The sequence below is a fragment of the Sus scrofa genome, chromosome 13, assembly GCF_000003025.6.
Source record: "Sus scrofa isolate TJ Tabasco breed Duroc chromosome 13, Sscrofa11.1, whole genome shotgun sequence".
NCBI lineage: Eukaryota > Metazoa > Chordata > Mammalia > Artiodactyla > Suidae > Sus > Sus scrofa.
The window spans coordinates 102,829,988-102,974,166 of NC_010455.5; positions in this window are offsets into that span (position 1 = coordinate 102,829,988).

Sequence of the window (144,179 nt, forward strand, 5' to 3'; positions counted from 1 at the left end):
ACAAACCGGACTAGGATCCATGAGGATGCAGGTCTGATTCCTGGCCTTGCTCAGTGGGTTAAGGATCTGGTGTTGCTGTGAGCTGTGGTGTAGGTCACAGACAGAGCTCAGATCTGGTGTTCCTGTAGCTGTGGCATAGGCCAGCGGATGCAGCTCTGATTCAACCACTAGCTTGGTAACTTCCATATGCTGCAGGTACAGCCATAAAAAGCAAATAATAACAATAATTCCTGGGCAATGTGAATAAAGATCCACAAGCTTGGATCTATAAATTTTCTAGTTCAAGCAGAGACAGAGAATTTGGACTTCGTGTAAACATGCTAAAAAATTTTTGTGAGCTGCAGAGCTATGGTAGCCAAGAGCAAATGTTCAGTTTGACCCTTTAGAATGCCAATTTATAATATTAGAATAATGTATAGTTTCATTTCGTTCAAGACAAGGAAATTCTTAAGAAAGATGATGGCCCTGAGAATTTGATGGTTTTCTGTAAGAGAATTCTAGAAATACAGAGTATATAAAAATATCAACCCCCATTGAGACTTACTTTTCTAACGAGGTTGATTTATTCTCTTGCTAGAAGATGTTCTGATTTCTTCATATAAGAAACATAGCATTCAAAAAGAAGGACTCAAATATCCCCATGGTGCATGTTCCCTATACTTAGATATTGTATTTTTCTCCCAGATATATGATTAAGTCATATTTCAATGTGTACTATCTTCATTTACAAAGTCAAAGCTAAAATATGATACATAATTAAATAGTTTTGTAATTTATATAAGAAAAATATAAAATACATGGTAGGAATGGATTTCTAGTAGAATAAATCAAATATACAAATGTATACTTTATTATTTTTAAATAGGAATTGATAATAGATCTTTTATTTACAGTAAAACCTAATATATTTCTATGAAACAGAAATGCACATGCTTTATATATTAATGAAATATAAAATAGAGCATAAGCAATGAGCAACATAGTTTTAGATTCAGCTGTATCAATAAATATAAAACACTCAAATATTTTTTGAGTTAAATGTGGTAATTCACGCATTTCTTATAATTAATAATTTCCCCAGTTGGGCACTCAGGTTATGCAAACTGAATGGTTTTGATATTAATTACAGGAATAATATAGAGATAAAATATGAAAATAGGGATCCCACAGTTGATTTATTTTGTTAAATATTTTCGTTCAACCCCTTAAACACAGTTCCTCATATTATTCCAGGAGACATTAACTTCATCAAACCTTGTTAAAAATATTGTTTTTGAGAGCACCCACATTTTTGAAGAGAGCTTAGTAGATATTCTCTGAAGACTGGAGATACAGGCGGGAGACATAACAGTTGAGATAACCTCTCCTTTTTTTCCTAGCAGTAGGATCCCATAGAGTAGGTCAAGTAGTGAGTTTAACAATAGAAGAAATGTAGGGATGATTTAAGCAATAGCCAGCTGAGTTAGCGTAGATATCAGCGTAGTTAATAAGGTATTTTTTGTATTAAGTAATCGATCTTGGAGTTTTCAGGACCTAAATGAACAGTTCAGAAAAGGCCACCTTGATTTGCATAAGTGAAACATTGTAGTTCTCTTTCATAAAGCCTTTCGCTTTCAAGAACCCTTGAGTTCACCCACCTGAAATAACTTCAGTAAACGGGGATGTTGATGAAGAACCATACAATCACAATACAGTTACATTCTATGAACCTTGTCTCTGTCAGTGGTCTATCACCTCCTTGAACATACTTTATAATTTGAACATGGGTGAACCTTGGAAAAGATAAGTGACAATTTTTATAAGATGACCACTTTTAACTGCAGCTGCTACTGCAAGTAGATATCCTTCTTGGAGCTTTTCAGTACAGTAAAGACTGTAATACTTAGCATGCAGTTATGTTCTGGCAAATGACTGTTTTCTCTTCTATGACAACAGTTCTCAAACTGTCGACTATGGGACCCTGGTGGGAGGGGTGTGTGGGTGTGTGTGTTAGGGCTAAAGCAAATTATGGCCTTTTTAGTTAATGTATAAGAAATATGAAGAGATATGGCTCCTGAGAATCTTTCTGGGATCTGTGAGAACAAATCAATATTTATATAATATAGAATATTTGCCTTTTTCAGTTTGGTGATGTTTGCATAAATGATGCTTAAGAAAGAGTGGGTAAAACTGTTGACATATTAGCAAAAATTATTCTAGTAGAAAATTAATATGATGCTTAAAGATAGAAGTTAATGCACTGATGCTTTGCAATTTCTGAAGAAAGTAATGTTTAATCTTAGGTTTTCTGTTTTTTTTACATTTTTTCAAAAATTGTCCCCCAAATGTACAAACAATAGATAGAGAGCCCCAAACACTGAAGAATATAATGTTGCATATATGATCTGTCTAGCAATTTGAACACATAGTCAGAAAATGGCACCAATGTACCTACTATTTTCAAGAAAGCCTACAGAAACAGAGGTGGAAAAGAGGAAATGAAGATCCTCCAAGAGCTGATTCCACTCTTGCAGGTTCTCTGATCTGAAGAACTAGTATCAGTGACATTCTAGCATTTCTGAACCATTAGGTAACACAAGAGAGTCTAGCTAAATATTGAATTAACCACTCATTTCTAATGTAGTAGTAGTAGTATTTGATGTAACTATAGAAATGAAGTGAATGATTTAGAATGCGTTTACATTGAGATAGACTCCTTTTAACTTTGGTTAAAGCTAGATTCTCGTCATGGCTCAGTGGAAAAGAATCTGGCTATTATCCCTGAGGACACAGGTTCCACCCCTGACCTCCCTCAGTGGGTTAAGGATCCAACATTGCCATGAGCTGCGGTGTAGGTCACAGGCACGGCTCAGATCTGGTGTTCTTGTGACTGTAGTATAGGCCAGAGGCTACATCTCTGATTCATCCCCTATCCTGGGAACCTCCATATGTTGCACGTGCAACCCTAAAAAGACAAAATAATAAAAATCAAAAAAACCTTGATTCCAAGTATTAATAAATGTGGAATATTATTTCATCCTAGAGTTGGAAAACAGGCAAGACCTATTTTTATAGTTTTTCTACTAACTGATGATAAGTATATGTGTTTGTAAAGTGATATTACTGACAGCAGTGCATGTGTTGTTATTTTTTTTTGCTATTATTTCAGAGTATTTCAATATGAGATTAGATAAATTTACTCAATAAATTGATTACTTTTATGGTCTTAGGAAAATTAAGAGTATTTTTGCCTTGTCATTTTTTGGTTTTAAAATTTGAAATAACTACTTTTTAGAATACTTAAGTTTGTTTTAGAATAATTATTTTATATGTCTCCCTTGACTTATCAAACTCCAGTCATCCTTCATTTCCTCTGCTAAAAAATAACTATTACCTCATGAAATTATTTAATAAAGATTAAATTCATCCAAATATATGTCATATTTGTATTTACAGAAAAAGTTTTGTATGTAACTGCCATAGGGTATTTTTACAATTACTATTATTACATAAAATATTGATTTGTCTTAGACCATCTTTTTTTTTTTTTTTTTTTTTTTTTTTTTTGGTCTTTATGCCTTTTCTAGGGCTGCTCCTGCGGCATATGGGGATTCCCAGGCTAGGGGTCTAATTGGAGCTGTAGCCACTGGCCTACGCCACAGCCACAGCAACACAGGATCCGAGCCACCTCTGTGACCTACACCACAGCTCACAGCAACGCAGGATCCTTAACCCACTGAGCAAGGCCAGGGATCAAATCCGCAACCTCATGGTTCCTAGTTGGATAAGTTAATCACTGAGCCATGACGACTCCTCTTAGAATACCTTGAAGAGGAATTCTATTTGAAAGTAGGAACATTCTTTAAATATTGTGAAATCATATTATCAACTAATATAGGGCATTTTTCACATATGTATTCTAAATATGTTTTTAATAAAATGATTATATTACCTAATGATATTTTGAGATTATTTTAGATTCAGAAGCAGCTATAGGAAAGTGTATTGAGAGATACCGTGTACTCTGTATTTAGATTCATCCAATAGAAATATCTCATGAAACTTTATTACAATATCATAACCAGGATATTGTCATTGATGAAGTCATGGTACAAAACATTTTCATCACCACAAGCAGCCATCTCATTGCCCTTTTAAAGACACACCAACTTCCCTTCTATCTTTATAGCTACCTTTTCTTCTGGCAACCATTAATTTGTATCCATTTCTGAAACTATCTCATTTCAACGATGTTTTAAAAATGTAATGATGGAGTTCCCGTGGTGGCGCAGTGGTTAACGAATCTGACTAGGAACCATGAGGTTGCAGGTTTGGTCCCTGCGCTTGCTCAGTGGGTTAACGATCCGGCATTGCCGTGAGCTGTGGTGTAGGTTGCAGATGCGGTTCGGATCCGGCGTTGCTGTGGCTCTGGTGTAGGCCGGTGGCTACAGTTCTGTTTCGACCCCTAGCCTGGGAACCTCCATATGCCGCGGGAGCGGCCCAAGAAATAGCAAAAAGACAAAAAGAAAAGTAATGATATAATATGTGAATTTTAGATATTGGCCTTTTTCTCTCTCTCTGAAATACATCCAGGTTGTTGTATATAGGAAGAATTTGTTCTTTTCATTGCAGAGTAGTATACCATGATATAGATGTATTACAGTCTGATTAAATATTCTGCCATGAAAAGTGATTTCCAACTTTTGGATAATACAAATAAATAAGGCTGTTATAAGTATTTTTTCACATATTTTTGTTTGAATGTTGCTTTCATTTATCTAATGTAAATACCAAAGTGTATAATTGCTAGGTTTTATGATCATTGCATGATTGATATTATAACTACCAAACTTTCCAAGAGAGCCTATACAAATTTACAAACCCACTAGCAATATATGAGTTATACAGATTCTTCATATCTTCTCTAGGTTTATTTAAATTGTTTTTATTTTAACCATTCTAATAGGTGTGTAGTGATACTATATTGTGGTTTTAATTTACATTTGCCTAATGGCTAATGATGTCCAACATATTTTCATGTAATTATTTGATATGTATATCTTATTCAGTAAAACATCTCCATTTTTTTTCCATTTTTTTAATTAAGTTGTTTGTTTGTTTTATTGTTGTGGTTTGAAAGTTCTTTATGTTGTCTAGATACCAGTCCCTTTTTGGATGTATGTGATTTGCAAATATATTCTCCCAGTCTATGGATTGTCTTCATCACTTTCAGAGTGTTTAGCAAAGTTTTTTTTTTTTTAAATCTTTATGAAGTACAATTTGTGAGTGTTTGCTTTGATGGATCATATTTTGGTATCAACTCTAAGTAGTTTTTGCCTAGATCTCTAGATATCAAAGATTTTCTCCAACTTTGTCTTTTGTTTGTTTTTGTATTTCTAAATGATCCTTAGTTTTACATTTTATATTTAAGGCCATAATCCAATTGGAAATGAGTTTTGAATAGATTTGAGATTTAGGTGATAGTTCTTTTTTGTTGTTCATTTTTTGTTTTGTTTTGTTTTTTTTATAGTGAAAGTGAATGAGGAATTCACTTATATAAATTTTCTTATAGTGAAAGCGAAATTTCTCCAGCATCATTAGTTGATAAGGCTATCTTTCCCCACTTGAATTACATTTGAACATTTGGCCAAAATCAGTTGTGCATGTTTGTATGGATCTATTACGGTTTACTCACTGTCTTCCATTGTCCTATGTGTCTCTCCTTCCACCAGTAACACAGAATTGATTAATGCAGCCATCCATATAAGAAGTGTTGAAATATGAAAGACTGATTACTCTTAACTTATTCTTTTTCAAAATTGTTTCAGCCTACTTCCTTTGATTTTTCATATAAATATAAAAATAATCTAGGGAGTTCCCGCCAAAGCTCGGGGGTTAACAAACCCGACTGACATACATGAGGATGCAGGTTTGATCCCTGGCCCTCGCTCAGTGGGTTAAGGATCTGATGTTGCCGTGAGCTGTGGTGTAGGTTGCAGACATGACTTGGATCCTGCATTGCTGTGGCTGTGGCAAAGGCCAGCAGCTGCAGCTCCAATTGGACCCATAGCCTGGGAACCTCCATGGGTATGACCCTAAAAGAAAAAAAAAGACATAAAATAAAACAAACAAAAAAAATCTTATCTGGGCTTTTGATAGGAAATGTTTTAAACTTTAATTTTAATCTGGGAAGAAGTGATATCTTTAAAATTTTGCTTGTTCCAATCCATAAGCACAGTATGTTTCCATTTATTTAGATATTCTTGAGTTTCTTACATCAGTGTTTTATATTTTATATAGTTTTCAGTATATAAATTGTGTCAACTTTCTGTTAGATTTACTCCTCCATTTTTTAAAATTTTTGAGTATTTGTGACTGGTAATACATTATTATTTTCCCCGTCTATCATTTATTTCTACTGTATAGAATAAAAGTAGTTCTTTGCATTTTTAATCTTAGTATATAAAAATGTAATTGTTCTCTGTATATTTATTTTGTATCCTGCAAACTTACTCAGCTGACTTATTACTTCTAGCATATTTTTTAGATTACTTAGAGTTTTATATATAGGCAATGATTTCTTCTGATAAGAGAGATTTTTTTTTTCTTTTCTGATTCTGATATTATATGCTTCTGAATTTATTTTCTTGCGTTATTTCACTGTCTAAAAATTCCACTATTATGATAAGTGAGAGTAGTGAGAGTAGTGAGAGTAGACAGTGTTGTTTCAGATGATAGGGAAAAAAGCATTCAGTCTCTCACCCTTGAGTACAGTTAGTTGTAGATTTTATCTAGGCATTATTTACCAAGCTGAGGAAGTTCTCCAATATTTCTCTTTTTTGGAGTTGTTTTTTTTTTTTTTAATCATGGATGTTGAATTTTTTTTCCATTTTTTTCTGCATTGATTGGTAGAATTGTATGATTTTTCTTTTTCAGCCTTTTAATATCATTTAACTGATTTTGAATGTTGAACCAGGCTAGCTTCAAGAGAATGAACTTCATCTGTCCATATTATATAACTATTTTTGCATATTGCTAAACTCTATTTGGTAATATTTTACTGATGATTTTTGCATCTACATTCATCATAAGGGATATTAGTCTGCTTTCTTACTTTGTGCTAACATTGACTGGATTTCGTATTAGGGACACACAAGCTTCATAAAATGATTTGGAGAGTGTTCTTATGCTTCTATTTTCTGGAAAAAGTTGTGAAGAATTTGTGTTAACTCTTCTTTAAATTTTTAATAGTACATTCCAGTGTATCCATCTGGGTAGGAGATCATGTGGGTGATTTTTGGAGATTTTGTCTGTTTGATCCCAATCATCAAACTATGTGTAGAGTTGTTTGTGTCATTCCTTTAATATCTTATTGATGTCTGTAGTGTTTGTAGTAATATCCCCTATTTTATTCCCTTACTGATAGCTATATATTTTTTCTTTTTCATTATTTATAGGTTTATCAGTTTTATTGATATTTTTAAAAACCAAATTTTGTTCATTTTTTTTGAATTTCAGTGATTAATGTTCTTACATATTTTTCTTTCTTCTTGCCTTAGTATAATTTTGGTCTCTTTTTTCTAAGTTCTTGATGTGGGGTCATAGATTATTGATTTGAAATGTTCTGTCTTTTCCATTATATGCATTCAATGCTGACATTTTCCTTCTTAGCATAGTTTTAGCTGTGTCGCCCAACTATGATAGATTTTATTTTTTTTTTAAATTTACTTCAATATAGTTTTCTTCTTTAAATAAATGTGGATTCACCAGTTAATACTTCTGGGCCTGGGCTTTGGTTTGTGACATTATTTTTATTAATATTTCATCTCAGATTTTTTATTCCTTTCTGAAACAGTTTTGATAGCTTGTGTCTTACTAGGAACTTATCCATTTTGCTAGGTTATCTAATTTATTAGCTGGCAGTTATTACTACTGTTTTATATCCTTATAAACCTCTTTAAAGTTATAAGGTTGATAGCAATACCCATTCTTTTATTTTTTATTTTAATAAATTGGGTCTTCTTTGTCTTGGGTCTCCTCCCTGTAATTCCAGCTAAAATTTTTGTTATTTAAAAAAATCTATAGAGGGCAAAAGCCTTTTCATTTCATTGTTTTATGTTTTTTATTTGATTTACTCCTTTTCTAATATTTATTATTTTATTTCATTTTTTTTCCTTCTCTTGCTTTGAGTTTATTTCTCTTTTTTTTTTCTTAGTTTACTAAGATAGAAGGACAGATTACTTATTTAAAATATTTCTTTTATAATGTAGCTATTTAACATAGTAAAATTCCCTCTCAGCACCTAGTTGCATACCATAAATTTTGTAATCCTGCATTTTTAGTTGTTTTTTTCCATCTCAAAGTATTTCATAATTTCTTCTCTGATTTATTGTTTGACTTATTGGTTATATAGCAGTGTATTTTTTAATTACCATATATTCATGAACTTCAGACATTTTCTTCTGCTGTTGTTTTTGATTTCATTCTAGTGTGATCATAGAATATACTTCATAGGATGTCAATTGTATTAAACATATTGGCCCTTATTTTATGGCCTAACATCTAGTCTATCCTGAAGAATGTTCCATGTACACTTGAAAAGAATATATATTCTGCTTTTGATAAGTTGAATCTTTCTGTTCTTCCAAGTGTATACTCACTATTGAGCTATCTTGAAGTTAGCTGATTCTTTTTTCTATCAGTTCAAATCAATTCTTGAGTCTTCTGCTATATACCATAACATCAACATCAATGAAAATGATGACACTTTAATTCATTCAAACAAATATTTATTTGAATACTGTATATGCATCAGCTGGTCTTCTAAGATACAGAAGGAAACAAAGCAGAAAATATCCACGTTGGCATCTTTTAGGAGGTAGGTAGGAAATAAGCACATACACATCAGACATCTCTATGATCTTTTATAAAGAACCAAAAAAAAAGTAATAGAGAGCTATAGATGCAGATACTATTGTATAGAATAATTAGCATGATATTTTTGAGAAGTTTTCTCATAAACAGTGACCTGAATAAAATGAGGAAGGCTTCTAGACAGGGATATGGAGCATTGAGTGAGCACTAAGGTGAAGGCAAAGACAAGTGCAAATGCCTAAATAGGAACAAACCTGGAGGGTTCAAAGAAGAGCAAAGTAGACAAAGAAGTTCATAAATATTGGCTATATCCCAATTTAAAAAAGTGAGTGGTGGAAAGCTTCTACAGAAAAGAAAATCATGGACTTGGAGAATAAACTTCTGGTTGCCAAGGGGGAGGTGGAGGGAGCAGAATGGATTGGGAACTTGGGGTTATTTACATGGGAAAATTTAATTCATAAATCAATTTGTCCTCATAGAATAAAGATAAATTTTATTATGGTAATCTTGCTTCAGTAAACTCTTTTTTTTTGAGATTTAAACTTTTACTTTTTGATTAGTAAATACTATTTGATTTGTTCTTTTTTTCATTTTTTTATTACTCAAATGAATTTATCACATCTGTAGTTGTATAATGATCATAATAATCTGATTTCACAGGATTTCCATCCCACAGCCCAAGCACATCCCCCCACCCCCCAAACTGTCTCCTCCAGAGACCTTAAGTTTTTCAATGTCTGTGAGTCAGCATCTGTTCTGCAAAGAAGTTCTGTCTGTCCTTTTTTCAGATTCCACATGTCAGTGAAAACATTTGATGTTGGTGTCTCATTGTGTGGCTGACTTCACTTAGCATGATAGTTTCTAGGTCCATCCATGTTGCTAAAAATGCTGGTATTTCGTTCTTTTTGATGGCTGAGTAATATACCATTGTGTATATGTACCACATCTTCTTGATCCACTCCTCTGTCGATGGACATTTAGGCTGTTTCCATGTCTTGGCTATTGTAAATAGTGCTGCAATGAACATTGGAGTACATGTGTCTTTGTGAGTCGTGGTTTTCTCTGGATAGATGCCCAGGAGTGGGATTGCTGGATCAAATGGTAGTTCTATGTTTAGTTTTCTGAGGAATCTCCATACTGCTTTCCATAGTGGTTGCACTAATTTACAATCCCACCAACAGTGTACTGGGGTTCCTTTTTCTCCACACCCTCTCCAGCACTGATTGTTTGTAGACTTTTGGATGATGGCCATTCTGGCTGGTGTAAGGTGGTACCTCCTAGTGGTTTTGATTTGCATTTCTCTAATAATGAGTGACGCTGAACATCTTTTCATGTGTTTCTCGGCCATCTGTATGTCTTCTTTGGAGAATTGTCTGTTTAGATCTTCTGACCACTTTTGGATGGGGTTGTTTGTTTTTTTGGTATGGAGCTGCAGAGGTGTTTATAAATTTTGGAGATGAATCCCTTGTCAGTCGGTTTATTTGCAAAGATTTTCTCCCTTTCTGTGGGTTGTCTTTTTGTGTTGTTTAGGGTTTCCTTTGCGGTGCAGAAACTTTGAAGTTTGAGTAGGTCCCATTTGTTTATTTTTCTTTTTATTGTCAATACTCTGATAGGTGGATCTGAGAAGATGTTGCTGTCGTTTATGTCAGAGAGTGTTTGGCCTATAAGACCAGACACTATCAAACTCCTAGAGGAAAACATAGGCGAAACACTCTCTGACATAAACGTCAGTAAACTCTTTATAGACATTATAGACTTTAGAACTGGATAACTTTTTCGAAGATTTCATACTAATTGAAATTTGATATGAAACAAAAGATATTTTTTTTCTTTCAGCACTAGTTTAAAATTTCAAAATGCAAATGAGCTATTATATAGTGCTTCATTGGTTGAAGAACATTTAATCCTGTTTAAAGGCAGTAGCAATGCATATTCAAAATGTTCAAATGCTGTACCATAATTGTACATTTCCTAGTCCTGTTATGATTGCAGAATAAATATACTTTCATTTCAGTTTGTTATTTTAGAGGTATGTCTAGTGGGTAAGAAAGAAAGTAATAATTTCTTGTCACAAGAAAGCTATAATTATGTGTATTTATATTTAACCTTTTTAGACACTACTTATTAGCATCTAGTTGTACCCTCATGGTTTACATTTCAATATAGAACTTTTGTATATTGCCTATAATGACTATGGTAATCTTTGCCTCTAAAATTTTTTCCCCCTTTTAAAAGTGCTGCATTAGTGTCAGAAGTCAGACTTCTAAGAACAAGGTTCCGCTGGAAGCCACACCTTTTTTCCCTATTACAATAACTTCACTCAAGTGAATACCACTTTTAGAAAACATCTGCTCTTTTATTATGCTATTGAAAGATAACCCTGAAAGAAATAATCCTTAAGAGCAGATGCTGAAGAGGATCGTAGAACAACATTGACTCAAGGGAAATCATACTGATAAAATAAAAGGGGAGAAATGTAGCCACCCTGACTTCTCGTGGCATACAGTGACAAATAAGTTAAAACCCTTCTCATCAACTAGTCTTTTTGTCTTGAAATCAGAGGCAAGTAGAGCATATCATCAAGAAGAAATCTGCATTATTTTCTAAGTAGCTGTTTGAGTCCTTTCATCATTTGTCAGAAACTTCATGTAGATTATGTATTATTAATAATAACATTGTACAGGTTTTGGGAAATTGAAATAAATTTTGCCACCCTCTGTAGCTCATACACACAAATGTGTTTGATTAAGGAAGTCACTACTGCTTTTATCCCTTTAAGATTTTTTTTTAGATTTGTTCTTTTACATACATTTATTGGAATAAAAATGTAGAAAATGCTGAAATTAGAACAAAATAATCAGCATTATTATTATTTCTTCCTATGAATGGATTATTGTGTAATATGTCTGTGAACAACCCATTTTTGTCTTTTAGAGGGGATAAAATATATGTCTTACCCCAAAACCTAAAGTCATCTCTTTAGTTTCCAGATATTCAAATACCATGCACATTCAAAAGAAGAAAAATAAAATAGAAAATAAAATTTTCACATTTTATTTCACACTACTAGACAATACCTTAGCATTTGTATTAAATATAACAATATATCATTTGTGCATGTGTGTGTGTGCACTTGGTAGCTATAAATATATATGAATATTTTATGTTTTGGATATGATTATAAGTGGAATTTTAAATTTTATTTACAGTGGCCCACTGCTAGAATTTTGAAGTATTATCAACTTTTCTATATTACTTTTGTATTATCTGACCTGGCTAAATTAGCTTATCCTGTTAATTTTTACATTTTTTGAGATTTACTATATTAATAACCATGCCATCTACAGCTATGGAATGGACACTTCTTCCATTTTGTGTTTTATTCTTTTGACTCTTTTTGCTATATTACAAAGGTTAGTATGTCAAGTTCAGTGTTTACTATAAGTAGTAATGGTGAGGACATTCATCTGGTTTGCAATTTTATGGTGAAAAAATTGAATATTTCAATATTAACAGGGGTGGTAGTTCTGGCTTTCATTAGCTTCATACAGAGAGAGAAAGAAAGAGAGAGAAATTTTTATGATTTCCTGGATGATGTAATTAAAATAAATGGAAAATTATTTTGTAAAATAGTAATTAAAATTTGAGTAGAATACAATTATCATTTACTAAAGAATCAGTTTGTGTAAACCATAAAGCTTGTCACATTAATTCGAAGTGTTCACTGGTTCACAAAATTTCAATGTTGTAATAGAGAATATTAGCGCTATATAGAAAACTAAGATTTTGCTTTGATTGAGGTAATGTTCCTATCATTACCACAAGTAGATCAGTTAGACCTGAATGTATTTTACATAATTTGGTATTTTTCTAGGTAAAAGTCATAAATTTAAAATAAAATGTTAATATTTAATATATAAAGTATTAAATCTTAAAAATAATTCAGGATTAATGGGTTAAATGTTCCCTTAGAAGTTAGAGTTTTGCTAAATTTGCAGAAATAATAGATAATTCATTTCACAATATTAAAACTTAAGCCTCATCTAATTAGAATAGAGCAACCATATAATTATATTTGGTGAAAAACTAGAAATTTTTGTATGATGTTTATATATTTAATGTTTCTAGTTTGTTCAAAATTATATTTTAGAGTATTTGTACCTTAGACATTTTCTCCTTTTGTTATAACTATTTTGCTAATATGTTCAAAGTAAGGGTCAAGCAGAAAACATATGAGCATGATAAAATGATGATGGTGGTGTTGTTTTTGGTTTAGTTCTGGTCACATTTTGGTTTTTTCTGCTTTTTAGGACCACATGTGGCATATGGAAGTTCCCAGGCTAGGAGTCAAATTGGAGCTGTAGCTACAGGCCTACATCACAGCCACACAGCAGCAAAGGATCCAAGCTGTGTCTGTGACCTAAACCACAGCTCACGGCAACACTGGATTCTTAACCCACTGAGCCGGCCAAGGATTAAACCTGCATCCGTGCATCCGAATGGATACTAGTTGGGTTTGTTATCACTGAGCCATGATGAGAACTCCCTGCTCACATCCTTGAAAGCTTTTATTAATATGGTTGTGTTACCTACAGCTTGTGGAAACTTCTCCCCAATCAGAAGTGATTATACTCCAAACTCTATGTTTGATATTGCATGTGACTTTGACTAGATAAACACTATTTTTTTCCTTCTGTGCTGTTTGTGAATATTATTATTATTATCATTATTATTATTAACTGCATAAAGGTCTAATAACATAGGCATCTTTGCAGTTTTCCTCTTTATGACATTGCTTGAGTATAATTACTAATATGCCCTTATACCAGCCTTCTTTTGTCCTGGAAACCTTAAACATTTAGATTTGCTATATTAGTAATAAGTAAGTAGAAATAAAACAAAAATGAAGGCAGTTCTCTGTATTTTAGCCTTTAGGATTCAGTAGTTATGATCTAAATTTAGTGCATCCTGGACAAGGACCACAATTTGGCACCCCAGTTAGGGCACAGTCTCCTACCCCATTTATCACAGGTTCAGTAAACATAGCTCAAAACAACTATATCTTATTCTACTTATAAGCACAAAAATACTGAAGTTCAATCTTTCAGCAGTTCCTTAATTCTCTGAATTTTCTGTGGTCTGATGCATTGTTATTTTTACACGTGTTTCTTTTGTGTACTTCAGTATATAAATTTTTTTAACTATTAATTCCTTCGTTAAGAATGAATAAATTCAGCCATATTTAATATTGACCAAGGTTTTAGTGTTAGTTTGCTATTGATTTATTGGGAGAAGTTATAAACATTATAAAAGCATGTAAAACATAAACTTTATAGAAACAAACATAATTCAATACCTAAAGATATAGCAAAAGATCCATTTTTTGTTTCTTCAACAGATTATAGATAGGGTATGCTACATTAATGTTTGGCTCTGTAAGTCAGGTAGTTATTTAATGTATAGCTGATCAAAAATATTTTACCATTTTTTTCATTTCATATTTTAACCAAGGTTCTTTCATCTGTCACTTTCTCAGAATAGTGAAATAAATGCCACCTGGGAATTAAGAAGAACTTTGAGTGCCTCACATGAATAACAACATAATTCTAGTTGTCAAAGGTATTTTGATTAATGTACTGGAGAAAATCAGTTAGACTTCACACTGTGAATCTTTAGACTTCTTTAAGCTGATGTACAGAATATCATAACTCTTATTCTTATGATTCTAAGCCCTGAGTGGAAGCTTTATATATCTCTTATTGATTCTGTGCAGAGCCAAATAACAAAACAGTTGCAACACATCTTCTTGCTTCACTTTACATCTTCCATTAAAAAAAAATAAACAATATGATGTTAGAATTATCTATGCTCACAAGATAGCAACTCAGAAAAATACTTGTGTAATTAAAAGTTGTCTATGACCAGGGGCTATGAAATAAATATAAAATATCAATTAAAAATTGAATGTTAAGAGAAAACTCTTAAAATGATTTTGTATTGTAGAAACATTATTTTGATTCTAAAAACATTGTTTGAAAGAAGAATATTAATTGATTCCTGGTGTTCCATTCTAGATATCATAATCAAATCCTGTCTTTTTTTGTGGTATCACTGATTCTTAACAAACTAGTGATGTAACAGTTGTGTTGATTAGTTGGTCATGGAATCAGTTTGGAAAATGATATGACAGTCCTCATTTTCTATTAAGTATCAACTACAATGGAAGAAAACAGAAATAACTGCACACAGTGTTTATTTTTGAAATACACTGTATTAAAGGAATGTTAAAAGCTGTTGAGAATTCCTATAAGGAGAAATAGCAAACTACAAAAGTTACCTGTTTACTGACTTTGTAAATCTTTGTTCTCCAGAAACTGATGATGATATTCACAGCCTTAAACTATCCTTTAGTATTTATCTTGAAAAACTAGAATTATAAGATTTTTACTTGTAAGATTTTTATAAGAAAAAATTAGGTTTTTCACTCACTTCTTTCTGGGTCTATAAGAGTAGCCATCTTAAAAGAATTTGTAAACATATGGAAAGCATAGCAAAAGCTTTCATCAATGATTTCCTTATGTAATAATAATAATAAAGCCATGCATAATGCTACTCCACTACATCCTTCTCTGGAACTGTTATTATCATATAAGCTATATACTTATAATAGTCAATTTTTAATATATGATTCATTTTAGCATAAAATATAGATAATATAAATGTTTAAATTGTAGATCGTTAACTGAATTATTCAGAAAAGGGCGGCAAAGAAAATGAAGCCAAGATAGATATCCTTAGGGGATGATATTCCTCCTTTAGGAGATAATGCAATCAAAGTAAATTGAGGATAACTCACCTGTTAGAGAAGAATTCCTTATGGTGAGTACTGTGAGATAGGATGGAGTACAGTGGCCATGAGTAAATTGTGGTGCATAAGAGCCAAACTAAAGAGAGTGTATTTTATTCTTTAAAAACCTAGACAGAGGCTGAAATGACAAAGTTTTGTCTCCTGTAAATATATTGAATAACATGATTAAAATAACCTCTAAATATATAGTTTGTCTTGAAATTGGGAAAAGGATCTCACTAGATGGCAGATACAAAGAGAACACAAAGCTGTGAGATGAGCATAAGCTGAATTCAGAACTGAGGGAACTTAAAAGAACTATAGTAAGGGAACATATTTAGACTCTCTGATGTTGAAAGTTGAGACTCCAGCCTTGTTCATCATGGTGACACAAGCATTCCCTGCATAAGCCTAGATGCACAGTCAGTTACTTCTGTAAAATGGACATTAGATCAGCTCCAACTGATCACGCTGGGTACAATAAAAGAAACTGACTAAAGGAAAAGGAGGAAAAGGAATCTCCTATAAAATAGTAACTAAATGCAGCAAAAGAAAAATGCAAAAATCCCCACATATAAAGTCAACCCTCAAGGTTATGCATATGCTACACACAGACACACACACATACATGCACATGCTACACACACACACACACACACACACACACACACACACACGTAAAATGAGGATGACACATGAAGACAAACAGCAATGACAGAATAAATAAATTAAATATATGGTCAAATTATGCAAAGCAGAAAATACAAAACAACCAAAAATTATTTCTGTATAAGCATATTTAAAACATTTAGCATTAAATCTGTATGCTGGCTTATTTGAGTGACTGCTCTCTGATTGCGGTTTCCTCAGTCCTAGTTCTTCCTCTTCTTCTTCTTTTTTTTTTTTTTTCTTTTCTTTTTTCTTCCCTTTCCTTCCTTTCTTTTTGGTTTAGAGAAGCCCTTTCAGTATTTCTTTTAGCCTGGGTTTTGTATTGCTGTATTCTTTTAGTTTTTGTTTGTTGGAAAAAATTTTTATTTCCCTTCTATTTTAAATGATATTCTTGCTGGATAGAGTATTCTAGGTTGCATATTTTTTCATTTTAGCACTTTAAATATCTCTTGCCATTCCCTCCTGGCCTGTAGTGTTTCTGTAGAGAAATCAGCTGATAATCTTATGGGGGTTCCCTTGTAGGTAAAATTCTGCTTTTCTCTTGCTGCCTTTTAGGATCCTCTCTTTATCACTAACTTTTGCCATTTTTAGTATTATGTGTCTTGGTGTGGGTCTCTTTGGGTTCAATTTGTTTGGGGCCCTCTGTGCTTCCTGTATCTTGAACTCTTACTGAGTGAAATGAGCCAGAAAGACAAAGACAAATACCATATGATATCACTTATAACTGGAATCTAATATCCAGCACAAATGAACATCTCCTCAGAAAAGAAAATCCTGGACTTGGAGAAGAGACTTGTGGCTGCCTGATGGGAGGGGGAGGGAGTGGGAGGGATCGGGAGCTTGGGGTTATCAGACACAACTTAGAATAGATTTACAAGGAGATCCTGCTGAGTAGCATTGAGAACTTTGTCTAGATACTCATGTTGCAACAGAACAAAGGGTGGGGAAAAAATGTAATTGTAATGTATACATGTAAGGATAACTTGATCCCCTTGCTGTACAGTGGGGGAAAAAAAAAATCAGCAGTAAAGAGTATGAAAGAGGTAAAGAGCATGAAACATGGTATAAACAAGCAAATAGAAAATATAGAAATAAAAAAGTAGGTATGATTTTTTAAGTTTATAAATTAGAGTGGGGGCAACTAAAATAATATGTTAAAAGATTATTATTGTAAGTTAAGTTGACTACAGGACATAAAATAAAGATACAGAAAACATGAAAGATTTAAAATATAGTATATAGACGAAAATTTTATCAAGATCTAATTTAAGAATTCCTGAGGAGTTCCCGTTGTGGCGCAGGGGTTAATGAATCCGACTAGGAAACATAGGTTGTGGATTCGGTCCCTGCCCTTGCTCAGTGGGTTAACGATCCGATCCGGCGTTGCCGAGAGCTGTGGTGTAGGTTGCAGACGCGGCTCGGATCCCGCATTGCTGTGTCTCTGGCATAGGCCGGTGGCTACAGCTCCGATTTGACCTCCTATCCTGGGAACCTCCATATGCCGTGGGAGCAGCCCAAATAAATAGCAAAAAGACAAAAAAAAAAAAAAAAAAAAAAAAAAAAAGAATTCCTGAGTGAGAAATAATGGAAGTGCGAACTTAAAAGAGGCAATGATCAAGGAAACATGGAGATAAGTTCTCCCAAATGCTTTGTCATCCAGACCAGCAGTGTTTGTACCAGATACTTTAGGGAAAGAGGAGTGATCTACCATTTAATGAGTTTTCATTATATAATGATATGCAAAATACAATAAAAATCTCACCCATAAATTTTATAGATTTTAGTTCTCCATTTTCTCCAAATATTTAATTTGTACATGTTATCCTCTCTGCTTAGCACTCTTGGACACAGTCATTAAAACAATGTGTCCTACACACTCCAAAATCTCAGCCAGTGGTTCTCTAGAAAGAACTTGTTCTGTTTATAAATACACAATCACCTCAATGTTTTGCCCTTAGCATGAGAAATAGCAGTAGAGACTGGGAAGACAATTTCAGGTCAGTTATGAAATAAAGGAATCACAGAAGTTAAATTTGCCTAAATTTGGGGATTAGGATACCCAGAAAGCTCTATTAAAATTTGGTTGTTTTTATAGTCAACATATTTCATTTTTACCGAATCCTTGAAGTACAGATGTATAAGTAAAACTATAAAAACTTAAAGAAATCATTTCCTTGAAGTGTAATTTTCAATACCATTCACTTAAAAAGTCTCATGTTCACTTTATGCAGAACAGGTATGAGTCTCTTAAAATTTCAGTTAGTTATTTTGAATTGCTGGAACTCTCATAGGAGAATGAGGAGGTGTTCCACAGAGCTTAGCGTAAAATTAACTGGGAAGACCTTAGTATATTAAACATTAGGTACAAAATCAATTCTCAAACAACACAATTTTTTCATTTCTTCTAGATAATAAACTTGACTGAAAACATGTAAAAGAAAAATGAAGTTTTTTATAAACTAGAAATATTCAAAAGTTTAATTTTTGATTGATATTGCATTCTATATAATACAGTATGTCTAAAATAATCAGGAGGGTTCTTTGCCAATAAAAAGCCAAAGATGCTTCCATAAAAATATTGACTTTAAGGTGATTTATTTCCCATTTTTATATATCTGTTTTTAATTTTCTTTTTTGTCTTTTTTTTTTTTAGGGCTGCACCTGCAGCATATAGAAGTTCCCAGGCTGGGGGTGCAATCAGAGTTGTAGCTGCCGGCCTGCACTGGGGCCACAGAAGCGTGGGATCCCAACTGTGTCTGTGACCTACACCACAGCTCACGGCATGGTGGCCAGATCCTTAACCCACTGAGCAAGGCCAGGGATAGAACTTGCACCTCATGGACACCAGTAGAGTACGTTAACCACTAAGCCACCACAGGAACTCCTTATTCTAAATTTTGATATTTAGTACTTAAGAAAAATATGATCTTTGTGATCCTGGGGAGATTAAAGAAACTCCTTGATAAAATGGAAATGTTAACTATGACAAAACCTCATCAGGTTCTTATGAGAACTTTAAAATACATGCAAATGAAAGCGTTTGAAACTTTGCCTTGTAGGAGATCTGTTGATTAATAATAAAGCTACTCACTTACTCTTAGGCCAAACAATAAGTTAAGTATTTCAGATAAATTAGGTAAGTTTTTAAATTAAGAATGTGCATTTGATATATATATGGAGACTTTTTGTTTTAATGCGTATATTCTGGACCCACCTCTAACCTGTTTCATAGTTTCAGGAGGTAGCAGGGACCTCATAATTAACAACTGCTATTCTAGATCATTTTTAATCCTTATACTTATCTGTAAGCCCCATGATCACAGGAACAGAAACAGAGACAATATTTTTGGTCCAAAACATGTGTTTTCTGAGTTTCTTTATGTTTCCTTCTTAGCAACCACTGTCTGAAGAGTGATTTTTATGTGGAGATTGATTGTATACAGATATATTTTCATAACATATAGAGTTAACATTGTAAGGTGAAAAAAATGAATTTTAAATAAACCTAGACCTAATCCTAGTTTGACCACAAAGTGGCAATAATTATTCTATGTTCTTGGAATTTAGTATTCTCAAAAGCAGAAATTTTAAATATACATATTTTAAAGAATTAGATTAGAGCATAAATGAATAAGATTAGATTACATAGAACAATTTTATTACAGCAGTAGTTTAAAACTGTTATTAGCTATTCCCTTTCCTTTGAATCCAAGCTTTATCATTCCCTGTGTATCACTGGCAAATCCTTTCTTTAGTTTGCATGTACAGTTAAAAAGAGATCACAAGATTATAGCAGCAAATTAAACAGTGTTAAATATATGACATTTAAAAGCAATAGATCACAATAAATTAAAAAGCACTATTTTAATATTTCTCCTATGTAGTGTTTTACATATATATGATTGCATTTGGTAAAGGTTCTATTAAAAAATTATAAACAAAGCACTACTTATAATTTAAGTCTACATTATATTTACACTAAAATCTGAGCTTTTTTTGATGCTCTTACTTTCCTCTACCTTCTTGATTTGTAGTTTTAGAAACACAACACTATATATTTTCTAAGCCTTTTAACAATCAAAACATCCAAAGTTTAATGTTTTATCCCTTACCAAAATAAGTGCAGCATAGATAAGCATGTACTTATTTCCTTAATATGTATTACATAACTCTTGTTTTTCAAATTAATTTTCTGGATAAAAATCAGTTTGATTGCACAACATATTAAGCAGATTTCTCCAAGGGTATATATATATATACAAAGTTAGAGTTGTAACTCTTAATAGCTCCTCATGGAAAATTGCTCAGGAGGTAATTTGCTGATAGGTAATGTACTATGGTTAATGAAAGGTTTATGATAACTACTTTTCAAATTTGGCTTTTTCTATACCAAAGGAACAAACAAACTAGAAAAAAAAATGGAACACTCCACTTACCTCCACCCTTCAAAGAGCAAAAGAAATATCACCAATCTAAAACCTAAAAATTATTACAATTCTAATTGCTAATTCCAATTCTAATTGCATGGGGGGCCTATGGAGTTTGAATTTAAACATTAGTATAATCAGAGTAAAATTGTTCCTTTTTTCATGGGGAATGAAGTTTTCAGAAAAACCTTTACTTTTGGGATATATTGTTGCTTGTGAAAGTGCAGAAAATAAAAAAAAGGCAAATGTATTATTTACTATAAGATAATATTGATTATTTCATGAACAGTGACATCTAAAAAGGAATATATGCTGATCCAAATAGACACATTTTTTTTTCTGTATTTGTTGAACTATGACTTACTGATTAGATATTTATACTCTTAACAACTGCACAATTATGGCAAGTTACTAGTCATAGCATCAGGTATTTTAATAAACGAAAAGAAAAAGACTTTTAAATTGGTGGTAAGGACAAAGGAGAGAAGGAAAGATATTTCATTAGTCATTCATTAATCTACTCCAAACCCTCTGGTGTTTAGGGAGGCTATGGATTACTTTTGCTTAGGAAAACCTGGCAATGGATGAAATTATAATTATTTGGCTTGCATTTAATACTGTTTGAATCTTAACTTTTTCCCAAAACCAGGATACTCATTTTATCAGCTCTGCCTTCTATGAGGGATTAAACTTCAGTATTAGCCATTAGCACACTGGTTGTGCCTGCTAATGAATGTAACTTTCCATCCAGCTCTACAAGAGTTGAGTCATTACCCACTGCAGTTGCTGACCTTTAACACACCCTGAAAGGAGTTTAAGGTGAAGGTCAGGAATGAGACACTGTGCTCTGGAAAACTAGCAGAACAGGCCTTCAGATGGATATTTCAGGAGAAAATTTTATATACTCAATTTTTTGCATGTTCCATACTTAGGAAAGCACTAAAATCATTAAGATATATGTGCTTCATAACTAGCAATAACTTTGTAGTAAGATGTGTTTTTGATTGCACATACCTCCTTATCCAAAATCATATGCTCTCACTTATATATCTAATCTAATAAAGTATGATGCAAAAGAACCTATTTATAAAACAGAAACAAACTCACAGGTTTCAAACTTAAGTTTACCAAAGGAGAAATCATGGAGTGGGGGAGGGATAAATTGAGAGGATGGGATTAACATGAACAGACTACTATATATAAAGTAGTAACAATACTAAATAATGCTAATACTAACAAGGACTTACTGTTTAGCACAGGAAGTTCTACTCAATGTTCTATAGTAACCATGGGAAAAAAGAATGGATATATAAATGGTTATATATACAAACCTGATTCACTTTTCTGTACCTGAAGCTAGTACAGCATTGTAAATCAACTATAGCCCTGTAAAATTTAAAAAAATAATTCCTATCATCTGCTGTCAAATAACAAATGTTGGTAAGGATGTGGAGAAAAGGAAACTCTCATAAGCTGTTGGTGGGAATGTAAATTGATGTAGCCACTGTGGAAAACACTATGGAGATTTCTTAAACAACCATATGACCCAGTAATTCTACTCCTCATTATATATATGAAAAACAAACCAACAACAGAAAAACGAAAAAAAAAACCCATTAATTAGAAATAATACTAGAGACTCTCATACTGAGTGAAGTCAGAAAGAGAAAGACTAATACCATATGATATCACTTATATCTGGAATCTAATATAAGGCACAAATGAACCTTTCCACAGAAAAGAAAATCATGGACTTGGAGAATAGACTTGTGTTTGCTAAGGAGGAGGTGGAGAGAGTGGGTGGATTGGGAGCTTGGGGTTAATGGAGGCAAACTATTGCCTTTGGAATGGATTAGCGATGAGATCCTGCTGTGTAGCCTAGGGAAATATGTCTAGTCACTTATGAAGGAGCATGAAAATGTGAGAAAATAGAATGTGTACATGTATGTGTAACTGGGTCACCATGCTGTACATTAGAAAAAATTGTATTGGGGAAATAATTTAAAAAATAAAAATAAATAAATAAATAAACTCAGCAAAGGACTGTCTATTTTCAAAAAAAAAAAAAAAAAATCAGTTTCGCAATTGCCAAAAAAAAAAAAAAAAAAAAGAATACAAGCACCTTGATGTTCAGAGCAACATTATTTAAATAGCCAAGATATGGAAGCCACCTAAGTGCTTATGATAGAGAAGATGTGGTATGTGTGTGTGTGTGTATATATATATATATATATATATATATATATAATATATCCCATATATATACTACTACTTAACCCCACCCCCCAAAAAAATAATGAAATTTTGCCTTTTGGAACAACATGGATGGACTTAGAGTCCATTATGCTAAGTGAAATGAGTCAATCAGAGAAAGACAAATACTGCACGATGAGTATATATGAATACTAACAATTAAAAATACTAGTTAGGGAATTCCCGTTGTGGCGCAGGGGTTAACGAATCTGACTAGGAACCATGAGGTTGCGGATTCGGTCCCTGCCCTTGAGTTGCCGTGAGCTGTGGTGTAGGTCGCAGAGGCGGCTCGGATCCCGCGTTGCTGTGGCTCTGGCGTGGGCCGGCGGCTACAGCTCCGATTCGACCTCTATCCTGGGAAACTCCATATGCCGCGGGAGCGGCCCAAGAAATAGCAAAAAGACAAAAAAAAAAAAAAAAATACTAGTTAATATAACAAAAAAGAAACAGACTCACACGGAGGACAAACTTGTGGTTATCAGTGGGGGGGAGGGCAAAATAGGGATAAGGATTAAGAGGTACAAACTACTATGTATATAAAATAATCTATAAGGATATATTGTACCACATAGGGAGTATAGTCAACATTTTAAAACTAAAATATAACCTTTAAAATTTTGAGTCACTCTGTTGTACACCTGAAACTTATAATATTGTACATCAACTATACCTCAATTAAAATTTATATATTTTCTGAAAAGACTTTGTTTATCATATATATGATTTATAATTATTTTCTCCCATTCCGAGGGTTGTCTTTTCATTTTCTTAGTGGTATTATTTGCAGAATAAAATTTTTAATTAAAAAAAAATGAAACTCGGAGCTCTCCCTTCTGAGTCTTTGTTTTAGTCAGCAGTTGCTATCCATAGGATATGGATCTGAATATTCAAGTTCAACTCCCTTATGGCCTTAGTGCCACTGCTAACGTCTTATCCAGCATATCTTACCTGGTGAATGCAAAATTATTTAAGTAGAAGTATTTAATATTATTAATCACAGTATTATTTAGTATAAATTGTCTCTCAACACATTTTCAACTAAAATATGATCGGCTTGTAACTGTACCTGTAACTGGCATTTTTCCAAGGAGGGAATTTTAGAAATAAGTTTGAGGAACTAATAGCCATACTCAAGCTGACATCTGTTTCTTTCTTGCCCCTAGCTCTGCTGCTGTGATAATCATACAGTGCTCTAAGAAATAATTGACCTATCAGGAGCCTCATGCAGATATTTATTTTTTAGGTAATTTTACCAGGGTTGTTTCTGCCTCAGTTTATAGTGTGTTGCTTGTCTCTGGGCCCTGTTTATTACATATATTCCTTTTTGTTATCCTGAAAAAAATTTAAAACACTTTAGAGAAAATATGCCTGTGTATGAGTTCCTTTTCATTTCTACTGTTTTCATGATGTCTTTGCATCTTTATCCATCCTTTTATTTATTAACTTAATAAATATTCATTCAACTATTACCACCTGTATGAGGTACAGCTTATTCTTTTCCCATTTCAGTTATAGATACAGAAATCTTTCTCATCTTTATAGATCCTTTTAATTGTTTTTTTTGTGTGTGTGGGGGAGAAGCCCTCAGATAAAGTCTTTTTTTTTTCTTTTTTTTTTTTTTGATTTTCTATTTTTACTTGGTTAATCTTTCCATTTTAGCTAAGCTAGTTTATTTTATTTTAAAATGGCACCAGATAAATGTATGATAATACAGTCCCAGAATATGTCCAGAATGGCACTAAAGGAAGCTTTTAATTTAAATTCCAGAACAGTTGTGGCAGCGAAAGAGAAGGTATCTATATTGTGAAGAGCATCTATCTGAATGCTGTACAAAAGCAAAAATAGGTGTGTTACAAGTCTCTGCATATTCCTTTGGGTTCTTGCCCACACCCAGCAAGGATTTGAAGTGGCGGGCCCTTTGTAGGGACCATTCCAGCTAAAAAGTTGTGCAAGGCACTGGGATAGAGGCAGTGTTCCCACACTGGAACCAAAGCAGCATTAGGGATGCATGTCAGTCAGGTGGAGTCAAGAAGGACTCTCTTAAAGTGATAGCATCTCAGATTGAAAGTTACAGCTCTCTTGTGGGTGCTTTAAGGGGCTGGCCACCAGTCTGCCTCCATCAGAATGGTAACACTGCCGCCACAGGTTGCCCTGGAGATTGCAATTGAGTCGAATCAAATTCACTGGAATGAAGTCTACGCCAAGTTTATTCACATCCTCAGAGAAAGTGGTCTGCCCTGAGAGTAGAGACTGGACCCTTTCACAATTGAGCTTCCCTTTTAAATCCCCATGCTGTGGATTTGATTGGAAACCTGATTTCGCCCACCCCAGGCCCATTAATTTCTCCTGCCCTGGCCCCCTGTGCCCACGCATAAGGGCTGAGGATTGATTGATTTCTGTATGATTGTGCATTTTGATCCTCCAATTAGTTTTGGGCAGGATGCCTCATCTGCATGGGGAACAGAGGTGGGGTTGGGTGAGGAGTGGGCCACATACCTTCCCAATGGAGAGTAGGAAGGAGCAGGCAGCTTGCTCAAGGTGGGTGAAGGGGCCATGATAAGAGTCTGATGATTCTTGTCTTAGCCAGTGGCTTTTGGGTTCAGTCTCCTTGAAGGGGGCTTGAAGCCTATAACAGGTGGAAGTTTATTCTAAATGTTAGTGAGTTTTGTGAATAAAGAGCTAAATAGTAAGTGCTCAGTATTTGTTTTCAGTTCCCCAAATTTCTAATTGTTTTATATCTGGTAATATTTGTGTGTTTTTATCTGCAAGCAAATTATGTATATATAAAAAGTATAGAGGAGAACCCTAAGAAACTAAGGAACACTTGAGTTATCAGGTTTCTTGGAAGCCAGAAATTAAGAAATTTCTGAGGCATAGGTCATAGTAATTAATATACTGTCCTTTATAAAACCAAATAGGACACTTCAGGGCCCTCCCAGGCACAAAAGATGCTCTGTGTCCCTTGTTTCTTGTTTGTAGATAAATAATTTAGTCTCCTAGGCCTTCTCTGAGTTCCCAAAAGCAAATTCAAGTATTTACAAATTAGGGAAGTGAGGGAATGCAGAAACAAAGGAAAAGCTGTCAAGAAGCAATAGTTCAGGAATAAAGCAGAATACTAGTCCCTCCTTAAGGGATATAGAGAACAATCTAATGCATATCCTTGAGTTGTTCTGCCAGAACTAAGGCCACTACCCAGGTAGAAAATAGTGAACATGTGTTGAGCAGAAGTATGTAGACCCCAGACTAGTTAGAACCATAAGGTTGATAATTAAGATTCCTGAACAACAAACTGTTCCCTCACCACAAAGGAGAAAAAAGTCATGCACCTAGCAGCCCTCACTCAGATGTTGCCTTTAAAACCCTTCCTTGAAACTCACTGGGGAGTTCAGATTTTAGTGCATGAAATGCCCATTCTTCTTGCTTGGCAACGCAATAAATTTTTCTCTGCTCCAAGTTCAATGTTTAGGTTTGTTTGGCCTCACTCACTGCATGTTGGGCACATGAATTTGGGTTCAAAAGCTTTGGCTTTCTGATTACTTAGCTTCATCTTTTCTATTTACCAGTCAGGGTTTTTCCTCTCAGAAATTCAAATCTTCTGTGGAGTAACTGGGTGGTCTGCAATTCATGATATTAGCCATAATATATTTTTAACAAAAGGAGTTATTTGGAAGAGGAAAATAATTTGTATTTATTCACTTTGGTATTGTTTGCAAAATACCTAGAATAGAAATTTAAAAATTAGAGTTCAGAGATTCTCTCTGCAATCCTTTTCATGTTAAATACATTGGAACTGAATTTCAAAATCACTAAGTCATTTGCCATAGTCACACAAATCTGTAGTGAAATAGTAGAAATAGGTTTTATATCTTAGAGTTTCCAATCCATATTGGCTCCTTTTGCTCCTTCTCTTTTTAGTTCTCTTAGTTCTCTTCTGTCTTTTCATAGAATGCAGAACTGATAAGATGAATATCCTAGTTTGGGAAGGATATATTCTTTCAAAACATTATATGAAATCATATATTTGCAATGCTGATACAAAACTGAAAATGAAGAATACATTTTAGTTGAAACAAAGAATTTTCTTTGAGGCATACAAAGGATTATTTGTAAATGAAAACCATAAATAAAAAGTACCAAAAATCTCAGATATAGTTTTAGATATATCTATCAGAAATTAAGTCATGGTATTATATTTAGGTGGATAGTAATACTACTACAACAAAAAATAAATATGAAAGATGCAAATTATAATAACACCCCAAATTAATTCAGTAGCCCAAGTAATAACTGCTTAACATACTATTTAATCATTAAATGTTTATTTATTCATATTTACTATCTTAGATCCCCATATCATATTCCAACACAGTTTGTCCTAAATGAAGTGTACAAAATATGCATTATCCATTGTAAATATTACTGATTTATTTAGAATAACACAAGATTCATTTATCATTGAGAATAATAAATTAGAATTTTAGAAGATTGATTAATACATTCAAGAATAATCAGATAAGATTTAGAAACAAAAGAATATAATGTTATAAACAGTTTAGGATGGCTCTTTTAAAATATAATTCTGTGTGTGTAGAAGATATCTCAAAACAGGTTGAACGTTAAATAAATATACATGTTGCAGATGTTGCTCTAAAAAGAAAAATAAATACAAAATCAACTGTTAATTTATAAAAATGTCAAGAAAATTACCCTATCCCAGATACCTGATGATATTTTATCTTTGATATATCATTCATAAATAAATTTAAATTATTATACTATGATATAAAACATATACCATTAGACAACATTTTATGAAATCAATGTACTATTTTCTTTATTAGACAACTCTACATTTTGGAAAAATTGACTTCATAATTTTGACTCACTAAGTTTTCTTTAATAAAATCCTAATTTTCAGGAGTTCCCATTGTGGCTCAGTGGTCAGGAACCCAACTAGTATCTGTGAAGATGTGGGCTAGATCCTTGGCCTTGCTCAGTGGGTTAAGGATCTGACCTCATGGTGAGCTGTGTTGTAGGTCCCAGACATAGCTTTGATCCCATATTGTGGCTATGGTATAGGCTGGCAGCTACAGCTCCATTTGACCCTTAGCTTTGGAATGTCCATATGCCACAGGTATGGCCCTAAAAAGACAAAAAAAAAAAAAAAATCCTAGTTTCCAAAGTTTTTAGCCTTAAAATGTTGTTGTGAAAAGTATATGTATTAATAAATTTATCCATTCGAAAACAAGTGGAAGAAATCAATAATGTGGCAGATTTATATGTGGAAAATATAAAACTAATTTGGCATTTGGTAATCAAGGCTTTAAATCCCTCTATAGGTATTGTAAATTTTATGTTCTTGAACAAGATATTTTTAATAAGAACTGTAGTCTGTAATATACAAATATTATTGATTGATTTAGTTTTATTTTTTCAGTTGCTCTGTATCAATAATGTACAAGACACTGCTGTTACAATGTGATGATGTGTATCAGCTACCTACAGTTATGAAGGTAGTTTATGTTGTTATTAGGCTCCAGTCAAGTTTCAGTGAAGATGAAATATTTAATTCAATTGCATGAATAAAAATAGTGTTTATGTTAAAGGAGAAATTGTCTCTCTTTAGAAAGATGCTGTTGCCCTGCTGCTCTGGAGCTGCAAGCTAAATGAAAAATATAAGGTTAGTCTTTCAAATTTAAGATCCTGTGTGGTCCTTTAATTAGAATCATTTACCTGTTGCCAGTTCTTACTGAGGCTTAGGTTCTTTGTGTCTCAGTGTAGAAGTAGTTCATGAGAGGCAAAGTGATAGGCAAGAATTAGGTTTATTAATATAGGATGCTTGTGAAGGATACAAGAGTGTGAATGAGGGGACTCTGCATGCCAATTTAGAGGGCTACTTTTTTATACTCCAAGGAGAGTGGGGAGGGGAGAAGACCACCTTCATTCTTGTTCTTTACGTAGACATGAGGCTTATGTCACTTCCGCCACCTTCACATTGGGCAGGAGGGTATTTGACCTAACAAGGTCAGACTGGGACTGTCATGGAGCTTATTCTGATGAGCAGAAAGGTGGTAATACATGCTAATCATCTTAGTTTTTAGCATAGGGTCTTTAGTTTGGAATGTCACTCTTCCCTTATTTTCCTTTCCTTTCCTGTCATTTATCTTGCTGGCCTCAAACAGCAGGATGCAGGCCTTGTTCTTTCACTTAACAGCCTGGGACATATCTCATGTTTCTATTGATGGCTTTATAGTTAGGCCTGCTTCATTTTATGATGTTCTCATAACTTTCTTGAGTGGTCATTAACTTACATTCCCCCCCCAAAAAAAAAGTTCCCTCTCTATCTATAATACCCCAGTAGGATTACTAAAACTAGCTGTGCAACTATCCTACACTATCCCTATCAAAATACAGCGTTTAATGCAGGTGCCAAGGAAAGAGTATGAGCAGCTCATGCTCAAAAGACCTGAATTCCTGAAAGGTTTTAGGGAAATATGTTTAAAGGCAACATTTGGGGATGAGGGTGTAGGATGCATGACTTTCCTCTGATAGTGAGGTAACTGTGATGATTCAGGAAACTTAATCATCAACCTTCTAATTTCACCCAGTTTGAGATCTATATGCTTGTGCTCAGCATATGGTTACTGTTCTCCACCTGGTGAGGGTGGAGGGGAATCTTAGTTCTTGCAGAACAACTTAAAAATTTGTCAGATTTTCATGTATATTCCTTAAGGAGGAATTGAGAATATTTTATTGCTGAACTATTGGCATTACATTTCTTACTTAATTGCTTTTCCTTTGTTTCTGCATTTCTTCATTCTCTACTCAATAACTGCCTATGCATGCTCTTTGAAACTCAGGGAAGACCTCACACTCAGAGACTTAAAGCCTTTTCCTATGGACAAAAAATGGGGACAAAGAGGGACTTTTGTCCCTGGGAAGACCCCATAGTGTTCCACTCTGTTTCAACCTCTCCTTTTCTTGATATTCCTCAATCCTGAGAGGTACAGGCATGTGATAATGAAGAGAATAAATTTTTGGATAGAGAGGTTAGTCAAAAACTTGGCAGGGGAACTCAATTTTGGGGGGACTAAGTTTTACCTCCTTTCCTTTTTTTTGAAACAAACATGTAAATGATTTTACTTCTTCCTATTAACAATGGCCCATGTTAATTATTTGTGCTTTGCAAATGCTCCATGTTCATTTGGTGGGTTCTTTAGTTACAAGTAACTAGAGAGAAAAAATTAAAAGGTGATCTGAAGTCATACATAGTTTCTACTTTAAGAAATCACTTTTAATAAAATGCCTTATTCATCCCAATAGGTTTAATCCAGAATCCCATTAATTAGGATGCCTTCTGCAAAGATCACAACTTGTCTTTAGGTATCCTTTAATCTGAGAAAGAAAAAAAGGATAGATTATTCTGGTGTTACTGGTATTAAATATTTTTCCAAAATTTTATTCTCCTCTTTTGATCATATTTTACTTATATTTTCACAAAGTACTAGATTTAACTTTTAATTTTGCTTTGGTAATGAGTAGAGACTGTTTGATGTTGAGAATAGCTATTAAAAGGTCCATATCATATACTAAGGGATTATCAAAATTTGAGTCTCTATGCTCAAAGTATATTTTCTAAATGTAGCACTAACTGGAATTTGTATTTTGTAAACACAAATTATAATAATAATAATACATGGAAAAATTGAGGTAGTGTATGTCTCTGTATTTATGAATTTGCGTGATACACAATTCATTAGAAGTTACTGTATTTTCAAAAATATCTTTTTACCTTTATCAAAAGTAGAGGTTTATTCCAGAATATATTTACAAAACAGAGAACATAAAAGAGGAAAACATACAGAGCATGTTTACTTCTTATAGAGCATGTTTACCTCTTAGTTTATTGTTAATTTCTTAACAATAGAGCATATTTACTTCTTAGTGTATTGTTAATTTCAATTAAAATAAGATATTACGTGCTATTTTATGTCAAGCTTTTCTCCTTTAGTAATACCTGGAGGCCATCTCTAAATGGTATCTGGCCTAGAGCCAATTTATTATTTTTATATACCTGAGACACAACCATTCTTCCTATTCCTATTGATTAGTAATCACTTCAATTTTGTTATAACTCTGAAAAGTATTTTAAAATATGCTTATAGTTTTTCTGTAAATAATGTTATTTCCGGGGGATAGTTCTTAGGAAGAGAATTGCTAAAATGAAGATGTATAAAAATTTAGTTTTTATAGAAATCACTCCTCTAATCTTTTGAAAGATATTTTGTGTTTTCAAATTTTAATTTAAGCTTCCTGGATTGTTCATATCTGATTACATTTTTGGTTTAATTATCTCAGTTTTCTCCTTCAGAGATACCATAATATGCATACTGATGTCCCTTGGCCAGTTTATAATTTTCTTTCTAATCATGTTTAATACTTTGGCTATTTCAACTTAATTATGTATGCTTTTCTTGGCTCTGTTCTTCAAGTATTTGATGTATTTTCAGCAATGAGTATTCTTTTTCTTATGCATCTGATCTGGCCTTCGTTTACATAATTGCTTTATTTTACTCTTCAAATTTTTTCTTAAATTTTCTCATTTTATTTCTTTTATTGCTTCCTTAGGCTCTGTGTGTCTTGCTAATTGATTTTTAAAGATATAATTGCTTCATTGTTTTATTTTCCCAGTACATTATTTTTTTTCCTACTGTACAGCATGGTGACCCAGTTATACATACATGAGTACTTTCTTTTTTTCTCACATTATCATGCTTCATCATAAGTGACTAGACAGGAGTTCCAGTTGTGGCTCAGTGGTTAACGAATCTGACTAAGAACCATGAGACTTGGGGTTCGATCCCTGGCCTTGCTCAGTGGGTTAGGGATCCAGCATTGCCATGAGCTGTGGTGTAGGTCACAGATGCAGCTCAGAGCCCATGTTGCTGTGGCTCTGGCATAGGCTGGTGTCTACAGCTCTGATTCGACCCCTAGCCTGGGAACCTCCATATGCCTAGGGAGTGGCCCAAGAAATGGCAAAAAAAAAAAAAAGACCAAAAAAAAAAAAAAAGACTAGACAGAGTTCCCAGTACTAAACAGCAGGATCCCATTGCTAATCCATTCCAAAGGCAATAGTCTGCATCTATTAACCCCAAGCTCCTTGTCCATTCACTCCCTCCCCCTCCTCCTTGGCAACCACAAGTCTATTCTCCAAGTCCCTGATTTTCTTTTCTGTGGAAAGGTTCATTATTACATTTTAAAATTTGCAATGATATGTAGGCATTCTTTTGTGGTAATATCTTTGAAGTAATGTTCTTTCTTTGACGTATATATGGCTTATTCATCCTTTTCTATTATATAGGTGTATATATTGATCTGTGTATCTGTATAAATGGCTATGGTTATATATACTCTGATTTCTTTTTACCTGTTTTCTTCGTTTTTGAATTTCTCTTTTCCTAGAACATTCAGAAGTTTAATATGAGGGGCATCAATGTATATATCCTTAGTAAATATCAATTCTTCTCATGACACAGGATTGTCTTTGTCTGTTAGTGCTTTTCTTCTGAAAAAAGAAAAACAGATGTCACTGTAGGATATTTAACAAAACAATATGTTTTTTCCCATTTGTATTTTATTTTTTCAAAACAAGCCTAAAGCAAGTCTATTTTTAAAACAACTTAAATTCTGTTTAAAGTCATTATTTTTAATTAAGAGCTGAAGTAATGACTTAAGGTCATCATTTTTGCCATTGCAATGGCTATCCTTTCTTGTTTTTTTTTTTTTTTTTTTTTATAATTTTTTAAACAGTTGCCAAGAAAATGATTGTTTCCAATATTTTCCTCATGATAAACTGTGTGAAAAGGGATGATAGGTTAATAATTTTCAAAATAATACTGTGCATCAAATTAAATATATATTTTATTTATATACTTATATACATATATTTATGTATGACATACAATATGTATGAATTTATATATATATGTGTGCATATGTGTGTGTGCAGCTATTACATACATATACACATGGTATTATCAGGTACATATTTAATATTAATGACTATCTTCTGTTGTGGGATTTTTTAAAAAAATCTAGAATGTGAATACATACTATTATTTATTTAAAAATTTTTTTATTTTTATTTTATTTCATTAAATATTTTTTTTTTCTACTGTGTGGCATGGTGACTCAGTTACACATACATGTATACATTCTTTTTTCTCACATTATGGATTCCATCATAATTGACTAGACAGAGTTCCCAGTGCTACACAACAGGATCCTATTGCTAATCCATCCCAAAGGCAACATTCTGCATCTGTTTACCATAAGCTCCCAGTCCCTCCCACTCCCTCCCCTTCCCCCTTGGCAACAACTAGTCTTTTCTCCAAGTCCATGGTTTTCTTTTCTGTGGAAAGTTTCCTTTGTCCATATATTAGATTCCAGATATAAGTGATATGGTATTTGTCTTTCTTTTTCTGATTTACTTCACTCAGGATGAGAGTCTCTAGTTCCATCCACATTGCTGCAAATGACATTATTTCGTTCTTTTTTATGGCTGAGTAGTATTTAATTGTATATATACATACCACATTTTTCCTATCCAATCATCTATCAGTGGACATTTGGGTTGATTCCATGTCTTGGTTATTGTGAATAGTGCTGCAATGAACATGAGTGTGCATGTGTCTTTTTTAAGTAGAGTTTTGTCTAGATATATGCCCAGGAGTGGGATTGCTAGGTCATATGGTAGTTCTATGTATAGATTTCTAAGGTACTTCCATACTGGTCTCCATAGTGGTTGTTCCAGCTTACATTCCCACCACCAGTTCAGGAGGGTTCCCTTGTCTTCAAACCCCCTATAGCATTTGTTATTTGTGGACTTATTAATGATGGCCATTCTGACTGGTATGAGGTGGTATCTCATGGTAGTTTTGATTTGCATTTCTCTTATAATCAGTGATGTTGAGCATTGTTCCAAGTGCTTGTTGGCCATCTGTATATCTTCCTTGGAGAAAGGTCTATTCAGGTCCTTTGCCCATCTTTCAGTTGGGTTGTTGGCTTATTTGCTGTTGAGCTTTATAAGTTATTTGTATATTTTAGAGATTAGGCCCTTGCCAGTTGCATCATTTGAAACTATTTTCTTCCATTCTGTAAGTTGCCCTTTTGTTTTCTTTTGGGTTTCCTTTGCTGGGCAAAAGCTTATCAATTTGACTAGGTCCCATTGGTTTATTTTTGCTCTTATTTCTGTTGTTTTAGGAGACTGACCTGAAAAAATATTCATAAGGTTGATGTCAGAGAATGTTTTGCCTATGTTCTCTTCCAGGAGTTTGATGGTGTCTTGTCTTGTATTTAAGTCTTTCAGCCATTTTGAGTTTATTTTTGTGCATGGTATGAGGGTCTGTTCTAGTTTCACTGATTTGCATGCAGCTGTCCAGGTTTCCCAGCAATGCTTTCTGAATAGACTTTCTTTTTCCCATTTTATGTTCTTGCCTCCTTTGTCAAAGATTAATTGAACATAGGTGTCAGGGTTTATTTATGCATTCTCTGTTCTGTTCCATTGGTCTGTCTGTCTCTCTGTTTGGGTACCAGTACCACACTGTGTTGATGACTGTGGCTTTGTAATTCCTGAAGTCTGGGAGAGTGATGCCGCCTGCTTGGTTTTTGTTCCTCAGAATTGCCTTGGCAATTCTGGGTCTTGTGGTTCCATATAAATGTTTGGATTGTTTGTTCTAGTTCTGTGAAAAATGTCATGGGTAATTTGATAGGGATGGCATTGAAATCTGTAGATTGCTTTGGGTAGTATGGCCATTTTTACAATATTAATATTAATTTTTCCAACCCAGGAGCATGGAATATCTTTCCATTTCTTTACATCTTCTTTAATTTCCTTGATTAATGTTTTATACTTCTCAGCGTATAAGTCCTTTACCTCCTTGGTCAGTTGTATTCCCAGGTATTTGATTTTTTGGAGTGCAATTTTAAAAGGTATTTTATTTCTTTTCTAATATTTTATTGTTAGTGTAAAGAAATGCAACTGATTTCTGAATGTTAATCTTATATCCCACTACTTTGCTGAATTTGATGATCAGTTTGAGTAGTTTTTGGCTTGAGTCCTTAGGGTTTTCTATATACATTATCATGTCATCTGCATACAGTGACAGTTTTATCTCTTCTCTTCCTATTTGGATGCCTTTTATTTCTTTTGTTTGTCTGATACTGAAGGAATTAAGAGAAGGAATTAATAGAGGATGTTAACAGTAATGCAGATTTCCTTAAAAAGGAACTAGAAAATATAAGGAGGAGCCAAGAAAAACTAGAAAATTCATTTGCAGAGATACAAACTGAACTAAGGGCAATAAAGACAAGAATGAATAATGCAGAGGAAAGAATTAGCAGTGTGGAAGATAGAATAATGGAAATCACCCAAACAGGACAGTAGATAGAAAACCAAATGAAGAAACATGAAAGCAATGTTATAAAACTATGGCATAATATAAAGTGGGTCAATCTATGCATAAATGGAATTCCAGAAAAAGAGAAAGAAAAGGGGATTGAAAATATATTTGAAGAAATTATGGCTGAAAACTTTCCAAATCTAAAGGATACTGATATCAAGATACAGCACAGAGGGCCCCAAACAAGTTGAACCCAAACAGGTACACACCAAGACATATTATAATAAAAATGGCAAAAGTTAAAGATAAAGAGAGGATTCTAAAGGCAGCAAGAGGAAAGCAAAGAGTTGGTTATACAGGAACCCACATAAGGCCATCTGCTGATTTCTCTGCAGAAACACTACAGGCCAGGAAGGAGTGGCAAGATATATTTAAAGTGCTGAAAGGAAAAAAACTTGCAAACTAGAATATTCTGTCCAGCAAGAATATCATTTAAAATAGAAGGGGAAATAAAGAAGTTCTCCAAGAAACAAAAGCTAAAAGAGTACAGCAATACAAAACCCATAGAGTCAACTGGAAACAAGGTTTAAAATGGTGATAAATACATATCTATCAATAATCACCTTAAATGTCAATGGACTGAATGCCCTAATCAAAAAACATAGAATGGCAGATTGGATAAAAAAGCAAAAACCTTCAATTTGCTATCTACAAGAGACTCACCTTAGGGCAAAGGACACATATAGATTGAAAGTGAGGGGATAGGAAAGATGTCTCATGCCAGTGGACCAGACAGGAAAGCAGGAGTAGCAATACTCATATCAGACAAAATGGACTTTAAAACAAAGGCCATAAAGAAAGACAAAGAAGGACACTATTTAATGGTTAAAGGATCCATGCAAGAAGAGGATATTACAATCATCAATATATATGCCCCAAATACAGGAGCACCCAGATATGGATGACAAATATTAACTGACATAAAAGGAGAACTTGATGGGAATACAATCATAGTAGGAGATTTTAACACCCCACTGACATCAATGGACAGATCCTCTAGACAGAAAAATCAATAAAACAACAGAGATCCTAAAGGAAAGAATAGAAAAGTTAGACTTAATTGACATTTTTAAGACATTACATCCAAAAAAATCAGAATACATATTCTTCTCAAGTGCACATGGAACATTATCAAGAATTTATCACATATTGGGGCACAAAGTAACCTCAACAAATTTAAGACTATAGAAATTATTTCAAGTATCTTCTCTGACCACAATGGCATGAAGCTAGAAATCAACCACAGGAAAAGAAATGAGATAAAACCAACTACATGGAGACTAAACAACATGCTACTAAAAAACCAGTGGGTCAATGAGGAAATCAAGAAGAAAATTAAAAAATACCTTGAGACAAATGATAATGAAGCCACAACCACTCAGAATCTATGGGCTGCTGCAAAAGCAGTGCTCAGAGGGAAGTTCATAGCAATACAGGAATTCCTCAAAAAAAGAAGAAAAATCTCAAATCAACAACCTAACCCACAACCTGAATGAATTAGAAAAAGAAGAACAAGAAAATCCTAAAGTCAGCAGAAGGAAGGAAATCATAAAGATCAAAGAGGAAATCAATAAAATAGAGATTCAAAAAATAACAGAGAAAATCGATCAAACCAAGAGCTGGTTCTTTGAAAAGGTAAACAAAATTGACAAACCTCTGGCTAGACTCACCAAGAAGAGGAGAGAAAAACCCCAAATAAATGAAATCAGAAATGAAAAAGGAGAAGTCACAATGGATACTATAGAAATACAAAAAACCATAAGAGAATACCATCAACAACTATATGCCAACAAATTCGACAACCTCGAAGAAATGGACATCTTTCTAGAGACCTGCCAAAACTAAATCAAGAAGAGATAGATCGGCTGAACAGACCAATCACTAGAAATGAAATTGAATATGTCATAAAAACAATCCCTACAAATAAAAGTCCAGGACCAGATGGCTCCACAAGTGAATTCTACCAAACATACAAAGAGGAACTTATACCCATCCTCCTTAAACTTTTTCAAAATGTTGATGAAGAAGGAACACTCCCAAAGACATTCTATGATGCCATCATCATTCTAATTCCAAAACCAGACAGAGATACCACCAAAAAAGAAAACTATCAACCAATATCTTTCATGAATTTAGATGCAGAAATTCTCAACAAAATTTTAGCCAACCGAATCCAACAACATATCAAAAAGATCATACACCATGACCATGTGGGATTCATCCAAGGTTCACAGGGATGGTTCAACATGCATAAATCAATCAATGTCATATACCACATTAACAAAAAAAGGTCAAAAATCACATGATCATCTCATTAGATGCAGAGAAAGCATTTGACAAAGTCCAGCATCCCTTCATGATCAAAACACTTACCAAAGTGGGTAGAGAGGGAACATACTTTAACATAATCAAAGCCATTTATGACAAACCCACAGCAAATATAATACTCAGTAGAGAAAAGCTGAAAGCCTTCCCATTAAAATCTGGAACAAGACAAGGATGTCCACTCTCACCACTGTTATTCAACATAGTACTGTAAGTCCTAGCCACAGCAATCACACAAATAAAAGAAATAAAAGACATCCATTACTTATTTATGTATGTAAATGCTCATTCGTATTGCCCTTAAAAGCTGAATTGTATATTGCCATTTTCTTTTCACTGACAATAATTCTGTGTTTGTCTAACTATAAAATGTTTATCAACCGATTAATCTCGGGTTTTGTAATTATTTATTGTACCTTAATAATGGTTTTATATATATATATATAACCATTTATTTTTACTGGAGAGAAGAAGAAGAAAATCTACCACAAATATATAAAAATGCTTTTCAAGTTCTGTGTAAGAGAGTCTGTGCAAATGTGATTTTTTCCCAGTTGAAAGAATAACTAGATATATAAGCATTTGGTGAATATATGTTTGCTGTCATAAAGACACTGATGAACAAAACATTACCTACTAAGTCAGTATTGAGTGATAATGAGTTTAAAAGTAAAATCTGATTTTTATGTCAAGAAAAATAAGCAACAGAAAAGATTTTGGATATAGAATAGAAGAGATTGTCAGTGTTTAAATCTAGGTTTAAAAGCAGTGTTCATGGTAATATTCAACTAAAATTTCTATAAGGAGATGTAATAGATTAAATTATATGGGCTGATAAAGGGAAGAAATATATTTAAATATATATGTGTGTATAAAATGCATATATCTCTGTACATGTTAGAAAAATAGGATTGCATTTGAAGAAAAGATATCTGATGTGTTACACTTAATGGTTAGTCTTTTCCAATGCTGTTTTCAAATATATTAAAACAAAACTGGTTATTTGAATAAAATAAATATTCACCAGAATTTCCTTACTCAAGCTACTTAGAAATTGGTCATATCTATTACCTATAAAAATTCCCTCATTGAAACACATCTCACATGTATAGAAAAGTGTTTATCACCTTTTCTAGGGGGCATTGGTGCCTAGCTTTTCTGATTGTAACCAAAACCCAAATAGGTCAATGTTTTTATGCATGCACATTCCAGTGTCACCATGGAAACATCACTCCATCAGTGAGATAATGAGCTGATAATGAAGATAGCAGTTCAATAATGCACCTAACAAAGACAAAACCCAAGGGGTGATTTAAGGGAGAGAACAATAACAACAACCAAAATACCACATCATTTATGTGTGGTGATTGAACAAATTATACACAATTCTAACATTAAGATACTATGTTTGAGTGTCACTGATCTTAGCAGTGATTCGTGATGTTCCTTGGATGATATAAAATAGAGTTTTATAACCCCTTTCATTTTCTCTCTTGAACTTTTAGGTCTTAGGAATCAAATAAAGCAAAGAAATTACATTATAATCTAACACAGCTAGTAGATCCCAAGTTACTTCTGTTTGTATATGTGGAAATTGCAAACTTTAAATGGCTGAACCATGTTCAGAACAGCAAAAACTTGACAAATCAGTAATATTTCATGATAATATTTAGTGTGTATCAGAGTAGGCAATATGTGATTACAGTAACAAAAGGCTCATGTTAACCCACCTAAATCAATAATGGAATATATTGGCTAGTTTAGTGAAAAAATATGAGGTAACATCGGCATGGGGCTTGTTTTGTTTCAGGAGTTAAATTATCTCATAATATTTGTTTGTTCCTATTTAACTCTTTTACATCTGCTATTTCATCTGAAGACTAACCTCCAATTATGCTTACAAGATTTATGCTGAGATCATCATTAGTCTCTAATTAACTAAAGGGTAAGATTGCCAGGTGAAATATAAAACACTCAGCTAAATTTGTATTTCTAAAAAAGTGAAACTTTTTTTAATATAAATATGTTGAATAAAAAGTATCTGTTTGTCTAAAATTCAAATTTAACTAGTAATCCTGTATTTTATTTGCTCAATCTGGCTGTCTTATTAAATGAAACAATATAATTTTGCTTCTGAAAATTTAACTTCTTTTCAGAAGTTCCCACAAAATATCTTCTCATGTCTCATTTTCTCAATTTTGTCATGTATCCATACCTCAACAAATAATGATTGTCAGGGGATGAGATTTTGCTGATTCTGTTTAGCCTATGTTGCATGTTGCACTAAATTTCTAGAGAAGCATAACCAGAATACAAAAAAATAAATAAATAAATAAAAATAAAACTGAGGTTATAAACAGACAAACTGTTGAGGAAGCAATGAATTATATCACAAAACATAATGGCAGAGACAATATAGTATAATTTTGTTTTATTTATTTATTTATTTGTCTTTTTGCCTTTTCTAGGGCCACTCTGAGGCACATGGAGGTTCCCAGGCTAGGGGTCTAATCAGAGCTGTAGCTGCCAGCCTACACCAGAGCCATAGCAGCATGGGATCTGAGCCACGTCTGGGACCTACACCACAACCCAGGGCAACACAAGATCCTTAACCCACTGAGCGAGGCCAGGGGTCAAACCCGCAACCTCATGGTTCCTAATCAGATTCGTTAACCACTGAGCCACGACAGGAACTCCAATCTAGTATAGTTTTAGATAAAGTGGAGTTTGAGCCACACTGTGAGGATCTTTTTCATATTGTTTATGTAACCTTGGGAAAGTTGCTTGACTTCTTTGTGCATCAGTTACCTCATTTCTGAAACTGGCATTATAATAACATATACTTTTAATAGTTTTGATTTAATGTATAAAAAGTTCTTAAGCAATAGTTTGCATTTTGAAAACCCCTATGTTACTTTAAGAAACATGAGGAAAACACCTCAAAATGATATATTGGTATATAATACAAATGAATTATCATTAATATATAAATGTGTATAATTTAGAACTTGCTGAAGAAAACTCTTCCAACATATTTTACCTAAGTCTTTTTCTTGAGCATTTTATTCGAATAATATTTATTGGAGGTATGGATCTTAATTTAGATACTTATTACAATTTAGCTAGTACTCAGTTGTATATTATTTATTACAGTGAGCACATTTAAGCTCTACTCACTTAAATTTTTATATGTACAATACAGTATTGTTAACTATAAGCAATATGATATAGGCTAGATCTCTAAAATGTTCTATACAATTAAAGATTTATATCTGTTGAAAACAGTACCATATCATATAGTTCTTAAGTAATTAATGGAGTCTAAAAATTTATTCCAAACTAAGATATTGTCTTAGTCCATTCAGACTGCTGTGATAAAATACCATATGCTAGGTGGCTTCTAAGCAACAGAAATTTATTCTTCACAGTTTGGTAGTCTATGAAGTCTAAGTGGAGAAGCTGGTAATTTGGTGTTTGGTGAGAGCCTGCTTCCTTAGATAGCTGTCATCTTGCTATAACCTCGCTGGGCAAGGCTCCCTGTTTCTTTAGTGCCTCTTTTATAAGAAACCCATTCTTAATTATCTTCCAAAGACCCCACTTCCAAATATGTTTACAGTGGGGTTTGAGTAGTAACATACGAATTTCAGGAAACATAAAGTCTGCAGAAGATATTAAAAGAAAGTTTAATGTCTTCATTTCTTTCTAGCTAATCTTTTATTCCCTACAAGTTTTGTACTTTTAACTGGTTTTCAGTAGCAGGCATTGGATGGGATTGGGGGAGAGAGGGAACATAAGTGTAAAACAAAAATCTGTTAGATTTATGTTAATGTTTTATATACAATCTCTGCTCATTAAATAAAAGCACATTTCTACAACTTTTAAAATCTGTTTCCTCAACCTGGTCCTATGTTCATAGAGTTGAATAGTTGAAAAAGACTGTTGTGATATATAGGAAATATGACAATGAAGAAAATATGGAATCTACAAATCCATAAAAAATATCCTCTAAGGACCAGTGTGCTCCGGTGTGTTTGGTTCAATCCCATCCCTGAACCTTCAGCTGGTAGATGTGCCTGGTGTTGGTGGCTTGATCTCATTTCCCTTTTACATTAATCTGGGCGTGTAGTCTTACTAGTAACCCTTTCTTCATTATCCTTCACCCCTTATTTAAATTTCTACCACATTCTACATTTAGATTCTTGCCTGGGTTGTCTTCAAACTCCATTTCACAGTGACTTTTAGCTTTGTATAGCTGTAGCACATTCATAGAGGTCTTCTTGGCTCTCAGTTTGGTTACTGTTATTAAGCATGTGTAAATTTCTGAGTCTCACCAGAAGAAGACTGAAATACATTCAAGAGTTCCAATGTTGATCTTCTCACTTTCCTTTGCTAGAGCTTAATGATGTTGGAGAATAGCAGTGTGAGTTGTGTCTCCTTCCTAAATCTCAAATATAAAGTATCTAAAGATGTGTAAAATGCTTTTACTTCAGGGTTTGATATCTGTACAAGTGAGATTAAGACAGCTACATAACTTCATACTTTTGTACCTGTGGCTTTTTCTCATACAAAACACTTGGACTAGAACAGGTGCTGTTTCCTTCTTTCCTTTTACTAAAATGGTTAGGAATTCCTTCAGGTTAAACTTTATGAACAGGTCCTCAAGGCCTAACTCTTGATATGAAAAATGCAAAGAATAAGGGATACAGAAAATATTTTATTTTTCACAAAGCTTTATATTTAAAAGCTTAGTAATTTTCTGCTTTTTGGCATCCTGGCAAAATTGCTAATTATGCATATAACTAGTGAATTGTAAGGATATTTTAGGATAAAAAGAAGAGTTCAGTATTAATATGTATATATAGATATACACATATATGTGTGTATTTAAATAAATTTCCTCTGAGACATAAATACATAGATAAAGCAGAATTCTCAGCTGCTGCACTTTTTTTTTTTAGTGAACATAATCATATTTAAAGAAAAGTTGTCAAAAATGTTAAAAAGGTAAAAATATTCTAGAAACTTCTATTGGCAAGCAAATGAAGGCAAACCTTAAGGTCATATTTCCCTTTTGCAGTATCCCTAAGGATCACTTTGGGGGGCATTAGAAGAGCAATTTTTGTGAAGACAAAGTTTCCACACACTTTACTGAATCTCAAAGTAGTTGGAGAAAAGAGCTTTTATAAACTTTCCTCTAAATTACTTACTTTCATAAGTTGCATTACAGCGGAGAAGGGGGGAGTAGGGGAAAGAGCTAGAGAATACCCATGTTTTGCATCGCTCATCTGAAAGATGGGCAATCTTTTGCTTATAAAAATGAATGGTAGCTTAAAATTTTAAGGAGAAAAACAAAACAATCTTAGCCACACACTATATGTCAAACATTATACTATATTTTATATTTGAGATTTTGTTAGAAATTTTTAATTTTGACTTTTTCATAAGAAGACCTCTTTTCAAGAACTATTTCTGCCACTTATTATCAGAAACAAGGCACATACTATTTCTCAGTCTTGTCTCTAGAATGGCCCATATGGACACTATGTGAGATATATGGAAGAATGCATTATTTTTGGATTAAAATATGTATTGTGTATGTTAATATTAAGGATATACTTGCATGGAAAAGCAATCTATTGAAACAAAGATAGTAGAAATTTTTGTTAATTGCTAAATAAACAAGCTAGCAAGCTCTATTTTGTAAAATAAATAGAATATCAAATATAAATGATAAACATTTTATCTAGAGTACAGAAATATGATTACTTGGCAAAATATATTGAGCATCAGCTCATTTCCTTTACAATAGAGTTGGATTTTAACAGACAAAGGTATATTAGATATATATGGCATGGAGTATCTTAAAGGTGATAGCATTTTAAATGGTTTTCAAAACTTGAAAAACAATTTTAAAAGAATAAAGTATAACTTATTTTCTCTATTAGATCAACCAAATTCATATTATCATTACAGATTTTTCTTCAAGGTGACTTGAGTGTGCTTGTTATATTTAATTTTTTGTCACTAGATGGCATTCTGTATGTAAATATAAAGAATTTATAAAGTTAATGAGACTAAATTAATACAAATAAACAAGTATATAAATTGTAAAAGCACTACCAATTAAAAGTAACCATTAACAATGAAAAAATTAAAATTCATTATGTAAGGTGTTATTTCAAGATTATTTTTGTTATGACAATTCAATGATGACAAGGTAGAAAACATACACAATTTCATTTATATAAGAATATAATGTACAAATATCATTACATTCTATTGTACAGTAAATTTAGAAGGCTGTGACATTGAAATAATTATCATCAATGAAAATCATTTGGTTTAACAAAACTAATTTAGGAAAGAAGGAAAAATATATTTGTAGCATGTAGTGAATATCCACATTATTTTAGTCACTCACATATATTATTTATTTTTAAAATGGTACTAGAAAAATTGCTTAAATTCTAATTTAGCATACATGGTTTGCTGTCACTATATAAAACAGAAAAAAGCAAGAGCCAGATTTTGGTCATTTTCTGCTGCAAACAAACTACCCTTTATTGTAAGTTTTAAAACAATTTGTTTGCTCTTGATTTTTCTTTTTTCTTTCTTTCTTTTCTTTTTTTTTTTTTTTTTTTTAATTTCAGCCCTGTTTAGTAGGAACTGCACATCACTACTCTTTGTGCAACAACTTCTCTGGGGATAAAAAATATAAATGCAGTGTGGCTGGTTGTTGGCTGGAAGCTGAGCTAAAATCATCGGGGCCTAAATTCTCTTCCACACTGTTACCTAGGCACAGCATGGAAAGCTAGATTTCAGGAGAGAAGACAAAGGACGTGACAGTCTTCTTAAAAGTTAGAGTTGAAAGTAGTACAGAACATACTGAGCAGTCATAGGCCCAGTTCCAGAGTTCAGATTCAAGAGGTTAGAAGAAACAGACTGCATATTTCTGTGAGGTGGGTGACAAAGAATTTATAGTTATCTTTAATCTACAACATTCTACCCTGTGGCCACAGTTATTTACATATCTCTCACAAGCTTAATATCCTTCCTCCCTAAATCTTTATGATACAAAGATTTATCTCAATAGCCACCACATTCAAATATGGGAAAATATTTTCTGTATCAGGAGATACAGGTGTGGAGGTTGATTTTTAGGTGAGATTCTATTGACCTAAAAGTATGAAGCAAAATTCAAAGTTGTGTGCCCTCCATACACCCACAAAAAATGACAGAGACAGGGAAAGTGCAGTGGACACTTTCTTTTAAAAAGCTAGAAAATGGGAGGAACATAGAAGTCATTAGATCATAGCAATTCTGAAATCTCTAGTTCATAATGACAGGTGCTTGGTTCATCCTCAGCTCTGCTCCCTGGGAAAGATTGTCTGTGCCTCTTGGTTTTACTCTGTGACCACTTGGGCTGTTCCCTTTTCCATTAGAAATATTCCAAATTTGCAGCTGCATAGCTTTCTCAGTCTGAATCCTATTCATGGAAAGTTAATAGTATAGAGGTCACTCTTCCTTTTAAACTGTCTTTGTCCCTTTCAGTCCAAGTGGGTTAAACTTTTGAAAAATTTGCTAGTTCCTTTTATGTCATTTATATTCAACTCAATGAGACAAATGTAGTTGAATAGCAAGCACCTGAAAACTTAGTGCCTTAACAAAACAACCATAACTTATTTGCTCATGGTTTTGAGATTTTTATTTTATTTTATTATTTTTTATTCTTTTTTTGTCTTTTTGCCATTTCTAGGGCCGCTCCTGCGGCATGTGGAGGTTCCCAGGCTAGGGGTCTAATTGGAGCTGTAGCCGCCGGCCTACTCCAGAGCCACAGCAATGCGGGATCCGAGCTGCGTCTGCAACCCACACCACAGCTCAGGCAACACCAGATCCTTAACCCACCGAGTGAGGCAAGGGATTGAACCTGCAACATCATGCTTCCTGGTCGGATTCGTTAACCACTGAGCCACAACGGGAACTCCAGTTTTGGGATTTTTAATCAAGGTTCAGTGGGGATAACTTGTTTCTCCTTCATGTGGTATTTATTACCTGAATTGACTTGACTGAGGATAGAAGATCCACATCTACACATTTGGCAAGTTAGTGCAGTTTATTAGAATGAAGCTCAGCACTCTAGACTGGGAATCACAATTCTCTTACATTTGTCTGCTTGGATTTACTCACCACATGACATCTGGGTTCAAAGATGGAGGATATGGAAGCTTCCAGAATTCTTAAAGGCAAGGCCTTGTGTTGACGTAGTATCATTTATATCATGTTTATGTTTTACATAGAGGTCACAAATTTAGTCCAACTAGGAGAAATTTGACAAATGTACCTCATTTCTTGGTGAGAGAATGAAAAATGACATTAAACCATAATTATCTTTCTTATCATATATTTCTTAATAAACATTTTTTTAAAAAAATAATACTTTTGGAATAATAGAAAAGTTGCAAAGACAGTAGAAAGAGTTGCCATATAACCCATACCCAGTATCTGCCATTGTTAACATCATGTAGTAACATGGGAGAATTGCAAAAACTAAGAAACTGGCATTGGTACATTAACATTAACTAACTCTAGACTCTTAAATTTCATCAGTTTTTTTTTTTTAATTTGTCTTTTCTTTCTAGATTCAAATATAGGGTACCATATTATAGTTAATTATTATAAATTCCCAGTGTCCTCTTTCTATTACAGTTTCTTAGTCTTAGTCTCCTACGACTTTGACAGTTTTTATGAACACTGGCCAGTTATGTAGAATATACACAACTGGGGATGGTCTGATTTATTTCTCATGATTAGATTGGGATATGGGTTTTTGGAAAGAATACCATATTGTCCCTTCCTCATCACATCATATCTGGTGATACATGATATCACTGGATATGTTAACATTTATTGCTTCTTAAGGTCCTATTTGCCAGATTCATCCACTATAAAAATTTTTAAATTGCCATTCTATAATCTATTCTTTGGAAGAATGTCATTATATATAGCTTACCCTCAAGCAATGCCTAGAAGATGATTAATTTCTACCTTCCCATAGAGGAGATATATATATATATATATATATATAGATAGATAGATAGATAGATAGATAGATATAGATATATATATGTATGTATATGTGTGTATATATGTAAAATTATTTTATAGGGAAGATTTGGTTCTTATTTACAATTTATTTATTTAATCATTTATAATAGTATGGACTCATGAATATGTATTTTTGGAATTATAATTTAATGCTACTTTATTTTTTCACTGTTCAAATCTGTGCAGCTTCATGCATCTGGGGTTCTATCAATTTGGCTCATGTGTCCCTTAACATATTCTGGTATTTTGCCATTTTTAATAAAATTTTTAGAGTTTTAGAATAGATTAGATTTACAGAAGTTGTCAACAGAGAAATTTCCTATATTCTCTACACTTAGTGCCCCTGTTATTAATATCTTACATTAGCGTGGCACATTTGACACAATTAATGGACAAATGGAAGTGAATAATTAACAAAAACTCATAGTGTATCATGTTTTCCTTAATTTTTCCCTATGTAATTTTTCTGTTCCAGAATTCTATCTTTTTGGTTTTCATGACACAGTAGGTACATTATATTTAATTGTGGACAATGATGGCATTTTTCAGAGTATCTCTGTTTTCAAGATTTTAATTTTAAGAGAGACTGGTCAGATATTTTGAAACCCATCTCTTAAGATTTTTTCAAATTTTTTAAAGTTTTATTGAACCATAGTTGACTTACAACATTATAATTTCTGCTGTACAACAAAGTGATTCACTTAATCATGAACATACATCCATTCTCTTTCTGATTCTTTTCCACCATAGCGTATCACAGAATATTGGGTAGAGGTCTTTGTGCTATACAGCAGGTCCCAAGTAGCCAATATCTTTATATACCTCAGTCTGTATATGCCAGTTCCAAACCCACCATCCATCCCTCCACATAAACCTGTCTGCTTTGATAACCATACATTTTTCAAAGTCTGTGAGTCTGTTTCTCTTCTGCAAATAAGTTCATTTGTATCCTTTTCTTAGATTCCACATATAAGTGATATAATATGATGTTTGTATTTCACTAACTTCATTCATTTGATAATCTCCAGGTCCATCCATCTTTCTACAAATGGCATTATTTCATTCTTTTTATGGCTAATATTCCACTGCGTATATGAACCACTTTTTTATCTATTCTTTTATCAATGGACATTTAGGTTGATTCTATGTCTTGTCTATTTTATTACTTCATTGAGAATTGGGGTGCATATATCTTTTAAATTGTGGTTTTCTCTTGATAGATGCCCAGAAGTGGTATTGATGGATCATATAGTGGTTCTATTTTTAGTTATTTGAGGAATCTCCATACTGTGTTCCATAGTGGTTGGATCAAGATGCATTCCTGTGAACACTGTAAGAGGGTTCCCTTTTATGCACACTTTCTCCAGAATTTATTATTTTTAGATTTTTTTGTTGATGGGCTTTCTGACTTGTGTAAGGTCTTACATCTTATTTTTGATTTGCATTTCTCTAATAATTAGAGATGCTAAACATCTTTTCATGTGTTCTTTTTTTTTTTCTTGCCAACTGTATGCCTTCCTTTGAAAAATGTCTATTTAGACCTTCTGACATTTTTCGATTGGGTGTTTTTTATATTGAGCTTCAGGAGGTATTCACATATTTTAGAGCTTAATATATTGTCTGTTTCTTCATTTTCAAATGTTTTCTCCCATTCTATGGGTTGTTTTGTTTTGTTTCATTTATGGTTTCCTTTGCTGTGCAAAAACTTTTGAATTTAATTAGGTTCCATTTGTTTATTTTTGTTTTTATTTTTATTACTCTAGGAGGTGAATTGGATAAGATAAGCTGCATTTTGTCAGAGAATGTTCTGCCTATGTTTTCCCCTAAGAGTTTTATAGAATCTGTTATTATATTTAGGTTTTTTATCCATTTTTAATTTATTTTTGTGTATGGTGTTAGAGAGTATATTAATTTCATTCTTTTGGATGTAGCTGTCCAGTTTTTCCAGCACCATTTAATGAAGAGACTATCTTTTCTCCATGTATATTCTTGCCTCTTTTGTTGTAGATTAGTTGACCATAGTTGCATAGATTTATTTCTGACCTTTTTGTCCTGTTTCATTGATCTATATTTCTTTTTTTTTTTCCCAGTACCATAGTTTTTTGATGATTACAACTTTGAGATATAGTCTAAAGTCAAGGAGCCTGGTTCCTCCAGCTCTGTTTTCTTTCTCAAGATTTCATTGGCTATTTGCAGTCTTTTGTGTTTCCATACAAATTTTTGAAAATTTTTTTTCTAGTTCTGTAAAAAATGCCTTAGGTAATTTGATAGGGATTTTGTTGAATCCATATATTGCCTTGGGTAGTATAGTCATTTTGACAGTATTGATTATTTTTCAAATCCAAGAACATGTTATATATTTCCATCTGTTTGTGTCATCTTTGTTTTCATCAGTGTCTTTGAGTTTTCAGAACACAGGCCTTTTGTCTCTTTAAGTAGGTTCACTGCTAGGTACATTCTTTTTTTTTTTTTTTTTTTTTTGATGTAGAGGTAAATGGAATGGTTTCCTTAATTTATCTTTCTGATCTTTCATTGTTTGTATATAGACAAGTAATGAATTTCGGTGTATTAATTTCATACCTGCAACTTCACCAAATTCATTAATGAGCTCAAATGGTTTTCTGGCATTAGCTTTAGGATTTTCTGGGCATAGTATTATGTCATCTACAAATGGTGATAGTTTTATTTTTCTTTTGCAATTTGGATTCCTTTTATTTCTTTTTCTTCTCTGAGTGCTGTGTGTAGGACTTCCAAAACTAAGTTGAATAATAGTGGTGAAAGTGGACATCCTTGTCTTATTCCTGGTCTTAGTGGGAATTCTTTTATCATCTCACTATTGAGAATGATGTTAGCTGTGGATTTGTAATATATGGCTGTTATTATGTTGAAGTAAGTTCTCTGTATGCCCACTTTCTGAAGGTTGTTTTTTTTTTTTTTAATCAGAAATGGGTGTTGATTTTTTCAAAAGCTTTTTCTGCATCTATTGATATGACCACATGGTGTTTATTCATCAGTCTGTTAATGTGGTATATCACACTGATTGATTTGTGGGTACTGAAAAATCCTTGAATCTCTGGGATAAATCCCACTTGATCATGGTGTATGATCCTTTTAATATATATTTGGATTCAGTTTGCTAATATTTCATTGAGGATTTCTTTCTTTCTTTTTTTTTTTTTTTTTTTTGTTGCTTCTTAGGGCCACACCCATGGCATATGGAGATTGCCAGGCTGGGGGTTGAACTGGAGCTATAGATGCCAGCCTACAGCACAGCTCAGCAACACAGGATATGAGCCACATCTGTGACCTACACCACAACTCATAGCAATGCCAGATCCTGAACCCAGTGAGCAAGGCCAGGGATCAAACCCACAACCTCATGGTTAATTAGATTCATTTCCAGTGTGCCACAATAGGAACTCAAGGATTTTTAATATGAATTGATCAGTGACCTTGGGCTATAATTTCCTTTATTTATTTATTTTGCCTTTTAAGGGACACACCCATGGCATATGGAAGTTTCTAGGCCTAGGGGTCAAATTGGAGTTGTAGCTGCTGGCCTATGCCACGCCACAGCAATGCCAGATCTGTGCCACATCTGTAACTTACAGCATAGCTCACAGAAACACAGATCCTTAACCGGCTGAGCGAGGGCAGGGATCAAACCCAAGTCCTCGTATATATTAGTCGGCTTAATTACCACTAAGCCACAATGGCAACTCTTCTTCTTCTTTTTTTTTTTGTGATGTCTTTGTCTGTTGTTGGTATTGGGGTGATTGTGGCCTCATAGAATGAGTTTGGGTATTTCCTTCCTCTGAAATATTTTGGAAGAGTTTCAGAAGGATAAGTGTTAATTCTTCTCTAAGTGTTTGATGGACTTCACCTGTGGAGCTATCTTGTCCTGGACTTTTGTTTACTAGAAATTTTTAATCCAAGTTTCAATTTCAGCATTTGTTAACTAATAATTAACTTATGATTAATAACATGTCTATGAGATGAAATAGTGAGGTTTGCAATCTGTGAAGAAGAGCCATGTTTACCATCATTATCATCCATTCCAAAGATGAAAATATCAGAATGCTTTGTGTTGGGCCTAGAAGGAAGGGGATGGGAGCATGAGCACTTTTTACTAGATTTTTTAATTTTTTTCTTCCCCACACTTACCACTATCACTTTAAAAAAATTCAGGTTGTATAAATATTCAGTATACCTAAAATGTTTATGTGGACTAAGGATAATTTGTATTCACATGCCTTTTGAAGGTATTGGAGTATGGAACCTTGGAGTAAAACAATAAGAATTAGTGAAAAAGAGGAAGAGGTAAACATTTTAAGCAAGCATTCAGCATTCATAAAGATCTTGAACCAGTAAAGTGTGGAACATCAGAGACATAGCTAACAAATACACTTCCTTCAAATTATCTTTCTAATTTAACCTCACCCTGGGATTGAGTTATAATATAAAATATGTGAAATATTTTCAACAAAGAGAATTATTTATCTTATGAATGCGCTTTGAAGAAGAATATAAGAATGTCTAGTTGTTTTCTTTGTTTTTTGTTTGTTTGTTTTTTACAGATTAAGCAAGAACATTTTGTTTGTTCTGTATGTTTGTTTATTAGTTTGATTTTGCCTCAGAGAAAGGGATTTTTGGCAGGATGGTGACAGAAAGAATGAGGGAAATATAAAAATGTAAGGAGAAAGAAGATTCAGGGACCTACCCACCACCCCTATGTTAAATAAAAACTGAAGAGCAATTGAAGATAGTAGTCATAGCAGTAGTAGTAATAACAAAAAACAGAAACAACTGCTTTTGAGAACTTACTATGCTTTAGGAATTTTTAAATTCTATTGAACACTATTTCATTCTGTTGAACATTACCATCTCTATCAATATACTGAGGTAGGATTAGAGATTTTACAGTCTTCTTTAATTTTACTTTCCTAAGGAGCAGTGGAAATGGGAAAAGGATCAAAGAAGTAAATACAAGGTTTAAACAATCCTCATTGCAATTTGGTCCTTGATTGATTGCTATTAAGATGTTTACTTTTTTTATTGATTTGCTTTATTTTTCTGATGATGTACCTGAAGTCTCCAATTTTGTTTCCCTCATTCTCTCTTACTTCAGTTCCAATTAGGCTCTTGACCTCTCATTATTCCACTGAATCTGATTTTATCAGTGTCAATAATGACATATAATTTCCTAATGTTAGCAGTCTATTTGCATCTGGTTTTATTTGATTTACCAGATGGATTTTACATTTTTTTTCTCCTTGATAGCTTTTTTTCGTTTGACTTTCAGGACTGAATACATTCTTAAATTTTTTCCCCATTTACTGCACGTACATTTTGGTTTCTCTTAATGCATTCATTACTTTCATTCTTAAAACTGAATGAAAGGGGCCCAGGGCTTGGTTTTGGTGAATGGCACCTATATACTGGCAACTCTCATATTTATATCTCTAACCCATAATTCTTTTTGTAGCTTAAATTCTCCTGCTTAAAAAGTACATTCATCATGATCTGATTGTCTTTTAGATAACTTAAATTGAACATGTCCATGTATACACTCAGGATTATCTTACACATATCTGATCTACATGCAAACTTCATTATTTCAGTTGACAGAAAAATCTTCTTTCTAGTTTCTCAGAACTCAACCCCCCAAAAACTTTATTTTACCCTAGAATTCATTATTTTTAAAAGCACTGCTTTCAAATATTCACAAAATCATGCCAGCTTTCTTTAAAACATATTAAATTCCAAGCACTTCTATCTGTCTCTACTTCTACCACTCTAGCTGAGCCAACATCACCTCTCATCTGGATTTCCATAATAGCTTTCTAACAAGTTCTCCCTACTAATACCCAAGAGCTTAGACCCCCAAATATACAGCTGCCAAAGTGGATCATTCAGACCATAAATCAGATTACATCATTCTTCTACTTAAAACTCTGCATGGCTGCATTCACTGTAAAAGCCAAGGTAAGATATATACAATGATTGATATATATATATATATATATATATATATATATATATATATATGTATCATCATATATACGATCAGTAGGGTGATCATATAATTTATGATTCAAACCAAACTAGAGAGTGAAAGAATGAGTTAGAGTAATTATGACAGAACACTAGACATAAGTTGTCCTTGACAAATGGAATGTTTCATCACCCTACTTTTAACGTGTCCTACAATTTGTCCCATTACCTTTCAGATCTCTTCTGCTCTCATGCTTCTTCTCTGTATTAATTCCATTCTCATTGCATAGGCTTCCTTTTTTTTCTTCAAACACTGTATACAGGCAGGCACACAATAATACCTCAGAGGCTGTGCTCTCATCCTATTATATCTGCCTTGAATAATCTTCTTCTTCTTCTCCTTCTCCTTCCTTTCTTTTTAGGGACACACCTGCAGCATGTGGAAATTCCTGGGCCAGGGGTTGAATCAGAGCTGTAGCTTCCAGTCTACACCACAGCCATAGCAACACCAGATCCTAGCCATATCTGCAACCTATGCCACAGCTTGCAGCAGTGCCAGATCCTTAACCCACTGAGCAAGGCTAGGGATCAAAACCCACATCCTTATGGTTACTAGTTTGGTTCTTAACCCACTGAGCCATAACAGGAACTCCAGCCTTGAATATTCTTGAGAATTCACTAGGATCATTCCCTTACTCCTTATTTTCTTTGCCAGATCTTGCCTCTTCCTTAGGTCTATACCGAACAGCCTATTTAATACAGAAATCTATCCCTAATTAACATTTCTGTAATGCTGTGAATCATGTACTGGATAAACTACACACCTTATAAAGTGCTGAGTATATAGTAAATAAATTCTAGTTATCATCATTAGTGGCATCACTATCACTGGATATTCATTTAGAGATAGATAAATATATACATGTATACATGTAAATTTAGACATTTAAAAATAGAAATAGATTTATTATGGGGGATTGGCTCATGTGATTATGGAAGCTGAGAAGTTTCATGATCCGTCACCTGTAAACTGGAGGCCCAGGAAGGCCAATGATGTAGTTCTAGTCCAAACATGAAGACCTGAGAACCATGGGTGCCAATGGTTTAAGTCCAAATCTGAGTGCAAAGGCCATAGAACCAGGAATGCCGAAGTTTGAGAGTAGGAAAAAATGAGAGTTCCAGTTCAACAGAGAAGAAATTCACCCTCCTTCCACATTTTTGTTCTATTGAGGCTTGCAAGGTACTGGAAATGCCCACCAGAAACACCTTCACAGACACACCCAGACGTAATATTTTTTCCAGCTATCTGGGCATCCCTTAGTCTAGTTAAGTTCACATAAAATTAACCATCACACTGACCAGTAACCTCTTTATAATGAATTATTAGGTTATTTAGCAAATATTTACCCAAAACCTGTAATATCAAAGCAATGTACATATATTCCAAATTTTAAAATATTAATGTATCCTCTTGTTGTGCTACATTTACATCATTTAAACAAGTCAGTTAGCGTGTCTATTCTGTTCATTTAAATCTAATAAGAAAATACAATATTTTTCTACATAAGAAGAGGTTCATATTCAAATGTTTCATTGCACAATTTTTAAGCCACTTTAATCTATTTGTTGTAACATTCTATATTCTGTACTACTCTTGGAAACTATTCCTTAAACTCTTGTAATTGTTCCAATACATTAATCCATTGTCTCCTAACTAGGAAGAATTTTTTGAGGGCAGGTATACATAGGCAACTCTTCTCCTGTCTAAATACTACACACTATCACAAATGCATGAAAACTTTTCAGTAAATAAATATCTAAAATATGAAAGTAGTAAAGAAATGCAAACTTCAATTTCATTGCTCTTCCCTTGAGTATTAAAATCTTCTCTGTCCCATTTATTTAGTAAGAGCTTCTGAGAAATGTCAAAGGAATTAGATAATTTTTTCTTCTCCTTTTAAGTGAGGTTACATGGCATAAAAGAAAGAACGTATAGTTCAGAATTAAGAAATATGGTTTTGAATTTCGCCTTTAATATTTACTTATTCTGTACAATCTTAGGCAAGTTAATTCAGTTTCAAAATGGAAACGCAATTCTTGAGAATGTTCCATGTGCACTTGAGAAGAATGTGTATTCTGATTAATTTGGTTGTAATGTCCTGAAAATGTCAATGAAGTCTACCTTTTCTATTGTTTCCTTTAGGATCTCTGTTGCTTTATTGATTTTCTGTCTAGAGGATCTGTCCATTGACATGAGTGGGGTGTTAAATTCTCCTACTGATTTTATTCCCATCAATTTCTCCTTATTTAATTTGAAAAAATTAGCAAATAAAAATTGTAAGCAGAAAAAATAATAGAAATGAAAAGATAATGATTTTTCATTGGATCTTGGTGAAAAAATTAATGAGAAGGTATTTAACTCTCAGACTACAGAAAAAATAGTAATCATTTTTTAACCTTCTGGGAAGTATAAAACCTTTTAATTTTATTTAATAAAAAGAGGATACTGTCACAAATCCTTTGAGCAACATGGAATCATACGGATTCTTACTCCAAACTATTGCATGGAGTATTCCTTTAAATGACTAACTGGATGAGAATACTGCATTTGCATTTTGTTCTTGGATATATATTCTTTCATGATCAGTTCTTAAATTTGATAAAATATACTTAAGATATCATCATCTGAAGAAACATAGTCTGATATTTTATTAATATGACAAATTTCACTATACCATTAAGAGTTTAAGAGCCCTGCTTTCTTTTCCTTTACATTTATCTTCAGACTTAATTTGTTTTATAAATGTGGAATGTCACATTTCTTCTCTTTGCTGTCATGGTTGGAGAATAAAAACTTCTAATTTTCAACTCTGTTCAGTATATCTGAAAGCAGACTACAAAAATGCTGTTAGAGTCTCGTTTAATTTCTTCTTAAAAGATGAATGTATAATTTGATACAATATGAACATAGAAGAATGACAGTTTATTCCACTTTTGCATCATCCTTCTAAGTAATTTCATCATTCCTTTGTTTTCCTATTAGTTATGCTTTTTTTTCAGCATAGTTGGGGATAATAGAAATAACTATGTAATTATAGAACAATTACTATAATAATGAAATAGAGAATTATTTTATAATATAGAGAAAATGAAGTATATGATCCTTTAATTAATTTTAGATTTATAACAGAATTCAATGCACCCAAATAGTAATTGCAAATAGAATACATATTATTATGTTAAATAAGTAAAAGGAAAATTACTTTTACATTTTGTTAAAAAAATTTCCTTTGGGTTCTTTGGAAAGGCTCTAAGAAAGGATATATTTATGAAATATCAATCCTTAAAAACAGAAGTAAGGAATTGCTGAAAAAAAAAGAACAGGGGTGAATGTGGCTTCTTGTGTGGGAAGGACATTGGAAGCAAAGCTCTCAGGAATATTTAGCAGTGTGCCTTTCTCCAGAGGAGGCCATTTTGGGAAAACTGGACCCACCCATCAGTCAGCACTGAAAAGCTCCAAGCCAAACAAGAATCCAGGTAGGATCTCAGCCCTTCCCCTCAGTAAACAGGTTGCCTAAAGACCCCTCAGGCACACAGCTGCCTGGAATCCCGTCCAGAGACAAAGCCCGACCCACCAGAGAGATTAGAATCAGCTCCACCTACCAGTGGTCAGGCATCAGCCCCTCCCATCAGGAAGCCAAGAGCAAGCCCCCGTACCAACTTCAGCCACAAGGGGGGCAGACACCAGAAGTAAGAGAGTCTACAACTCTATTATGTGTAAAAAGGTCACCACACCAAAAATCTATAAAAATGAAAAGACAGAGAATTATAACTCAGATGAGGGAGAAAGGAAAAACACAGAAAATCAGCTAAGTGATGAGGAGATTCTCAGCCTCCAGGAAAAAGACTTTAGACTGTTGTTGCTGAAGATGATGCAAGACATTGGAAATAAACTGGAGACAAAGATGGATAACTTACAGGAAACACTGACCAAAGAGATACAAGATATAAAACTCAAACAAGAAGAGATGCAAAATACAATAAGTGAAATAAAAAATTCACTAGAGGCAACTAACAGCAGAATACAGGAGGCAGAAGAACAAATAAGCAAGGTGGACGACAGATGAGTGGAAATTATGGATGCAGAACAGAAAAGAGAAAGAAGATTGAAATCAAATAAAGAGAGTCTCAGAGAACTCTTGGACAACGTTAAATGCTCCAACATCTGTATTATAGGGGGGCCAGAAAAAGAGAGAGAGAAGGGGACAGAAAAATATTCTAAGAGATAATAGCCGAAAACATCCCTAACATGGGAAAGGAACCACTCTCACTCAAATCCAGGAAGCACAACAAATACCATCTAAAATAAACCCAAGGAGGAATACCCCAAAACACATATTAATCAAACTGACCACAATTAAAGACAAAGAGAAAATCTTGAAAGCAGCTAGGGAAAAGAAACAAATAACATATAATGGAACTCAGATAAGGTTATCAGCAGATTTTTCAGGAGAAACTCTGCAGGCCAGAAGGGAGTGCCATGATATACTTAACATGATGAAAGGAAAAAACCTCCAACCAAGATTACTTTACCCAGCAAGGCTCTCATTCAGATTTGAAGGAGAAAGCAAAACCTTCACAGATAAGCAAAAGCTGAGAGAATTCAGCAACACTAAATCAGCATTACAACAAATACTAAAGGAACTTCCCTAGGCAGAAAAGACAAGACAGAAACAGGAAACAAAAATTCCACAAATGACAAGGCTCACCAGTAAAGGTATATATATAGTAAAGAAATGAAATCATCCATGCACAATTATACCACCAAAATCAGAAATCATGAGAAGAGTGTACAAATGCAGAATACTGGAGATGAACTTCCAAATAAGAAAACAACAACTTAAAACAATCTCATAACATATAGACTCTTATATCAAAACTTCAGAATAACTAAAAACCAAAAATCTACAATTGATACACAAAGAAAAATCAACTCAAATACAACACTAAAGATAGTCATCAAACCAGAAGAGGAGAGAACAAGAGAAGAAGGAAAGAAAAAAGAGCACAAAAACAAATACAAAGCAATTAATAAAATGGCAATAAGAACATACATATCAATAATTGCCTTAAATGTTAATGGACTAAGTGCCCCAACCAAAAGACATAGGCTGGCTGAATGGATACAAAAGCAAGACCCATATAGATTCTGTCTTCAAGACAGCACACACTTCACTTCTAGGGACACTTACAAATTCAAAGTGAGAGGATGGAAAAAATATTTCAAGCAAACAGGGATCAAAAGAATGCTGGAGTAGCAATTCTCATATCAGACAAAATCGACTTTAAAATGGAGAATATTGGAGTTCGCGTAGTGGCTCAGTGGTTAATGAATCCGACTAAGAATCATGAGGCTGAAGGTTCGACCCCTGGCCTTGCTTAGTGGGTTAGGGTTCCGGTGTTGCCATGAGATGTGGTGTAGGTTGCAAATGCAGCTTGGATCCCGCATTGCTGTGGCTTTGGCATAAGCCGGTGGCTACAGCTCCGATTCGACCCCTAACCTGGGAACCTCCATATGCTGCGGGAGTGGCCCAAGAAATGGCAAAAAAAAAAAAAAAAAAGGAGAATATTTTAAGGGACAAAGAAGGACATTACATAATGATCAAAGGATCAATCCAAGAAGAAGATATAACAATTTTAAATATCTACGCACCCAACATAGGTTCACCACAATATACAAGGCAACTGCTAACAACCTTAAAAGGACAAATCAACAATAACACAATCATAGCGGAGGACCTTAACACCCCACTTACAGCAATGGACAGTTCATCCCGGCAGAAAATAAATAAGGAAGCACAGGCACTGAATAAAGCATTAAACCAGATGGACTTAAGAGATATTTATACGTTTATAAATATCTCTTCCATCCAAAAGCAACGGAATACACATTCTTCTCAAGTGCATATGGAACATTCTCTAAGATTGATCACATCCTGGGCTACAAATTCAACCTTTGTAACTTTAAGAAAATTGAAATCATATCAAGCATCTTTTCCAACCACAATGCTATATGACTGGAAATCAACAACAAGAAAAAACTGCAAAAAACACAAACACGTGGAGACTAAACAACATGCTATTAACAACCAATGGATCACTGAAGAAATCAAAGTGGAAATTAAGAAATACCTTGAAGCAAATGGCAACAAAGATATGAAACTCCAAAACCTATGGGATGCAGCAAAAGCTGTTCTAAGAGGAAAGTTTATAGCAATACAAGCCCACCTCAGGAAACAAGAAAAAGCTCAAATACACAAGTTAACTACATCTAATGCAGCTCAAGATAGAAGAACAGACAAGACCTAAAGTTAGTAGAAACAAAGAAATCATAAAGATCAGAGCAGAAATCAATGAAATAGAAACCAAGAAAACCATAGAAAAGATCAATGAAACAAAAAGCTGGTTCCTTGAAAAGATCAACAAAATTAACAAATCCTTAGCCAGACTTATCAAGAAAGAGTGGACTCAAATCAATAAAATTAGAAATGAAAAAGGAGAAGTAACAAGGGACATCACAAAAATACGAAGGATTGTAAGAGACTACTATATGCAACTGTATGCCAATAAAATGGAAAACCTAGAAGAAATGGACAGTCTTAGAAAAGTACAATCTTCCAAGTCTAAACCAAGATGAAATAGAAAAGATGAATGGACCAATCACAAGAACAGAAATTGAAACTGTGATTAAACAACTGCCAACAAACAAAAGTCCAGGACCAGATGTCTTCACAGGCGAATTCTATCAAACATTTAGAGATTAGCTAACACCTCACCTCAGAAGGTGCATTTCAAAAAAATGCAGAGGAAAGCATAATCCCAAACTCATTCTATGAGGCCACCATCACCCTGGTACCAAAACCAGACAAAGATAACACAAAAAAGGAAAACTACAGGCCAATTTCACTGATGAATATCAATGCAAAAATCCTCAATAAAATACTAGCTAACCACATCCAACAATGCATTAAAAGGATTGTACATCATGATCAAATGGGATTTATCCCAGGGATGCAAGAGTTCTTCAATATCCACAAATCCGTCAGTGTGATACACCACATTAACAAACTGAAGAATAAAAACCATATGATCCTCTTAATACATGCAGAAAAAGCCTTTTATAAAATCCAACACCCCTTTCGGATAAAAACCCTTCAGAAAGTGGGCATAGAGGGAACCTATCTCAACATAATAAAGGCCATATACAACAAAGCCACAGGGAACATCATTCTCAATGGTGAAAAGCTGAAAGAATTCCCACTGAGATCAGAAACAAGACAAGGATGTCTGCTCCCGCCACTACTCCTCAACATAGTTTTGGAAGTCCTAGCCACAGCAATCAGAGAAGTAAGAGAAATAAAATGAATCCAAATTGGAAAGGAAAAAGTAAAACTATCACTATTTGCAGATGACATGAAACTATACCTAGAGAATCCTAAAGACTCTACCAGAAAACTGTTAGAGCTCATCCACGAATTTGGCAAAGTCGCAGGATACAAAATTAATACACAGAAATCAACTGCATTTCTATACACTAACAATGAAAGATCAGAAAGAGAAATTACGGAAGCAATACCATTTGCCATCACATCCGAAAGAATAAAATACCTTGGAGTAAACCTACCTAAAGAGACAAAAGACCTGTACTCTGAAAACTATAAGACACTGATGAAAGAAATCAAAGATGACGCAAATAGATGGAAAGATATACCATGCTCTTTGATTGGAAGAGTTAATGTTATCAAAATCATTGTGCCACCTAAGTCAGTCTACAGATTCAGTGCAATCCCTATCAAATTACCAAGGACATTTTTCATGGAACTAGAACAAAATATTTTAAACTTTGTTTGGAAGCACAAAAGACCCAGAATAGCCAAAGACATCCTGAAATAGAAAAATGGAGCTGGAGGCATCAGCCTCCCGGACTTTGGATATACTACAAAGCAATAATCATCAAAACCTTATGGTACTGGCACAAAGACAGAAATATAGATCAGTGGAACAGGATAGAAAGCCCGGAATTAAACCCACACACCTACAGCCAACTAATCTATGACAAAGGAGGCAAGGATATACATGGGGAAAGGACAGCTTGTTCAATAAGTGGTGCTGGAAAAACTGGACAGCCACATGGAAAAGAATGAAACTAGAACACTCCCTGACACCATACAAAAAAATAAAATCCAAATGGATTAAAGACCTAGATATAAGACCAGATACTATAAAACTCTTAGGGGAAAACATAGGCCAGACACTCTCTGACATAAATGACATCAACATCTTCTCAGATCCACCTCTTAGAGTAATGACAATAAAAACCAAAATAAACAAATGAGACCTAATCAAACTTGAAAGTTTCTCCACTTTTAAGGAAACCCTAAACAAAACGAAAGGACAACCCACAGAATGGGAGAAAATATTTGCAAATGCATCAACTGACAAGGGATTCATCTCCAAAATTTATAAAAACCTTCTGCAGCTCCATACCAAAAAAACAAACAACCCCATCAAAAAATGGGCAGAAGATCTAAACAGTTCTCAAAAGAAGACATAGAGATGGCCAAAAAACACATGAAAAGATGTTCAGCGTCACTCATTATTAGAGAAATGCAAATCAAAACCACTCTGAGGTACCACCTTACACCAGCCAGAATGGCCATTATCCAAAAGTCTACAAACAGTAAGTGCTGGAGAGGGTGTGGAGAAAAAGGAACCCTAGTACACTGTTGGTGGGATTGTAAATTGGTGCAACCACTGTGGAAAGCAGTATGGAGATTCCTCAGAAAACTAAACATAGAACTACCATTTGATCCAGCAATCCCACTCCTGGGCATCTATCCAGAGAAAACCATGATTCGCAAAGACGCATGTTCTCCGATGTACATTGCAGAACTATTTTCAATAGCCAAGACATGGAAACAACCTAAATGTGCATTGACAGAGGAGTGGATCCAGAAGATGTGGTACATATGCACAATGGAATATGGAATATTACTCAGCCATTAAAAAGAACGAAATACTGGCATTTTTAGCAACATGGATAGAGCTAGAAACTATCATGCTAAATGAAGTCAGTCATACAATGAGACACCAACATCAAATGCTTTCACTGACATGTGAAATCTGAAAAATGGACAGATTGAACTTTGCAGAACAGATGCTGACTCACAGACATTGAAAAACTTAAGGTCTCTGGAGGAAACAGTTTGGGGGGTGGGGGCATGTGCTTTGGTTTTGGGATGGAAATCCTGTGAAATTGGATTGTTATGATCAGTATAAAACTACAGATGTGATAAATTCATTTGAGTAATAAATTTCCTTTGTGTTCTTTGGAAAGGCTCTACAAAAGGATATATTTATGAAATATCATTCTTTAAAAACAGAACTATAGAATTGCAGAAAAAAAAGATACTCAAAAACACAAATTGGTCCAGTAATCCTGATGTGATATCAAAGGTTAATCAACTTGGCACATTATAGACAATGAATAAAAAGTAGCTTTATTTTATCTTTGAACTAAGCACCTCACCAATTTATTGAACCCTGAAGAAGGTAAGGTTGGGGTGTAGGAAAATAATAATAAGAAGAAAGCAAAAGTGTCAGTGCTACTTATATATATGTATATAGATTGGTAAACAGTAAAATAGTAATTAGTAATATTAATTTTTATATCTTCATGCATACATACATATATTTATACATACACTATATAGGAATTTATTTATACACACACATATGAATGAATCCATGCATGCACTACTTTTGCTCTTTAAATTGATGATGCAAAAATGCATATTTTCCCAAATGCCCCGTTGAGATATTAATATAGTTTGTCTATATCTGCTACTTCACCAGAATTTACATTGTCAGATGTTAAAAAAAAACAAAAAAACACCCTTCAAGAGTAGGATCTGTTATTTTGGAGAAATATAATGCAGTAAGATGGGAGAGATAAGTTTTGAAATTCATTAATCTTGAAAATTGAAGCAATTTACTAAATTAAATTCACTGATAAGCATTAAAGTAGTGCAAGAGGAAATCACTTGCCTGTACCTTATCTAAAATCTGAAAATACCATATTTAGGTAGCTACATTTTTCAGTAGACAGTTTGTGTAGACATTACTGGTCCTAGCCATCTATGACTTTTAATATGGCTCTAAGCTACTTCTAAAAATCAATTCCTAATAAATCTAATTGATGTTCTGCCACATTAGCAATGGAAGAAGAAAGCAAACAACTGTTTTGCTTCTAGGTATGTAGAAGATGGTCATTTCACATTTAACTATTAGCTATATTTGTGTATATGATTTTTATTAAAACACTTCATTTTAGATTGGCATTGCCATTTCCATTTTGTTCCTGCAAATGAATTGTTAAAAAGGACAAGATGTTCTTTAAGTTTATTTGAGGCGTGATTCAAATATTTACTTCATTTCCCTGTAAAGCAATGTAAATGATCAAATGGTATAGCCCTAAAAAGTGTATTTTATATGATGCTCAATAGTGCTTTTTGTAGTAACTTTTAAATTAACTAGTAGTAAAATTTATATATGGAAGAAAATAAAGCCAACAAAATACCATAAGTGTAAAAAGTGTAATATTTTAAAAAAATTCTGTGAGGCTGAAATGCCACTTTTGTCTATTCCTTTCACAAAATTCTAGAATACTAAGGATTTTTAGCTCAAACATCTGTGTTAATTTTCACATATCCTGCAATAAATAGCATATTTTATTCAGTAAATAAATTAGACATAGAAATTTATTTCCAACATAAATATATCAAGTGTGTTAAAAATGAGACTAAGAGTATTTTTATTTGTGAGGGCAAGTGTGTGTGTATGTTTATATGTATGTGTGGATGAACTGACAAAGTCTTAGAAGCAATCTCACATCTTAGTATTGAGTAGATACAAAAATTCCTTTTGATTTGGTCATTTGCAACTCTATACGTATATTTCCTCAGACTGTATTATGTCTATTATTTGTGATCACTTTTACCCACAGATGACTTAGAAACTTAAAAGTTTAACTGCCAATGTGTTCATGTTATGTCATGTTATCACTATGTTAAGAAATACTATGGTGATAAAACTAGGCAGATAAAGTCAGTGCTGCTCTAGAATTTGCCACATAAAAGAGACTTTAAAATATCTATCACATTAAATATTTTCTATTTTGCTTTTCCACATCCTCAAAGAGATTTTTATTTCTTTATCAGATGTCATAGCTAGAGAATACTTTATTTTTGTCTCGTTGTCTTATTGGGGCTGCACCCGCGGCATATGGAGGTTCCCAGGCTAGCGGGAGCTGTAGCCGCTGGCGTACATCAAAACCACAGCAACTTGGGATCCAAACCACATCTTTGGCCTATACCACAGCTCATGGCAACACCAGATCCTTAACCCACTGGGCGGGGCCGAGGATCAAACCCTCAACCTCATGGTTCCTAGTTGGATTTGTTTCCGCTGCACCATGATGGCAATTCCACATATTTCCTATTAAATCAAGATCTTCATGCTCCAAAAAAGCTTGAAGAATACTAAAAAGATAGTAAAAATAATATTTTTTTTTCCTAAATATTTTGGTGGCCTTGCTCAGTGGGTTAAGGATCCAGCATTGCTTTGAGCTGTGGTGTAGGTCACAGATGTGGCTCAGATCTGTCATTGCTATGGCTGTGACATAGGCCGGTGGCAACAGCTTCGATTAGACCCCTAGCCTGGGAACCTCCATATGTGTGGGTGCAGCCCTAAAAACACACACTGACACAAAAAAAGGAAATATGCAATGATAATTGCTATAATTTATTGAGTATTTGTTATAGGATAGACATCATTCAACATTACTATTTTAATCAATTCTAATTACATAAACTAGATAGTCTCATTTTTTTTTATATAAGGGAACCAATACCCAGAAATATTATCTTACTAAAATCACAGAAACATACAGATTAAGTTAACAAGTTCAAAATTCTAGACATACCTTGTGATTCCTAAAATTCCTAGTGGCTCCATTATTAACCTAATGCCTAATGACATGCATATAGGAGGTGTCAGAACATCATATACAATAATACTTTGTATATATATAGACACACACACATATACTTTTTTTTTTTGTCGTTTTTTGTTGTTGTTGTTGTTGTTGCTATTTCTTGGGCCACTCCCGCAGCATATGGAGGTTCCCAGGCTAGGGGTTGAATCGGAGCTGTAGCCACCGGCCTACGCCAGAGCCACAGCAATGCAGGATCCGAGCCACGTCTGCGACCTACACCACAGCTCACGGCAACGCCGGATCGTCAACCCACTGAGCAAGGGCAGGGACCGAACCCGCAACCTCATGGTTCCTAGTCGGATTCGTTAACCACTGCGCCACGACGGGAACTCCCACACACATATATATGAATCTCACTGCCATATATATATATATATATGTTATGTGAGTGACAAAGATTTTTAGTTGAAAGACATTTCCTTCCTGCACTGGTACACTGTATTTGATCATCTTGGTCACTGAAGTAGTCAATGATTCAGAGTTTCAGCTACAAGACATGAGTGATCAACACCTGATAAAGGAAGTGGGGGAAAGGAATAAATAGAGAAGGAGCATTAAATGTGAGACAATTCTGAAAACACCTGCATGTGGTACCCTTCATTATTTTCCCACATCAGATTTATTTCCTATCTTACTTCAGCTGTGTCCCTATTAGGTTGATATAATGTTCTATCATGCAAGAAATTTCTAGGCAGTATCTTATATGACATGACTAGTAGATTCTATAGTAACCGGGTTCACTACTGCAACTCCTTTGCTCTTTAGTATTTGCCCTTTCCAGTCACAATTTTGGGGGAAATCAAGTACTGTCAGATGCTTGCTGAACATATATGGGAAGAATAGAAAATCATAAGTTTGTATCCCTCTGAAAATAAACTATTGGCTCTAACAGACTGAAATTTCCCCACTACAGTAAATTTGCCATCAAGTGGACAGTGTGTGTCCTGGAGAAGTGGTCCCATATTATGAAACAGATTGGTCTCTACTGTTGAAAGATTGGACATTCAGCAATGACAGAATCTAAATCACTTTGATAAATAGAGGTTATGTTTGGATCATGCATAGTCACCATTTCTGACCCCATTGCTGTCATTCTTGTTTAACTTCCGATATGATAATTGTGACTCATCACTTCCAGTATAAATATCACTGCCTGTTTCAATAGTTTCAGGATCATATTATCTTCAGTGACCCAAGTTTTCTATCAGTTTCTCCTATCAACAGTTCTGGTTTACAATGAAAAACAAAACAAAACAAAACAAAATAAAACAATAAACAAAAAACAAAAACAGTGATATCCAGCTGGTATGTCACTCTTGGCAAAATTTTCCTTACGACCTTGGAAAAGGGTGTGTCCTTTCACTTTCTTATTGAAAGTAAATGGCTGATGAGTCTTCTATTTGTAGAGAGTTTATCCATTCCAATATGCCTAATTTCCTGAAACTATTATTTTCCCATCACAACTTTCTGTAGTAATCTCGATATTTTAATTGCTCTGTTTGAAAATGTTCCCTACTTTTAGTTTTTAAATTTTAGTATTTCTGTTCAAGTGCCCTCATAAATTGTCAGATGAATAATTCCCCAGATCCTATCAGCGCATGCAGGTTAGATCTTGCAACTCTTTTGAGGTCTATAGTCCCCTTATTCTATAATGAGTTCTAGCTTGTCCTCAGCTGAGATAAACTATAATTAACTCCTAGTTATAGTCCTAGTGACCATAAAGGAAGGTAATAGAAAATTTCAAGATGGCTATCTGTTGAATTGCTTCTTAAGGTGGTAGAGGCTTCTGTACTGTCATCTATAACAGTCACAATGCTAATTCTTAATAGGGAGATAAGCTACTTTGCCTCAGAATTTTATGTCAGACGGTAAACAATGGAAGGTTCAACCATTCTCCACTCAACAGCCAATAAATCAAGGGGCAAGCTTCGCAGAGAAGAAAGATGATTTATTCAGAAATGCTGGCACTCTATGGAGAAGGTGAACCTATATTCAGAGACCAAATGCAACTATTCTACTCAGCCAGATAATTTTTAAAGGGAAAATGGGAAACAATCTTAGTTAATTATTAAGAGAGGAGGTCAGTTTCTTCATCATTTTTCCATTGCTTGCAGGGCTGCTTACTTCTCTCTATCTTTCCTGGGATGCTGTCTTCCTCCTATGATCTGCCCGTGCCTGCAGGATCCACCTAAAAATTTACTAAGGGAAATCTAGAGGTAGAGAGTCATCATTCTATAACTACTTAATTTTTCATCCTTATTCCCTCTAATCCAGGAAAGGAATCAACAGGTTAGATAAGATGTTGTATATATTTAGAAAAGCAGAAATCAAGAGCTATCTATGTTAAATATTGCCTAATGATCTCATCTTTATGATTAAAGTCTAAAGAAAAAAACAATAGACAAACAAAAAAGGGGCAAAGGAGCTGTTTATAAGAGATTTAAAATATTTAGGCGTGCTCACCCAGTTGCCGCCATTCCATGTGTTGTAATCCCAGATATTCAAAATCAAGACCAGATCCTTGTATCATTACCTGTCCCTGGATGGGCACAATTTTTTGAGAGTTTCTTTATATGTATCCAAAAAGTCCATCTGACTTTCACATCTGAGTTTCATTTCACTCTTATCAACCCTTAGCTCTTCATTATTTTTCTGTCGTCTACCAAAAACACTTAACAATAGATACTGAGACCATTAGCTTTATAGCTATTCTTTGTTTCTTACATCTCTAATAAATTACATACCCGCTTTTCTTTCCCTTTCATCTACACACAATCCTAAATCATCTAATGATGAAATTTTTAGCAACTGGACTTCCAGAGGTTTGCTATAACCAGTGATAGAATTTTTATTGCTAACCAAGCAATCAGAGAAAGGAATCTAGATCTGAAACTCCATCTCTTGACTACATTTTTGGACCACTTTTGGTTCTAAATGTCACAGGTTGAATTTTTTTAAAAGAAGATTCTGAAACAGAGTTGGGGGTGTGTCTTAATTTGCTAGGGATGCCTTAAGAAAGTAATATAGACTGGGAGGTTTAAACAATAGAAATATATTTCCTCACACTTTTAAAGGCTATTAAGTCCAAAATCAAAGGAATTAGCAGGATCAGTTTCTTCTGAAAATTTCTATTTTCGACCTTTGGGTGGCTGTCTTCTTCTTGCGTTCTCATATGACCTTCCCTCTATGCATGTCATGTTCTATTTTTTTTATTTTTATAAGGACACCAGTCCTATTGGATTAGGGCCCAACTTAAATGACCTAATTATTCTTAATTACTTCTTTAAAGACCCTGTCTCCAAATACAGTCACCTTTGAGGTATGGGGTTTGAGGACATCAAAATATGAATTTTGCCAGGAGACATTTAAGCCCATAACAGAGTATAAGATATTTATTAAAAATCACCGCTTGTGTGAAGAAAGGCTTGGGCAAAGTAAAAAGTAAATCTTGATTTTAGGTCCAGGAAAGCCTCGGCCAACTAAGTAAGAAACTTTGAAGCAAGGAGTGCCTGTCGCCAGGTGTCTCAGACACAAGGTATAAGCAAATGCAGGAAGGGTATGACTACATCTCTACTGCTGGGCAGACTTAAAGGAGCTCAAAGCAGGTGGCTCACTTCTGACCACATTCCCTCCATGTGGGTATCATTTTCCTCTTTGAAACTGGATCTCAGTGGCACATCTCTATGTCTACCACACTTCACACTGAAAGTGTCAGTTATATTTAAGCAAGGAAATATGCCCTGAATGCTCGCATGTGTGAAGTACTGCTCTGAGCCCTATAGGGGAATGCAAAATTGGTTTTTCCATTGTAAGTAACTTGGATTTTTTTCCCTACACCTCTAAGGAATTGAGATTATTTACAAACCATAATAACACAAGGTAAAATGTAATAAGTAACAAAAGAGGAATATAAAGAAATGTTAAAAGATTAGAGCAAGGGAATAGAATAATTTTATTACAATGTAAAAACTTCTTCATGGAAAAAAACAACATATAAATTAGATTTTCTATAGCTAGGGCTATTTTATTTTCTCTATTTTTTTTGGTAAATTTTGAAAGAATTAAAACATAGAAAAGTAAAAAACAATATGATAGGTATTCATGTACCTGCAACTAAGATTCAACCATGGCAACCATTAACATATTGGCACATTTCCTTCCGATCACTCTCAATCTCATTCTCTCCCTTTTTCTCTGTGCATATGCATATGTGTACGTGTGACCTGCCTCGATACCTCAGGTTTAATTTGTGCCCCTGGCTTCTATCATTTCAAGAATTGTTCATATATTTCTCTAACTTATTTATAACAGCATTACATTTTATTCTTAATAGAGAAATTACCCTATAACATATGCTCCATGATGACATTTTAGATGTTAAAAATATGTACCGAAAGAATAAATTGAAACCTGCCAAGGCATTGCAGAATTTCTGGGCAAAAATCTGGGGAAGGAGAAGACTAGAAAAGTAAAATTAAATTAACAATATTTTTTCCTCATTGGAATATCTTCTCACTCTAGATACTGAATAAAGTTTATAGTGTATCCACTAAGAAAGTAGAACAAAAATCAGAGTTCAAGTCACCAGAAGATGGAGGAGGTACCTGGTAAACATCCAAGGCTTTGAGTATGAAACACCTCTAAAGCTCAGTATTATGGATAAAGTGAAAATAAACAAAGACTCATAGGAATGAAAGAGAGAAATAATAGGGACTAGGAAGAATTTTATTTTATATTGCAAAATAAATACAGTGCACACATATATACCTTTAGAAACCTTAGTAATATTGCTAAGAGTGGAGGGAAGAGATACAATTACAAATATTAAAGAAGGGAAGACAAGCAATAGTGCCTTTAAAGGAGACACGATAAGATTAATCAAGTGAAATAAAGGAAGCCAAAAAATAAAGGAATGATGTCTTCATACATTTCAAAGGAAAATATGATCAAACTAGAATTAAATATTTATAATAAAAAATGAAGATGAAACAAAACTTAAGAAAAAATAGTAATAAAGAAAATTCATCACCAGATTTATATTAGAAAAGAAAGTTTATTTTTGCTGAAAGTCTATGTCAAGAAGTTGGAAATTTTCTGTAACTTTTTTAGTAAATTATAAAATACAGAATATATAAATATCCTGAATAAAACAACAAATAAATAAAAAGCCAAATACTAACTAAAATTAACACCTGAGGACACAGATTGAGATGATAGATTAAATAAGTAAAATATGGAGTTTCTGCTATGGCTCAGCACTAACACAACTAGTATCCATGAGGACGCAGGTTTGATCCCTGGCCTCACTCAATGGATCAGGGATCTGGTATTGCCGTGAGCTGTAATGTAGGTCACAGATGTGGCTTGGACCTGGCATGGCTGTGGCTGTAGACTGTAAGCAACAGCTCTGATTCAACCCCTAGCCTGGGAACTTCCATATGCCATGGGTTTGGCACTAAAAAGACCAAAACAATAAAAAATTAAAAGTATGTAAAATAACAGTAAAATATTAAAATTACAAATAAATAGCAGATGGAGGGAAAAACCAAGTTCTGTTACTGAGCATAAATTTTTCAGAATTATTGAATGACAGAAAGCCACAAGTTTTATACATATACATAGTGGGAAAAAAAAAAAAACACACACACACAAAGAAACAGTAGCTCAAGCTGTATGTAAGAGAACATTCCTTTAAAAGAAGAGGATCATATATATGGGTACAGCAAAAAAAAAAAAAAATTAATGATTATAAGAGGTAGTGGAAGGCTCAGAGGAGTTATTTCAGAGTGATAAATAATAAAGAGAATTCCAGTGAGCTAAACTGAAAGTTTCTGGTATAGCATTCTGCCAATATTGAAAATACATTTTTGATTTTCAGATTTGAAATTTTAATGCACAATGGAAACAAAAATAGTTTTGGTAATCCAACTAATTTTGTATTAATTATTGTAAATATAGAGCCATAATTCAGATTTGACTGCAAAAGAAAAAAAGACTTATATAGGAAAATTAAAAGTTTGGACAAAGTTTGTAAAAATTAAAGGAAAGCTTAGGCCATATTTGAAACTTCCCATCCAGTAGTCATGTCCAAAGACATTTAGAGGAAAATAAACACTTTTTTTAGTAAGACAAATTTTGTCTCAGATGAAATAAGCACACTGAAATTCTTCAGACTGAAAAGGTATTCCAAAGAAAGTATATCATTTAGAATGAAAAACATCCAAACCTATATAAACAAAACACATTGGGAGTTAAGACCACCAGTGCTGAGATAAATCCTACAAGATCACAGGTAGAGTGAATAAAATAATACATGGACTCAGGCAAATACACACACAAACACACACATGCGCGCACACACACACACACACACACACACACATTCTACAGAGGAAAATAAATACACTGGTTACACTGGTTATATGAGGTTTGTATCATCAACCGTACCTTTTTTTTTTTTTTTTTTTTGGACAAGCCTGTAGCATAGGAAGTTCCCAGGCTTGTCCAAAAAACCACAACAGTGGCAACACCATATTCTTAACCAATAGGCCACCTCAATATTCAAAGAGACTTCAAAGTTCTGAGGAAAAATGAATTTCATCCTCAAATCCTAAAGCCACCAAATTCACACTGAAGTGGAATTGGTAATAAAATATGTTAATATATGAAATCATTAATAAATTAAATGCATCTGTTATAATGTGAATTTCATTTTATATTCTATAGTAAACTGAAAATTCAGTTGTGTAAGAGGAATATGACTGTGGGGAGAAACAAAAGAAAAAAACAAACTAGTCAAAATTAAGTTTATAGTTACATCAAGGGCTTCTAGCTGTGAGAATAACAGAGTAACAGATCCTGGACATGCTGTCTGCTTAAGACAACTATTAATGGAATACAATAGAAAAATAAATGTTTGAGGCAAAGCATCTACCCTTAGAATAGCCTCGGTTTTCCTGGCTGCTCCCAGTTCTTATTTCAGCTATTCAGCAGCTCTATTTTGTTTTTGAGGTGGTGGAGTAGGATATCGAAGTCTTGAAAATTATGAATAAATACATAGAGAAAGCCTTTAGTTTGTGGTAAGTGTGGTGGTGATGAAAGTATTTGTTGATTTATATTTGTATCATCCTAAATATCTGTTGTAAATAATGTTAATTTGTTAAGCAATGAGACTATCTTCTGATGGAAGTTAATGTGGAATCTCCTTTTTCTGGTACATTGTACTGCTACAATATTTTGGTTTAATTTTAGGTTTCTCTGGTAGTAGCTGAAATTATTCTCTTAAAATGTAGAGAGGTTCTAGACATTTTTAGCAATGCAGTTGGCCAAGTTTTGTCAAAATAGTTAACTCCAAGTTCTACATGATAATAATTTAGTTTTCTAGTTTATGAAAAATATATGTTTAAGAAATTTAAAGAAAGAATGAATTGCATCTTTATATAACTGTTTAAATCATCTTTCCTAGAGAATTAAAAAAAACAAATAAGTAACAAAGTGCATGATCTTAGCATAATTATGGTATTTTATGTTTATATGAAGTAAATTATATCAGTTGAAATTGAATGTAAGGGAAGAATACAACTACCCACATTACCAAAGGCCAGACATTTCCATTAAGAATGTAATTAGAATTACTTTAAATGAAAGTCACTCACTTGCATTAAGAATAATAGCTATTTGTATTTGTTAGAACTCCAAATCAGTGAGGTATAGGAAACGCTAACAAAAAACCTCCATGGCTTTCACTTAAGCCATGGAGGTTCATTTCTCTCAAATTTACCTTCTAAGACAGAAGTATTATTTAGAAGAATAAGGAATCTGGGAAAAGTCAGGTTTAACTCTTTACTCATTTTAAGTGATAAGCAGCTCTAATAATACTTGGAATTATTGACTTAAAAATATGCACAACTCAATAGTTGAGAGTTAATTTTTATTTGGAACAAAATAAGGACTATAGCCTGTGAGGCAGCATTTCAGATAGCTTTGAAATACCTCTCCAAAGAGGCAGGGGAAAGATCTATATGTATGTGATTTTGATGAAAGGAGAGGTACATGCAACCAAGGACACATTTTACAGACCTTAGCTGCTGGTTTTATGAAGAATACTGCTAGTCACAAGGAGCGGACATCATCATGAAGGACTTTGGCGCTTTTCTATTTATGAGGAAATGCAAGAATTTGCACATAAAATCTTGTCCTGAAAATATATAACTGTCTGAAGAGTTGTTCTGCCAGTTTTCCCAGAGCACAGAGTGTCTCACTCCTGACCTCTACCCTCAGCTCCTTTCAGGGGGTGCTGAGGGTCAGCAGATTCAGTGTCCCATGATTCAATTCACATAGAGACAGAAGCAAGAGCCAAACTCAAGTTCAGAAGCTATTTTCCTCCTAAGCCTAATTGCTTTTATTTTGTTTCTATTTTATAAAAAGTTTTAAATAAGCCTACCCACTTACCTGGAGGAATTGCTAGACACTGCAGCCTCAGCTAAAATACTGTTTCCTTTTTGGAAAAATAAAAAGGAAGAAAAGAAGCTAGGAAGAAAGAAAGAAAAGCATATTTGTCTTTCATCTACTTCTAAAAATAATGTATACAATTTATTTTCTTGATACAGGACATGTGACTAATAAAAAGCAGTTTTATTATGTATTTTCCACTATGGCCAACAATCCCATCACAGGAGTTCCCGTCGTGGCTCAGTGGTTAATGAATCCGACTAGGAACCATGAGGTTGCGGATTCGATCCCTGGCCTTGTTCAGCAGGTTAAGGATCCAGCGTTGCCATGAGCTGTGGTGTAAGTTGCAGACATGGCTCAGATCCTGCATTGCTGTGGCTCTAGTGTAGGCTGGCAGCTACAGCTCTGATTAGACTCCTAGCCTGGGGAGCAGCCACAGAAAAGGCAAAAAAAAAAAAAAAAAAAAAAAAAAAGACAAAAAAAAAAAAATCCCATCACAAAGAGATGTCTTATAATAGTATTACTCCTAACTTTTTAAGAGACTAAATAGCATTGATAAATAATAACTGTTCTTCTGAATATATCAGCTTGTTCTGTCTGAGATTTATAAACTGGCCAGTAGTAATCCATTCACAAAATATGTTCTATAGTAAAGATTAAATATCGTATACCCTTGGGATCATTCATGTGCATATTTCAATGTGATATAAAACCTCAAGAGACTTTTTTGGTACAGAATGAACAGAAGGCTTTACATAGAAGATTTGGATTGCATAAATGCAGAACCAAACACAATGGTGCTGACAGCAAGACTCACCAAAATGATAGGTCCTGTTCAAGTTTTGACAGAGATAGATGATCTTCCACTATAGGAATAAAAATACTCCATTTTTCTCACAGATGTCCTGGATATACTTATAATAAAAAACAATGATTTCTAAAAATTAAAAATAGCTATAGTTTACAGAAATTATAAGCACTACTGGAAGTAACAATTACAATCTAAGCTTCATATGCATTATAGTTTTTCTTAGTTGTCTAAATGGTATGAACTGATATATCTATATGCTTTGAAAAATTCAGTTTTATAGAGAAACATTTATTAAGAAACTCTTGTTTGATCACAGGCAGATAAAGAAAAGCAGGTTGTTTTCATTAACAGTATTCATATGTAAAATTACACATCATAATTAGTTTGAAACAGCCTTTGTTTAGGTAATCACACTAAATTGGTTTTTTTTTTTTAATCTTCCCAGACTGGCTAAATGCACAATTTTAATTTATTTACTCAGCATGAGATGAAACAAAATGTGAGGTTATTTGACCCATATCAAATTTAAACAAGTTTTAGATATATTTCATGTAGTTTATCCTTATGACACAAATACTAATATTATATATTACTTTTTCCTCTGTGAAATAACCAGTAAAGCATTTCACTGGGTGATATTTTGTTAGCTATAAGATACTTTCCAGTAATGTGGTGAGTCAAGACATTTGTAGAAGGTTTTATTGAATATATTAGGTATTCTCATTTTTAAAAATCATAGTTTCTATTAATAAAAAATATATAAACTTTAGAAAGTCAAGCATAGATAAAATAAATTGCTGTAGTTACTAATAAGCCATACCTTTTTTTCATGTTTAAGTTACTTAATGTATTTCTATTGAGTGGTTATTATGTGTAAGACACTCTGCTAAGGGTAAAGATATCCTGCCCTTTTGGTCTTGCCATTTAGCCACCTCTGGATTTGCCATTTTAAGATTTGTAAATGAAAGTCAATTTTTAATTAAACGCAGTTTATGAATTCATGGATCTTAATTTTTAAAGTGAATTTTAAGCCTGACATATTTGCAGCCACATTTGCATATATGTTTTGAGGCAATTAATAAGGTAGGGATAAAACCATAGTGAGCTCTTACTTAATGCAATAGCTTAATACAGAAATATACACATTCATTCATAGATTACCCCATTGCATTTATACATATACGAACATTACAGTTTGTTAATGGAATTATGAGAAATTTAGTGTTAAAATATGATGAAGAGTAAAGAATCATAATGAAAAAATATAGTCTTATGTAAAAATGTAGTAATTTTATCAGGCTTGAAGGCAAAAATCCGTGAGTTCAACTTATATAACTTCATGTAGCGCTCATATACGTTGAGAAGATTTATTTATTTTGGAAAGTGTGCAGATGTTTCTTAAAACTGTCCTGCTTCAAGAAGTAATCAATGGCTCTGGACATGGTAGAATTAAATGATAAATGGTCTCTAACATCTATAATCACAGTGCACAAATATGTAAGTATTAGTGAATTCACTTGAAGAATGATAAATAAATAACAAAGGAAAAGCAATACATGGGATCTTTGGAGAAAAAATCTTATGTAGTGATAAAATTCAATAATTAGATGTATGCTTAATTTTAAATTTTGTAATAATTGAGAAATTATGTTACTTATGGTGCAAAAAAAAATTAAAATAATAAACTCATATTCCAGGAGAGATATTCTCAATGTTAGACATACAACTTTTGTATAAATTTGTTATGAGTCATAGTTAACAGATATGTAACAATAAGCATGGTTTTATATGATAAAGTTAAATTGCATTATTTTGTCCATAATAAAATACCAAGAACTTTTTTTTTTCTTTGCATAGTGAACCCATGTTCTCATCTCTTTGGATCGTTGGTTCATTAGTTAGGTGTTTCCTGTTTATTATCTTAGATTGACAACATATTTTGACTCTCACTCCTTACTCATCAACTTCAGTTCATGCTGTATCTCTCAGATGTACTATATTTTAGACTTCAATAGGTTCTTTTGGTTCTAGAAGAACATGAACCCTAGCAAATAGGTACTCATTGCATCTCATTAAATATATGGTTCATATATCAGGAAAACTTTTATAATCTCCCTAATATTTTTGTTGGGAAAAGAAGACCAGACATGGAATAATCCTAGGTTCCTGTTTTTAATATATCATTTCTTTGACATTATGGAGGATAAACTGGAGGAATGCAAGATGTGAAGTAAGATTTGAAGATGCTAGTAGTGAAAATGAAGAGTGGAAAATGTAGAAAAAAATACCAAAAGGTAACCGAAAAATTAATACAACAGTTATCAAAAGCCTGTTTGATGGAGGAGGGAAGAGATTAAGAGTTCAAAATTAATTTTAATTCAAAACATTTAATAATTAACTTCTAATACAGGTAATAGAGTATTTGATAAGGTAGTCTAGATTATAATGCCTTAACAAATATTCCCAAATACTAGTAGTTTAGGAGAATAAACATTCATTTGTCAGTACAAAGTCTTCATGATGCTGTTGTCCATGAGGTGAGTTAATATTCCAGGAGTCTCTCTTCTAAAATTAGCATCCACATTGTCATGACAGAGAAATAGTGCACAGAAAGTTACACAAGAGAAATCAAATTTTTCAGTCTGAATCTTATACTTATTTCCGTTTGTCTTTCATTGGCCAAAGAATGTAATTGTCACACTAAATATCACACTTAATTACCTGGAAAGAAACAAAGAAGTTGAAATGTTGGAAGTCTAAATTAGAAATCTAATGAAATATCTTTTATTGTCTCTGTGCTAGAGACCAGAATATAAAGTTAAAACACTTTAAATAGACTGATAAATATAGTTGCATGATTCATTTATGTGCAGAATATGAGGGGAAAATGTTTGAGGTCAAAGATGAAGAATTCATTATAAGCCATTTTGAGACGGATGTATCTGTGTGATATGAAGATAGATTTACCCCAGTAGATGACTGAAAATACTTTTAGATGTATTATCTGCAGTTTAATTTACTGTTGCATTAGAGAAAGTTAAGGGTCACGATTTTTAATAATTTTATCCAATTATAAGAAACATATTTAGACAAGAATAAGTGAAAAGAAACAGTGGGAACTATATCATCCATCATTATCAATGCTTTATATTAATAGCCTTATTTCTAGAAGGATAATACTTAAGATAAAATTAGAATATTTGGATTATTCCTTTAATCCTTTGATTTTACCTATTACCATGCAGAGTTTACTAGATAAACAGTTTCTCACCAAGAGGTCTTGGAATTTAGAAATGATGACTGAGTTTCCTCTTAATGAAAATATCCCCTGCAGTGAATAATAGATATCTATAAATTTATTTGTTCATTGACAATTACTCTCTAATTTCTAAAACATATTCTAGGTATGAAATTTTACGTTATAGAATTTTTGTTTTTTAGATATGAAACATAATGATACAGGTTATTATTCCATTAATAAATGTCTTCCATTAACCCCATATCATTTGATTTTAGATATTGAATTATTGATCAGCATCTGCTCCTTAAAACCAGATTGAATCTTCAGTGAGGTTTTTGTTTATATGTGGTTTTCTCTGCAGGAAATAAATTGTTTCTATGTAGGAAATGTTAGATGTTTATATTAAGTTGTGTTTTCAGCAGGCTTGGACTTTTGAATGTTAAAATTTGTTCTTTCTGTTATTTAACTACACCCATTTCAATATTGTACAATTTATTGGGTTTTGAGGAATATTTAGCAAAAAAAAAATGCATTATGTATAAGGTCAGGCAGCACTTAAAGATTCTTTTAAATTTATTTTTTCCGACACTATCATAAAAATATAATTTATTATTCCAGTAGCAGTATTTTTTTGCCTCAGTTTGTTTCTCATATGTGCCTACATATACAAGAAATATTTTTCGGCTGCTTTTTTCCTGAACTCTAGAAGCTAGTAATCTTGCTTTTTAAATTTTGTTATAAGAATGATACAATTAAGTTGACAGAATTAATAGCTATAGGAAATTAAGTTTACAATTATAGATTTGTTTGGGAGTTTAAATAAGCATCATTTTTATACTAAATCATTATTAGAATACATAGACAATGAAAATGAATTACTAAATAAAATATATGTAACAGTATTAAACATAATTTTATCTGTGATCTACATATTTATTCCTACATCTCTATAGTTGAAAAACAGGTCATAAATTCTAATGAGTGTAACACTGAAATTCCTAATAGCTCTTCCAGTTTTTTTTTTTTTTTTGTCTTTTGCCATTTCTTGGGCCGCTCCCTCAGCAAATGGAGATTCCCAGGCTAGGGGTCGAATCGGAGCTGTAGCCACTGGCCTATGCCAGAGCCACAGCAAGTGGTATCAGAGCCACATCTGCAACCTACACCACAGCTCACGGCAATGCCGGATCCTTAACCCACTGAGCAAGGCCAAGGATGGAACCCACAACCTCATGGTTCTTAATTGGACTCGTTAACCTCTGTGCCATGATGGGAACTCCTCTTCCAGTTTTTTATAAGAATATCTTGCATAATTTTATACTTTAGTACAAAAGAGCTACACCAATCACTCCATATAAAAAGAAGACTATATATAGACACAAAAATTCTCAACAGAATTTTAGTCATCTGAATCCAACAACTTATAATAAAGATCATAGAGCACGACCAGCTAGGATTCATCCCAGGTGCACAAGAATGGTTCAACATATGCAAATTAATCAATGTCATACACAACATTAACAAAAGAAAAGTCAAAAACCATATGATCATCTCAATAGACAGAGAAAGCATTTGACAAACTCCAACATCCATTCATGATCAAAACTCTTACCAGAGGAGGTACAGAGGGAACATTCCTTAACATAATCAAAGCCATTTATGACAAACCCACAGCAAATATAATACTCCATTGAGAAAAGCTGAAAGCCTTCCCACTAAAATCTGGAACAAGACAAGGATGCCCACTCTCACCACTGTTATTCAACATAGTACTGGAAGTCCTAGCCATAGCAATCAGACAAACAAAAGAAATAAAAGGAATCCAAATAGGAAGAGAAGAGGTAAAATTGTCACTGTATGCAGATGACATGATACTATATATAGAAAACCCTAAGGACTCAACCCCAAAACTGCTTGAACTGATCAACAAATTCAGCAAAGTAGCAAGATATAAGATCAACATGCAGAAGTCAGTCGCATTTCTGTATACTAACAATCAAATATTAGAAAAGGGATACAAAAATACAATACCATTTAAAATTGACCCCCAAAAAATCAAATATCTGGAAATACACCTGACCAAGGAGGTAAAGGACTTATATGCCTAGAACTATAAAACATTAATCAAGGAAATTAAAGAAGATGTCAAGAAATTGAAAGATACTCGATGCTCCTGGATTGGAAAAATCAATATTGTAAAAATGGCCATACTACCCAAAGCAATCTACAGATTCAAAGCAATCCCTATCAAATTGCTCATGACATTTTTCACAAAACTAGAACAAACAGTCCAAAAGTTTATATGGAACCACAAAAGATCCAGAATTACCAAAGCAATTCTGAGGAACAAAAACAAAGCAGGAGGCATCACTCTCCCAGACATCAGGCAATATTACAAAGCCACAGTTATCAGTACAGTGGTACTGGTCCCAAAACAGACAGACAGACCAATGAAACAGAATAGAGAACCCAGAAATAAACCCAGACACCTATGTTAAATTAATCTTTGACAAAGGAGGCAAGAACATAAAATGGGAAAAAGAAAGTATTCAGCAAGCATTGCTGGGAAACCTGGACAGCTGCATGCAAAGCAATGAAATTAGAACACACCCTTATACCATGCATGAAAATAAACTCAAAATGGCTGAAAGACTTAAATACAAGACAAGACACCATCAAATCCTGGAAGAGAACATATGCAAAACATTCTCTGACATCAACCTTACAAAGCATCAGTCTCCCAAAGCAACAGAAATAAGAGAAAAAATAAACCCATGGGACCTAATCAAACTGACAAGCTTTTGCACAGCAGAGGAAACCCAAAAGAAAACAAAAAGACAACTTACAGAATGGGAGAAAATAGTTTCACATTACACAAATGACAAGTGCTTAATCTCTAGAATATATAAGCAACTTAAACAGCTCAACTGCATAAAAGCCAACAACACAATTTTAAAATGGGGAAAAGACCTGAATAGACGTTTTTTCCAAGGAACATATACAGATGGCTAACAAGCACATGAAAAAATGCTCAATATCACTGATTATTAGAGAAATGCAAATAAAAACTGCCATGAGATACCACCTTACACCAGTCAGAATGGCCATCATTAATAAGTCCACAAATAACAAACTCTGGAGGGGGTATGGAGAAAAGGGAACCTTCTTGCACTGTTGGTAGGAATGTAAGCTGGTACGACCACTATGGAGATCATTATGGAGACACCTTAGAAATCTATACACAGAACTACCAAATGACCCAGAAATCCCACTCTTGAGCATATATCCAGACAAAACTTTCCTTAAAAAAGACACATGCACACTCATGTTCATTGCAGCAGTATTCACAATAACCAAGACATGGAAACTACCCAAATGTCCATTGACAGATATTTGCATTAGGAAGATGTGAGGTAGATACACACACACACACACACACACACACACACACACACACACACACACACACACACAATGGAATACTACTCAGCCATAAAAAAGAAATAATGCAATTTGCACAATATGGATGGAATTAGAGACTCTCCTACTGAGTGAAGTAAGTCAGAAAGAGAAAGACAAATACCATATGATATCACTTATATTTGGAATCTAATATAAGGCACAAATGAACCTTTCCACAGAAAAGAAAATCATGGACTTTAGAATAGACTTGTGGTTGCCAAGGGGGAGGGGGAGGGAGCGGGGTGGTTTGGGAGCTTGGGCTTAATAGATACAAACTATTCCCTTTATAATGGATTAGCAATGAGATCCTGCTGTGTAGCCCTGGGAAGTATGTCTAGTCACTTATGATGGAGCATAGTAATGTGCGAAAATAGAATATATACATGTATGTGTAATTGGGTCACCATGATGTACAGTAGAAAAAAAAAATGGTATTTGGGAAATAACTTTAAAAAATAATAATTAAAAAACACATCGTATAAAAATAAAATAAAAAGACCAGATATTTTAAGAAAGTTTATTGAAGAACATTTTTTGAAGTCAGATTGAATAGTAAATATAGATAAGTAATGCCAAGTTCAGATGGCCTTCCATGAAAACCACTTCGAGTGACTGAACCTTCCTATAGGAAAGGAAAGCTGTTATCTTACTCCTTGCATGGATGCTTGCTCAGTACAGAAATAAAAAGTGATACATGATAAAGAAAACTTGGGAAACTGATTTCCCCTGGAGTTTGAGAAATAAGTGGTTTTCTTTCCCCTGAAAATTTTGGAGGGCAGGATGTTGGCTTATGTATCTATAATGCCCCACAAAGTAGATAATATTGCAGCAGAGACAAGGTACACTTCTGTTATCGGTATATGCAAGGGTGTGTGCATCTTCTCTGAGTGAAGAAGAGACTCATAGGTATCAGATATGAAGTATCTTGAAAATATCCCTTTTAAAAATATGTAGAGTCATGACCAATGAGAGGGCAGGGAGTGTACCACCAGTGCTGAAGATACATTCGGTGAGACCAGAGCTATACCATGGAAATTGTGTGTGCATCATTGTCATTGTCATTCTGCTTTCCAAATAATCTATGCCTATAATTATATTTGCATAGTTATCATAAAGAGGAATCTAGCACCCAGGAGATAACTTCCAAATATAACCTGCTACCTAAATCCTCCTTTTAACCCCTCACCCCAGCTGAGGGGAATCAGAAAAAAAAGAAGACATGAAACAATTTAAAGAATAGGTAACTCCTCATTATTTTACTGCAGATACCTGGGGACAAATTAAGGTGTAATTTGGGGTGAGAGGAGCTTTGAAAAACACTCAAAGTTTTACATTAGATTTGAACTTGACAGCTTTTTTCTCAAAAATTAAAACTGAGCCTGCATTAAAAATATTAAAATATTCTTATGTTTGAATCCCAGAAGCTATGGAATCTGATGAAAGTTTTTCAAGGATAAATTTAGGAAGAGTCAATAAATATCAGGAAGTACAAAAAGGTGAGATGGGAAATAAAACCATACCTTATGTGTATTCTAAGGATATGAAACTCTAAATTGCTTACTCATGGGAGACTTCTTTTATGAGACACTGTGGATGGTTACTGACTTAACTCTATGACCCATTGCTCTCATTTAAAACTGTGCTAACCATCAGCACAGAGCTGGAGTAGCTGCAGCTATAACATCTGGATGAGGAAAAGGAAAAGGAAAGTAATAACATTTTTGAATAATCATCCAGTTTCAGCTGCTTTGCATATGTTATATGTTAGTTTCATTATATTTGATACTCTACTACATATGGATTTTTTTTTGAAAAGTAAACAGAATGACTATCTTTCCTAAAAAAAAAAAAAAAGTGTAATGTAGAGGACAAAGTGATAATCACAAAATTACTATTGTGATCATGTAGTTTTTCAGGATGATCTATGTGAATATGCACTTTCACAGAATATATACCTTTCAATATCAGTAGGAAAAATTAACTTGAAGCTGGCATATCTATTAAGTGAATTAAGTAAAAAAAATGTAACTGATGCCAAATGGAAAAATATTCACCTCTTATATTTGGAACACATAGCATATGTGTGAATAAGTGATGATATAAGGTGAATGATGTGAATTACCTCACAGAGGTTAAGGTTAGGTGAGTACATTGAAGTCAGTCGATAAGTAGAAAACAACTGTAATATCCACTAATGGGATAATAGAGGTGATATACAAACTATATTTATCACAAGATAAGGAAGTATTAATAACAAAAATGAAAAAAGAGAAATGGATAGGACACAAGCTAAAAATAAATAACATAAAATAGAAGTGTGATTTAAATGTTAGCCCAGGAAACAGGATGAGACATTCAAGCTAAAAGAAATAAATATTAAGGACAAATCAGTCTGGAAAGTAGCAAAGCATTACAACATGTCCCTGACAGCAGCAGTGCTAAATGCTCATGGGCTGTATGAATGTTGACTGCTTCAGAAACTTGGTCCAAGTGGTCATAATAACTCATAACAAAATAATAATGGATGTGGCATTCAGGGAGCTCAGATACAAATTTGACTGGAGCTATAAATCACAGTCAGTATAAAAACATGGAGGGGATAAAGTACACAAGACTCAAGTGATAATGGGATGTGCTAGGCATAGAAATAATGCCACTGATATAATGCTGAAAATGGTATCACTGGTTTTAAGAAAAATAAAGTTATAGTAGGTATGTTGAAATGGAAACGATCTACTGAAATGAAACAAGACTATATGGCATAAAATTACAAATTTGTTAGTAAATATCTAATTTATTGAAAACAAGGAATTGCATGTTTTCTGAAATATTCGAAGTATTATATAAGCATATTTACTATACTTCTGAAGCTATCCAGAGAAATGGATAATTTGGAGTCATTTTAAAAAGCAATTACTTGAATTAAGACCTACAGCTAAGAATATTTTTATATTGCAAAAATAAGATGAATTCTAATGCTAATGTTTTCAATAGATAGCACAGTGTCAAAACATGATAATAAGTTGGCTTTTGGAATAGAGCGAATGTATGAAAGAAACATTGAGCCAACAATATATGGCATATAAAATATAAATCTAGAAAATTAGTATTTAATTTTTTAAAAAACCTAAAGTCTGCCCTGAGAAAAATGAAAATCAACATGTAGAAATGTTCAATTAGATGTACAGTAGAAAATTGACAGAACACTATAAACCAGCTATAATGAAAAAAATCATTATATATATAAAAAAATATGTTAACAGCTATGTTAAAACATTGTAATGAATATCCATATTCAAAGGAGATTCTCCGCCATGGGCCTGTCTAGAACTCCTATACCCAGAGAATGTAGAAATAGCCATGGGGATGGTCAATCTGTATGCTAAGCCTAGCTCAGACGCCAGTTCACACTGACCTTGTACAAGTTACTTAACTCTTCTTAAGCTTTCTCATCTTGAGCAATAAAGACCTTATCTAGAAGTGAGTTGTGGGTATTGATTAGCTAATGTTTTGAAAGTTCTGTGCAGATGGAAGAAACAGGCCATTAAGGATAAATGTAAGTCCTACAGACAAGGAGACTTCATTTCAAGCTCCCAAAGACCTTATATGCATTCTCTTTGCTTTTAAAGATAAATAAATTGAGAAGGTGACATTTATAACTGCATGGAGATGTAATTTTTAAAGATCATAATTATTAAAAAAGAAAAAGGTTTATCTATTGATTATTAGCTTTAATTAAAATAATCAAACTGACACATATTCACAACCAAAACTATCATGTGGTGGGATTAAATATAATTTTCTAGATTAGAATATGTATTTGATAAGTAGAAATTTCTTAACCTGTATCTTAAAATCATTGCTTGCAAGTTTAAGATACATTTCCAAGTCATAACAAAAGTGAATATTATTTGTGTGATGATAGCTTAACAGGGCAAAATTTAAGCCGTTTATGATATAGCCTAGCCACTGTATCAATATCTCACTTGAAATGTGTAAAATTAAAATCCTTAAAATAAGTACTGTTGTAAAGCCACACTGAATAATTTCAAACATATTATTTCAACTATCTAGAATACTTGTATGCAACAACCATTTTTAACAGCTTTATTAAATTCTGGTTACAAATATATGCATCAAAATATGGTTACAAATATATGCATCAAAATATAAATTATAAATTTCCCTAAGAATCTTTATACAGCAACCTAAAAGTAGAGTGGTGCTCATAACATGAATAGGAGATGAAACAAAACTAATTATTTTCTTAGTATTAAAAAAAGAATTTAGATCCATGAATTAGTCATTCTTTTCTTTCTCTAGATTTTCTGGAATATCTCTTTGAGCCTAGAGAAATTTAGCACAAGCCTCTGTGACTTTCCAAAGTATATTTTATTTCCATTTTTATTTCATGTGTTTCTGGGTATCAAATAAATATAAAACTATGGTATTGTTTATGAACTTCTTATTAATTTTCAAAATGGGCTAAACAGAAAAGAATAGTGCCCCAAACACCTAAGGAATTAAACCACAGAGTTAAAGTACAATCTTGACATGCTTATGGTAAAATAGACTCTAATTATTTAAAATAACTGGGCATTTATATTTAATTAAAATATCTGCTTAATTTTTCTAAGAATATACTTAACAAAACTCTTTTGAAACAAAAACATTGAAGATATGTTTGGTATGTTTAAACTTCTTTGATATTAAATAACCTGAACTCAACAGTCAGTTATCAATGAAGGTCCATGTCATTTTTTTGGTATCCCAGGTGGGACTCGAACCCACAGTCCCTGGCTTAGTAAGCAAGGGTCTATGTCATCTTTTGCAGAGATTGATTAGTTTAACATTTTTAACATTAAAACAGATCAATGATGACTAAGCTATTGTGCTCTTCATCACGGAATCTTTTTCTGGTTTCTGGAAGTACTGTAACAGATCCCCAACTTAAGAAGCAGTCCTAGATTTCTCAGTTTATTTGACCTTAAGAAAATGATTTAACCTCCTTAGCTTTTTTGCTTATATGAGAAAATAAATTGAGATAACAGTAATAAGCATGCCATAAAATAGTTGTGAGAATAAAGAAGGGAAGCCAAGTATGAAGGAAAAATCACTTTGTCCAACATATACTAAGTGCCCTTTAAGTGTTATCTATTGTTTATAGCTATTATTTTCTTTGTGTTTTTGATGATTTATAAACATGTATTTGTTTTTGGTTTTCTTTCCATTTAGCTTTGTGCTTTAAAAAAATGTTTGCGGAGTTCTTTTACAACATAAGAGCAAAAATATTTCCTAATTGTTTGCTATTTTACCTCAAATTTTAGAGGAGAATTAATAGAAAAGTTTTATCAAGACATCTATTTACCTGAGAAATTTTGCTGTATACCCATCAGTCCATGGTAAACTTATATAACATGTCTATTCATCCTGAGATAATGTGTCAGCTCTCTTGGATTATAATTATGTTAGAGATATCACTGTTAAAGTTTTTTTTTATAAACATTCTTCATCTATAGCACTATGTGAAACTCCACACTGGTGCTGAATATTACATTTAATTTAAATTTATGGCAGGAGTTCCAATTGCAGCTCAGCGTAACAAACCCGATTAGCATCCATGAGGAAGCAGGTTCAATCCCTGGCCTCACTCATTGGGTTAAGGATCTGGCATTGCTGTGAGCTGTGGTGTAGGTCTCAGGTGTGGCTTGGATTCTGCATTGCTGTGGCACAGGCTGGAAGCTGCAAGCTGCAGCTCCGATTCTACTGCTATCCTGAGAACCCCCATACTCTGCAGGTATGGCCCTAAAAAGCTAAAAAATTATGGCAGTATCAAAGACCTTAAATAATTTTTAAGGAGTACTCATTCAATTTTCATTTGTAATAAACTCGACCTAGACTATTCAGCTTCCATGTTTGTATAGATATAAACCTGTAACTCTTATTGGAAATACTTTGAATATATATTATTCATCATTAAAATCATCATTCTAAATAATAAAAAAAATAATGTATAACAATGGAACACAGAGATTAAAATTTATTTTAAAGCCTAAATTTGGATTTTATGAAATATAGGGTATCCAGAATTCATATTTACGTGATTAAGTGCATATATTTTGCCAGTTTTTAAAAGGCCAAGTATTGGCATTCAAACAGGCCTGCCACTTTTCCTCTTGCTATCTTTCTACCATCAGCCACCATGTTCATTTGGAGTTCTGTCTTTTATAGAATGATATTCCAGTGATGACAACTTAGACTCTCAATGGCTTCTAATATTGCCTAATTTTTCATCATTATGCTCCTGATGAACAATGAGAAGCTCAGTTATACTGAAAGTTCTTAATGTGGATGCTTTATCCCTTAATCACTTGGCCCAAATGAACATACTCCATGTGCAGATATAGACTCTGAAGTTGGGTCACTTTTCTCAATGCTTAGCTGCCCTCAGACACAACACTCATGCCAACATCACATGATTTTTTTGTTTCTATGTACATTGTATTGAGTGATTGAACCATCTTGTTTAAGCTAAGTTCCATTTTATAATGCTTATTACAGAATGTACACAAGCTTGTAAATTCTTTTTATTCTTTCAGTCTTCCTTCTCATTACTAATTCTGTTATTTTACTGTTTTTCTATTACCAGTCTTGGCCAGTGCATTTTTAAAAAAATTCATGTTTTAAAATAAGTGAAATATTTTACAAATTTTCCTTCCCCAATTGTTTATTAGTATACCTGGAGAAAAATATCCCACGCCCTTAGCTTTCATTCTAATATTCACTTGTCACCAACATCAGTCATGTAATTCTTATGAATTTCTTTTTTTTCTCCCTTCTTCAATCATGTCCATTTGTCTCTCACATAAGACCACTATCAGGTGGTCATTCCTAGGGGACAGTGAAGAAAGAGACAGACAGAATCCACTGCAACTAATCTTGAAAAACCCAGTGAGATATTTTAGCATGGCACAATTGGAAGATAGGTCGGTTAACTTGTCTGAGGGCTAGTGCTAGTTGACTTGCTAATAAGTGGGTAAAGTTTAGGTTCATACTAACACATTGCCTCACAGATCAGAAAATAGCGTAAGGAGAGAAAAACGTATTTTCTAATTCTTAGATTTTCTTAAATTTCACTTGACCTAAGTATATGGAGTGAATGCAAAGTGAATCTTCATTTTCCTGCATCTAGTTCCTCATTAGCCAACTGAAGAACCACCTTAGGGACACTGTGATTATTGTAACCATATATTTTAAGATGTTTTATAAATGTAAATTTAATATTATATCTGTAATTATGTGAATTCTGAAAAGCAATTATTCTTAAAATTGAAAAAAGATTAAGAAACATAAGTGCTGTTTGGAAAATTATGGATGAAAATATTCATTTGATAGTCTTCATACATAAAATATTTTCAACTGGACAAAAAAGCAGATGTGGAATTCTCAAATTACAGTACAACAAAATGACTAAGAAAAGTAATACATACTGTTGCATGAGAATAACATAAGCAGTCAAAAAAAGACCAATTACATTTAAAGAATTTAAATAGCCAATAAACCACAGGAATCTGTGGTACTTTCAGTGATAGTCCTTCCAAAAATGCATTACCCCGGTCTAGTTACAAGAAAAATATTATATAAATTCCAACTGAAACTTTCCACAAAAAATCTGGCCAAATCCTCAAATGATGTCAAGATCATTAAAAATAAGGCACAGTTTATAAACTGTTATAACCAAGAGGAGTTTAATGAGATAAGGATACTAAATGTAAAGTGATATTTTACAAGAGATTCTAGAACAAAGAGAAGTAAATAGCAAAAACAGAGGAAAATTTGTGAGAATTTGCTTGATAATAATTTATAAGTATTGGCTCATAATTGTGAATAAATGTACTGCATTGTTGTAAAATGTTAATAATAGTGAAAATTGGGTGAGGAGTTAAATGAGAACTCTCTGTACTCTTGTTTTTAACAATTATATAAATTAAAAAGTAATGTTGAAGAAATTATATAATCAAATATATAGGCTTATGAAAGAGATTAACAAACATGAAAGATAGAATAAAACAATTTGAAAATACCTTACAATGATTTCCAGAAAAATAAAGCATCTGGCAATATGGAAGGGGCAGTATTCACAAATTATGGGTAAAATATTGAATACTAATGACAGATATATTATTTAAGATTGAGAATAAGAATTAATCCAAGCAGCTTCAGACTCTGATATAATAAAATCTTCTTCTTGGTCACTTGGTATAGATAATATATTTCTTTGAAATCTTATTAGTTGTATGGTAGGGCTAATCAACTCTATGGGCTATTTTGTGAAACATGGTAGATGAGATCTTTTAAAATAAAAAGCACTTTTTTTTTTTTTTACTACCCACTGCTAGACAGAATCTCAGAAAGAATGAGTCTTATGAAGAATTTCTCTTTTTTTTTCTTTTACATATTTTTGAGATAAGGCTAATACAGATTTCTATTTTGATAATAAAATGTCACAGCTGGAAACAGTTAGTAGTATTTACTTTAATCCAATACATTGGTTGGATTGAAGAGAGGATCAAACTGTTTAAATTCCAAATGGAATTGAATTTAAAGGGAATCCTAACCTTCACTTACATTTAAATATAATACCTTTTGTGTCTATACTGACTAAAGATAATTGTGCTGCTTGAACTGGAATTGATTTGTCTATATGTTTGACTAATTTCCTGGTTGCTCATTTTTTCTCAGAAAAATATCAGAAGAATTTTCATGTTAGTAATAGCTAAATCATTCAATATTTTGTTTTTCCATTCTACTGTGAGGAAGAATGGAAGTTCTCATTTTCTATATTGTTATATTTTATTGTTAAAGTCAAATATAAAATTATCTCTTTAAGAAAAAAACAAGAAAGAAAATGAAAGTGAAAAAATATATAAAATGGAAATGAAAAAAATAGACAAGTATGAAAGAGAAGAATTTCAGCAAAGGTTTTGAACAAAAAATTATTAAACTGACTCTACTAAAATTAAGAAATGCAATCTATATAATTAAGAACTACTGCCAAGAATTGTAGAGAAGTTTGGACATAGCAGAAGACAATACTGGTGAACTGAAAACATAGGTCAATGGAAAACATCCAAACTGAAGCAAAAAGAGAGAAGAATGGAGGTAAAGAGCTTCTCAAACATGTGGGATAGAGTCAAACATTCTAGTAGATATTTAATTATAGTCCCAGAGGGAGACAGTTATGAGAATGAGAAGTCAAATTGAAGAAAGTTAACAACCATGAATTTTCCCAAACTGATGAATGGTATCAACTTTTGTACAAAAAGTTTCATGAAACACCATAGTAAAAAGGAAAGAAAACAACAATTAGGCTTATTGTAATAAAATTCTGTAACTTATAAAGTTAAAAGGAAAATTAAAAAAAAAATCTGCCTGAGTGAAAACTACATGTAACCTTCAAAAAAGCAACAAAAAACTTCCTTAGAGGAAAAAAAAGTCAAATGAAAATAGAATGAAATATTTACAGTATTAGAAAAATTTAGTGCCAACATATCATTCTCTAATCAAAACAATATACGACAAAAATGATGTTTTCAGACATACCTAAAACTGATTAAAATGTTTGGTGAGTCAGACTGGTATAAAATACTAAGGGGAAAATTTCTGGCAGAAAAAATATGATTTCTGATAGAAATATGGAAATGAAAAATGGAATAAAGAATACTGGAGAGAGTAAATATGTGGGCTAGTATAAGTGATTACTGGTAGTATAAAAACCAAATATAATGCCTCATAAAGTTTGTAATGTATGGAAAATAAAAACCCATAGCATAGATAATTTAAAACCCAGAATGATATACCTGGTGAAGAGTTCTATGGCTCTAGCAGGGTCAGGAACACTGTAAAAGTCTAATCATTTTTAGACTGTAAAGAAAATAATATTTAAAGTAACCAATAAAGTAATATATAAATTAATAACAATATATACATTAAATTGCACTTAGTAAGACAATCTTAATGTAAGCCACAAATTCATGTAACTAAATAAAAATATAAACATATACAAAGTGACAGTAGTAGTTTTTCACTCACCTTTTTAACCATGAAGACAGGCCATTCAGCATGGGTCATCTCCCAACTAAGAAAGAGAAAGAAGGTCATTGAGGTACTCTTAGAAGATACAAAATGTTAGCATCCAATATTTGAGAAATTGAATGCACCATTCACAGTTAGGTGCAGAACAATTTCATGAAAAAAAAAGTAACGAAAAATAAAAGAGCTTTTCTACTATTTTTTTCTGATGGCTGTCTTTATAAAAGTAAAACATTAAGATTTTAGTTTAATCAGTACATTAATTCTTATATTTTATATGTATAAAAACACTTTCATGATAACACCTCTCAATAGTTTGCAGCCTTTATAGAAGGTATTATCAGTTCTGATATATTAGTCTTAGTTTCTCTATGTCCTTCATAAGCAATTTGTCTATTCACTTGAATAACATCTTTTATTTTTACATCATTGACAAGGAAGCATTTAAAAGCACATTTTTAAATGATTTATGCCAAAATGAATTAACTGTTTCATTTTTTTATTGTGTCCATTACTTTTAAGAAAAATCTCTTCCTACAATGGTTGCATATTAATCAAAGTAATTTAACCATTCTTATAATTCAGCTATGAATTTCACATTAGGGTTTCTATTCAAGGAAAAAGCCTATCAATATTTTCTATGTTATCTGTCTCTTCTGATGTCCCTAAATCCACTTTCTAAATTCCCTGTGGAAATCTAATTCTCTACCCTTCTGAAAAATCACTGGAGTAGTGAAATCCTATCCTCTAAATCTAGTAAATTAGATGTGTGTGTATGGATGTATATTTTTATATTTTTTCCTGTGGTTATTTTTATATTTAGCATGTTAAAAATGTAAAAGCTAACCATCTAGAAAAGAGGCTAATGACTCAAAATGGATTTTCTTAGCTAACTGATAAAGAGGTATAAAGGATAAAGGATATGAGACATTAATCTATATAGCCAACATAAAATAAAAATGTGATACAAAGATAGATTAACATGCAGATCAAGAAACCACATGTTGAGAAACTAAGTCACTCATGTGTTTAATGTGATGTACATACATCTGAGATACATAGAGATAGAAAGAAAAAAAGAGAGTGGTACTAAGAAAAATTTCACAACTCAAAGAAACTGAAAAAGAGACAGATTAAATAATCAGAGAATCCAAAAGATTAAGTCATAGAGAGTATCAATAGCATTAAATCACTTTATCAATTAAAACCAAAATCAATGTGTGTTGAGCATGGCAAGGAGAAATTAGAGTGGTAGCATTACATTTAATTTTTTTTCCCTTGAATATTTCCTTTAAAGCCATCACATCAAGTACTGGACTTTTTAATGTAGGGTATGAAATGCACATTTGAGGCTCACAATATTTTAATCTCTTATGCAAAGAGTATTTTATTTTTTTCCTCCTGGACATATTTTTTAAATTAATAATTAAAAAAAGTTTGAACCAGAGCAAACAGCTTCATCAACGTTTTTGATATATATCTGTCTACTGCTTTAATAGGTGCCAGTATGACATTCATTTTCCTTAATTAATACTTTATTGTAGCTTTTGACATTTTACCTTAAGGAAATAATGCATATTGCATGAATAGCATATAGAATAAAATAATAACTTAAAAATATTTTTAGCTCAATGAATTTATCTCTAAAATAATGTTTAAGCCATTTTAGTTATTTAAGATGTATATTAGTTATAATTCAAAATAGTTTTATTGTTACCAAGAAACTATTAAGATTTCTTATAGAATAACTTATAGAATAAATTGGGGATTTTTCATGTTACAGAGCATTCAATTTCAATGTAAAAGAGTGTAACTAAAACAGCTGTATTTTCAACTCCTAAGGTATGAAATACGGCTTACATATCACTACAGTTTAGCCTGTTAACTTTTGAAAATATAAGAAAAATTATTGATCCCATTAAACCAGTTACATATTTTAATGCTTATAAACATATTCACAAATAAATAGGAGTATATACCAGTGACCAACTGCAAAAAAGTTTAGCATGGGAAAATTTTAAAAATAACCTATAGAATACAGAATTCGAATGCAAAAACAGAAGAGGAGAAAGCAAAGAGCATGGTGTAATTATTTTGTTTATTTTAAAAATTCTTGAAATAACTAAATGACAAAAATATCACAGAAAAGATACAGACTGGAGGGATACTTCCTGGCATTAGGGAAAGAGAAAAACAAACAAAAACCCAAAATAATTAAAAATATGGGAAAGATATTTTCTGAATACTTAGTACCTTATTTAAAATTAACCAAAGTTAAGAGTTCCCTGATGGTGCAGTGGGTTAAAGATGCAGCACTGTCATTTCCATGGCTCCAGTTGGTTCTGGGATGGAGTTTTAATCCATGGTACAAGAAGTTTTGCATGCTCTGAGCAAGGCCAAAACAAAAACAACAACAACAACAAAACAAAACAAAAATAACCACCACCACCAACAACAAAAATAGTGAATCTAACAACTGCCCCAGCTTACTGTTCTGAGAGTTTCCATGCTGTAGTGTAGGGAGGGGGGAAACCCAAGCCAACCTCTGTAGATTCCCCGAGATAAGATGATAAAGTTAGGAGACCCAGAAGGCAAAGATGGCTAAAGTTCACAAGACAGAGTGCTAGAGAGGGGAGAGCTCCTACTGAGACAAGAGCGGACCAAGGTCAGAAGGATGTTTTCTTAAAAGGGAAATGAGGAAAACTTTCGAATCAGTCAAAATATTTTAAATTTGGTTGTGGTGATGTTTGCATAACTGTATACAATTTCAAACATCATCAAATTGTATATTGCATCTTCAAAATTCATCAAATTGTACACTACAATATGATTCATTTTATTACATGTAAATAATATCACAATAAAAATATTTTAAGTATTATTTGTTAATATCAGTACTTCTATATATTAGCAAAACTAAGTCTAAATGAGGGACCAAAATCAAGCATCCCATGCAAAACAATAGAAATGGCAGAAAAAAATAAACAACCATTTTTGAGTAATTTCCCTGGGTCAGGTACTGTGCTACATTCTTTTGCATACATTATCATGGCATATAAAAACTCATGATAAATGCAAATAATAATAAAAAGGATAGTATCAGTTTATGAAATATGATTTTTATTACAATACTAAAATGAAATATATTCTAAAACAAGATTTATTTTAGCAGCTAATTTTTTTCGCAAAATATTTGAAACCCCAAACTTGTATTTTTACTTACTCCAAACATCTTTATAACTGCTGGCTGTCAGCAGAGTTACCTTAAACTCCCATGGATGTCAGTATAAATCCGTGCTCATCTTAAGGCACTCTAAATTTCCAAAAGGAACGGCTAAACCACCTGCTCCTTTTGATGCTTTTTCATGGCAGTTGTGTTTAAATCTATTATACATTTATATACATGTTGAGTTTTAAATAATTTTTCCTCTTACATGTATACCAACAGAGGATAGGTTAGGAATGTGACTTATTTAGTTTTAGTTTTTAAAAAGACTTTATTTTTGGATCAAATGGTAGTTCTATTTTTAGTTTTCTGAGCAATCTCCATACTGTTTTCCCCAGGGGTTGCACCAATTTACAATCTCACCAACAGTGTAATAGGGTTCCTTTTCCTCCACACCCTCTCCAGCACTTATTGTTTGTAGACTTCCTGGGCATCTATCCAGAGAAAACCTTGACTTGAAAAGACACATGTACTCCAATGTTCATTGCAGCACTATTTTAATAGCCAAGACATGGAAACATTTTTAGCAACATGGATGGATGTAGAAATTATCATGTTAAGTGAAGTCAGTCAGACAATGAGACACCAACATCAAATGCTATCACTTACATGTGGAATCTAAAAAAAGGGACACAGTGAATTTCTTTGCAGAGCAGATACTGACTCACAGACTTATGAGAAAAACTTATGGTTTCCAAAGGAGACAGGTTGAGGGGTGGGAGATGCACTGGGGGATCAGGATGGAAATGCTATGAAATTGGGTTGTGATGATCATTGTACAACTATATATGTAATAAATTCATTGACTAATATAAAAAAAAGACTATTTTTTAGAGCAGTTTTATGTTCACATCAAAATGGAGTGGAAGATACAGAGATTTCTCATATAGCTCTTGTTTTCACATAATCATAGTTTCTTCCATTATCAGTATGACTCACAAGAGTGGTACATATTTTACAATTACAGAATCTATGTTTACACATCAATATCACCCAAATCCACAGGTTACATCTGGATTTGTGTTGTACATTTAAGATAATATGTGTTCATCATTAAGGTTTACTGATTCATCCCCATCCTCCCCCAAATCCTTGGCAACCATTGCCTTTCCAGATTGATTTCTTGAGTGAGTAATATGTATTTATTTTCTCTATGTCTTCACATGACTTGGTAGCTTATTTCTTTTTAGTTTTGGATAATCATTCATCATGTGGATATATTATTGTTTTTGCTTAATCTGTTGACCTGCTGAAGGGTATCTTGATTGCTTCAAAATTTTGATGGATAAAGCTGCTCTAAACATCTGTTGGAGATATTTGTAGGGACTTAAGTTTGCAACCCTTTTGGTAAATGTGAAGAAATGTGATTGCTGGATCATATGAAAGAATATGTTTAGTTTTGTTAGAAGCTGCCAAAGAGTATTCCAAACAACTGTAGCATTTTGCATTCCCACTAACAATGAATGAGTGTTCCTTTTGCTCCACATCCTTGCCAGAATTTGGCATTTTTAGTGTTTCATATTTTGGCTATTCTAGTTGGTATATAGTAGTGTCTTGTTTTAGTTTTCATTTCCCTGATCTTATATAGCATATCTTTTCATATGCTTATTTGCCACATGTGTACCCTCTTTGTGAGGATTCTTTTCAGTTCTTTGAGCTGATTTTCAATTTATTTTCTTCAAGCTGAGTTTTAAGACTCCTTTGTAAACTTTGGATAACAGTCCTTTATCAGATATGTCTTTTGCTCAGTCTCTCTTTATTCTTTTAACAGTGTCTTTTGCAGAGCAGATTTTATTTTATTTACAAGCTCCAGCTTATCATTTTTCTCCATTTTATAAATTACAGTTGATGTATATTGCAGTGCCAGTTTCTGCTGTACAGCAAAGTGACCTAGTCATACATTCTTTTTCTCATATTTTCTTCTACCATGGTCTATTCCAAGAGATTGGACATATTTCCCTATGCTGTCTAATGTGCTCCCATTGCTTATCCATTCTAAATGTTTTCATCTACTAACGCCAAACTCTCCATCCATCCCACTCCCTCCCTTTCTCCTTGGCAAGTGCAAATCTTCTCTCCATGCCTCTGATCTGTTTATATTTTGTAGATAGGTTCGTTTGTGCCATATTTTAAACCCCACATGTAAGTGTTATTATATGGTATTTGTCTTTCTCTTTATGACCTACTTCACTTAGTATGAGAATCTCTAGTTCCATCCAGTTTGCTGCAAATGGCATTGTTTTATTCTTTTTATGGCTGAGTAGTTTTCCTTGTATATATATACCACATCTTAATCCATTTAGTTTTTTTTCCATGTCTTGACTATTGTGAAAAGTGCTAAAATGAACATGGGCAGCATGTATCATTTTAACTGTAGTTTTGTCTGGATATATGCTTAGAAGTGGGATTGCTAGATCATTTGATCCATTGAAATGAGTTACTTCTGTTGTTCAAATGATCCCTATGTAAAATATTTATTTGGGCTTGATTGACTTATCAAAAAACCATGTTAGTATTTGCAATTTGCATTGTGATGGTAGAATGTTAATTACTCCTTTTATATCTCAATAGTTCTTTCATGTGTTAGGTAGATAGTAATTTGTAGTCATTTATATTCCTGATTTATTGAGTCATTTAGTAGTAATTTTATTTTTGTTTATAATTTATTTTGTTGGATGATAAATAGCTATTCATGTCAGAATGCTGTGTTCTGCCATCAAAATGTTTTGTTTTATAGGCTAGAGAACACATTTTCAGCTTCTCTGCTTTGTGTTATCATGCAGTTAATCTCACAAGTGAGGTGTGAATGGTAGTGGTCTGTGCAGATTGCAGATCATCCTCTAGAACACCTATTTCTGTATTTCAACTCCACCTTTCTTTCCACTTATGAGATATGAAAATGCCTAAGTCAATCTTGTAAGATCCTGTTAAAACTGAGCATGGCAGACTGCCAACTATCCTGTAGGACTTTATGAAGTCCACACTGCCTATATTAACCTGGGATATTATAGGATCAAAAAATAAGCTTCTAACTTGTTTGAAGCACTTGCATTTTCATTGCTATTACCTCTTAACATTACCACACCCAATATACTGTGCCATTTTATTTATATTAATATTTGGTGGACTAATTTTTTGTATTTCTTTATTTTTTTCTTAGGTTTTAAGCAAGTCAGTATAAATGGGATCCCAAGTTCTACTCACTTCTCAGGATTAGTGAGGGGTTTCAGCTTCATTCCCATCTGTCCTTAAAATATACATACTTGTACCTGGATCAAGGCCTGGCTTTTAACCCCAGGGAAAATATTTTTACTTGCTCCAAGTGGAGCTCCATCCTCACCATAATGTAGTATGAATCACCACTCATGTTATAGATTAGAACTTTTAAGTTATTTTTCAGGCCACTTATATTCGCTCCAAATTTCCTTTTGCCCGGCCATCCAAGAAAAATGACATTTCATGTAGCATTCAGTATCTTTCCAAAGGAACAACACTCTTGCCTATATAGAATTTCATATCTTTGGCTGGCTCTTTATTAATCCTTTCTTTGCTTCTCTATATGAATACAATTTTGGTGTTTTTTCACTTAGGTTGAGGTTTGAATGTTCACTATCCCCTAATTTTGCTAAAATGAATAAGTATTTATATTTCTTGTTCTCCTTACTGCCTTTTAATGATTTTTAAGAAGGGAACGGATAATGCTGACTTTAATAGTAAAATTTAAAACCATGAGCATGGAATATATTTCCATTTCCTTACATCTTCTTTAATTTCCTTCATTAATGTTTTATACTTCTCAGAATATAAGTCTTTTACCACCTTTGTCAGGTGTATTTCCAGATATTTGATTTTTTAGGGTGCAGTTTTAAATGGTATTGTATTTTCGTATCCCTTTTCTAATATTTGATTGTTAGTATACAGAAATGCAACTGACTTCTGCATGTTGATCTTATATCTTGCTATTTTGCTGAATTTGTTCATCAGTTCGAGGAATTTTTGGCTTTATTCTTTAGGGTTTTCTATATAGAGTGTCATGTCATCTGCATACAGTGACAGTTTTACCTCTTCTCTTCCTATTTGGATTCCTTTTATTTCTTTTGTTTGTCTGATTGCTGTGGCTAGGACTTCCAGTACTATGTTGAATAACAGTGGTGAGAGTGGGCATCCTTGTCTTGTTCCAGATTTTAGTGGGAAGGCTTTTAGCTTTTCTCAATGGAGTATTATATTTGCTGTGGGTTTGTCATAAATGGCTTTGATTATGTTAAGGAATGTTCCCTCTGTACCTCCTCTGGTAAGAGTTTTGATCATGAATGGATGTTGGACTTTGTCAGATGCTTTCTCTGCATCTATTGAGGTGATCATGTGCTTTTTGACTTTGTTTTTGTTAATGTGGTATATGACGTTGACTGATTTGTCTATGTCAACCATCCTTGTAAATCTGGGATGAATACCACTTGGTTGTAGTGTATGATCTTTTTACATTGGATGGCTAAAATTTTGTTGAGAATTTTTGCATCTATATTCATCAGAGATATTGGCCTATAGTTTTCTTTTTCAGTGGTATCTTTTTCTGGTTTTGGAATTAGGGTGATATTGGTGACCTAGAATGTCTTTGGGAGGCTGTTCGAAAAATTAATACTGTAAAAATGGCCATACTACCCAAAGCAATCTACAGATTCAATGCAATCCCTATCAAATTGCCCATGACATTTTTCACAAAACTAGAACAAACAGTCCAAAAGTTTATATGGAACAACAAAAGACCCAGAATTACCAAAGCAATTCTGAGAAACAAAAACAAAGCAGGAGGCATCACTCTCCCAGACTTCAGGCAATTTTACAAAGCCACAGTCATCAAGACAATGTGGTACTGTTACCAAAACAGACAGACAAATGCAACAGAATAGAGAACCCAGAAATAAACCCAGACACCTATGGTCAATTAATCTTTGAAAAAGGAGGCAAGAATATAAAATGGGAAAAAGACAGTCTTTTCAGCAAATATTGCTGGGAAACCTGGACAGCTGCATGCAAATCAATGAAACTGGAACACACCATCACACCACACACAAAAATAAACTCAAAATGGCTTAAAGACATATATGTAACACAAGACATCATCAAACTCCTAGAAGAGAACATAGGCAAAACATTCTCTGCCATCAGCCTTACAAATATATTCTCAGGTCAGTCTCCCAAAGCAACAGTAATAAGAGCAAAAATAAACAAATGGGACTTAATCAAACGGACAGGCTTTTGCCTAGCAAAAGCAACCAAAAAGAAAATGAAATGACAACTTACAGAATGGAGGAAGATAGTTTCAAATGATGCAACTGACATGGGCCTAATCTCTAAAATATATAAGCAACTTATACAACTTAACAGCAAAAAAGGCAACGACTCAATTTTAAAATGGGCAAAAGACCTGAATAGACATTTCTCCAAGAAAGATTTACAGATGGCCAACAAACACATGAAAAAATGCTCAACATCACTGATTATAACAGAAATGCAAATCAAAACTACCACGAGATACCACCTCACACCAGTCAGAATGGCCATCATTAATAAGTCCATAAATAACAAATGCTATAGGGGGTGTGGAGAAAAGGGAACCCTCCTGAACTGTTGGTGGGAATATAAGCAGGTACAACCACTATGGAGAAGAGTATGGAATTATCTTAGAAAACTATACGTAGAACTACCATATGACCCGGCAATTCCACTCTTGAGCATATATCCAGACAAAACTTCCCTTAAAAAAGACATATGCACCTGTATGTTCATTGCGGCTCTATTCACAACAGCCAAGACATGGAAACAACCCAAATGTCCATTGACAGATGATTGGATTAGGAAGAGGTGGTATATATACACAATGGAATACTACTCGGTCATAAAAAAGAACAAAATAATGTCATTTGCATCAACATGGATAGAACTAGAGACTCTTTCAGAAAGAGAAATACGAATACCATAAGATATCACTTTTATCTGGAATCTAATGTATGGCACAAAGGAACCTTTCCACAGAAAAGAAAATCATGGCCTTGGAGGATAGACTTGTGTTCACCAAAGCAATGGGGGAGTAAATAGGATGTATTGGGAGCTTGGGGTTAATACATGAAAACTATTGCCTTTTGAATGGATTAGCAATGAGATCCTGCTGTATAGCTCAGGGAACCATGGGTAGTCACTTCTGATGGAGCATGATAATGTGAGAAAAAAGAATGTATATATGTATGTGTAACTGAGTCACTATGCTTTACAGTAGAAAAAAAATATATTGGGGAAATTTAAAAAAATAAAAAGGAAAAAAATAAAACTATGGCTCTTTTTTTTTTTTTTTCAGCAAACGTGTTGATTTCCAGGATCTAAGCAAATGCTTTGAAACAAATGACAAATCCCATGAGGGAAAGAGGAAACATTTTATAAATTATATATACATCCCATTTCCGCAAGTCTGACTGACACATATCCGTGTAGTCTGGAAGTCACAAATTAATTTGAAACTTTGAATGAATAACATTTATGTTTCACATACCCTAAATAAAATCTATTTATAAAATATACTATTTTAATACCAATTAAAATATATTAGTATTAAATATGAATGCTCTCAGAACACCGAGATTAACTGATGAAACTTCAATAAAATTATGCAGTTTTAATTGTAGATATGATACATTTTAATAATAATTTCCTTTTCGGGATAATCTCAGATCTACATTGATCCTAAAAATTTTTACAATCTCTAATGTTAGCCAAGTATTGGATTCAGTAGAAGGATAAAAATTATTAAGTACTCTAAGGTAAAAGCATTTTTCTGAAGATTCAAATTCTGAGAAGAAATGATATAAAAATAAGAAATATGGAGTTCCCATTGTGGTGCAGCAGAAATGAATCTGACTGGTAACCATGAGGTTGTGGGTTTGATTCCTGGCCTCACTCAGTGGATTAAGGATCGGGTGTTGTCAAAAACTGTAGTGTAGGTGGCAGATGCTGCCCAGATCTTGCTTTGCTGTGGCTGTGGTGAAGGCTGGCAGCTGTAGCTCTGATTTGACCCCTAGCCTGGAAACTCCCATATGCTGTGCATGCAGCCCTAAAAAAAAAAAGAAAAAAAAAAAAGAAAAATGATAAACATGCTTAATTTTATAACATAAAATTTGATGTATAAGTACATTTTATAAATATGGCATACTTCTCTATTAGAGTTTAATTTTAACCATTTACACAATTATATACTTTTGCCTTCATCTTCAGTAATTTAGCAACTCATCTTTAGTTATAGTATATATTACATTATTTTAAAATAAAGATTCTATATTTGTACTTAATCAAGATATGTTTTAACATATTGGTTTAATGTAACATGAAAATTAGTCATTATATATTTTCTCATGAGAATCTACCAAATTCATATTTTGTCAAAGATATATTTTTAAACTTAAATTATATTAAACATTTTATAAGAAAGTATAGTAGAATTTATTCCTATGTTATCTTCTGTAATAATTATCTGAAGGAAAAACAATTTGTTAGAAATAAAGGAACTCATTAGTATTAATTTATGAGTTTTTAAGTTAAATCATAGATAAATGTATAGTATACAATGATACATATAATAAACGAATAGATAACATAAACAAAATAACTGCAATATTGTAGGCCATATTCTTTTTTATTTTTTTGCATCAAATTTTTTTTGGTTTGTTTCTTTTTGTAATTTTTTTTTTATATTTTAAATCTTTCATGTTTTCTGTATCTTTATTTTATGTCCTGTAGTCAACTTAACTTACAATAATAATCTTTTAACATATTATTTTAGTTGCCCCCACTCTAATTTATAAACTCAAAAAATCATACCTACTTTTTTATTTCTATATTTTCTATTTGCTTGTGTATACCATGTTTCATACTCTTTAGCTCTGTTTCATACTCTTTACTGCTGAATTTTTTTTTCCCACTGTACAGCAAGGGGATCAAGTTATCCTTACATATATACATTACAATCACATTTTTTTTCCCCACCCTTTGTTCTGTTGCAACATGAGTATCTAGACAAAGTTCTCAAAGCTACTCAGCAGGATCTCCTTGTAAATTTAAGTTGTGTCTGACAAGCCCAAGCTCCCGATCCTTCCCACTCCCTCCCCCTCCCATTGGGCAGCCATGAGTCTTTTCTCCAAGTCCATGATTTTCTTTTCTGAGGAGATGTTCATTTGTGCTGGATATTAGATTCCAGTTATAAGTGATATCATATGGTATTTGTCTTTGTCTTTCTGGCTCATTTTACTCAGTATGAGATTCTCTAGTTCCATCCATGTTGCTATAAATGGCATTATGTCATTCTTTTTTATGGCTGAGTAGTATTCCATTGTGTATATATACCACTTCTTCCGAATCCAGTCCTCTGTTGATGGACATTTGGGTTGTTCCATGTATTGGCTATTGTGAATACTGCTGCAATAAACATGAGTGTGCATGTGTCTCTTTTAAGTAGAGTTTTGTCTGGATATATGCCCAAGAGTGGGATTGTGGGGTCATATGGAAGTTCTATGTATAGATTTCTAAGGTATCTCCAAACTGTTCTCCATAGTGGCTCTACCAGTTTACATTCCCACCAACAGTGCAGGAGGGTTCCCTTTTCTCCACAGCCCCTCCAGCACTTGTTATTTGTGGATTTATTAATGATGGCCATTCTGACTGGTGTGAGGTGGTATCTCATGGTAGTTTAGATTTGCATTTCTCTTATAATCAACGATGTTGAGCATTTTTTCATGTGTTTGCTGGCCATATGTATATCTTCCTTGGAGAAATGTCTATTCAGGTCTTTTGCCCATTTTTTCCATTGGTTGATTGGCTTTTTTACTGTTGGGTTGTGTAAACTGTTCATATATTCTAGAGATTAAGCCCTTGTCAGTTGCATCATTTGAAACTATTTTCTCCCATTCTATAAGTTGTCTTTTTGTTTTCTTTTGGGTTTCCTTTGCTGTGCAAAAGCTTTTCAGTTTGATGAGGTCCCATGGGTTTATTTTTGCTCTAATTTCTATTGCTTTGGGAGACTGACCTGAGAAAATATTCATGATGTTGATGTCAGAGAGTGTTTTGCCTATGTTCTCTTCTTGGAGTTTGATGGTGTCCTGTCGTATATTTAAGTCTTTCAGCCATTTGGAGTTTATTTTTGTGCATGGTGTGAGGGTGAGTTCTAGTTTCATTGCTTTGCATGCTGCTGTCCAGGTTTCCCAGCAATGCTTGCTGAATAGACTTTCTTTTTCCCATTTTATGTTCTTGCCTCCCTTGTCAAAGATTAATTGACCATAGGTGTCAGGGTTTATTTCTGGGTTCTCTATTCTGTTCCATTGGTCTGTCTGTCTGTTTTGATACCAGTACCACATCGTATTGATGACTGTGGCTTTGTGATATTGCCTAAAGTCTGGGAGAGTTATGCCTCCTGCTTGGTTTTTGTTTCTCAGGATTGCTTTGGCGATTCTGGGTCTTTTGTGGTTCCATATAAATGTTTGGATTGTTTGTTCTAGTTCTGTGAAAAATGTCATGGGTAATTTGATAGGGATTGCATTGAATCTGTAGATTGCTTTGGGTAGTATGGCCATTTTTACAATATTGATTTTCCCAATCCAGGAACATGGAATATCTTTCCATTTCTTTACATCTTCTTTGATTTCTTTGATTAAAGTTTTATAGTTCTTGGCATATAGGTCCTTTACCTCCTTGGTCAGGTGTATTCCGAGGTATTTGATTTTGTGAGGTGCAATTTTAAAAGGTATCGTATTTTTGTATTCCTTTTCTAATATTTCATTGCTGGTATATAGAGAAATGCAACTGACTTCTGAATGTTAATCTTATATCCTGCTGCTTTGCTGAATTTATTAATCAGTTCGAGTAGTTTTTGGGTTGAGTCCTTAGGGTTTTCTATGTATAGTATCATGTTGCCTGCATACAGTGACAGTTTTATCTCTTCTCTTCCTATATGGATGCCTTTTATTTCTTTTGTTTGTCTAATTGCTGTGGCTAGGACTTCCAAATCTATGTTGAAGAGCAGTGGTGAGCGTGGGCATCCCTGTCTTGTTCCAAATTTGAGTGAGAAGGCTTTCAGTTTTTCCCCATTGAGGATTATATTTGTTGTGAGTTTATTATAAATTGCTTTGATTATATTCAGGAATGTTCCCTCTATGCCCACTTTGGTGAGAGTCGATCATGAATGGATGTTGGACTTTGTCAAATGCTTTTTCTGCGTCTATTGAGATGATCATATGATTTTTGACTTTTTTTTTGTTAATGTGGTGTATGATGCTGATTGATTTGCGTATGTTGAACCATCCTTGTGAACCTGGGATGAATCCCACCTGGTCATGGTGTGTAATTTTTTTGATATGTTGTTGGATTTGCTTGGCTAAGATTTTGTTGAGAATTTTTGCATCTATATTCATCAATGATATTGGCCGATAGTTTTCTTTTTTGGTGGTATCTTTATCTGGTTTTGGAATGAGGGTGATGGTGGCCTCATAGAATGTCTTTGGGAGTATTCTTTCTTCTTCAACCTTTTGAAAGAGTTTAAGGAGGATGGGCACCAGTTCCTCTTTATATGTTTGATAGAATTCGCCTGTGAAGCCATCTGGTCCTTGAGTTTTATTTGTAGGGCGTGTTTTATGATATCTTCAATTTCATTTCTAGTGATCGGTCTGTTCAGTTGGTCTGTTTCTTCTTGATTCAGTTTTGGCAGGCTGTAAGATTCTAGAAAATTGTCCATTTCTTCCAGATTGTCAAATTTGTTAACGTATAGTTGTTCATAGTATTCTCTTATGGTTTTTTGTATTTCTGCAGTATCCATTGTGATTTCTCCTTTTTCCTTTATAATTTTGTTTATTCGAGTTCTCTCCTCTTTTTAGTGAGTCTGGCCAGGGGTTTGTCAATTTTGTTCACCTTTTCAAAGAACCAGCTCTTGGTTTTATTAATTTTCTCTATTGTTTTTTTAATCTCTATTTTATTGATTTCTTCTTTGAGCTTTATAATTTCCTTCCTTCTGCTGACTTTAGGACTGTTTTGTTCTTCTTTTTCTAATTCGTTTACGTGGAGGGTTAAGTTGTCATTTTGGGATCTTTCTTCTTTTTTGAGAAAGGCCTGGATTGCTATAAATTTCCCTCTGAGCACTGCTTTCGCAGCATCCCATAGGTTTTGAGAGGTTGTGTCTTCATTATCATTTGTTTCAAGGTAGTTTTTAATTTCCTTCTTGATTTCCTCATTGACCCATTGGTTTTTTAGTGGCATGTTGTTTAGTCTCCATGTAGTAGGTTTTTTCTCTTTCCTTTTCCCATCGCTGATTCCTAATTTCATGGCATTGTGGTCAGAGAGATACTTGAGATAATTTCTATGCTCCTAAATTTATTGAGGTTAGCTTTGTGTCCCAATATGTGGTCGATTCTTGAGACTGTTCTATGAGCATTTGAGAAGAATGTGTATTCTGCTTTTTTTGGATGTAGTGTCCTGAAGATATCAATTAAATCTAACTTTTCTATTGTTTCCTTTAGGATCTCTGTCGCTTTACTGGTTTTCTGTCTAGAGGATCTGCCCATTGGTATGAGTGGGGTATTAAAGTCTCCTACTATGATTGTATTCCCATTGATTTCTCCCTTTATGTCTGTTAATATGTGTTGTGTGTATCTGGGTGCTCCTGTATTTGGGGCATATATGTTGACGATAGTAACATCCTTTCCTTGGATGGATCCCTTAATCACTAAATAGTGTCCTTATTTGTCTTTCATTATGTCTTTTGTTTTAAAGTCTATTTTGTCTGATATGAGGGTTGCAACTCCTGCTTTTCTGTCATGTCTATTGGCGTGAGATATTTTTTCCCACCCCTTCACTTTCAATCTATATGTATCCTTTGTCCTAAGATGAGTTTCTTGTAGGCAGCATATTGAAGGTTTTTGCCTTTTTATCCACTCAACCACTCTGTGTCTTTTGATTGGGGCGTTCAGTCCATTGACATTTAAGGTGATAATTGATAGATGATTATTTATTGCCATTTAGAACCTCGTGTTCCAGTTGATTCAATGGTTCTCCATTCTTCCTTTCTTTTTTTGGTTGGATGGTCTCCTGTTATTATCTGCTTGATTGTTTTTTTTTTTTTTTTCATTTTTTGCGAATGCAATATTTGGTTTTGGCTTGTGGTTGCCCTGTTTTTTAAGTATGCTAACCCCTTCCCATAATTGTGTGTTTTAGCCTGATGGTCCTGTAAGTCCAAACACTTAATTACTATATTAAAATTAAGAAGAGAGAAACATACAAACAAAAAGGGTTTATTTATTTCCTGACATCCCTTGCCCACATTTTATGGTTTTGATGACTTTTTTATTTTCTTTTTAATTTTATTTTGTTTGAAGCATGTTCATGATTAAATCTGTATGCTGGCTTATTTGAGTGACTGCTCTCTGATTGCGGTTTCCTCAGTCCTAGTTCTTCCTCTTCTTCTTTTTTTTTTTTCTTTTCTTTTTTCTTCCCTTTCCTTCCTTTCTTTTTGGTTTAGAGAAGCCCTTTCAGTATTTCTTTCAGCTTTGGTTTTGTGTTGCTGTATTCTTTTAGTTTTTGTTTGTTGGAAAAAATTTTTATTTCCCCTTCTATTTTAAATGATATTCTTGCTGGATAGAGTATTCTAAGTTGCATATTTTTTCCTTTTAGCACTTTAAATATCTCTTGCCATTCCCTCCTGGCCTGTAGTGTTGCTGTAGAGAAATCAGCTGATAACCTTATTGGGGTTCCCTTGTAGGTAACATTCTGCTTTTATCTTGCTGCCTTTAGGATCCTCTCTTTATCACTAACTTTTGCCATTTTTATTATGATGTGTCTTGGTGTGGGTCTGTTTGGGTTCAATTTGTTTGGGGCCCTCTGTGATTCCTCTATCTTGAACTCAGTATCCTTTAGATTTGGGAAGTTTCCATCAATAATTTCTTCAAATATATTTTCCATTCCCTTATCTTTTTCTACTCCTTCTGGAATTCCTATTATGTGTAGATTGGCCCACTTTATATTATCCCATAGGTCTCTTATATTGCTTTCCTGTTCTTTGATTTGGTTTTCTGTCTGCTTACCTGATTGGGTGATTTCCATTATTCTATCTTCCATATCACTGATTCATTCTTCTGCATTATTCATTCTGGTTTTTACTGCCCTTAGTTATGTTTGTATCTCTGCAAATGAATGTTCTAGTTTTTTTTCTTGGCTCCTCCTTATATTTTCTAGTTCCTTTCTGAGGGTGTCTGCATTACCGTTTGTATATTCTCTTAATTCCTTCAGTATTTTCACTATTTCTCTTTTGGACTCCAGGTCTGTCAGACTGCAGGGATGTGTTTCATTGTTGACTGTTTTAGGTGAGTTCTCCTGTTGGTTTGACTGGGGGTGGTTTCTCAGCTTCTTCATCTTGCTTGTTGTTTTCTTTCTCCTGAGGGAGTTGTACTCTCCGTTATCGGGCAGTGTTTGCCTTGTCACTGCCGTGGAATATTTCCTGAGGGCTGGCGTTGTTGGTCAATCTTTTTTGAGGCAGTGTGGCTTTTCTGGAGTGTTGGTGGGGCTGACAAGGTCTCTTTGAAGCAAAGGAGAACTTCCTGAGGGCAGACAGGACTGGGAGGTCCACACCATGATGGTAGCAGATTTCACTTGGTCGTGCAGAGCTTGCTCTGGTGTTTTTAGGCTGTGGGGTTCTTGTAGGGGGTTGGTGGTGTTGGGCAGCTGTTCATCAGGATTGCAGCACCCCTGAGGGCTGGAGCAGCTATCTGGGTCACTGACAACCCAAGAAGCTATTCCCTAGGGCAGCCCAACTCAGAAGGACTGTCTGAGAATGTAGGCAGATCTTTTCACAATCTGGCCAAGCTTGTTGTAGGTTTTCTGGGCTGTAGGGGGTCCTGCAGAGAGCTTGTTGTCCTTTGCAGCTGTTCCACAAGAGTGCGCTCCCCCCCCTCCCCCCCGAGCTGGAGCAGCTAGCTGGCCTGCTGCAAAGCCAGGAGGCTCCTCCCCAGGGCAGACTGACTCAGAAAGACTGTCCAAGAATTAGGCAGATCTTTTCACGGCCTGGCCAGGCTTGTTCTAGCTTTTCTGGGCTGTAGGCCTTTTCTCGGGGGCTGGTGGTGTTTGGTGCTGCTCTGTGGGGGTGTAACCCCTCCAAAGAGCAAGCAGGCCTGTGCAGGGACAGCCCCTGCAGTGGTAGGCTTCAGGCAATTGTTGAGGCCAGCCCTCCCGGATGGCAGGCAGCCCCAGGTCTGTGTAGGCCATATTCTTGATTATGATTATGTTATATATATTATTCAATGTTCTCCATATGTGTTAATAAGTTCAGGGGACTCTCAAAAGATATGAATGTTTGTATTATTTTTAAAACTTTATTTTATATTTTGTCAAATAAATATGTGAATTATGCCAAGTAGTGTTTTCAGAATTGATATTAAGTACAGAATATTTTTGGTAATTTTTTTCTTATGCATATGATCATGTATGAAATCTTCCCTGTATTTTAACAAATTGTGCTTTATAATATTTATGCCATGTTGCATTTTCCTTACTTATCAACTGTTATTAGTTTTTGAACTTTACACAATAATATTTACTGAGTATAAAATGTTAGTGTTGCTAGTAATTCTTAGAGTAGGCAGTTTATAGGAGATGGAAATAAAAGTAGTCATCAGCTGTATTGTTTTGGCAATGTTCCTATATTTTCAGTGGCATACAATATTTGTTCTTATGAATCACAGCAAATTCTACTCATTGGATGTCTACAGTTGCACTTTTCATATGAGTTACTGAGAAGCTGTTAGAGCTTGCACAGAATTAAATGTCAGATGAAATCAGCACAAGTGTTTAATAGCATGAAATAAACCTAACCAGGGCTGAGGGAATTTCTTTATATAGTAAACCATTTTCAATGAGTGAATCTAGAGTAAAATTTACATGCATACTTCTACTCTCTAAGAAAACCCTAGGTTTAATAACACTAGTTTAAAGATATTTCCTCATTATATGTTGAGTACTCCTCGCATTTTAAAGTAGTTATATGTCTACTGGGTTTATTAGAACAATTTAACTTATTTTTAGATATTCTTCATTTAATTTTAAGGATTAAATTATCTACTTCAGATTTTTTTTTGTATTTTAAGCATTGGATGTTTCTAAACCAAATTTTATTGTTATAATTTGATTCAGAACTTTAAAGTATTTCATTAGCATGTACATGAATTTTCTTTATTAAAAATATTAAAAGAAATCCAAACTTATGTATAATTATTTAAATGTAATGCAATAATTTATAATCTTTCTCTTCTGAAAAATGTTCTTATTCAATGAAACATTGAAGATATTAGTTTGTTTATCCATCACTTAATTTTGAAGACGCTTTGTAGACAGAATGGCTATTGGAAACAATAAATACAAGAAAAAATATTTTTGACACATATTTGGAAGGAAATAATCATATTATATATTGTATTATCAACTGTGTAAACAGTCACACCAAATCTTAGAATAAGTAAAACAAACTTTTATTTTCATTCCATTTCTGTGTGATTAAACTGAGGCCTCTGTCCCTGGGAATTTCACCAAGCTGTTAGGAGACCAATTTGGCTAACAACTTGACGGAACTTAGAAGTAGATTTTTCCTCTTGGAGCCTCTCATGATACTGCAGCTCAGCCCATATCTGGTCGAGCCTTTTAAGAACATGGCTGAGGACTCCAGACTCCTGATCCACAGAAATCATGAGATAATAAATATGGGTTGTTTTAGTTGCTAAACTTGTGGAAAATGTTTCATAGCAATAGAAAATGAATATGCTTTGTAGTACATTTTTAAAAGTAGATAATAAGCCACTGCATCCTCTGAATATGAAATATTAAACCTAGAAGATTTTTTTAATTAGAAGCTTTAAATGAAGGAAGCAAAATATAAGAAAGTTAAAAAATACTCTTAACTCATTATAAAAGAATAGCAAACTAAATGTGCCTTCACTTGAATAAAAGATACAATTCAAAGATATTGACTTTTTCTTCTTGATTTACTTACTTATACCCAAATGCTAGCATCATGTCTGTCATCTATAGAATAGTACTTTTCTACCACCTTTCAACAACGTTGGTTTAATAGTGAGACTTCCTCAGGTCAATGAAGTGAGGTCGCATGTGTTGTTTGTCTCTCAAAAGCTTTGAGAGCCAAATTACATTTTTCTTCTTTGAACATTATGGACATGTGTCAAAGTGGAAGTTCTACTCTAACTAATCGGCCAGGAAGAATGGAGCCTCCATGACAAGTGAGTATTACTAAGAATGAAATATTTGCTATATTATGCCATGAAGGTTTAGGCTTATTTGTTACTGTAGGAAGACATTTAAAAAAAAAAAAAAAAAAAAAAAAAAAGGACGCTTGAAGTATGTACTACTGCCGGCAAATAAAAACCCAGAACAAAACCCAGAAATTATTTAAAAGTCACTTGGTTTAATGGTTAGAAGAAATTAATAGTAGATTTTAGAAATAGAGTGATAAATATTATATAGTGGTAGAACATTTGGTAAAACTGTCCCTGTGATAGAGCAAAATGCAGTAATGTACTACTGAACTTGTATTTATGGGGAAGATGTTAGAAAATAAATATAGCCTTAGTATGGGTATATGGGTTATCAAGGATTTCAACAGATTAAGTACTATTTAAAAAGAAGATGACAATGGGATAAAATGTAGCAAATTTGAAGGAGAATTTTTTAAAAAAAGAAAACAAAGAGGCTAGAAATGCAGGAAATTTCAGGGTCAGAAAAGATAAATTCTGCCCAACTCTCAAAGAGGGAAAAATAAACTGATGAAGAGGCGTTTGAGCTATAAAGGCCAATAAAAACTTAGAATTAGGTGAAGGATTAAATCAAAGGAATTATTAAACTCTATGAATGAATTTAAGTGATAACATTGAATTCAATTAACTAGATGAAATAGCTTCAGAAAAAAGATCAAAGGTATATATCACCACCTCCAAAATTAATAAATTCATATTACCTATATTAAATAGAGAGAAAGAAAAAGAATAGGGCCTGAGAACAAAAAGCAAAGACATACAGTAGCTATGACAATTGTATTGGGAAAGAAACTGTGTGTTAATCTTACAGCTATTTAGCACATGGAATAGATTTAAACAGATAAAAATGTGTCTTAGTTAAGGATGTTTGTACCACCATAAACAGCACAATCCTTTACTAAATGACAGTAAAAGACTCTAGTGCAAACACACCAACACGCAGAAAATTGGCTGAGAAAACTATTCAGCCCTAGGCCATATTTCTAGATGCTAATTTCCAGTTTGGGCAAGATTCAGAATAGAAAGGAAAGTCCAATCAGAAGTGATGTCACATGTCATGGAGAAAAATGTGCAAAGTTGCTTAAAAGAGCTTTTTCACCCCAAGGTTAGGGGCCTATATATAAATGACAAATGGGATTTGAGAATCACTACAAAAGGACATACATGTCCTATTTTTCACCTTTAAAAATAGGGATGGTTTCTGTATTTAGAATATCTGTGACAGAATGATTCTGTGTCTAGAATATCTAATATTCTGCATTGAAAATAGCTCCAGGCTGCCTAAAATGCAGAATACTTGTCTTTTAAGTTCGTAGGCACCTGGATGAAGCAAAGCCCTCTCTATGACCACTATGCATCACTGCCAACACAAAAACTTTTGGTCAGAGCTTTTAAACTTTGAGCTTGATAGAATGTTTGGATGGACTTTTGCGGGTTGTATTTGTTGTTCAGGGAGACTTGAGTGTATTTTGTTTTCAAGAGGGCCAGTGAGATATCTTTTTGTTGACCAAAAAATGGAGTGTGTTAGTCATTAGTGTTGTTTATGAATTTGTTCTGGCTGGCTGTCTTCAGGGAAGATTAAATTTTTGTTCCCTCTTCAGAATTAGCTGTTGACCTGCAAATTGCTTTCAGACAATACAATGTGAATACAAGTGAAGTTTATTACTTCAGAGTAGATTCTTTAAGGGACAGTGCATGACTAAGATATTCCCCTTTCTGCCTCCAACAGCAGTAAGTTTTGTTAACAATTTTGATTCTTGAAAAACTGAGAACAGACAAGCTGCATAATAGAGCCATGTAGTTAATATAGCATAAGCAAGATTTAAATTGACTTTTAATTAAGGCATTTAGATTTTTCTGTTTATTGGGTCTTTTTGTTTATCATTCATTTGTTCATTGTGCTATTTACTACTTTTTGTCAATTCCTATGAAATTCTTCACTTGATTTGCTAAAGAAGTGTAAGTTTTTCATTATAATTTTGTCTGTCAAAATCTCTATGTTTCTGTATTAAAATTAATTTAATGAAGTATTATATATCAATTATTATATCTTATTAGAGGGTACTTCCAGTTTTTTTGTCTTCCAAAAATAACCAGTTTTTACTGAAATAATCTTTGAATAATTCTAACATTTGTCTTTTTGTTTTTTGTTTGCTTTTGTTTTATATATCCTGGTCTAAGCCATTATTTCCAACTTTTTTAGCAATTAATATTAACTGATTATGCAGATTTAGTTTAACTCTAAATTTTATTTGCTTATACAATTTATGCATTTTGACATTTAACTTGTAGGTTTAATTCACTCATGATAAATGTATTTATAAATAAGTTTGGCTTTATTCTTGCAGTCTACATGTTATTTTTTGTATTTTTTATTTTAATTTATTTGACTTTTTAACTGATAAAATGTCTTTGTTTATTGTTTCTACTGCTTTGAACATTTTATCTAAATGTATTTTCTGATATCAGTTATTCAGAAGTGTTTATAAATCATATTTTATCATAATTTTAAAATAATCATTAAATAATTGCATTGCAAAAATCATATAGTCTTTACTCTTATTATTAATATGTCTTGCTCTAAGATAGATATGCCCATTATATCACGTTAAAAATGTACTTGAATTTTTCACATTAAAATTTAAAAATTATATTATCAATTAGAGGCTTACATGTTATTTTTGTTGGTGTCACTTTTCCCAGTTCTTCATGAATACTATGTATCCCACTTCTTGACTTGTATTTTATCATTTACTTTGTGTTATACCAAATTAATTTTTAAACATATTTTTGACCATATCAAGAACATATATATTCAGCTTGGGGCTGAACTGGAGCTACAGCTGCCAGCCTATGCCACAGCCACAGCAACGTGGGATTCAAGCCTTGTCTGCAGCCTATACCACAGCTCATGGCAATGCTGGATCCTCAACCCACTGAGCAAGGCCAGTGACTGAACCCATATTCTCATGGATACTAGTCGGGTCCCTTACCACTGAGCCACAATGGGAATTCCCCAGATCAAGAATATTTCAATTTCATGTGATGGAAAATTCAAAATGAAGTAATAGATACCAAAAATTTGTAATAGTTATCCAAGATATCAGAGGTGAAGCTTTTCACAGAAATTATTTAGTTTATCATCTATCATCTACCTATCAATAGATTTTTGCTTTCTATTTATCTTTATTTGTTGGATTTATTCTTTCAAGTCAAGGTTTACCACAAAATTAGAACCATGATTTATGTGTTGGCAATATTATATTGTAGACAAAAATTAAAAGAAAACTTTCTATCAAATCTATTGAGGAAAATATTGGAGAGGTTATCTATTTAGCTCAGCTTAAATTCATGTTCACCCCTGGAACAATTTATCTGCCCAGGTAAATTGGGTGGTGTAATTGTTTCTGCTTGGATTTGGATGAGCAATAAGAATATCCCCAGCACAACCATGGTTGAAATGAAAATAGAGCAACTTCCCTATTCCCAAAATTCTACCAGAATAACTAGGTTCAAGATAGAACAAAGTAAAAACTCTACTTATAGATCATGTATATTTTAGCTTTTGCATATCAGATCTTCCCTACACCTTATTCCATTTACTCCAATATGGAATCTAAAAGCCACAATACTTTTCCATTAAATACCTTATTTTTTTTCTTTTATATGGTCTTTTAGAACTTAATGTTCTGGAGGATCTTTCTAATGCTAAGCTGATTGTCTTTCCTGTATAACCATGTCCCCAAATCAGGAAGCTTACAGGCTTCCCTTTATCCTTAGAATATATAACTTTGGCTGAGTACTGTTTTCTTTTATTTTCAGTGTTATTGTCCATGATTCAGTGACCTTTTTGGTGTTAAAAAGTTGACTTTCTTCAGTTTTCATTATTATTTTGATTATTGTATACCTTTCTGTCCATTCAATTTTGTACTCTGGAACCACATTTATATGTATTTGGATGTTTTGAGTCCTACGTGTCATGCCTTTGCACTCAGTACTTTAATCTCTTCTTTGTGTGTCTTCTACATTCCACTAGACTATCTAAAGTTGATCTTCCAATTCAGTCAGGATTTAATATTATCCATTTATTTCTCTGACTTTTCCCCATTATTGTGACCACTATACATTTCATTTCTCAAATAGTTTACATTTCTCCAAATTTCCGTATTAATTGCTTGCTGAGAAAAGTGGTTGGAGTTGTTTTTTATCACTAAGCTCTATCATGTTTTCTGTATTCATCTTTTTTAAAAATATGTTGCTAATTGTCCTAATTAATCCACTTAAATAACAGCTCTTTAAAAATTTTCTGGTTTTCCTTATATTCCTGGTTATTCTTTTTTCAAATCAATCTCCTTTAGGAAAAAAAAAAAATGCCTGGAATGATATATACTGATAGCTTGTTTAGCATCCTTTAAGAATCATGTCACTGTGTTCTGAGGGACAGGAATAACTTTTCCATTTCAATTGGTTCATATGTAAGCTGAAAAAATAGTGACTGGATCTTATTTTTATCTTCCTAAATCCATTAGCGCAAAGTAAATAGAATATACTTTACATAAGACAATCAATAACTATGATTAAACCTATTAATTGCTGATGACAAAGTAAACAAATCTGTTGTAGTAAACATTTTGTGGGCTGGTGTCACCCTCTTGTCTGTAAGCCAGGATATTCTCATTGTCCTGGCATTTTTTTATTGGAATAATTGAGGCTGTCAACAATTAGAAGGTTAATTGCACATTTTGGACCATATATGCTGATATTATTTTGTAAATGTGTTTGTTCCAAGAAAGTAAAAGTGACATACTAATTCTAAAGGACATCATCAAGATGAGCAGAATGTTCAATAATCCAACCCCACCCTTACTGGTCATTTTTTCAATATTTTTCTTCTGAAACAAGTGCTTTCTTCTCCTATTCTGTTATGCAGACCTGAACTATTGTCTGACTGCCTTATATACCTTAATCAAAAGGAAGTTAATAAATGTTACTGGATTTATGTAATGTACAAAATTTTACATTATCCTTTTAAAAATCATATTGACAACTTAAAAAAAAAACTTAAATATAAACTAGATATTTTACCTATTTCATCATCCTCCTAAGCTAATCTATGAAAAAGATCACTTTCCTATCCATTCTGATTATCTACTTTCAGCTACTGAATTGTTAAGAGCTTTGTCCAACAGTACTTTTTATGTGTGTTCTGGTTGATTTTATGATTAGCATGAGAGTAGCCTATTTGGAAGATTTCCAGCATATGGGAACTTCTTTTTTCAAACAGGATATTGGCTATGGAGTTCTTTAAATGACATGATTCCTTTTACTTTGCTTTTCACCCCAAGTGAAACCTGAGTGTATGTAAAGCTTATAGTTAGATGAAGCTTATAATTACATGTCCAATACATTGGTTACTGGAGGAGATCCCAAATGTCTTGCATTTGATATCCCTTAGTGTTTTCCAGGCCTCCCAATCTTCCATACTCTGTGAAGTGTTAGAGTTGTTTATGAACAGTTAGTCTTTGTTCCCGGATCCAATAGGAAAGAAAATACCAGATGAATCAGGATATTTTCCAAATATGCTAAATCAATTTTTTCCAAGTTTCATTAATGGTATCCAAATGTCTGCAGTAATACATCTCTTCCTCTCTTTGTCTCTGATACCCACATTGACAGATTTCAATGCCATATCCCTCGGTTCATTTTTAAACTGTTCCTGGCAAATGGGAGGGTACCAGATAACTTGCATGGGAATAGCTAGCTCAAAATCAAATCCTTTCTCTTTCTGCCTTATTACCCAGCTTTCCTTTTTTTCCAAACCCTCCTGCTATGAGCTTTGATTGTTTTCAGGTCTCAGTTTAGAAAATCTGCTCACTTATTCCTCCAGGTTTTCCCCTTCTGCCGGTTTTGAATCAAAGGCTATTCTACACTGATCAGCTTTGTTCTCCATCTGTTCCCATCTGCTTCATGTCTTCCAGAAATTCCTCAAAATTCTGGTTTATTGAAGACAACTTCTCCTGTGTCCAAGTGATATTAAGATTTTTATTATTTCCAAATTTAAGAGGACAAAAATATGTGTGCTAAGTAAACTTTTAAAAGATAGTTGAATTTCTCTCATGTCCATGTTTCTGTATCTATTTTGATTTATTTTCTCCTCTATTTTTGTTTCTATATCTACTCTATAGCGTTTTACATAAGAAGACAGTGATGAGAAATCTCAAATGCTGTTATTCAGAATTTTTCCTGAGGAAAATATCTCCATTATTCCCAAATTAAAGGGTATGCCATTGAAAAATATGGAATTTTTCATTTAAAATTGGTCGTCCTCTGCAAAGAAATAATATAACCTTTTCTTTTTCAATATTCCTGTTTACTAATTATGCTTTATGAGGTAGATTTTCCTCATATTTAAAATCTCTCAATAATCTGTATTTTTAATAACATAAGGAAGTAATCCCAGAAGCCAATAAGAATGGTTTTCGTGATGACTATTTGGATATTTTTAGATTATTTAAAATATTTATGGGTTTTCTATCAAGGCAGTTTAGAAGCCTATTTGATGAAAATGTGTATGTATGTGTATTTGAGTGTATAGTGTAAGTGTATATGATTCACCACAGAAGTTCTATCAGGGAAGCAGAGGTTGCAGGGTTGTATTCAGTGTGGAAATATTATCTCTAGTATACCCAATTCTAATTGTAGACTACAACTACACTTTAACTAAGAGCCATTTCCCTGCTAGATCTTATTGTATTGACTTAAATATTAAAAAAACAAAAAACAAAAAACTGGGGGACCTACACATCCATTATTGATCCTCAACCTTCTGGTGTGGCAAGATGGGAAAAAAAAAAAAAAAACTAGAAATAGTGAAGAACAGTATGTACAAGTTTATTTACTTATTTTCTACCCTCCTACTTAATTGAAAGTGCCATAGATACTGATCTTTGATACACTTTGAGAGGAGAAAATTAAAATCTGGAAAAATAAAACTATTTATTTAGACTAATATGATGTACAGGTGACAGAGCTAAGACTCATAAACAGGATATTTTTACCCTCAGTTTTCAATATTCTTTTCATTACTAAAAATAAAAATAATTTCAACTGAATCTTAAAAAACTAAAAATCTAATAAGTAATAAATATCTACTTGGAGTCCACAGAAATAATAGAGCTTAAAGGTGATCAATCTATAGAAAAGTTTGGGTGGTAGGAATGAAGAAGAAAAGACCATAAGAGAAACCAAAAATCTTGGCTAAAATATCTAACTAAGGAAATTGAACTGTAGTATTCAGCATGAAAAATAGAATTCCCCCAATCTGTGACAGGTAAATGTTTACTTGTTCAGGATTTATTCCCCGAAGTCTGCCCTCCTGGAAATCTCTATGATAGTGGTTACATGTAATGCATAAAACTATTGGATTTAGTAGATTGACCAGAAATCCATTCAGGCCATAGTTCATTTTGGTATGAACAGGTCAATATGCCATCTGGATTCCAAATTCCAGTTGATTCCAGAGAGAGTGAGACTCCTGGGACATAAAAGCTAAGTGGCTGAACATAAATGCTAAGGAGGCACTTTTCTGCTACATGACACTGATAATGGATATTAGCCTCTGATCTCACATAGAAGGAGGTCCTGGTAGTTCCTTCAATATGCAATATAAACTTCCATAGTCCAAGTGTTCTTTCCATACTATATCTCATTGTAATGACTTAAAAACAACAACAACAAAAAAATAACTGGGGGATCTACACATCCAATCATTGATACTCAGTATATTAACTTTCCTTAATGATTATGTACCCTCTGGGCTCGGTGTGGATGCAGGCAGGTTATTTCCCTATATCTGTTCAACATTATCACAAAGCAGAGTTAAGTGTTATGGTGGGAGAAAATGTTGATATACATAAACCTGAAGTTGGAAATGAAAAATTAAAATTCTTATCTAACTGAAAATGAAGATTTTGGATTTAACAATTTTGATTATCTATTTGTTGCTTCCCAGCTCTAAATTTACCCCATTCTGCTCGCTTTGTAAAAATGAATCTTGATCTTTTAAATATTTTCCTTTTCCTAGCTGGCATTGAACCTTTCCTAATTGAGAGTACTGGGGAGACATTGCAAGAGGAAAGGGTTTTACTTCTGTTTTGAGCACGCTAATTTTGCAGCTTCCTGCAGCATGTTGCTTTCTTTAGTACCAGACTCCTGAAATGCTCTCAGCTTTTCTATTATTTGGCTTTGACAGGGAATGGTGGCCAGCAGCACACAGGTCAGTAGCTGCCCGGTAGCACCCACTGAGGGCAGTTTCCTAGAGGAGTACCTGCAGATTGTACAGTTTCCACCTTTTCTTGCTGCAGTGTCCATCCTGCTACACTGATAGCTACTCCAGTGCCTGGCTCCTGCAGTGCATACGTCTACAGCAGCACCCAGTAGTCAGTAGCTTTCTCCATATCCCTCTCAAACAGTTTTGCAGCGGAGTTTATTTGGTAATAGACTGCTTCTTAAACATCTTTCTTAAGCACCATGGAAAACATATTTCCAGCAAATTCCAGATATACTTCTTCTTCAAGATCTACTGACATGGTACCACAGTGACTCTCTCTAGCATTTACTGAGCCACAAATTCCCTCTCTGATAACATCCAGGGGGTCTTTTCCTTGAGTTCTATCATAGCTGGGGGGTAGTAATTGCTCTTTATATTTCTATACTTTTAAATTTTTCTTCAATTCTTATTAGCCAAGTCCTTATCACCTTAATCTCTTATTGGGGATATGAGTCTTTATATTAAATTTTTCCTATTCAAATTATTACTTGGTTTCTCATTCATGGTTGAACTGACTGATATACATCAAAACCTAAATTAGGAGTTCCTGTCGTGGCGCAGTGGTTAACGAATCCGACTAGGAACCATGAGGTTGCGGGTTCGGTCCCTGCCCTTGCTCAGTGGGTTAACGATCCGGCGTTGCCGTGAGCTGTGGTGTAGGTTGCAGACGCGGCTCAGATCCTGTGTTGCTGTGTCTCTGGCGTAGGCCAGTGGGTGCGGCTCTGATTCGACCCCTAGCCTGGGAACCTCCATATGCCGCAGGAGCGGCCCAAAGAAATAGCAAAAAGACAAAAAAATAAAAATAAAAAAAAAATCTAAATTAAATACACAGCTCTGCTTGGGCTAAATGCATTAAAATTTCTGAGTATATTTACTCATTTAATATGTATGAAAATAATAAAACCTCCTATAAGGACTAAGGTAATATTATATACATTAAGGTTTAAAGTAAGTGTTCAATAAATGTTACATGAACGATGAATTAAATCTGAATCTGAATTAAATGCTTGTCTTTACAAAGGTACTGAACCTGAATTTAAGAAGTTAAGGAAATTAGCTTTAAGAAATTTGTCAACTAAAGACTAGGAATATTTGACATAAAATTATCAGCTAGGTTAAATGATTTTGTATTTTGTTTTATTATAGTTAAGAACAGTAAATAGGGGGGTCCCCTCATGGTTCAGTGGTTAACAAACCCGACTAGGAACCATGAGGATGTGGGTTCTATCTCTAGCCTTGCTCGGTGGGTTAAGGATCTGATGTTGCTGTGAGCTGTGGTATAGGCTGCAGACAAGGCTTGGATACCACACTGATGTGGCTGTGGCATAGGCTGGCAGCTGTAGCTCCAATTAGACCCCTAGCCTGGAATCTTCCACATTCTGCAGGTGCAGTCCCCCTCACCCCCCAAAAAAGGAACAGTAAATAGAAATAGTAAATAGAATGCAGAAGGGAAGAATCCAGTTAAAAAAGAGACTCTAAGAATTTCCAAAAGAATATATAGCATATGAATAAGTGTTCTCTAGATAATGTATTTGAAACTGATTATAAAGGTCATATTAATTATGTGATATATACCAAGCAGATAAAATTTAATAAATAAAAACCCATGACAAAAGATAATAAGGTAAATATTAATATGTCAACAGTATCTATGTCTTTTAATCAATATTCAAAGTTTTTTATTCTGATATAACCAGAGGCATTTAAAACATTAACAATTTTCTATTAATAGCCTAAGGGTATTTCAAGCAATAATAATGAAAGCTAATATTATGTGCCCTCATTTTATGATAATTCTTATAGTATTTGTTTTTAAAATAATTAACTTAATGTTTATAATCAAAGATAAAAAGGAGATTGTTATACATCATAATTTCCAGTAAAATTTTTTAGTAAAAATTATGAAGCATTCTACAAACATTAAATATTATTTATAAACTAGATTTCTATTATTAATACATGTGTGAAGGTCAAAGTTTGACTTAACATTGTTGTAGCTTTTGGTGTAAATTTGCCCAATTCACAGCCATACCATCCTTCTGGAGTCAGAGGATCAAAGAAAACAGAACAAAATAAAAAATGAAATAAAACTATACACAAAAATAAAAAACTACACTTGTTTCATCTCCTTAATTTCTTGCTTTAACATCACAGATCACATCCATCAGATCAATCAATAAGGTAATCTTTAGAGTTCCCCTGTGACTCAGTAGGATTGGGGAGCTAAGCGCAGGTTCCATCCCCAGGTTTGATCCCTGGCCCAGCACAGTTGTCTGGGGATTGGACATTGCTGAAGCAGCAGCTTGGATTACAGCTATGGCTCAGATCTGATCCCTGGCCCAGGAAACCCATATGCTGTGGGACAGCCAAAAAGGAAAAAAAAAAAAAAAAATCTTCATTATTCAATTTGATTATTTTTCACTGCTTCCACAATTAACATTCTATTTTAACCTTATTATCTCTCTCTAGAAAACTGCAATAAACTGTTAATTGCTCAATCTTTTTCCTCCCTTTTTCACCTTAGTCTTTTCTCAATATAATAGAATTAGTTTCATTGAAACATATCAGAGGATACCACTGCTCAGGACAAAAGTGTCTAATCATTTCCCATCTCATTTTGATTTGAATTTTATTTAAATTTAAATTAGTTGATTTAAAATTAAATATATTTATAATATCTTACAAGGTCCAACATAATCTAGCTTTTGTCATTTATAATCTGAGACTTGAGAAGAAATAGATTCAATGTGGCTTTAGGTGTAGCTAAATTTTCACATCTAAAATATACATTTCAGTATTTTAATTTCTTTAATAAGATTAGGGTTTATTAGAATATGTTATGTTAATTTATATCAAATTCTGTACTTTTCTGTGTATTAAAAATAATTCAAAGTTATAAATAAATTTTGAAAGAAAAACATCATCTCTAAATTTGTTGGAAAAATCAATTCCAGCTATGTATTTTAAAACCAAGTAAATATTTTGTTAAAGGAAAACTGAAGTATTTATATGGACAGGGCAATTGACTTAAATACAGTTAAAAGCACAAAACTAAGGTGAAAACTGAGCAAGATACTATAGTAAATCATTAATAGTTATGACTATATAAAAATAAAATTAGTTGGTAATCACTGCTGGTATAATGCAAAGCAAAGGAACATTTCTTTACAAATATTCTGTTGAAACTTAAATCTGACTATTCATTTGTACATGTTTTCATGGGATGTCTAACATCACTAAACTTCTGTTGACTAGGTTATAAAATAGACACTGACCCAATGGTCAATTGTTGTAGTTTCTGGCTATAAACTTAAGGTGTTAGACACATGGTAGGAATCAATTAATGGTATAAATCATTGGATATGGACATTTTGTTTTATTTCCTCAATAATACCTCTACTTAAATGTTAAAAATTTTTTCCCTTATGTTCTAAATAAGAAAGAAGTCATTCTTTTAGTAGTGGGGAAGAAAATAATTAGTGTAAAATAAATGTGCTTTTGACTTTTAAGAAGTACTATTTCAGTCACTAGTTGAGAATTATTGATAGATACTGAAGGAGCTGATTAGTTATTTCTTTGAGTTATGCCTTACTACTCAAATAGTTCTACATGACTTATTTGGGTAGCATATCAAGCATAAAGCGTTAGGTAGCAATTTATGTTGATGTAAACCTTTTGTGTGACCTTTGGTAAGTTATTTGAACTTTTTATATGACAAATCTTATAACACATGCAAGAGGATTATATTTATTTCATGGTTTGTTGTGAGGATTAAAATAGATAATGTGGTGATTCCATTTCCCCCAAATAAAGTAGTTTTTTTTTTTTTAATTTCTATTTCAGTTTGAAGCAATCATCTTCAATTAGCCACATTTCTTCCTGAGGAATTCTTTTCTCAGTGATTTTTTTTTCACTTGTAGTCTTAATATATGATGCCACTTGACATATCTTACTTTTAAAAATTAACACTCAGATATATCTACATCATTAGGACTCAGAAATTAGATGTAACTAATAGAAATTCAATGGATACCTATACAAGATTGTTTCATCATCTTACAACTTCTAGCATCCTTGCATTGCCTTGAAGAAACACTAAATATTTCGATAAATTAATCTCTTCCTCTTTGTTTCCAGAAATTTTATCTTTTATATTTCTGTATTAGAAACAGGTTGTATACTCTCAATTCTTATCTTTATACTTTATGACATAACTGTATATCATATATTTGAAGTCACTTTTTTTAACTGATTTTGCAACAATGATTTCTTCTAGTCAAACACTCTTATGGAAGAATTTTTTTGAATTCCAGTTTATGATTTCTGTTGGTTTTAATTACACGTTTAAATTGTTGTCAAAGTCCAACCAGGATATATCTTCTAAATGCCAAATAATTAAATTTTTAGTGAATTCATTTGTAAACATTACCTGCAAACACTGAATATTCAGATCCTCTTATATACTATGGAAAGGGCTATAAAATTTTAATGTATCTTTTAGTAAAATTTTAAAACATAATACTTATTTAAATTATAATTAACATCTATTTTGTAATTACTCTTTGTCAGGCCATGATTTACACATAGTTAAATGGATAATCCTTACAATGCTATGAAGTAGACGCTGATGTCATCTTAATTTTACAGATGAAGAATCTAAGACCTAGAAGGGTTAAAAAATATGTGCGAGGAGTTTCCACTGTGGCACAGTGCGTTAATGATTCAGTGTTGCTGCATCTGTGGCATAGGTCATAACTCTAGCTTGGGTTTGTTCCCTGGCCTGAGAACTTTCATATGCCATGGATGCAACTGAGAAAGAAAAAAAAATGTGTACAATGTTATGAGGTGTTGACCTGAAACAAATAGACTTCCACATATTTTTCCAGTGAATTTATGTCCATTTGGGATCAGAGGAGAATTGCAATTAAGTATCTACAACCATGGCAAGCCAGGTGCAAGTCCCCACAGGGCAAGGGAAGGAGGAATGCTTTTATAGAAAGGAAAAGGAAGTTGGGAGGGCTATGATAAGAGTCCTCTGGCTTTTCATTGGCTGATTCCTTGACAGGAAGGAAAAGGAGTCTTTCTTCTTCTTGGGTTCCTGTTATCATCACAGAATATGAGGGTTCTCCTTTATGTTCACTTAATTAGGCTTTTGTTTATTAATTTTTTGTAGATATTATTAAGTGACAAATCAGGAATCTGAAACAAGATCATATGGTTCTAAGTTAATAACTCTAAATAAACAGACATTTTTGTTGCTAAAAAGGATAAAGAGTTTTAATATTTAACAATTTATTCCATGCTATAACATTTAATATAAATATAACATTCAAAGTTAATATTAACATATTTTAAATTCAGTTCAGTTGCGTATCCAAAGAACACTAGTTATAGAAGGGTTTTTTTGTCACCTAGTATTCTTAATAATTATAACAATCATTCGGTAAGCATGTGTAACATGAAAGCCATTGGCCAAAGAATTTTATGTATTTTAACTCATTTAATATATGTACTTACCTCATATGATATGTGATATATTTTCTTTTTCTATTTTAAGATACTGAAAATTATCAAGAATAAAAATATGGTACCTGATTAAATTAATTATAGACCAAAAGTAACAGTGTATCTCAGTTATTTTACCTTGCATTCTTGCATTTGTATACTCTTTCATTTGTAAACACTTTTGTAATTTTATATTTTGCTAACATTTTTAACATTTGAAACACTGAAAATATTTTTGTACCAAATAAAAAGCACTGTCTTTTGCAGAGGATCCAAGAAATATGAATATGGATAGCAATGTCTAAGGCTATTAATTATAAAAAGATACAAAACAGTATATATCAAAACATATGGTTCAATCATCATGCTTAAAATGGTAAATCTGTATGAAGAAATAGTATTTGATTTCTATCAATGTTGGCTTCACATTCCTGATTCCATACCACCCTCTTTATCTACAAATCATTCAGTCAATTGTCAGTTTATCCAGAATCCCTCTCCATGGCTTCTAGTTTTCCAAGAGAGTTTGGCCTACAGGATGTCCACCCACCCACCATCTGCCATGTCAAGTTTTCTCTATTCGTTACTTAAGAAAAACAACTTGTACAATTAAAAACAAAGTGTTCTGTTCAAATTAGGATATTTTGACACATGGTGTTTACTTGAATTTATGAATATGAGATCATAGATTATCCATATTTTAGAATTTGAATAAAATTAAAATTCAAAGTAAATTATCTTAAAACCACATAAATCAAATATAAGCTTAAAAATATATATAAATAAAGCATGAGCAAGTGGAAATTTAAAATATTCTTGAAAATAGAGATGATGCACAAGAGTTTTTAAAACCAGAAACACAACTCTTGACCATTTTTACAAAAGTGACCTAGATATTTACACATAAATTCATATAAAATTTTATTTTAAATATCCTACATAAAGGGTCACAGATGTTTAAAAAAATAAACCGGTAGAAACAAAAGTATAACAATAACATTCTGAGCTTATGACTAATGTGTCACATGAGTTATTTTAATTTGAGGTTATGTATCAATGTAGCAAGGGCTTTACAGACAGAAAACCATAAGTTTTGTTAAATTGTACTCCTGTTTTGTGCACATTTTAAAGTATTTGACCAAGCAGAATACTTAACATTGAAAGATCACAGTTTCCTCGTTTCTCAGAGTGAGAACAGGACTCTTTCTATCATTTAAATATCAAAATTTAAGAATATTTGTCCCAAGATCTGAAGCCAAGTAAAGATCTACTGAATATGAAGGCACACAAAAGATCATCCTTGAATTTTATTCCTCAAAGCTGGTGTAAGACTGATACGATTCCATCTGCCAGCTTCCTTCTGGGCACAATTGCAAGCAAGGATCTTGCTTGGCAGTGAGACCTATAAATATAAACAAGACAGATCCCTGGCCTCCAGTGTATCAAATATAAATGATACTAACCCCAAATAGACAGTGAGAACCACATTACTTGGTGGAGAAACAAAAGATGATAATATAAAGCTTTCAAGTACTGACTCTGGTTCAGAATACGGTTATCTTTAAATAGTGATGTGTTATTTTAATTGAGATTTTTTGGATAAATGAATTTATAATGGGCCAAAATGGGGAGAAATGCAGGGAAAGCATGTTCCCCAAGAAAAGAACTGAATTGCAGGGACAGAGTAAGATTTCAGGATAATTAAACTAGTGATGACATTTTTCAAAGAACTAGAACAAATAACCCTAAAATTCATGTGCATCCATAAAAGACCCTGAATTGTCCAAGCAAACTTGAGAAAAAAGAACAAAGATGTAGGCATCACATTCCCTAACTTCAGGCTATGCTATAGTAATCAAAACATCATGGTTTGGCACAGAAATAGACACATAGATCAAAAATGGAACAGAATGGAGAGCCCAGATATAAATCCATGCATCTATGTTCAATTAATTTATGACAAATAAGGAAGGAATATACAGTGGAGAAAAAACAGTCTCCTCAATAAATAGTGCTGGGTAAACTGGACAGCTACATGTGAAACAATTAGCATAGAACATTCTCTAATACTATATAAAAAATAAACTCATTCCCGTCGTGGCGCAGTGGTTAACGAATCCGACTAGGAACCATGAGGTTGCGGGTTCGGTCCCTGCCCTTGCTCAGTGGGTTAACGATCCGGCGTTGCCGTGAGCTGTGGTGTAGGTCACAGACGCGGCTCGGATCCTGCGTTGCTGTGGGTCTGGCGTAGGCCGGTGGCTACAGCTCCAATTAGACCCCTAGACTGGGAACCTCCACATACTGTGGGAGCGGCCCAAGAAATAGCAAAAAAAAAGACAAAAAAAAAACTTTGAGACTAAAGACATAAATATAAGACCTGATACGATAAAACACCTAGAACAGAATATAAGCATAACACTTTTGACATAAATTACAGCAATTTTTTGAGGGATGGGCCTCCCCAGGAAGTGGAAATAAAAGCAAAAATAAACAAATAGGACCTAACTAAACTTAAAAGCTTTTGCATTAGTAAAGGAAACCATCCTCTAAACAAAAAGACAACTTAATGTGTGGGAGAAAGTATTTGCAAATGATATGACTGACCAAGAATTAATATACAAGATCTATAAATACCTCATACAACTCAATATAAAAAATCCAATTAAAAAATGGGCAAAAGACCTGAATAGACATTCCAGAGAAAACATACAGAAGGTTAACATCGAAAAGATCACAAACAAAGATTGATGAGGATGTGAAGAAAAGGGAACTCTTGTACACTGTGGCGTGAATGAAAATTGCTTCAGCTACTGTGAAAAACAGTATGGAGATTCCTCAAAAATACTAAAAGTAGAACTACATTATGACCTAGCATTTTCACTCCTAAAGCCATATCCAAAAAACAAAAATACTAATTCAAAAAAATACATGCACCACAATGTTCATAGCAATATAATAGTATTATTTATAATAATAAGATATGAAAGCAACCATAGTACCCATCAACAGAAGAATGGATAAACAAGATGTGGAATAAAAATACAGTGGAATATTAATCAGGCATAAAAATAATGAAATTCTGCCATTTGTAACTACTTAGGCAGACCTAAGCACTGTATGTTATCACATGTTTGTGAAATCTAAAATCAAAAATGAATGTATATAACAAAGCAGAAACATACTCAGATATAGAAAACAATCACCTTTAATATCATGTTGCTACTCTGGATCTTTGGCCTATCTGTATAAACTTTGGAATACATTTGTCACTTTCTACAAAGTAGCTTGCTGGAATTTTGATTGGGATTGAATTGAAACAAGTTTGATATTACGAATATCTTAATACTGACTTTTTCTATCCTTGTACATGAAATACCTCTCCATTTATTTAGACATTTATTTTTATCAGATTTTGTAGTTTTTCTCATATAAATATTATACTTTTTCCCTGGTTTACAATTATTTAATGAACTAATAATATACAGTATAAAAAATATTTTACTTTCTTTTTTTCCTTCATGATTATTCTTCCTTTCTTCATGTAGATTTGCATTTCTGACCTATTTTATTTTCCTTTAAAAAGAATTTAACACTTCCTACAAGTGTGACTTTGGAGTCTGTTTAAGAATTGTATTTCTTCAGATGTTAGGCATTTCTTTGTAGTAAGTTGCTCGCCTACCAAAAAAAGCTTATTTAACTTTTTTGTTGAATATTGGCTGTTCAAAGTTTCTATTTCTTCTTAGATCATTTATTAATTTCAAATTGCATATTGCATCTAAGTTGTCAAATTTTCTGGCATAATTTTTTTAATTTCAATTTTTATTTCTTTATATATATATATATATATATTTTTTTTTTTTTTTTGTCTTTTTGCTATTTCTTTGGGCCGCTTCTGCGGCATATGGAGGTTCCCAAGCTAGGGGTCTAATTGGAGCTGTAGCCGCTGGCCTACGCCACAGCCACAGCAACGCGGGATCCGAGCCGCATCTGCAACCTACACCACAGCTCACGGCAACGCCGGATCGTTAACCCACTGAGCAAGGGCAGGGACCGAACCCGCAACCTCATGGTTCCTAGTGGGATTCGTTAACCACTGCGCCATGACGGGAACTCCTATATATATATTTTTTATACTGTGCAGCATGGGGACCCAGTTACACATACATGTATCCATTCTTTTTTCTCACATTAGGTGTTCCATTATAATTGACTAGGCAGAGTTCCCAGTGATACACAGTAGGATCCCATTGCTAATCCATCCCAAAGGCAACATTCTGCATCTATTTACCCCAAGCTCCCAGTCACTCCCACTCCCTCCCCTTCCCCCTTGGCAAACACAAGTCTATTCTCCAAGTCCATGATTTTCTTTTCTGTGGAAAAGTTCCTTTGTGCCATACATTAAATTCCAGATATAAGTGATATGATATGGTATTTGTCTTTCTCTTTCAAACTTACTTCACTCAGGATGAGAGTCTCTAGTTCCATCCATATTGCTGCAAATGACATTATTTTGTTCTTTTTTATGACTGAGTAGTATTCCATTGTGTATATATACCACCTCTTCCTAATCCAATCATCTGTCAACGGACATTTGGGTTGTTTCCATGTCTTGGCTATTGTGAATAGAGCCTCAGTGAACATACAGGTGCATATGTCTTTTTGAAGGGAAGTTTTGTCTGGATATATGCTCAAGAGTGGAATTGCCGGGTCATATGGTAGTTCTACGTATAGTTTTCTAAGATAATTCCATACTCTTCTCCATAGTGGTTGTACCTGCTTATATTCCCACCAACAGTTCAGGAGGGTTCCCTTTTCTCTACACCCCCTATGGCATTTGTTATTTGTGGACTTATTAATGATGGTCATTCTGACTGGTATGAGGTGGTATCTCATGGTAGTTTTGATTTGCATTTCTCTTATAATCAGTGATGTTGAGCATTTTTTCATGTGCTTGTTGGCCATCTGTATATATCTTCCTTGGAGAAAGGTCTATTCAGGTCCTTTGCCCATCTTTCAGTTGGGTTGTTGGCTTTTTTGCTGAAGAGCTTTATAAGTTGTTTGTATATTTTAGAGACTAGGCCCTTGTCAGTTGCATCATTTGAAACTATTTTCTCCCATGCTGTAGGTTGTCTTTTTGTTTTCTTTTTGGTTTCCTTTGCTATATAAAATTTTAATAGCATTGTTTATTATTCTTTTATTACCTTTAATAACTGTAGAAATTACCTCCATTTTTGATACTATTTAATTTTGTGATCACTCTTGTGTTTGTTTATTAGCCTAGCTAGAAGTTTATCATTTTGTTGATATTATCAAATAAGTAAATTTGGTTTTATTAATTTTCTGTATTGTTTTTATTTTTATTGCATGATTTATGGTTTTTTTCATTTCTATTTTCTTCCTTCTGCTTACTTTATATACAATTTGATCCTCTTTTTACATGTTTTAACTACAAACCTCAATCCATTGATTTTATTTATCTTCTCTGATATTATAGTATAGGTCTATCAGTTACCTTATAAGCACTAATGTATCTGTGTTTCACCCATTTTGATGGTTGTATTTTCATTATCATTTCTCTTGGACCAGTTTATGTTCCTTGTGATTTACTGTTTGATTCACAAAATATTTAGAAATATGTTTATAAATTTCCAAATGGTTTTTCTCATTTTTGACATATTTTTACAGTTAATTTATAATTTAATTCCATTTTAGTGAGAAAACAAGATATACTCTTCCACAAGTTTAAGGTTTAGGCTTCACTTGATTCAAAGGAGAACTCATAGGCTATTGTTTAGAATAGACTTAGGAAGGAAATTAATTAAATTATCTGAGAAACTCTCTTGAAGACCTAAGCAAAGTGTACACTTCTGTTTGAAATGAAGTGTAGCCCTGAGAACAATATAGAAATGCCAGTCTTTGGAGGTGACTGAGAAGTTCAAAGAAGGATCACGATAAAAGAATTGTTTCTTTTTTAAAGGCTGCTTGAAGACTGGAGACGGAATACAATGTGACTTGACCTTGGACTATATAACAAATATCTGCATGACTAGCTCTAAGCTATGCATATGCAGAATTGATAGTACCAGCAGAATAATATCAGAAGCCCTTTCTTAATTTTTCTGATTTGGTAAGGAGAAGGTTCTTGTTTATTATGTGGGAAGAACAGGGAAAGGAACATTTAGGTAATTTTTTTCCTATTCTAGCCTGGGTCAATTTTAGCAAGATTATGTCCATTTAGAACAGTAAACATTGTGATGTTGCCTGCTTCCAAATCTCGAGAAGCAATATTCACCAGATTTTGCAAACAAAACCAATGGTGCTTAAAAATAACCATACTGAAAATTACTTAAAGGATTAATTTTAGGCTCTGCAGGTTAACTCAATTAATTATGACATACCATCTCTAACCCTTTGAGCAAACTGACGTAGAGAGATGAGAAACTGCTAAAAGTCACTATTGATTTGGGGCATGCTGCTAATATGAAGAATTAAAATTATCCTGCCGAATGTTTTACAATTCTGAGGCAGATAAAATGCAGGCAAATTTTGGTTCTCAAAAAAAGAGTAATAAATGAAGATTTATTAGAGGTTGCTGATAATATCAGTATTTTCCTCCAATTCCAGGGATAATTCTGAGAAAAGGAAGTTCCAGACAATGATATTAAAGCCCTCTTCTTCAGATACAGATTTATTTTACACAGTGGGTAATTTTATGGAAATAAGAAGCACAAAGAAAGTTTTAACAAAATCCTGAATTATGATTCTCCCACAGCATGGTTGATATCATATTCCCCCCAGTAATATGTTATTGAATCAGATTAAATTTGAACAAAACAAATTTTTGATTTTTCTTATACCCATGGTAACGCGGTGAATTCAGTACAATGCATTAGTTTTATAATAAGAAGCTGTAAGATCCAAGATTCAGTGATTAGAACTCTAAACCTATGTTGCTGTGGTATCCAAACCCTTTCAGTTGCAAAAGTCTAAATGGTCTTATGGCACAGAGCTGGCTGTGGATCTGGACTGCAGAGGAGGAAATCGTGGAATGATCATTATAACTGGTCTGCTAACCACTAAAGGCATTTTACTTTATGATCTTTGTCATAATGTTCCCCTATTTACTCAGCTCCTTCAAAAACTGGAACATCACACACTTCATACATATTATGAATGTTCAGTAGACTTGGAATTAGTAACTTTGAATACCCATAAATAGGAGATAGATTGGAGTAATTTTTTTCTGCCATTAAAGGGGAAAATAGGGGATGGACACTCCAGTTTTATACACAGTGCTCATTGAACAAGAGAAAACATCCTTTTTCACCTGAGTAAATTAATTCAAGCCTTAGTTAACAAGAGTATATTTTACAAGATTTTTTTAAAATTTCTTTTGTTTTTCTTTTTGTTTTTTATGGCCACACCTGGGACAAATGGAAGTTCCCAGGCTAGTGGTCAAATTGGAGCCACAGCTGCCAGCCAACATCACAGCCACAGCAATGACAGATCTGAGCTGTGTCTGTGATCTGCACCACAGCTCAAGGCAATGCCGGATCCTTAACCCACTGAACAAGGCCAGGAATCAAGCCTGGATCCTCATGGATTCTAGTTGGGTTTGTAACCTGCTGAACCACAATGGAAACTCCAAGACCTGTTAAGATTAGAGTAGAATATCATGTCAACTATAATGTTTCCCTGGATCATATACCCAGTAATACTTTCTACATGTTTCCAAAAGATTTCTCCCACTCAACACTTTACCTCTTACTCATTTCTAAAACCACTTATGCTGCTCTAGGCAAATAAAACTTTCCTATACTTTTTTATGTTTCTTGTAAAAGCCCCTAATTTCCTGTGCCATAGAAACATATGTGCTATAAAGCTAGAGAATAGTGGCTTTAACCTAAGAAATGTTTGCACAAACAGTCCAGTTGTTCAATACTTGTCTTATCTCTCAAAGTGAAATGGTTACATCCCAGGACAGGGATGTTAGCCAGGCTAGACTGTAGACATATCCCCCTAAGAACTTACATTTTAAGGAAAATTAGCCACATAATTTGGAGACATAGGTAGTAAATACAAAAGCAATGAGGCCAATTAGCCCTTGGAGAGATTATTTACCTACAAAAGTGTTAAATTAGGATTCAGGCACATTACAGTGGAGAGGACAATTGCCTCCTTCATCTTAGAAGCAGAAGTACAGTCTATTTTTCTAATCTCTTGCCTACTACTCATGTAGAAAAATTGACCTGGATGCTCTTGGAGTAAGAATTAGGGCAACACATAACTACATTCTTATTATTTACTATAAGATATTTAATAAAATATTTGTCTCATATGCAATACTCTATGTATACATTCAGCATTAAATTAATAAGGATTAATATTAAAATCAAATAGATAGTATATTTTCACATCACTTTTAATGTTATTTCTCCTATTTTCTTTTGGTTCAAAACTCCAAAGAGAATTATTTTATATTTAGAAAAGAATTTTACAGTTTAATATAGTATTTAAAATATATAAGCCAATTTACATTTTATACAGTTTTTTATTTTTTAACAATAAAATATATTATAGGAATATTTCTTCTATGGTATTGAGGAATCTTGTACTTTGGTGTCACATCCACAAACAGTTTACTATTGATTCTGCATATCATGAATTGTGTGACACAAGAAAATATTTAATCCCTCCTCTTAAGAAGTGATATTGATCTTAATTTCCTTTAGATTGGTATAATAACAAAATTATAAAAATTTACTCATAAATTCACCAAATAATTCATAGCATATATTTAGAATTCACTAAGTGGGAGAACCTTTTTATTTTCTAATAGAAACTATTAATATTTGGAATTAAAATTTGGAATCAAAGGAATACATCACTTACTGATGAATAGATACATATATAGAGCATGTCTCTAAATATCAGTGTTCTTATTTCTTTACTACGCAGATCCAATATCTACAGTGATATCTTCTATAAATCTCAAAACAGGGACTTTAAAGGAAGAATATGGAGCTGTGTCATACTACTTTATTAACATCGTTATGGTTTGCTCTTCATGAGTTGCTGCTGCTGTCTCTTGACCACTGCCTTTGATGCTTCTCTCTGACTATCTGAACTCCTCCTTTTAATAATCTGCTTGCACAGGGGTTTGTGGGTTCCTGAAGTAGCACTGCTGCCCTCTTAGGAAAGGGATTCTGTATCTTGGCCACATCCCTCTTTTTGTCAGGGAACACAAGCAATGACATGGTGTGCAAGATCTAATGCTGGAAAAGCAAAGTCCCACAGGGCCCTTTTGCTTGTGTATGCCTCACTCTGCAAGACATATTCACACATGATAACTTCCAAAAGTGCCTGAAATGCAAGGTAGAACAGATTCCTTTTATTTCCACAAGAATCCCAGTTTTCCCATAAATTAAAGGCATGAGTTCTCAATAGTGATATTCAATGTCTCTGAATATTGGCAAAAAACTAGAAGCTGAACTGCCTGGAATAAAGAGATCTAACAAATATAGTGACCTAACTTGTGAGCTTATTTTTACAGTGAATCTCAGTTTTTACAAACAATATCTTCTGTGGAACTAGCATGTTAATAAAATAACTATTTTTTCCCTAAACTGGGATAAACTTTTTGTATTTGTTATAGAGGGCCACTTTTATTTGAGGAAATAAATAGTGGAAGAAAGAAGAGGAATTTAAAGTTTAGGCTAAAAAATGAATGAGTTTAAAGGAAAGAAGAGAGAATGGAATTATTTATTGATCTGTGAAGAAGGCTACAAGTTTAGCTGTATTTACAAAAGGACATAGACTCTGTCCTGAAGTTAGCATGAGCTCAGTAAAGATTACATAATGAAGACTAAGTTTCAAAGCTCTCTCTTTTCTCAGGTCAAAATCATGAGAAAAGTTTTTTTTTTTTTTTTTTGTCAAACATGTAAGTAATTCTGTGTACTTGGAAACATAATTATTACTAATAAGGGGGTCATAAATTTTAACTACTATCAATAGAATGGCATTCATCTTAAAATAATTCACCAGTGAGAAATAAATTATAATTAAAAAGTCTCCAAAAATTTTCTCAAATGTAATAAATGATGAATGACTATATCTTCTATAATGTCATATTTGTACTAAAATAACATGGGTTAAGTATTATGACTGTATCTATTTTAAATATCCCATTGTATTTATCCATTTTAGGGGACAAATACATACTTTTAAAAATTGTAGATTAACAGATATTTTCCTCCTAACCTATTAAACTTAAAAACCACAAATTCATCTCCTACAAAAATAAGCAGATATCTTATCTTTATCATTGTGGACAGATTATTGTATGTGTTTGCTCTCTATGATAATAACTAACAAATTTGTATGTTTTTCCCAAAGAACACATTGCCAATCTAGGAGCTAGAAGGCAGATGCTCTAATTTTCATTCAAGGCATTATTTATCTAAAATGTATTTGGTAGGAGTTCCCGTCGTGGCGCAGTGGTTAAGGAATCTAACTAGGAACCATGACGTTGCAGGTTCGGTCCCTGCCCTTGCTCAGTGGGTTAACGATCCAGCGTTGCTGTGAGCTGTGGTGTAGGTTTCAGACGCAGCTCGGATCCCGCATTGCTGTGGCTCTGGCGTAGGCCGGAGGCTACAGTTCTGATTCGACTCCTAGCCTGGGAACCTCCATATGCCGTGGGAGCGGCCCAAGAAATAGCAAAAAGACAAAAATAAATAAATAAATAAATAAATAAATAAAATGTATTTGGTAATCTATTTTTAAGGCAATGAGGTTATATTTTTGTATAGGAACCATTCAAAGTTTATATTAATGAATTAATTATAGTCTAATTAATTCACTAATCTGAAGCAATAAATGTGTTACTCCATATAAAATAAAATAACAAAGGTTTATTATTTTTAGCTTAAAAATATGAAATAATGAAATTCAGTTAATACATATGAGATGATATTTTAGAAGAATAATTGTAAGATGTGATATGGGAGAAAAGTAAAGTAGAATTTGTTTTCAACTTTTACTAAATTACATAATTGGTGTATCATAAGCCAAAGCCATTTTTTAATGATTATTGACCTACATCCACATTTGGGAATGTCTGTGTCTAAGTGCCTATATATTGTTTACCTCTCAGCATTATTATAATGCTAGTTGTGTAATTTCAATACTAAGAAACTAAAATGGGTAAAATCTTAACTAAAACATTCTCTATTATTTTTAATCAACAGAGGCTAAAGAATCAATATTGTAACAGAAAATATAAAAAAGAATATATTATATCCCTAATATACTGCTAGTATAATTTGTGTATCCTCACAGCTATAACAGAGCATAGTAAAGTACAAAAAAGAGGGGACATATTTTTTTCTAAAAAGGTTTAAATATATGCAATTTAAGACCATAGATTCCTCATTTTTCACAGTGCAATCCATTTGCCAACCCTTTTAGCCTTTCCCTTTTCAGAACCTGAACAACCCAGGTACATCTTACTGTGAACAAATTAGTTTTGACACCTTGAGACATTTAATTATTTGCAACAGTGAGTCAGATGAAGGTGAAGTTGAGAGAAATTTTCAAGCTCCTAGAAGATATATATGCTCAAAATGTCATTTTGGGATATTTTAAACCTGACAAGCCAATTGATAAGCATAACAGAAATGTATAAATAAATAAAGTTTGTACATTTTTAGGAAATTAACATATTACAAAATAAGTAGAAATGTAAGTTTCAATAATTAATCATATTTTTTACATCCTACTATTCAAAACAGTAAATTTCAGAGAGGGAAATAAATGTAATGTTCATTAGGCACAGCCATTCATTTTACCATTGAGGGAACTGAGGTTCAGAGAGGTTAAGTGATTTGCCAAGATCACTTGCCAGTTGCTATTAAACTCAGAGAAAAACAAAATCTAAGTTTCTTACTTTCTCATTATTATTTTTTTAATTTCATTTCCAATAACAGTAGCAATTTAGGGGCATCCAAAGTCTGTTTCTGTGGATAACATTTTTAATGAGAAACTTGTGCTAATTAAATTTACATAATTATAAAAATGGTATAATTTTGTGTAGTAAGCCTATGGCTATACCCATTATATGGCTATAATTAAAGATTATCTGAGAATTTTTAATCTATTATTTATTAAAAATTATTTACTTTTTATTAAATGATCTATTTCATAAATATGTGTGTGTGTTTAAATTTTGTTTTTCTTCACAGTTTTTAAAGCATTTAAAAAATTTCTGAGAGGGATAATTAGTTGAATTTGGTGCATAAAATAAATATTTCAGTTGATATTTATTCATATTCATCAAGTAAGGTAAAATGTTTTAAATATGCATCATACAATGCAAAATATGACATGAAAACACAATCATTTTGTAGTTTAGCCTGTTTAATATACAATGTGAGATTTAATAAATATACTTGATTAAACTTCTTTTAAAGTGAATGAAAGATATTTAGCACTTCATTTTTATCATTTTTATAAGTGTAAATATATTCAGTTTGAAGTTATCAGTTTGATAAAGATAAGTGTATGCTAGAAAGAAATGTAAATAAAAAGCATAAGTAGAAATACAAAGTATTTTATATACAATAAGATGATATAAATCTAGAGAGAAATATGTTCCTTATGTTTGCTATCTTTCTCTCTATAATTCACCCATGAATATTTTGCATGAATTATATTTCTCAATTTTGAAATACTTGGAAGTTTTTGTTTAAATGTGCTCAAATTGAAAGTTACTAATTGTTTTAATGAATGTTCTCTATTTTCTAAATGACAATGGATGATTGTTATTTTAGAAATTGTTCAGATTTTTTTCCTATCTAATAATTGGCCTGGCTTAATTATCTGTCATTTTTATTTTCCCATTTTATTAATGTATTACAAAATTAATAAATTCTCCCACTGTGATAAAAAGATAGCTATCTAACCTCTTTATATAGTCCATATAAACATCTTTGTTTTGTTAAATATTTTTTGAATGGACACATTCATATTTTATTGCTCAGTAAAATGATAAATGCCAGTATCTACTTGCTGAAAAAGATGTTTGTTTATATATCATTTGCACATTTACTTTTTTGTATTTGCATTTTAATTTATTCTTATGTTAATATTAAAGAGTACCTGTTTCCAGGAGGAAAATTCGTTATTTGAAATTATTATTTACACGAGATCAAACAAATTCTTTCCTAGAATAATCCGTTTTTTTAAAAAAATTATTGAGTTATAGTTGATTTACAATGTTGTATTAGCTTTAGGTATACAGCAAAGTGAATCAATTATACGTATCTCTTCTTTTATCCCATATGGATTATTACAGAACATTGAGTAGACCTCCCAGTCCTATTCAGTGTGTCCCTGTTAGTTACCTACCTCTAATATGGCAGTGTGCAAGTGCAAACCCCATCCTCCCCATTTATTCCCCCCTCCCCTCAGCTTCCCCTTTGGTAATGCTAAGTTTGACCTTAAAATCTTTAAGTCTGTTTCTTACCAAAACAATATCTTTTGTATCATTTTATTAGGCTTCACATATTAGTGATCTCATATAATAGTTGTCTTTCTCTGCCTAGCTTACTTCGCTTATTATTATTATCTCTAGATCTAACAGTGTTGCTGCAAATGGCATTATTTTGTTCTCAATGGCATTAATTTTTTCTTTCCACCACACTGCTCCTCCAGCCATGCTGGAGGTTAAACCTTGGGAAGAAGCTTGGAGGGTGACCAGGAGGCCCAGGCTTCCCAGTAGGCCTCCTCTGCCAAACACAGAACAGAACAAGATCACCGCTCTGGTCCTTGGGCCTCAGCCCCAGTGTGCTCTAGGGACTTCCAGTGTTCAACAGCCAGTATTTATTTACTTATTTGCTTTAGCACTACACCAGTGGCATAAGGAAGCTCCTTGGCTAGGGGTCAAATCAGAGCTTCCACTGCTGGCCTATAACACAGCCACAGCAAAAATGGATCTAAGCCACATCTGAGACCTATGCCACAGTGCAGCAATGCCATGTCCTTATCCCACTGAGGGAAGCCAAGGATCAATCCTGCATCCACAGGGACAATATGTTGGGTTCTTAGCCCACTGAGTCACAATGGAAACTCCTCTAGGGGTTTTATAGTATCTGGCCTTACATTTAGGTCTCTAATTTATTTTGAGTTTATTTTCATGTATGGTGTTAGAGAATGTTCTACCTTAATTATTTTACATGTAGCTGTCCAGTTTTCTTTTTTCCATTGTATATTCTTGCCTCCTTTGTCTTAGATAAACTGACCATAGGTGCATAATTTATTTCTGGGCTTTCTGTCCTGTTTCACTGATCTGTATTTCTGTTTTTGTGCCAATATCATAGTGTTTGATAAAAGCAGCTTTGTAGTATAATCTGAAGTCTGGGAGCCTTATTCCTCTTGTTCTTTTTTTCTATGTCAATATTGCTTTGTCTCTTTGTCTTCTGTGTTTCCATACAAATTAAAAAAAAAAAATTTGTTCTAGTTCTGTGAAAAACACCATTGGTAGTATGATAGAGATTGCATTAAATCCATAAATTGTCTTGGGTAATATAGTCATTTTGAAAATATTGTTTCTTCTCACTTTTCCCAACAATTTGTGTCCTCTTTTATTTCTTTCGTCAACATGTTGTAGTTTTCAGAGTATAGGTCTTTTGTCCATCTTTTGATAGGTTTATTCCTAGGTATTTTATTTTTTTGTACAATGACAAATGCTATTGTTTCTTTAATTTCTTTTTCTGATCTTATGTTGTCAGTGTATAGGAATGCAAGAGATTCCTGTGCATTAATTTTGTATCCTGAAACTTTACCAAATTCATTGATGATCTCTGATAGTATTCTGGCATCTTTAGGGTTTTCCATGTGTATTATCATGTCATCTGCAAACAGTGACAGTTTTAATTCTTCTTTTCCAATTTGGATTACTTTTATTTATTTTTCTTCACTGATTACTGTGGTTAGGACTTTCAAAGCTATGTTGAATAACAGTGGTGAAAGTGGACATCCTCGTCTTGGTCCTCATCTAAGTGTGAATTCTTTCAGCTTTTCACCATTGAGAATAATGTTAGCTGTGGATTTGTTATATATGGCTTTTATTATGTTGAGGTGGATTCCCTCTAAATCCACTTTCAAGAGATTTTTTTATCAAAAATTTGTGTTGAATTCTGTGAAAAGCTTTTTTTCTGCATCTATTGAGATGACCGTATGGTATTTATTCTTCAGCTTGTTGATGTAGTATATAACACTGATTGATTTGTGGATATTGAAGAATCCATGCATCCCTGGGATAAATCCCACTTGATCTTCGTGTATGATCTTTCCAATATATTGTTGAATTTTGTTTGCTAATATTTTGTTGAGAATTTTTGCATCTATATTCATCAGTGATATTTGCCTGTACTTCTTGTGTGTGTGTGTGTGTGTGTGTGTGTGTGTGTGTGTGTGTGTGTGTGTGTGTGTGGTATCTCTGGTTTTGGTATGAGGTTGGTCATAGCCTCATAGAATGAGCTTGGGAATGTTGCTTCTTCCGAAAATTTTTGGAGGAGTTTCAGTAGAAGAGATGTTAATTCTTCTCTAAATGTTTGATCAGATTAACCTGTGAAATCTGCAAAAGATTTTTTAATGCCTCTCCATTTTATACTGAATGATGGACTTGTAGAATAAGTAACACATCCAGGAAGTTTTACATTATCTCTGTATCTAGGTATACATGTCTATTTATTGCATTATTGATGTATTTTTACCAAAAAAAACTTTTAAGAAGATTACAACTAAAATTATTTTGATTTTTGAAGTATAAATCCTTTCCTGATTAATGATATACAAAATTCTGCTCAAAGTTTCCTAAACTTTCACACGTTGCCATAGAATTGTAAGAAAGGATGAATCTACTCACCGAAAGCTAAGACCTTCCAAAAAAAGCATTTGCATTTCTCCCAGCATTAGGGCTTTCACTGCAAACTTGTTGCAATTTGTCCTCCACACCAAGTTCCCAGAAGGTGACTCCTTCACCTAATGAGTTTGGAATCGCTGTTCTGTTTCACAGAAGTGGAAACTACAAGGATTTGTGCAGGCCTAGAGAAAGGAAATTGAATGTGGAGGTTAGGGCGTTCAGTTCTTTCATTAAGAATTATGATCATATATTATATTTAGAATGTATAATAAAAATCACATATCAACTATATATTATAATGATATATATACAAATAGTATTTTAAAATATATATCTTTTCTAATATATATTGGAAGTGCATATTAGAATATTTTTAGAATAATATCATATTAATATATCCATATATAAAATAAATATAATTATAAATTGTATTCTATTACGTATGGGTCCTTAGATTTCTAAATTAAAGATCTCTACCTAAAAGTGTTATCATGGTAGTTATTCAGGTTTGGGTGCATAAATTAAGTTTGCAGAGTTTATCGAAATAAATATAGTAATTAAAGCATAACAATTATTTTATGACAAATAGTCTCCATAAAGATGTTTATAACGGTTGCCAAGGGATTCTTATAGTCTCAGCAAGAAAGAGTTGAATCTACTATTACTATTTCAGTCTTAAAAATATATGACTGTGAAGAAGACTCATTTATTTATTCTCAACCATTATTAATTTAGTACATCCTTTGTTTGCATTTTGTGAATGGTCCCAAGGAGCAAAGAGTGGGGGAAGACACAATTGAGGACTTAAAAATTTAGTAGAAGAGCCAAGACATGGAGAGCTTCCAAATAGCAAGACAATCAGACATGTGAATGGTACCACACTCAAATCTGTAATAGGATAATAAAAGATAAATTGGAGAAAGTTAAGAGTTTGCCTTATCTACCTGCATAACCTGTGGCAGATACCTGAAAACTTTGAAATTTTTGCACAAAAAAAATTCTTATTGTTTTCAAAATAAATTTATTTTGTTTTCTTTTTATGGCCACACTTGCAGCATATGTAAGTTCCCAGGCAAGAGGTCAAATCAGAGCCACAGCTACAGGCCTACTCTAGAGCCACAGAAACACTGGGTCCATGCTACATCTGCAATCTAAACTGAAGCTCGTTGCAAGCGAGATTCTTAACCTGCTGATCAAGGCCGGGGATCAAACCTGCATCCTAAGGGAGAAAATGTCAGGTCCTTAACCCGCTGAGCCACAGTGGGAATTCCTAAAGGGATCTTCTTGCAAATGAGTCTGTACATAAAGAATCATTTTAGTTCTTTAGTCACTTTGATTTTCATGTGTGGGTGTGAGAATATAGGTTTTAGGTTTTTGGTGTTTCTTATTCCTCAATATATTCAATAAAAGTATGCATTGTCTGGAGTTCTCATCATGGCGCAGTGGAAATGAATCGGACTAGGAACCATGAGGTTGTGGGTTTGATCCCTTGCCTTGCTCAGTGGGTTAAGGATCTGGTGTTACTGTGCGCTATGGCGTAGGTTGCAGATGTGGCTCAGATCTGGCCTTGCTGTGGCTGTAGCATAGGCCAGCAGCTATAGCTCCGATTCAACACCTAGCCTGGGAACCTCCATATGACACAGGTATGGCCCTAAAAAGCAAAAAAAAAAAAAAAAAAAAAGAAAGAAAGAAAGAAACTATGCATTGTCTTTCATGCGTAGGAGTGGTAACAAGCAGAATGAAATGAAGGCATAAAGTGAGGTATAATGAATGTTGATTAAATGGCAGAGGAAAGAATAACTATATCTAATATGGGTCAGTTTCGAAAAATTATCTCACTAATAATATACACTTTATGTTGCATTTTCATACGATAAGAGATGGAAAGTGACAGATTGATAGAGATGGATGAAGGAAGAGTCTAAATTTTAAAAATAAAAAGCATTGGCAAGTGCAATTGAATTTCTAAACCATAGATGCTTATAGAAAGTTTAGAAAATGCTTAGTATATTTGATGAGTCCATAGTAGAAGACATATAGGAGGCATCTTAAATTGATTAATTGGACCAAATAATTTTCTCCTTTCTGTGTATATGCCCTTTGTCATGTAAACCTGCATTCTTTCCCATTAAAGGCAGAGGTCATTTTTATATCCTTGGTCTTTGGGCTACACCATCCTTGGTATCCTTGGTTCAACTGATGCTAGAAGACTGTCAAACACAGGCTTAAAATGGGCTTGTACAGTTGGACTTTCCTTTGAGCAGTTCTTACACTGCCACAAAAAGACGATTGTTTCTGCTAGCCTGCCAGTATATACAAGATGGGAGAGGGATCAGACTTGCAATCTCCAGCTTGAATCCAAGCCCATATGACCTCACCCTAAATAAACTTACCTACAAATGCATGAATGAATAATTTTCATCTAAACATACATCATTTTGTGGAAAGAATAATTATGTACAATGACTTTGGTTGAGTGTGATGTTTGCATGTCACATTATTTGCTCATTTATCAGAAATCTTCACTAAAACTGAGATGCTAAACATGTATAAATGTTCATTTTCCATGGTTCAGAGTTGTCTCATTCCTTGCCTGCCAACTACAAAAAAAAAAAAGAGAATTGTAATTTCTCAGTAGAATGTTACCTTCAAATTATTTACACAAAATATTATATTTTATCAGATATATTTTAACATTAAACAAACGACCTATATAAAATTACATAAATAATTTCTTCCTCAAGGATTGATTTGGTGTGTAAGTGATTTTAATTGTATCTGGTAGGAATTAGAAAGTTCTTTCTGGAGTTCCCATCGTAGCTCAGTGGTTAACTAATCTGACTAGGAACCATGAAGTTGTGGGTTCGATCCCAGACCTCACTCAGTGGGTTAAGGATCCGACGTTGCCATGAGCTGTGGTATAAGTTGCAGATGCAGCTCGGATCCCGTGTTGCTGTGGCTCTGGTGTAGGCCAGCAGCTGTAGCTCTGATTGGACCCCTAGCCTGGGAACCTCCATATGCCGCAGGCGCGGCTCTAGAAAAAAGCAAAAAGACCAAAATAAATAAATAAATAAATAGAAAGTTCTTTCTGTTTAATTGATAATAACTTTATTAGATGCTATTTGCCATAAGTAAACTTTCATTTATTATAATAAATGAGCATAATTCTGCAAGACATGAAGTTTTGTATTAGGAAATATTGAACTTCTTTTAAATAAACACTGTGATTTATGATATGATTCATATATAAATGCACCCACATGTTTATCATAATAATTTCCTTCTTTTATCTGAATTCTTAGGGTCATAATTAAACCAGAAAGGGATTCACAACATTGTATTTCTGTAGATTTAGCCATTTGTTAAGAAACTGACAGTGGGATAAATTTCTCTTTAAATTTTTAACAATTTGGAGTGTTTATCTATGCACTGCAGGTATAGAGATACATGAAATTGAATTGTTGATTGCCAGTGTTGGTATTGACACTTTCAATCAAAAAAATAATCTACTGATATTGGTATATGAGATTGATTACATAACAATTATTAATCACATGTAGTTTCAAGAAATTTTTCTCAGCCTATTCTTATAAGGTAACAAGTATTAGAAAATGTGTATTCAATTATCTCTGTCCAATGCCATGGCAGATGTCTGACTTTGTATTAAATTAATTACCAAATGCCTTTGCTTTTTGACAGTTGGATATTTCAGACTTCAAAGGCAAATAGATGTTGAAGCAATATAATAACAAGCTTA